This window comes from Anolis sagrei, chromosome 10 (genome assembly GCF_037176765.1).
Source record: "Anolis sagrei isolate rAnoSag1 chromosome 10, rAnoSag1.mat, whole genome shotgun sequence".
NCBI lineage: Eukaryota > Metazoa > Chordata > Lepidosauria > Squamata > Dactyloidae > Anolis > Anolis sagrei.
The window spans coordinates 13,783,551-13,927,729 of record NC_090030.1 but is presented as its reverse complement, the minus strand read 5'-3'; the positions used below and the strand labels follow the sequence as shown (position 1 = coordinate 13,927,729).

At 43.0% G+C, this 144,179-nt stretch overlaps 3 protein-coding genes across 8 annotated transcripts; 1 reads left to right on the top strand and 2 right to left on the bottom strand.

Annotated features, from left to right (window-relative positions):
• The first annotated feature begins 36,996 nt into the window (after positions 1–36,996).
• On the top strand, positions 36,997–92,604 carry POF1B (POF1B actin binding protein). Of its 2 annotated transcripts, none has more exons than XM_060756279.2 (15): positions 36,997–37,416; positions 67,026–67,106; positions 68,837–68,923; positions 69,269–69,454; positions 79,098–79,213; positions 79,877–79,904; positions 80,201–80,275; positions 81,063–81,155; positions 83,589–83,702; positions 84,841–84,993; positions 85,478–85,588; positions 86,536–86,664; positions 87,112–87,188; positions 88,157–88,271; positions 90,991–92,604. In XM_060756279.2, exons 1-15 carry the CDS (start codon positions 37,012–37,014, stop codon positions 90,994–90,996), a joined length of 1,776 nt encoding a protein of 591 aa, XP_060612262.2. In that variant the 5' UTR covers positions 36,997–37,011; the 3' UTR covers positions 90,997–92,604. The 2 variants fall into 2 exon arrangements, with proteins under 2 accessions (XP_060612262.2, XP_060612260.2); XM_060756277.2 differs by having other exon boundaries at positions 90,949–92,604.
• ZNF711 (zinc finger protein 711) lies at positions 89,294–121,351 on the bottom strand. 5 transcript variants are annotated; one of them, XR_010910313.1, is made up of 10 exons: positions 121,201–121,350; positions 115,055–115,150; positions 113,724–114,254; positions 109,042–109,200; positions 108,420–108,566; positions 105,913–106,050; positions 102,733–102,780; positions 101,842–101,985; positions 90,982–98,895; positions 89,294–89,452 (listed from the first exon to the last, which is right to left on the bottom strand). XR_010910313.1 is itself a non-coding variant. In XM_060756283.2 (9 exons), exons 2-9 carry the CDS (start codon positions 115,131–115,133, stop codon positions 97,718–97,720), a joined length of 2,424 nt encoding a protein of 807 aa, XP_060612266.1. In that variant the 5' UTR covers positions 115,134–115,150; positions 121,157–121,350; the 3' UTR covers positions 96,035–97,717. The 5 variants fall into 5 exon arrangements, 4 of the variants coding, with proteins under 4 accessions (XP_060612266.1, XP_060612264.1, XP_060612268.1 ...); XM_060756283.2 differs by lacking the exon at positions 89,294–89,452 and having other exon boundaries at positions 96,035–98,895; positions 121,157–121,350; XM_060756281.2 differs by lacking the exons at positions 89,294–89,452; positions 121,201–121,350 and adding an exon at positions 121,028–121,144 and having other exon boundaries at positions 96,035–98,895.
• Positions 121,352–127,891: 6,540 nt separating this feature from the next.
• On the bottom strand, positions 127,892–143,504 carry LOC132763152 (uncharacterized). Its single transcript, XM_060756542.2, has 7 exons — positions 143,301–143,504; positions 139,291–139,399; positions 136,149–136,340; positions 132,394–132,490; positions 130,932–131,026; positions 130,691–130,844; positions 127,892–129,300 (listed from the first exon to the last, which is right to left on the bottom strand). The coding sequence occupies exons 1-7, from the start codon at positions 143,374–143,376 to the stop codon at positions 129,190–129,192; spliced, it is 834 nt and encodes a 277-aa protein (XP_060612525.2). The 5' UTR covers positions 143,377–143,504; the 3' UTR covers positions 127,892–129,189.
• Between the last annotated feature and the right edge of the window lie 675 nt (positions 143,505–144,179).

Below are 144,179 nucleotides of genomic sequence, written 5' to 3'. Positions count from 1 at the left end.
GGAGGTCAGCTGTGACCAGCAGTGCTGCAGAATTTGGTGAGGCATGAATGGAGGGCGAAAGAGAGAAACATGCCAAGAGGAAGTGCGTCAAGCCAACCCGACCGGGACCGCCTTCCACCTGGAAACCAATGCCCTCACTGCGGGAGAAGATGCAGCTCAAGAATAAGGCTCCACAGTCACCTACGGACCCACTGCACACTGACCCTGGAAGACTATCTTACTTGGACAACGAGGGATCGCCTAAGTAAGTAAGTACAGCTTGATGGGACCACAAGATCTTCTTATCCACTCCCATCATGCAGAAATCCACAGCTAAAGCACTCCCAATAGATGACTATCAATCCTTTGCGAAAACGCCTCCAAAGAAGGAGGTATTCCAAAATCTGGAGGAAAAAAAAATCTGAAACGCTTCTGGTCTTAGATATTTTGGATAAGGGATACTCGACCTGTACTTTCAATTTCATTTATTATTTATTTATCAGCGCATTTATTTATTTATTATTTCATTCTTTGAATAGGTTGCACGTGTTCAGAAAGTTGGGGACATTTTGGGAATTGGTGTACCCAGCTATCTTCATCCAACTAGTCATCATCATCATCACTGATGATTTCTTCTGTCTGAATATGACTGCCTTCCATGTGTAGAGTCTTGGTGGTGGGTCTGAAAATGACTGTAGAGGCTTATTCTTGATCTGCATGTTCTTCTGCAGTGAGGACATCACTTTCCTGATGGAAGATGGTCCCAACAAGGGTTTGCTTGACACACCTTCTTCTTCGTCTTGACACATTTCTCCCTTTCAGCCTCTTCCAATTCCACAGCACTGCTGGTCACAACTGACCTCCAGTTAGAATGCACAAGGACCAGGGCTTCCCAGTTCTTAGTGTCTATGCTATAGTTTTTAAGGTTAGCTTTAAAGCCTGTGTTTAAATCTCTTTTCCTGTCCACCAACATTCCATTTTCTGTTCTTGAGTTGAGCATATAGTTATAGTAACTGCTTTGGGACATGGTAATTGGGCATTCAAGCAACGTGGCCACTCCAATGAAGTTGATGGTGAAGGATCATCACTTCTTTGCTTCTTTCAGAATGCTGACAGTTGTCTTCTTGTCTTTCCAAGAGATTTGCAGGGTTTTTTGTTTTTTTTTGGAGGCGTCACTGATGGAATCGTTCCAGAAGTTCCAGCCAGAAGATCCTTTTGGCTAACCTTGGCTGATATGTGGTCCACCAGAAATTGATCAGTTGTGGAGCTTGAGCTCTCCCCTTTCTACCTGCTATACCTAAACGCCGGTTCTGGCCCAGACTATGTGTCCGAACGTATCTCCTGCCACAAACCATCACAAAGTTTAAGATCTTTAGGAGAAGCCCTGCTCTCGATCCCACCACTATCACAAACACGGTTGATGGGGACAAGAGACAGGGCCTTCTCAGCAGTGGCCCCCCACCTATGGAACGCCCTCCCTAGAGATATCAGATTGGCCACCTCCCTCTTGTCTTTTAGAAGGAAAATCAAGACCTGGTTATGGGACCAAGTGTTTGATCAGTGAGCAGCAAGTGGAAGAAGATCACACAACTTATGGCAATGAATTGACCCGGACTGGTTTTTGGATTTCGATTTTAATGGATGTGTCTTAATTAATTGTTTTAATTGTTTTTTTAATTTTAAATATTTTGATTGTACTGTGGTTGTTTTTACGATGCTAGCATCGTATGATGCTTTTGTTAGGCCGTCCTGAGTCCCCCTTCGGGGGGAGAAGAGCGGGGTATAAATATAGGAAATAATAATAATAATAAATAATAATAATATACTTACTTAATATAGTGTTAGAGCATATAAAAATCGACTGGTGCATGTGTTAACTGAAAATGCAAAGCATGAAACTGATTGGTTGGAACACACTTGAGAGGCTAGCTGAGCCTGGGAGCTTTGGTAACAGTTACATATTTAGGCTGTTAGCTGTACAGGAGCTCACAGAGAGACAGATTTTGCTTCTGAGCTGCTAGAAGAGGGTCTTCCATATGGACACCTAACAACCATTTTGAATATCTCTCAAAGGACATTGTGTGAGTTAATGCAACTATTGACATGACTGTATAGATGTTGCTCTGCATTTTAAAGAGTAAAGTTTCTGTTCTTTACTGATCATTTGCATGGCATATCTTTTCTCTGGCAAGACAGTGGTAAAAGTATAAACTATATGTGGTTTTCATTTCGCTATATATAGCTGTACCTCCCACAAAATCCATGGAGCCCCCGGTGGCGCAGTGGGTTAAAGCACGGAGCTGTTGATCGAAAGGTCGCAGGTTCGATTCCGGGGAGCGGCGTGAGCTTCCACTGTCAGCCCTAGCTTCTGCCAACCTAGCAGTTCGAAAACATGCAAATGTGAGTAGATCAATAGGTACCGCTCCGGCGGGAAGTTAACGGCGCTCCATGCAGTCATGCCGGCCACATGACCTTGGAGGTGTCTACGGACAACGCTGGCTCTTCGGCTCAGAAATGGAGATGAGCACCACACCCCAGAGTCAGACATGACTGGACTTAATGTCAGGGGACTACCTTTACCTTTTTACCCACAAAACCCACACCCTGAAATGCCCAGACATTTCCCTATCCTGGTCCTATTAATTGGATCCAGACCCTGGTTAACTTCAACATGGTGGCTGCATTATGCATTTTCAAACAGTATGGTGCTTTTGTGGCATTATTTCATGCCTATTCTACAAGCCGTTTTTGGATTTCCTTTGGGAAGGAAAAGCCATTTCTAAATCTAATCAGGCATGCCTACCCATTTTAATTACTAGAATAATTAAATTCCGCAGAGCAGGTTTTATAACCCACTCTCCCTGAGAAGAGCTAGGGATGGTTGGCATGCCGTGTGATGGGTGTCTCCCATCCACAAAGCGTGCAAGGCCCAACTTGTTCACCTGAGTAGAATTGCATCTGATATCTTAAACCCATTCTTGGGAATTTTTTAGAGGCATGTTTTAATTTGTGGGACAGCTAAAAATAGGGAATTGCTTTATATTTGTTCAGACTATTTGCCCACCTAGAGCAGTATTGTTTCGTTTGACAGCTTTCCTGGCTCTTGGGCACCCGTCACCTTCTACTTGAGATCCTTTTAAAGGTGAAGATGGCAGAGATTGAACCTTGGAAGTTCAAGACGTGGTCAGGTCATCCTCTAATAAAGGAGAATTCCTTATTCCTAGAGGTGTATTTCTTCTCTATGTTTATTCTCAAATGAAGATAGGTAAAGGAAAAAGTTTTCCCCTGACATCAACTCTGGGGCTCAGTGCTCATCTCCACTTCTAAGGTGTCTATAGACACCTCCAAAGTCATGTGGCCGGCATAACTCCATGGAGCACTGTTACCTTCCCACCTATAGATCTACTCATATTTGCCTGCTTTCAAACTGCTAGGTTGGCAGAATCTGGGGCTAACAGTGGGAGCTCACCCCGCTCCCCAGATTTGAACCGCCGACCTTTCGGTCAGCAAGTTCTGCAGCTAAGCAGTTTAATCTGCTGCACCACTCCATTTCTAAGCCAAAGAGCTGGCATTGTCCGTAGACACCTCCAAGGTCATGAGGCCAGAATGACTCCATGGAGCACTGTTACCTTCCCACCAAAGCGGTACCTATAATTCTACTCATATTTGCATGCTTTCAAACTGCTAAGTTGGCAAAAGCTGGGGCTAACAATGGGAGCTCACCCCGCTCCCCAGATTTCAACCACCAACCTTTCAGTCAGCAAGTTCCACAGCTCAGCAGTTTAATCTGCTGTGCCACTCCATTTCCAAGCCGAAGAGCTGGCATTGCCTATAGAAGCCTCCAAGGTCATGTGGCCTGCGAGACTGCATGGAGCGCATTTACCTTCCCACCAAAGCAGTAACTATTGATCTACCTATTGATCAGCCAACCTGCTAGGTTGGCAGAAGCTGGGGCTAACAGCGGGAGCTCACCTGTTCCCCAGATTTGAACCGCTGACCTATCAGTCAGCAAGTTTAGCAGCTCAGCAGTTTAACCCGCTGCGCCACCAGGGGCTCCTTCTCAAATGAAGCAATGTCCAATTTTACCAATCTGCTTCCTGGTCTGGGAAGTCTTTGAATATTGCAAAGTTATTGAAGATTATCAATATTCACCGTTTGGGACTTATTTTGTACACAGTGTGTGCATGCCATTTTGGGACAGGAAAAAAATGTGCAGGAAATAGCACTTTCCATTTGGAGACAGTAATATATCTGTGCAGAATCATTATATTTTTCCAGACAATCATCACAAAAAATGCTCTTTCCTGCACAGAAAATTAGCACAGAATAAGGACTAAAGTTTGAATATTCTTACCAATAGAGGACTTCTTACCAAAGGAGACAAGGGAGCATATTCACTGCCGAGAAGATATGTAGATGTGACAAAGATGGCTTAAGACTACATAACCCTTCCTATCCAATATAAAGCAAATTTGAACAATGCTACCTTTGGAAGAGGGGCCATGGTGGCGCGATGGGTTAAACTGCTAAGCTGCAGAACTTGCTGACCAAAAGGTCAGTAGTTCAAATCCGGTGAGCTCCCACTGTTAGCCCCAGCTTCTGCCAAGCTAGCAGTTCGATAACATGCAAATGTGAGCAGATCATCAGGTACCGCGTCTGTGGGAAGGTAACAGTGCTCCATGCAGTCATGCCAGCCACATGACCTTGAGGTGTCTACGGACAACGCCGGCTCTTCAGCTTAGAAATGGAGATGAGCACCACCCCCAGAGTCAGACACAATTAGACTTAATGTCAGGGAAAACCTTTACCTTTTGAAGGTTGTGTTTTCATCACTTACTCAATTATTTTTATTGCTAAGCCAAAAGTCCATTTCATACAACATTTTGGAGGGCAAAAGGTGGCCTGGAGTGTACCTGAATCCCTAGATTATATCATATGAAAGCACGTTCCCTAACTGGTCTGCTGAATGTCATTCCAATCCTAGTTTCCTTTGCCATTTCCAAAGAAGCAGAGGTAAAACTGGGACTGAATGACTAAACGCAGGTCTAATTTCTGGGTTTTTTTGACAGTGCAAGATGTTCTCGAACACCAGCAGCTATGGATGCGTTGCAGCATGCCCTTAATTATATCGCGCACAAAGATGTTGCCATTGAGTTTCTATAGGCATGGTTCCAAGAACAACATGGAACAAAGCAAAAGGCACCAGAGAAGTGTGAGAAGAAGACAAAAAAAGCACCCAACATCTGTCAGAAATTGTCCTACTTTGTTCGGGAAGAGTATCACACGCTGCTAATCCAGTATGCAAGAAAGCAGGAGACATGAGGAGATGAGATAGCTTCTGAGACAGACAGACAGACGGCTAGGGAAGGGTAGCACGTTTTCAGTAGGTTCATCAGCTTAGATGTCCCCAACTTTATTTACTCTGTTCCACTCATTTTAATGAGGAGCCCACAGTGGCGCAATGGGTTAAACCCTTATGCAGGCAGGACTGAAGACAGACAGGTCAGAGGTTTGAATCTGAGGAGTGTGTGGATGAGCTCCCTCTGTCAGCTCCAGCTCCCCATGTGGGGGCATGAGAGAAGCCTCCCATAAAGAAGGTAAAACATTAAAACATCTGGGTGTCCCCTGAGCAACATCCTTGCAGATGGCCAATTCTCTCACACCACTTGCAGTTTCTCATGTCGCTCCTGACACGGGGAAAAAAATCATTTTAGTCCTAAAGTGACATTTTTGTTTAGAGACAGAGCTCACGCAGAAGGTTCAAGTCCCAATCGGCCTCAAGTCCCACTGTGGGATAGAAATAAAATATAAGTAAATCAATCATCAACATTTTCAGATAAGGGTGGCATAAACCCCTTTTCGACCCCCCCCCCACTTCCCAGTCACTGCTGATGGTATCAGATTGCAAAGGCCTCATCTTTACAGAAGACACTTGGAGGTCTGTAAACATACCTGTTGCAATGTGCCCAACTATTGGAATATAGCTGTATGCATCTCAGTTGATATCTACACTCTTTAGCAACACAGTAATGGCCACAAGAGGTGGTAGGACATGTTGTTTCAAAGGAGGGTTGGGAGGTGGGATGGGGAGTCAAAGCTATATGTTAGATTTACCCTACATACCAGGCATCGGCAAATTTGGGCCCTCCAGATGTTTTGGACTTCAACTCCCACAATTCCTAACAGCCTCAGGCCCTTTCTTTTCCCCCCTCAGCCACTTAAGCTTCTGTTCAACCATTTCAAAGCTCCCTGCTTGGGTGGTGATGGCACGATCGTCAGCATAGATGAAACTCTCTATGCTGAAGGGGGAAAGGAAGGGGTCCGATGCTATTAGGAATGGTGGAAGTTGAAGTCCAAAACATCTGGAGGGACCAAGTTTGCCCAAGCTTACCTTAGACTCATAAATATGAGTCAACTTATCCATGGTCCAATACGAGCACTGAGACTCCATTTTTCTCAAAATTGGAACCACCCCCTTCTCTGAGTGGAATGGCCAAAGACAAGAGTTCCATCCATCCCAGGGAAGGTAAAAGAAGCACAGACTCTCCTACCCTCTCCATCATGGTGCCACTTCTGACTTTTATGAATGCCTAGATGGTGAAATGATGACAATGGCTATGGATGGTTGACCCCATGTGATGGTAATGGTGATTTCCCCTCTCTGCAGAATGACCCTCAACCATAGTTCATATTAAAATTTATATTTTTGGCCCCAAGACCTGCCCTCGATTTATATGTGAAGTCAACTTATACATATAGGGCAGGTCCCTTGATGTAGAATTCTGTTCATTTGTTATTACTCTAAAGCAGTGGTTCTCGACCAGTGGGTCCCCAGGTGTTTTGGCCTACAACTCCCCAGAAATCCCAGCCAGTTTACCAGCTGTTAGGATTTCTGGGAGTTGAAGGCCAAAACATCTGGGGACCCACAGGTCGAGAACCACCTGTGGTCCTCAAGAACTTTGTTACACTCCAGGACAGGAAAGCCCTCTGACTTTAAATACCACACCATTGGATGGAAAACAATCCTTTGATTGAGGAATAATTAAAAAGCAGTAAGGTAAAAAAGCACTTTAAAGCAATAGGTAAATCCAATTAGGTATGAAGATAAGCAGGAACAAAGTAGTCCAGGGTAATAGTCCAGCAAAGTCCATTAAAAGTCCATGCAAGAAATCAGGAAACATGAATCCAAGTCATGAATATAGAAGCATAAAATCCAAGAAGCACGACCATAAAACAAAGGCACTTAAAACATGAATTTTCCAAGCAAGGCTTCCATGAACAAGGACAAGGACTTGACTTGATTCCAAACGATGCTTCATCTGACTACATATTCTGTACTTGGGACTTTTATCTCCTCGTTAGCTATGTCTCTAGCACTCAGAAATTGTTTTCGCTTTAGCTGAGAATTTCTTATCTTTTTCTCTCAGAGCCTGGCAGACCGCTGAAGCCACTGTTCGGCTCTCCTGTTTTGACTGATCTCATCCCTTTTATCTATTTGGTCATTAATTTCTGCAGCTGGGCCATTAATTTCATGTTCCCTGTCATGGGAACTCTCTGGTAACAATTCAGAAAGCACACCATATGCTACCCCTCTATTCTGCTTTGGTTAGACCACATCTGGAATATTGTGTCCAATTCTGGGCACCACAAATCAAGAGAGATATTGACAAGCTGGAATGTGTCCAGAGGAGGGTGACTAAAATGATCAAGGGTTTGGAGAACAAGCCCTATGAGGAGCGGCTTAGGGAACTGGGCATGTTTAGCCTGAAGAAGAGAAGGCTGAGAGGAGATATGATAGCCATGTATAAATATGTGAGAGGAAGCCACAGGGAGCAAGCTTGTTTTCTGCTTCCTTGGAGACTAGGAGGTGGAACAATGGCTTCAAACTACAAGAGAGGAGATTCCATCTGAACATGAGGAAGAACTTCCTGACTGTGAGAGCCGTTCAGCAGTGGAACTCTCTGCCCCGGAGTGTGGTGGAGGCTCCTTCTTTGGAAGCTTTTAAGCAGAGGCTGGATGGCCATTTGTCAGGGGTGATTTGAATGCAATATTCCTGCTTCTTGGCAGGGGGTTGGACTGGATGGCCCATGAGGTCTCTTCCAACTCTTTGATTCTATGATTCTATGATTCATAATACACACACATTCTCATGGGACATTGTCATGAGAAACTACACTTTGAACATGGATCTCATGGTCATTCTCTGCATCACTATTCCTGGCCAAACCATTGCCATCTTGAAATTCATCTTGCAACTCATTGACATCACTCCCTACATCCAAAGCACTCTGATCCTGAAACACAATCACAGGCTGAGCTCCAACAAACTAAAAATATAGTGCGCTGCCTCACTGTTACTATACCATTGCAATGAGAGCAACTAGTCTCGTGAAACCCTCTTATAAAGCCCTAAACGACTCCGGCCCTGTTTACCTCTCCGAACGTATTCTCCCCTATGAACCATCAAGATTATTAAGGTCATCTGGAGAGGCCCTGCTCTCCGTCCCACCGGCCTTGCAAGCGCGTCTGGTGGGGACGAGGGACAGGGCCTTCTCGGTGGTGGCCCCTTGACTCTGGAACTCTCTCTCACTGGAGATCAGAACCGCCCCTTCTATCCTGACATTTAGGAAACAGGTGAAGACTTGGTTATAGAGACAGGCATTCAACAAGTGAGCCAACACCCTGAGATATGGATGGAGAATGATGAGCAACGATTTTAGTGTGACGACTGACCGTTATAGTTATTGATTGTAATTGCTGTTTTAATTTTTTATTGTAATATGTATTATGATGTTTTATTGATTGTATGTGATATTATGGTTGGAAACCGGTCTGAGTCCCTCAAGAGAGGTGAGAAGGTCGGTATACAAAACTTTTAAATAAATAAATAATGGTTCCAAGGCTTATTAAATATGGTTTTCTGTGGGTGAGCAGATGGTGACTATTAAATGGCATATGTTCTGTATGAGAAACTTGAGCGAATGTGGTCTATCCAATGCAAGTTTCTGAATCAGCACACCAAATAACCAAACTGAATCTAAAGTTGACCAAAAACTAATTCCTGTCCCTGACCCTTTATGTACTAATGTTGGAGAGTGGTCCCTGGTCCAGTGGTCCCGGGTCAAAAAAAGGTTGGGAATCATTGCTCTAAAGGGAGAGGTGTTTGTGGGTTCTTCCACCTCAAATCACAGGTTACAGGGTGTCATTTCGGTTTCCTCTTCAGATAGAGAAAGATTGGACAGGTAGGGATGCTTAAGAGCTTGAAAGGTGGCTACTCAATGGACTGAAGGTAACACCAACAGAGCCTGGTCCTGGCAGCTCGGCCACCTATTCAGGGGTCTATGTTATTTCCTCTTGGAAATCGTACAGAGATCTCCCATCCTACCAGAGGAGGAGGAAAGTCTACAAAGAATGGCAAAACATGTGGCTTTCCAAACCCTGAGGAATTCTTTCGCATCCTTGTGCAAACACATTTATCCTTTAGAAACATCCTGGCATCTGGCTTTTAATTAAGAGGTTGTTGATCTTTGAACTCACCCAACTACGAGGGATTGATTGGCTTTGGTGAAACAAAAGAAGCCATTGTGCCAATGGGTTGGGAATGGACTGTGTCAATCGCCTGCCATGTCTCCCGCTTATCCAGTATATCCAGATTTCAACCTGATTGACCACAGTGACATTAAAGGAAAGAGATATCCCAAGAAATTGGGTTGAGGTATATAAGTTTTTTTATATCCAGGCTTTTTTCTTGAAAGCTTGGGTCCATCATTCATAGTCTCCCTCTCCCATTTCCATGATGACCCAGGGTGCAGGTTAAGTAGACCACGAACAACCTTCAGATATTACTCATCAAGTACAAGGGTTGAATGAAAAGTAATGCCTCCACCTTCGTAACTCCTCAACAGATGGCAGTACTGGTATGCAGCAGGTACAGGCTTGTTCAGTAGACTCTCCTCTACAGTTCCATTTTGGTGGGAAGCCTTAGCATTGAACGGTTGTGTTGTTAAAGTGCGAAGTATGGAACCCTGTGCAGATGGTCGGTCAATGCAGAAAGTGTCACTCCAAAGGAGATTCATCAGAGAATGCAAGCTGTTGATGGGGATTGTGTTGATGTGAGGATTGAGTGTCATTGGGTGAGAAAGTTTAAAGATGTTGAGGTGGGAACATCTGACTTGCATGACAAACAAAGTCCTGTAACCGCAACCATCGAGTTTCACAAGCAAAAGGTTGACAGATTAATTCAGGACAATTGTCGTATCACTCAGAAAGAAATTTCAAGCATAATTGGCATTTCACAAGAATGTGTGGGTCACATTATTGCTTTGCTTGGCTAGCGGGAGATCAGTGCACGATGGGTACCCAGGATGAGAGAACTGTGAGCTGGTTGTGGAAACTGAGTGTTGACATCTTCCGTGACGGCTTCAGAAAACTTGTTCATCATTGGCAGAAAGGTATCCAATTGTTTGGTGATTATGTGGAAAAGTGAATAGTGGTATTCAAAGAGCACATTCTAAGGATTATTTCTGCATTTGATTTATTAAAATATTCCCGTCCAAACCCAAGTAAGGAAGGTGGAGGCATTACTTTTCATTCAACCCTCATAATCTCATAGCATTCTATCCAAGCAGAGGTTTGATCCCAGATTTCTAGTTCCCCACCTGATCCTTTGAACAATTGCAATTCAGCTGGTGGTGGCACCTGGCTTAAGGCTGCTTCAAGCCTATAGTTAACATTGTCGAGGAGAAAAACTTCTGTTGTTATCACCAATCAGTGAGTGCCAAAGCATATAGAGTCACCCCTCAACTTTTGCATAGGTGAGAGGCAACGGATTCCTGTCAAAGTGCTATTTGATGGCTATTTTTGATCTAAAGCAACATGTCCCAAGGCATTTCAAGGTCCTTCAACGTGATCCAATGGTCAACTACTGCACTGGATGAGTAGAAATGTCTCGAGAGGACATATTTTGGTAGACATCAGCAGAGTCAGAGGGCAAATACAGTAATCCAGTTCAGTTAAAAGCAAAATGCTGCAGCCTTACTTAGCTTGTGGATTTGTGGCTCCCCAAAAGTATATACAGGTCAGTAACTAGGGTTGTGCTTTCAGGGTAAACCTTGATCTGTTTTGTTTCAGTGGGAACCCCAATCCATTTTTGGGAGCTTCCTGAAATCGAGAGGGCAGATATCTATTTTCGCTCTGGGGTGCTGAAAAATCCATCTTCTATTGGCCCATTATTGGAGAGGAGAGGGGATTCCCAGGCTTCCCTTCCCATCATTTTAGGCATTGAAGCTGTTTTACTCTAGAGGAGAGGCACTCAGCTGCAGGCAGATGCATGCTTTAAGGAAACTTCTTACTTATTTCTACTCTAGAGGTGCAGGTAGGCGCATGCACTTTCTGAGCTGCATGCCACACATGCACATTCTTTCCAAGGCAAGGAGGCAAGTTCTCATTCTTACTCTAGAGGAGGCATTTGGCTGCAGGCAGGAGTACGTGCTTTCTGGATCTGCACACCATACCTACACACACTTTCTTTCCAAGGCAATGAGGCATGGAGCACCACATGCTCAGGAAAAGCGGATTGGCTCCCGATTGCTTTTGTACCGAGCTGATTTTTGTCTCGGGAGGGGCCTTCTCATTACATGCTCCTGAAGATAGTGAAAGTAATGAAAGAACATAAGAAACAGAAAAAAACGGTTCTGCGCACAACTCTATCAGTAACTTTCCTTCTATACTAATATGGCATTTGGAATGTTTGCACTGAATGAAATGAATTCTCGATTCACAACTTTTGCCACTTGGACCACATTCTGGTGTTAAGTAAAGTAAAGGTTTCTCCTGACATTAAGTCCAGTCATGGCTGTCTCTGGGGATTGGTTCTCATCTTCATTTCGAAGTCGAAGAGCCAGCATTGTCCATAGGCACCTCCAAGGTCATGTGGCCAGCATGACTACATGGAGCGCCATTACCTTCCCGCAGAAGGTACGGTAGCTATTTATCTACACATATTTTCATGTTTTCGAACTGCTAGTTTGGCAGAAGCTGGGGCTAACAATGGGAGCTCACCCTGCTCCCTGGATTTGAACTGCCAACCTTTTGGTCAGAAAGTTTAACAGCACAGCAGTTTAACCTGCTGTCTCACAAGTGGGCCCAGCGTGTTACTCTGCCACAATTGTCCTGGCGTCCATTTGTGAAATGTTGGAAGCTCTGCAACGGATGCCAGACCAAAATATTGCACGACTAAGGACTGGGCCAATACGGACAACTTTTCCAACCTAAAAAACTTGAGCTGCAGGGGGGGAAAAGCAATAATTTGGCTGGAGTTTTCCTCTGCTTTTTGCAACACCATTATGTGCTAAAAGATTTCAAGTACAAAATTAAATTGAAATATCCCAGTGAAATTATCCATTTTCATATTATTTTCAGCAAGCTAAGTCATATTTTTATTTTTGCAGGTTTTATGCTATGAGACTTTTATATCAATTGCTTATTTGTTTGGATCATTTACTTTCTCTGCAGAGTGTAAATTTTGCATTCAATTATTCTCACTTAAAAAAAAGAGCAAGACGGTGATAACTGCAGTTTTGATTGAAATGTAAGCTTTTTGCTGGTGGGTGGGAAATGGCATTATTATTATTATTGTCTCAAATGCCGTCCATTAGATGAAAAACACTAAAGCAAGATCATTTTGCCAGACCATAATGGGAAATGGATCTCATTGAGCGGAATAAGTCCCTGGAAGATAATTCATGAGATGCAATTTGTAAAGTGCTCAAAAGGATGTTGAGATCCACAATATTTTACATTTTTAAAAATCTAATAATACTAAGGGAATCAACAGAACCATACGACGTTGTGATTATGAGACTTTATATCTAATTACAATGAATTATTGCAAGGGGGGTGTAATAGTTTCAAGAAGTAACAGTATTTTTAAAGAGATGAGACCAAACAGGATGTAGCCGAACTTTTGCAGGATGTATACAAACTGGAATGGTTCGGAGATAGGCACTGGGGTTGGCTGTCAATATGAAAAACAAGCTCTGTGAAGAAAGAGTAGAGGGATATAGCATTGAGAAGTCAGAAAGGGGGCATGATAGTATCTGAATGGTAGTCACATAGAAGAGGGGAAAAGATTGGTTGTGTATCATCTTCTTCATTTCGTGTTCTGTCATTATTATGTGTCTCCAAGTCATTTCTGACAGGCAACCCTATTATGGCCTGGGGATCTATAGTGAAAAAACAAGGACGTGGCAACTTTTCCCCAGGGGATTGCTTCTTGCCTTCTTTTAGGGAACTGGAACTCTCAAGGATCAAGACATTATAGATAACTCGAAACAGGCTTTATTGTTCACAAAAAGTTATCTTTCTTAGGCATTAGACTTGATGTTTCAAAGGGGGTAAAAAAATATACATTACAGTCTCTAGTTGTCTTGGGTCCAAGGAGTTTTCCAGCTGAGTAGCTTCCAAGTTCCCTAAACTTGGAATAAAACTGTAGACAGGACATAACTTCTGTGTACCCAATGGGACGCCGGGGCTGCCTCAGACTAAAAGACTTTGGATTTCCTTTAAACAGAGTTTTTAGATTGCTTAAAGCTTCAACAAAGTTCTTTATTAATGAAAACAAACAGGTACTTTAAGGCTTTCTTAACAGTCTATTGGCTCTCTCTCAAGCTTGTCCACAGGGAACAGGCACTATCTTCATAACTGCAACTAATGGGGAAATCCTTAACTTCTAATCTGGGCAGTCTGTCTTTGCCTCTGATGGCTTCTGGCTTCCGCAAGCGACCCTTACCAAGCAGAGCTTTGTAGACCTCCAGGGGAAAAGGAGTTCAGGTTTCAGTGATGGTTGATTGAAGTACCTCAGCAAAGGAGCTGTAAGGCTGTATGATCCTCGGCCAAGCTGTGGGCTGTATAACCCCAGCCAAGCTGTAGAAGACAAAGCTTTCTACAGGAGCTCTTGGTATTATGTCCTGCATGGAAAGCTTCTTTGTGTGAACTGACCCAAAATGGCTCCTATTCCCTCCAAAACTCAAAAAGGGGCAGGACCATGGAACCTAACAAGAATTGACAGGTGGCTTGCCCTATGATTGCAGCCAAAAGAAGCCACCTATCTGCAGAGCCCCTGAAACTCAGGACTACAACAAACATTCAATGCAAAGCAAACAAAATTGGAGCTCCTGGTACAGCTGTACCTTTACACAATGACTATGAAGTTGGAACATTCACAACCCCAGTCCAATGGCCTATATTGAAGGCACAAAGTCTTCCTCTTGATGCCAAAGGACATAAGGTTTGAAGGTGCTTAAGATTCCTCAACATTGTCCAGGTGGGCTGGGCATGAAGTATGAATCTTAAGGGTAAACCTAAAAATTGGTGGTAAGAAATGACTTGACCAAGGGCTTTGAGCCAAGCCTTTTGCATGTCCATCAGTTGAGCTATTTGGTGATGGAATGAAAAGGAAAGTACTGCCCTCCTCCCTAGGAAGGGGTGAAGCCAAACAATTGAGCTGGGGGAGCAAGCCAATTGATATAGAACAACATTGATAGACAGCTGTAAATAACCAAACAATTAAACTATATATTTATATAGAAGAGGTGCCAGATGCACCATCACAATCTTCTTCATTTCGTGTTCTGTCATTGTTATGTGTCTCCAAGTCATTTCTGACAGGCAACCCTATTATGGGATTTTTGGAGGGCTGAGAGTATGTGCCTTCACCAAGGTCAACCAGTAGGCTTTGGCTTCCAAAGTCATAATTCAGTGCTCAAACTACTACACCACTCTTTCATACTACACAGTTAGGGCATTGTGGGCAAGCATACAGATACAGATTTGTTTGTTCTGCTCCACTGCCACACAAGGTGGAGGACTCTTCTAGGTTGTGCCATTTTGCCAGGTTGTCTTTTGATCTGCCAACTCCACTTCTGAGTCTGTTCAGGGACTTCCAAGTTGCCCATTGTTGGTTTGAACCTGGAGGAAGACACTCATGGGGTGTCATCCAGTTGGGATTTCCTGGTTTAGCTGCCCACAGGGATACTATTTCTGTTGCTGGGAGAACATTAAGAGGAGTGGTGGTTCTCCTGAAACTTTTCTTTGATTTGAATCTACAGGGAGGAGGCTGATAGCCATGAAGTGGGTGGCTTTCACAGTGTTAAATCGATCTGGATTATCTGCTTTGATATTCTGGATTATATATCAATGTAGATCCAACCCCAGAGGTGGTTTTGCCTATGTGTTCTTCTGAAATGTATTTTAATCCATTGGTGGTTTCTCAACCAAGGCTGGCCCTGATTAGCTCCCAAGATCAAAGAGGATCTGGTGCCCTCAGGGTGTTTAGGTAGAACATCAAAACATGGAACCTGTATGATAAGAAAAGGAGTGGAAGAGCTGTATATGCACCACAGAGCTGACATGTTTTGGGTGGGAGTGCTGACACTGCCAGATCCATAAACAAGAGGCAAACTTTATAAAGTTTTAGGGGAAACCCCAGACTTCTAGGAATACACAAAATATTTAGGAGAAACTTTGGAAATGGCACCAAAGCAACCCAGTGAGGACTCTGTGTGTCCAGCGGTTATGAATGCTGATTGTTGAGGGAGATGAAGTGGAGCATTCTGGAAAAGGGCATGGCTGGGAACTCAGAAAGCTAGAACGGATGGAGAAAGAATGGGATGGAGCTGTTGGCATCCTGAACAGCCACACCCCAGCCTTCAAAATATTCTTGCACATCCCACTTGCTTCTATTATAAACACATTCATGGTCACAATAAGCTACCCTGTTGTCTTCTGGCCTCACAGTAAACCCCGAAAGGGTTGGGCCAGATACATTTGGTTCATCATGACTCTGTGCACATGTCTGTAGGATGTTTGTCATGAGAAGAAACTGAGAATTGCAAGTTCTTTCCCTGCAGGATGAGGTGGCACCCACGATATCAGGCTCCGCCCATGACAAAGGACTCAAAGCACATTGACTCCATCGAAACAATTGGGTTCTACAGCCTTTTAAAAGACTTTTCCAGATTGTAATATCACTTATATGCTTCCAAATTGCAAATTCCAAGTTCTATTGCTTAAAAGAATTCCACCGCTTGTTGGGACTCAGCCGCTGTTTGAGCCTAAATCTGTGATTGTGTTTTAATGTTTCTGGGTTTGATTTGGATAGTGAGCCTGATGTGATCAATGAGGATGAGGTGCAAAATGGAGAAACTTTGGACAATAATGTTACTGCAGACACTGATCAAGAGGGATCAGGGGAAAGGCTAAGTTCTCATGAGAAAGTTTCTGTCTGAGCAAGGGAAGAAAGTTTACTCCCTTCTCCAGGCTCGAGTTTGCAAGATAGCTTGACACCTGGTGGAGTTAATGAGGAGATAGATAAGACCAGTCACCGTCTGGAAATCAGCCAGAACCGTTGAGAGGCCCAATGTTTACGCAGGTCAGAAAGAATTCGGCAGTTAAGGCCAAAAACTGGGGGGAGTAGGAACCAGTTTTTGGGACTTAAATTGGGCCCTTAGAGAATCTTCTTCAGATCAGGCATCATTTGGAATCAAGCTCAAGTCTCATGGAAAGTTCCTGTTTCAAGTGGCCTTGTCTCTAAGGATATATCTAGCTTTTCAAGCGGATTAGCAGTGGCGAGTCTGCTCATGGTTTTCTATTGAAGGCTTTTGGTTATTCACTGCATTTGGATTATTTCTGCAAGCTTTTTTGGATATTTTTATTATTCCTATGTTTGGACACTGCTTATATTGCTGCTTTATTTGGCTTTTTTGCTTTTGGACTTCTACCTATTTTATAATCATCTCTTTTATTGGCTCCAGTTATTCTTCAATAAAAAAGGACTCTTCCTTCATTCAAGGTGTGGTGTGATTAATGATTAGAGGGCCCTGTTCCTGCTGTCGGGTGCAACACCTCTCTTGCATCTTTCCCACTCTAGTGGACTTCTTTATGGATAGGGTAAAGATCAATAGGTGAACACAGAAGATGAATGGATAAATAGAAGATTACATTTTCTGTTGTTGTTGTTCATTCGTTCAGTCGTCTCCGACTCTTCGTGACCTCATGGACCAGCCCACGCCAGAGCTCCCTGTCGGCCGTCACCACCCCCAGCTCCTTCAAGGTCAGTCCAGTCACTTCAAGGATGCCATCCATCCATCTTGCCCTTGGTTGGCACCTCTTCCTTTTACTTTCCACCTTCCCCAGCATAATTGTCTTCTCCAGGCTTTGCTGTCTCCTCATGATGTGGCCAGAGTACTTCAGCTTTGTCTCTAGTATCCTTCCCTCCAATGAGCAGTCGGGCTTTATTTCCTGGAGGATGGACTGGTTGGATCTTCTCGCAGTCCAAGGCACTCTCAGAACTTTCCTCCAACACCACAGCTCAAAAGCATCTATCTTCCTTCGCTCAGCCTTCCCTAAGGTCCAGCTCTCACATCCGTAGGTTACTACAGGGAATACCATGGCTTTGACTAGGCGGATCTTTATTGCCAGTCTGATGTCTCTGCTCTTTACGATTTTATCGAGACTGGACATTGCTCTCCTCCCAAGAAGTAAGCGTCTTCTGATTTCCTGGCCACAGTCTGCATCTGCAGTAATCTTTGCACCTAGAAATACAAAGTCTGGCACGGCCTCCACATTTTCTCTCTCTATTTTCCAGTTGTCAATCATTCTTGTTGCCATAATCTTGGTTTTTTTGACGTTTAGCTGCAACCCGGCTTTTGCGCTTTCTTCGTTCACCTTGATTAGAAGGCTCCTCAGCTCCTCCTCGCTTTCAGCCATCAGAGTGGTGTCATCTGCATATCTGAGGTTGTTAATGTTTCTTCCAGCAATTTTCACCCCAGCTTTGCATTCATCCAGCCCCGCACATCCTCGCATGATGTGTTCTGCATACAAGTTAAAAAGGTTGGGTGAGAGGATGCAGCCTTGCCGTACGCCTTTCCCAATCTTGAACCAGTCTGTTGTTCCGTGGTGAGTTCTGACTGTTGGTACTTGGTCCTTGTACAGATTCATCAGGAGAGAGACAAGGGGGCTTGGGATGCCCATCCCACTAAGCCCCAGGTCTTACATTATCTATTCCCCCCAAATATTTGTTGAATATAGCAAGCCTTGTATGCCAACCTCAGGGAGCTGGCAAAGGTGTAGGAAGGTGTTGCTATAGTCCCAATTAATCCTCTGTCTTCCCACCCATTTAGCTGTGTTTAAAATGTCCTGGTTTCCCCCTTAGTGCTAAGGTTATTTTAATTGTACTTTAATTGTAAATTAAGCTCAAAGCACAACATTACTTTGCACTTAGCTAACTTAGACTGAAACTACACTGTGGAATGAATGCAGTTTGACATTGCTTTAACCACCATGGATAAATGCTATGAAATCTTCAGAATTGTAATTTGGTGAGACACTAACACACTTTGGCAGAGAAGGCTTTATAAAATTACAAATCCCATGATCCCACATAATAGAGCCATGTGTTGCACCCTAGCACTCCAACACCCTTTCACCCAACACCACACCAGAGTCCAGTCATCCAATATAAAAATGTTTATTAAAGGAAGAGTATAAAAGGGGGAAAGGGACAAATCCAGCAAATTCAGAACAGAAATAAAATGCAATTCTTGAGAAGCTAGAGTTCAGTAGCAGTAATAAAAAAATGACAGGATGGAACACAAAGCCAAGAAAATCCCAAAACACAGAATTAATCCAAAGGTATATCCATGAACATGAAAACAGGAATCTTGACAATACAGGAACCATGAACTTGGAATCATGAACAGGAGACTAATCTCCTATAGCAACGTTGTCTCCTCTGAAAGGCCTGAAACCAAACCACTTAATTTAAGCCCTTTAAGACACCCATGACATCATGCCTGACACACCTGGACTTCAGGGTCTTATCTCAGATCCTCTGAGAATATCTAGTTTGCCGGCTTTTCACTCCCTGCATTCTCAGGTCTAATCTGTTCTCTCTTGAAAACTCCCCATCTTCAGAAGGTCTTTTATCAAGGAAACTGGAACTTTCACTTTCCCCTGTTATCTGGAAATCAGCGAAATAATCCAAAACCTCTGCCTGCAATTCTCTCCAGTCACTCACAGACTCCTCACATTGAAACCCATCACCCCCCCCCCCCTTATCCTCTGAACATTCAGAAAAATCCTCTGATGCTTGCCAGACTACAACACCGTGGCCATTCAAGTGTTGTCAAATTGTATTTATTCTACAGTGGAAATGCACCCAGATCTGGGTTAAAGGTGAAGAGGAGCAGGACTCGTGCCTTTTCGAGTAAACTTAGGCAAAACCAAACTGTGACAGCTTCTTCTCTTACGTGAGTTTTTCCTCATTCGTAGATTTTGCCATTTTGACCACACTCATAGAATCATAGCATCATAGAATCATAGTTGGAAGAGACCTCATGGGCCATCCAGTCCAACCCCCTGCCAAGAAGCAGGAAAATCCTATTCAAAGCACCCCTGACAGATGGCCATCCAGCCTCTGTTTAAAAGCTTTCAAAGAAGGAGCCTCTACCACACTCCGGGGCAGAGAGTTCCACTGCTGAACAGCTCTCACAGTCAGGAAGTTCTTCCTAATGTTCAGATGGAATCTCCTTTCTTGTAGTTTAAAGCCATTGTTCTGCATCCTAATCTGCCTGCTCCCTCCTTCCTGTGGCTTCCTCTCACATATTTATACATGGCTATCATATTTATTTATTTATTTAGCAGTTTTGTATACCGGTCTTCTCACCTCCATTCGAGGGACTCAGGCCGGTTTCCAACATCAATATTACAGTCATTAAAACATCATATTCTAAATCACACTAAAACATTAAAATAGCAAAATACAGTCATATGATTACAGTGGTCAGTCATCATCAAAAATCATTATTCGTCATCATCCATCCATATCACAGGATCATGGCTCATTCGTCAAACGCCAATCCTCAAAGCCAAGTTTTCACCTGTTTCCTGAACGTGAAGATAGAAGGGGCAGTTCTGATCTCCAGTGGAAGGGAGTTCCAGAGTTGAGGGCCCACCACCGAGAAGGCCCTGTCTCTTGTCCCCACCAGCCGCGCCTGTGAGGCCAGTGGGATCGAGAGCAGGGCCCCTTCATACAATCTTAGCAATCTTGATGGTTCGTAGGGGAGGATATGTTCGGACAGGTAAATTGGGCCGGAGTCGTTTAGGGCTTTATAGGTTAAGACTAGCACTTTGAATTGTGCTCAGAAGCTGACTGGCAGCCAGTGGAGCTGGCGCAACAGAGGAGTAGTATACTCCCTGTACCCCGCTCCCGTTAGTAGTCTGGCTGCCGCATGTTGGACTAATTGAAGCTTCCAGGCAGTCTTCAGAGGCAACCCCACGTAGAGAGCGTTGCAGTAATCTAAACGGGATGTAACCAAAGCGTGGACCACCGTGGCCAAGTCAGACTTCCCAAAGGAAGTCTCCTCTCAGCCTTCTCTTCTTCAGGCTAAACATGCCCAGCTCTTGGTATGTTTAACTCTGATGTTGCTTGCCTGCATGCGTCCCAATGTTCATTCTATGACATGTTATCAGGGATGCGGCTGCCATGTTGTGCCCTGAGGTTTATGTGCTTTACACCCAGGAGGAGGCTGAGAACAGTGTCGCAGCCACAGGAGTGAAAGAAATTAATTGTATAATGAGGAGTCGAGCTGGTTTTGCAGAAACTCCACCCACTGAGCATCAAAGAAGAACGGGCTGCCCTTGTCATAAAGAGAGAGAGAGAGAATACAAAAGGACCTGTGCCTCTTACATAATGCATGCTTGTTGATTCGTATCTCAGAAAATAAATTACCTGGAATCTACGAAGTGATGCTTATACAGCATTGCAAAGCAAACGTAATTTGCCATGCCACTGCAATAAAAAAAAGTCTGTAATTGGCCTTACAAGGCTATGGCTTCTGTTTCATCCCAAGCAGCAAATGGGAAACCCACAGAATTGGCTGATGGAACGGAAAAGAAGAAGCTTCATTTAATTCGTATCAGAATCTGGCTGGTTTTCAAAATAATTGAACAGGAATCTTCTGACTGTCTTCGTGTCCACAGCATGCAGAGCTTGGAAAGGATATGAAGATGAGATGATGATGATGACGAAGACAACGATGATGATGATGCATTGTTGTTCATTCGTTTAGTCGTCTCCAACTCTTCGTGACCTCATGGACCAGCCCACGCCAGAGCTCCCTGTCGGCCGTCACCACCCCCAGCTCCTTCAAGGTCAGTCCAGTCACTTCAAGGATGCCATCCATCCATCTTGCCCTTGGTCGGCCCCTCTTCCTTTTGCCTTCCACTTTCCCCAGCATAATTGTCTTCTCCAGGCTTTGTTGTCTCCTCATGATGTGGCCAAAGTACTTCAACTTTGTCTCTAGTATCCTTCCCTCCAATGAGCAGCCGGGCTTTATTTCCTGGAGGATGGACTGGTTGGATCTTCTCGCAGTCCAAGGCACTCTCAGAACTTTCCTCCAACACCAGAGTTCAAAAGCATCGATCTTCCTTTGCTCCGCTTTCCCTAAGGTCCAGCTCTCACATCCGTAGGTTACTACAGGGATGATGCATTGCAGTTCACCAAATCCTCCAACGGTGAATGTTGTTGGTATTAGCTTGAATACGTATCATCATTTGCCCAAAATTGGGACTCAAGAAGACATTCAAATGAAAACAATGCAATTTATTTATTTATTTAGAACTTTTATATCCTGTTCTTCTCAACCTCCGTGGAAGGACTCAGCACGGCTAACAACAGCAGAAATTCAATGCTACACAATAAATAACATTTTAAAAACAACATACATAATAAATCTATATATATAATAAAAGTGAATGTTTGTATGTGGAGGGCGGATGTAGATAGGGAGGTGTATGTGGCAGCTTTCCAATTGGCTGCCACTGTGGTACAATCTGCATATGGTCTCTGATTGGCCAACCTCAACATTCTGAGGCAGCAGAGGGAATAGGAAAGGGGCCTGAAGCTGTCTGGAATGGTTGGAGTTGAAGACCAAAATACCCTGTGGCCCCCAACAATGACAGAACAAGACCAAACCTGGCACACAGACCCCCCCCCCCCCCAAGACCCACTCTACATTCTGGTGCAGTTTGAGCGAGGATAGACCATGGATGACGGGACTTGCAGTACTTTAACCCACTTCCTTAGAGCACTGTGGCCCATGCCAATGACGGATCAGGACCAAACTTGGCACACAGAGGCCCAATGGCCCACTTTAAACCTGGTGCAGTTTAGGGCAGGATGGGATTTGCAGTACCTTCACCCGATTCACTTCCCACAGAACATTGTAGCCCTACAATCACGGACCAGGCCCAAACTTGGCACACAGAGTACTCATGGCCCACTCTATATCCTGATGCAGTTCTAAGGGGGATGGACCATGGATGATGGGACTTCCAGTACCTTGACTCACTTACTGAAACCACTGCGACCCTCATGCAATGACTGATCAAAACCAAACTTGGCAAACAGAGCCCCCATGACCCACTTTACATCTTGCTGCAGTTTGGAGGATGATGGACCATGGATGATGGGACTTTAAGTACCTTCACTCACTTCCTGAAAATAATGCAACCATCATCCAATGACCAATAAAGACCAAACTTAGCATACAGAACCCCCATTACCCACTTTCTCTAATAACCTGGGCAGCACCAGGTCCGCAAGCTAGTATATAATAAAAGTGAATGTTTGTATGTGGAGGGCAGATGTAGGTAGGGAGGTGTATGTGGCAGCTTTCTGATTGGCTCTCACTTTCACAGGCCACTGTGACCCGAATGAATGATGGACCGGGACCAAACTTGGCACATACAACCCCCATGACACCCTTTACATCCTGGTGAGGTTTGGGGGAGGACAAACAATGGATGATAGGATTTGTAGTACTTTCAACCCCTTCAGTTCCCACAGACCACTGTGGCCCCCAACTAAGACGGATAAAGACCAAACTTGGCACCCAGAGCCCCTTGACCCATTCTACATTTGGGAGTTGTTTGGAGGAGGATAGACCATGGATGATGGGACTTGCATATGGGAGCTATAGTTCACCTGCACCCACTGAACCCAGCTAACATTAGATCTAGATTAAATTTGGAGCACAGACAAACAATACTTTTCTCAAATAACCTGGCCACTGCCGGGTCTCCAAGCTAGTGAGTTATAAAACACATATAAAAGACAGTTCGCCAAGTTAAAAACATCATCCAACTCAATCCAAACATTGTGGTCCAATAGCTCTTAGTCTTTACCGGTTCAATCCATCAATCTTCGAATGCCTGATTCCAAAGCCAGGATTTCCGTTTCTTCCTGAAGGTCATGAGGGGGAGGGCAGACCTAACCTCATTGGGGAGAGAGTTCCATAGCCGGGGGGCCACCACAGAGAAGGCTTTGTATCTCATCCTCACTAAGCGCGACTGCAAAGGTGGTGGGACCGAGAGCAGGGCTTCTCCGGAAATCTTAAAGTCCTTGATGGTTTATAGGGGAAGATACATTCAGACAGGTAAACTGGGCCAGAACCATGTAGGGTTTTATAGGTTAAAACCAGCACTTTGAATTGTGCTCGAAAGCTAATCAGCAACCAGTGAAGCTGGTGTAACAGAGGAGTTCCCTGTACCCAACTCCTGTGAGCAACCTGCAAAAGGAGTTGAAACCAACAAAAAGTCAGGATCAAGTTACATTATATTATTAGCCACGCTAAAACAATTCAAAACACACACTTGAGACATTTTGAGAGAAGCTAAGCAAAGTGAGAAAGCAAGAGGGTTAGTCAAGACTGTCTCCAAATTGGGGTGGTTGAAGAAATGCGGAACTATTTGAAATGCATCCTTTTGACCTTGTTTGTTTCTAACAGCTGTCAAATGACTTCAAGGGATGATGAACTCAGGGCAGGTGCGGCTTCCTTGGTTGAGTCCATCCATCTGGAATGTGGCCTTCCTGTTTTCCTGTGACCTTCATCCTTTCCAAGCATATTTTATCTTTTCTAGTCAATCATGTCTTCTCATGATATGGCCAAAGTATGACAGCCTGGATTTAATCATCTTGGGTTGATTTGCCTAGAGCAGTGGTTCCCAACCTTTTTGTGAACCAGGGACCACTTTGACCAGGGACCACTCTGCAACGTTAGTACCGAAAGGGTTACAAATCAGTTTTGGTAAACTTTAGATTTGGTCTGGCTATTGGGGGTGCTGATTCAGAAAACTGCCTTGGATAGACCACATCAGCACTAGTTTCTGATACATCCTGTAGTCGCCATCTGCTCACCCACAGAAAAACATATTTAATAATTGAGAGCTGATGTGATAGTAATATGTTGTGGGTAGTCAGCCTCTCCCTCTAGACATCCCCGTTGCCTCAGCACTATAAGAGAGTTTCATAAGACCAGTTGCTGTGAGGTTATGAAGCAACGGTGTAGTAATTTTGAGGTTGTGGACCAAATTGTCGTACTTGTGGACTATTGGTGGTCCACGGACCACAGGTTGGTGAACCACTGGCTTAGAGACCTATTTATTTGTCTTTTTAGTGGTCTACTATACACACACACACACACACACACACTAGCTGTACCTGTCACACTGTGGCCAACCTTCTCTCCCTCTTTCTCTCCTTCTTTTTCTCTCTCCTTCCTTCCTTTTCTTTCTTTCCTTCCCTCCTTCCTTCCTTCTCTTCCTCTTCCCTCCCCTCACTTTCTTTCCCTTCCTCTTTCTCCCTGTTCTTCCTTCTCTACCTATTCTTGGGCTGCAACTCCCAGCAGCCCTACTGCAATCTACCTACCTACCTACATATCTCTATAATCTATCTATCTGGAGGATTGATGGGAGTGCAGTCCAGGAATAGGAAATTGGAAATATGCCGGGTGTCCAACAACAATTGTGGTGTTGGAGGAAAGTTCTGAGAGTGCCTTGGACTGTGAGAAGATCCAACCAGTCCATACTTCAGGAAATAAAGCCCGATTGCTCACTGGCGGGAAGGATATTAGAAGCAAAGATGAAGTATTTTGGCCACATAACGAGAAGACAGGAAAGCTTAGAGAAGACAATGATGCTGGGGAAAATGGAAGGAAAAAGGAAGAGGGGCCGACCAAGGGTAAGATGGATGGATGGCATCCTTGAAGTGACTGGACTGACCTTGAAGGAGCTGGGGGTGGTGACAGCTGACAGGGAGCTCTGACGTGGGCTGGTCCATGAGGTCACGAAGAGTCGGAAGCGACTGAACGAATGAACAACAACAAATATGCAGGGATTGGGATGCTCTCAAAGAGATCCAAGGAGAAGAAAGCTTGCTCTTGGAAGCAGTGCATTTGGATCCCCCTCCTCCTCTCCTAAAGGGCCTGGTCTAGGGGGTGCTGGGAGTTGTAGTCTGGAAGAGAGTGTGGATATGCTATTGTGTGTTTCTTTTTGGCCAGGGAGTGATTTTTGCGCATGCACTGTAGCATTGTTTTGCTTTTTTGGCTTTTTAAGTCCCTTCCACTGTGTTTTTCAGTGTTTTTATGAGTGATGGTCACTCGTTAGCCGGATAGGTGTCTTGTGTCCAAATTTGGTGTCAATTTGTCCAGTGGTTTTTGAGTTATCTTAATCCCACAAACGAACATTGTATTTTTATTTATACAGACTATCTAACCAAAACAATCTCGAAAAATTGCCATCCGGGAACTGTTCAAACACCTCCAAAGTCCTTTGTGCTGAGTTTTTCAGTGTTTTTTTTTTAGTGATGGTCACTCGTTGGCAAATTTGATATTGTGTCCAAATTTGGTGTCAATTTATCCAGTGATTTTTGAGTTATGTTCACCCCACAAACTAATATTGCATTTTTATTTATTTGGATACACACACACACACATTAAAAAGAGCTGATGAAGGTGCAGAATGTTTATTCTGTGGTAAACAGATGGAAAGGTTTCCTGGCACCTTGAAATATAATGCTAATAAAACCACACCCAGGAAGCAAGAGAGAGCTATTTCCAAATGGACCAATTAACTTCTAAGAAAAGGAGAAGGGCCACTGGCAGGGAGCGTTATTTGCTTATAAGCCTTGCGTGATGGATCAATCTGTAGTCTAAAGCAAAACTAAGCTAAGCAGAATTGAAATCCAGCTCCTGAACATTCCTCCTCCCTCATTTTTCATCCTGACTCCTGGTTGGCTTTTTCGGTCCAAATTCCCAGCGGCTGGCTATTTCACCCTCTCCCTTCATTTAGAAACCCATGTTCTAGAAGCATTCTCTCCTGACGTTTCACCTGCATCTATGGCAGGCATCCTCAGAAGTTGTGAGGCCTCTCAACCTCTGAGGATGCCTGCCACAGATGCAGGAGAAACATCAGGAGAGAATGCTTCTAGAACATGGCCATATAGCCCAAAAAACCTACAACAACCCAGATTTACCATGAAAGCCTTCAATGATACAATGGTAAATCTGGGTTGTTGTAGGTTTTTCAGGCTATATGGCCATATTCTAGAAGCATTCTCTCCTGATGTTTCGCCTGCTTCTGTGGCAGGCATCCTCAGAGATTGTGAGGCCTCACAACCTCTGAGGATGCCTGCCATAGATGCAGGCGAAACGTCAGGAGAGAATGCTTCTAGAACATGGCCATATAGCCTGAAAAACCAACGACAACCCAGTGATTGTGGCCATGAAAGCCTTCAATGATACAATGGTAAATCTGGGTTGTTGTAGGTTTTTCAGGCTATATGGCCATGCTCTGGATGCATTCTCTCCTGATGTTTCGCCTGCTTCTGTGGCAGGCATCCTCAGAGATTGTGAGGCCTCACAACCTCTGAGGATGCCTGCCATAGATGCAGGCGAAACGTCAGGAGAGAATGCTTCTAGAAGATGGTCATCTAGCCCAAAAAACCAACGACAACCCAGTGATTGCGTCCATGAAAGCCTTCGACGATACAGTGGTAAATCTGGGTTGTTGTAGGTTTTCAGGCTATATGGCCGTGTTCTGGATGCATTCTCTCCTGATGTTTCGCCTGCATCTGTGGCAGGCATCCTCATATGGACCCCGCCCAATTTCAGAAACATTTTGGAAACAATTTGTCCTTTCCCCTCTAATTTTGTAACGAATATTGAAACATCTTTTTCATTGATTGCACAGGTCTAGTGTATGTTATGGCAGTGTAGACGGGGCTTGAGAGGGAGGACCTTGCCTGGAAACACCACTTTTCCTTTGCCTTGCATTGGGCTCCTCTCGTCCTCCTTCTGGGCGGCTGGAAGGCAGGGCTGCCCGCCTCTTCCTTGTGGTTAGCAAACACTCCCGTTTAGAAATCACAGGTGCTACTTAGCATTTCTGGGCACGGGGCCCACAAATGTCCTTTGGTTTGTAATCGTTTGGAAGCACAGACCAGGAAATGTATTTTGTCACCCAAGAGCGTCCTTTTATTGGTGTGTACGCTGCGTAGTATTTAATATCATTGGCAGTGTCATTACACAGACATTCCAAATATATCTGCTAAAAAGGAGGGCAGGAAAGACAATGAATGAATGAAGAAATATAATCGTTCTGAACAAACAAAACCAATGATTCAAGGTGTGCTTCGGCTGTCAGGTTAATCTTTTGCAGCCTGGTTGCACATGGCCGTAAATGCGTGCCCTCGTTCTGGGTGACGCGTCCATGCCAACCTGTCATTATTTGGGAGCGGCTCGGATTTCAGATCAAGACTTGGATGATACAGGTTCAATTCATCCCACTTCAATGACACAAAGGCCAACTCTATAGAATGAATGCAGTCTGACACCACTTTAATGGCCATGATTCAATGCTATGGAGCCATGGGAGCTAATGTTTTACAAGGCCTTTAGCCTTCTAAAGACAGCAAGTGCCTCACAAAACTGCAACTCCCAGGACCCCATAGCATTGAGCCGCTGCAGTAAAACTGGTATCAAAATGCATTAATTCTATATTGAAGCTCAGCTTTTTCATCTTGGATTAACTGAATCCATGTTTTCCATGTCTTATTTACATTTTATTACATTTATTATTTTTATTACATGTTTATGCTCATATTTTGTTTTGTTAATCTTATGGTTGTGTTGTTTTTACTTTGTATGTATTGTGATGTTACCGGGGAACCGCTCTGAGTCCCCTCGGGGAGATGGAGCGGTGTATAAATAAAGTTTTATTATTATTATTATTATTATTATAGAAATACATTTATTTATTTGTTTATTTATTTTGGGCTTTTATATCCTGTCCTATCTCAAAGAGGGACTCAGGATGGCAAGTATTTTAATACGTATAGGTAAAGGTTTTCCCCTGACATTAAGTCCGGTCGTGTCCGACTCTGGGGGTTGGTGCTCATCTCCATTTCTAAGCCGAAGAGCCGGCGTTGTCCATAGACACCTCCAAGGTCATGTGGCCAGCATCACTGCATGGAACGCCGTTACCTTCCCGTCGGAGCGGTACCTATTGATCTACTCACATTTGCATGTTTTCGAACTGCTAGGTTGGCAGAAGCTAGGGCTGACAGCGGAAGGGAGTTGTAATTTGGGAGTTGTAAAAAGGTAAAGGTAAAGGTAGTCCCCTGACATTAAGTCCAGTCATGTCTGACTCTGGGGTGTGGTGCTCATCTCCATTTCTAAGTCGAAGAGCTGGCGTTGTCCATAGACACCTCCAAGGTCATGTGGCCAGCATGACTGCATGGAATGCCGTTACCTTCCCGCCGGAGCGGTACCTGTTGATCTACTCATATAATACGTATATGTTATAGAAATATGTAAATTTATAGAGTTTTTACAATGTTTATGTTTTTTTAAGTATGCTGTAATGCACCTTGAGTCATGAGGAGTAGGAAATAAAATTATTATTATTATTATTATTATTATTATTATTATTATTATTGGATTTCCATTTTTAATAGGCATGCTGCCCTCAGTCCCCCCTTGGGAGTGAGAAGGGAAATAAAATAAAATAAAATAAAATATTATTATTATTTTCATCATCATCTTGATTGGCACCATCTGATATCTGTCGGGAAGTAGCAGCCAATAATGAAAGGACGAATGCAGTGACATCTCCAGTCCATCCTATGTTCAGATATCAGCCAGGAAACCAATGCCTTAAATCAAGAAATCGCTTCCTAAGATCTACAGAGATACTCACAGGAACACCTCAGCAAGCAAGAGTCCAAAAGTGGCAGGCTAAAACCCAGCACCTCAATCAGTGGCTGATATCAGATGAGAAACTCCCTTCTGGGCACACAAAAAAACTGGGCGACTTGGAAGGCTCTTGAAACACAAGAGTGCAGAGCCAATCTTAGGAAATGGGGCAACAAAGTGGAGTCCACGACATGTGGGTGCGGAGAAGAGCAAACCACAGACCACCTACTACAATGCAACCTGAGCCCTGCCACATGCACAGTGGAGGACTTCTCACAGTGACATTTAGCATAATACCAAGTTTTTAATTTTGTTTGTGTTTTTAAATACATTATAACTATACTCTCAATTCTCTTCTGACACAATAAATAATAATAATAATAATAATAATAATAATAATAATAATAATCTTGATCTGAAATACAAGCCACTACTTTGCATAATTTCTATTGTGTAGCTGCACCCAACATTTCCTTGAGGTCGGTACCTTTATCAACCTCTTAGGAGAGTAAATGAGATGCAGCAGAGAACTATCTATATATGTTGCCTTCCTGGAGGGAACGGTGTGCAGGATATTAAAAATGGCAAGCAAATGGCTCTGTAGAAAGATTGCAAATTTGGAAAGCTATTTTCCATCATTGCTTATCATGCTGGATTTCTTTCAGAGAACCGAGAATTGCTCTTAAAGAATTTATTTATTTATTCATTTACCATATTGATACCCCACCCTTCTCACTCTGTAGGGGACTCAAGACGGCTTACATATATATAGACACCATATGGACATGCATTGTAAAATAAACATATGCATTAAAACAATCATTAAAAACACATCAAACCTAAAACCACTTATTTAAAATCACATAACCCAATATCATAATCTGAGGCCATTCCAGGTTGTCATTTCACTAATCCATGTTCTCTTATCACACTGGTAGGTTACTGATCAAACGCTTGGTCCTACATCCACATCTTTAGCCTTTTCCTGAAGGTCAGGAGGGAGGGGGCTGATCTAATTCACTAGGGAGGGAGTTCCAAAGCCGAGGGGCCACCACCGAAAAGGCCCTGTCTCTCGTCCCCCACAACCATGTCTGCGAAGGAGGTGGGACTGAACAGGGTTTAACCTCATAGCTGGTTCATAAAGGGAGATACGTTCGGAGATACGTAAACTGGGATGGAACCGTTTAGGGCAGTGTTTCTCAACCTGGGGGTCGGGACGCCTGGGGGGGGGGGGTCGCAAGAGGGTGTCCAAGAGGTTGCCAAAGACCATTAGAAAAAACAGTATTTTCTCTTGGTCACCTGGGTTACATGTGGAAAGTTGGGTCCAATTCTATTGGTGGGGTTCAGAATGCTCTTTGATTGTAGGTGAACTATACATCCCAGCAACTACAACTCCCAAATGCCAAGGTCTATTTCCCCCAAACTCCACTAGTGATCACATTTGGGCATATTGAGTATTTGTGCCAAATTTGGTCCTGATCCATCATTGTTTGAGTCCACAGATGTAGGCGAACTACAACTCCCAAACTCAAGATCCATGCCCACCGAATCCTGCTAATATTTTATGTTGGTCATGGGAGTCCTGTGTGCCAAGATTGGTTCAGTTCCATCATTGGTGGAGATCAGACTGCTCTTTGATTGTAGATGAACTATAAATCCCAGCAAGTACAACTCTCAAATGATAAAACCAGTCCCTCCCCCAACCCCACTAGTATCCAAATTTGGGCATATTGGGTATTTGTGCCAAATTTGGTCCAGTGAATGAAAATACATCCTGCATATCAGATATTTACATTACGATTCATGACAGTAGCAAAATTACATTTATGAAGTAAAAATGAAAATAATTTTATGGTTGGGGGTCACCACAACATGAGGAACTGTATTAAGGGGTCGCAGCATTAGGAAGGTTGAGAACCACTGGTTTAGGGCTTTATAAGCTAAAGCCAGCACTTTGAATTGGGCTCGGTAGCAGACTGGCAGCCAGTGGAGCTGACACAACAAGGGAGATGTCCTCTCTCTGTACGCTGCTCTGCTGAGCAGCCTGGCTGCTGCCCGTTGAAGCTTCCGAACAGTCTTCAAAGGCAGCCCCAGGTAGAGCGTGTTGCAGTAATCTATTTGAGATGTAACCAGAGCGTGGACCATCACGGCCAAGTCTGACTTCCCAATTGCTGAGGAAGTTCAGCTCTTCTCTCATGAAGGATGAAACACATCCTGTGACTTCAAGCTGCCTCCCAAATTTAAATTGGTAACTTGGAAGTTAGGCAATGCCTGGCTACGAGTAAGTACCAATTAGGCAAATTTATCATTGACTCGGGATGTCCAGAACAATTATTATTATTTATTACTGATGAGTAGTGTACTTGTTTTTATCCCATCTACCATTTCCCCCTTTGGCTTCTGCAGGCCATTATTACAGTTGGGCATAATAAGTAGTTTGCATGCCCACTTAGTATACTTTTCAGCAGCTTCTCTCTTGGGTTGGTGCCTTTTCAGCATGGAAACTAGGCAGAAATCTGGTCTGGCATTGCATCTTAGTACTAGGAAAGATACTCCTGGATTTTAGGGATTTGGGTCTATGTCAGAGCTTTGGAGCCAGGACCGTAAAACCATTCTCTGGTGTGAGAAATCTACTTAACGAAAGGCTTGCTGGCTCTTAAAAGCTGCCAGAGGCACGTTGCCAGCTGAAGGGTGTTGCCTGGCTGTGAACTATCCTTTTCGGGAGACAAAAAAAACTCAAACATCCCGTTTCTCATTGGCGAGAATAAAATGAAACTACATTTAAATGGGAGGCTGAGAGAACGCTCTTGGGTTTGGTATCTGTAGTTTCAGGGCTGGCCTTGCCACACAGCAAGGGAAAACAATGTGCTTCGGGTGGCATCTTGGGTGCGGTTTGGGGAAGAGAAGGAGCCAGCGATCGGGGACTGAAGGAGGCAACAAGGCTGAGCAACAGCTTTGCTCCCATGTGATGGAAGGATGGGTCAGGGAGTGCTTTGGAGAGCAAAATGTGTTGTCCAGGAACAACACAAATCATGTTACTGCGTGAGAGAAGGAACAAGATGGTGCTGCTTTTCATTCCAGGTCCAAAAGCTGACCAAAGTGATAGTTGAAAGTTCTCTCATCCCTGGAAATGGGACAGTGTTCTCCATGGCAAAGTCAACTCAGTTGGAAAATGATGAAGAAAGACATTGCCATGGACTGCTGAAATGAAGAATGATTGAGTCAGAGAGCAAGTCTGTTCCCGACTCTTGGCGGCCAAAAGTACATCTAGATCAGTCAAACTTGGGCCCTCCAGGTGTTTTGAACTTCAACTTGCACAATTCCTAACAGCCTCAGGCACTTTCCTTTTCCTGCTCAGCCGCTTAAGCAAATTCGATACTAATCAAGGTGGTCAATGGCAACATAGTTTCAGAAGACAGGGGAATTCCAGACAAGAAACAATCAGGGCCAGCTAACACTCCAAACAAAGGATTCCCCCAGGCAGGAAGCAGCCAGGCGTAATAATAATAATAATAATAATAATAATAATAATGGATGATCTGGACAGAAAAACAAGAAAACTGATGACAATCCACTACTCATTACACCCGCGTAGTGATGTTGACAGACTTTACCTGCCCAGAAAATCAGGAGACAGAGAGAGGGCTTCTGCAAGGGAAACAAACAGTAGAAGAAGGAGAAATGCCCCTAGAACATGGCCCTATAGCCCAAAAAACCCCACAAGAACCTAGTGATTCCAGCCATGAAAGCCTTCAACAATACAGTAGAAGAGACACATGCGCTGGCAGATGATGTGAAAGGCAGTCAAGAACCAACATTGAGGGAAGTCGATAGTAGTAAACTGCTTAAAGTGCAAAAGACAAAGAGGGAATACCGTAAAAACACAATGCAGAACAGAAGAGAAAACTGGCGAGAGAAGGCTCTCTGTGGACAGTTCCTGGGGAAAATGGAGAGCCAAATTGACAAAGAAAAAACATGGCTGTGGCTCACAAATGGAACTCTGAAAAAGGAGACAAAGGAGGGCCTGATTCCAGCAGCCCAAGAACAAGCCATTCGAACCAAGGCCATCCAAGCCAGAATTGAAAAGTCAATGACAGATCCCAAATGTAGACTCTGCAAGGAAGCAGATGAAACAATAGATCACATCCTCAGGTGCTGCAAGAAGATCATGCAGACAGACTACAAGCAAAGGCACAACACTGTTGCTCAGATGATTCATTGGAACTTGTGCCACAAATACCGTCTGCCTGCGACAAAGAACTGGTGGGATCACAAGCCGGAAAAAGTTACAGAGAATGAACACGCCAAACTCCTCTGGAACTTCCGAATTCAAACAGACATAGTTCTGGAGCACAATACTCCTGACCTCACAATCGTGTTAAAAAACAAAGTATGGATTATCGATGTCGCAATCCCAGGTAACAGCAGGATTGCAGAGAAACAACTGGAAAAGCTGACACGATATGAGGATTTAAAGATTGAACTGCAAAGACTCTGGCACAAGCCAGTCAAGGGGGTCCCAGTGGTGATCGGCACACTGGGTGCAGTGCCTAAAGACCTTGGCCTGCACTTAAACACAATCGGCGCTGACAAAATTACCATCTGCCAGCAGCAGAAGGTCACCTTACTGGGATCTGCATGCATTATTTGCCGATACATCACACAGTCCTAGACACTTGGGAAGTGTTCAACGTGTGATCCAATACAACAGCCAGCAGAGTGTCTGCTGTGGACTCATCTTGTGGTGTTTCAAATAATAATAATAATAATAATAATAATAATAATAATAATAATAATCTTTATTTATACGCCGCCACCATCTCCCCAAGGGGACTCGGGGCAGCTTACATGAGGCCAAGCCCAACAACACAGGAATACAATTATACACATTCTAGTATCTTTTCCCATGGATGCATAGAACCGATTGATATAACTGTGTTTTCAGTTTAGTTTTTTTGCTTTGAGACCACTTTTAAGCTTGGTTGCAAAATGTGTGCGCTGTGGGGAGAATAATTCCAGCCTTGCCCCTGGCAGGCTTTTTCTCTTGGCAAAATAATAACCATATCCGTCCCATAATTTACAGCAATACTGGTGTGTGAGGGCTGCACTGTTATTATATCCCTGTATTCCTTACAGCCGCAAAATAATAAGCACGTCTCCTTTTCCGAGGCGGTTCACCACAGGATGCTGGACAAAATCCATTAAGCAAAGCGCTGGAGGGGAAATCAAGGTGTAGATGCACCCGAGGTTTCCATACTGCCGGTCCCATACTGAGGGAGAAAACTGGGAAAAGTTCCTTTTTAGAGTACAGTTTGCTCATGCCATGATTTCTGTGAAGAGCTGCCACTTGATCACATGGAGAAATTTCCCATTTGAAGGACACTTCAGCCTCTTTTCGAGCACGGAGAGGTACTGAGCTCATCACATGAGCTAAACTACTTCCAGCCATCACTTTCCCAGGCTTTGTAGCTGCAAAGCTATTCAGTGCTAATCAAATGCTCTTTAACCTTTCCAGATAGGAAACAAGCAGGGCCAGCTAACACCTCCCAACAAAGGATTCCCCCCAGGCAGGAAGCAGCCAGGCTTTGTAGCTGCAAAGCTGTTCAATGCTAATCAAATGCTCTTTAACCTTTCCAGAAAGGAAACAATCAGGACCAGCTATCACCTCCCAACAAAAGATCCCCCCAGGCAGGAAGCAGCCAGGCTTTGTAGCTTCAAAGCTATTTGAAGCTAATCAAATGCTCTTTAACCTTTCCAGATAGGAAACAAGCAGGGCTAGCTAACACCTCCCAACAAAGGATCTCTCCCCCCTCCCCCCCCCCCCCCCCCAAGGCAGGAAGCACTTGCTTCAGGCAGATAAGAGTAATTTCTCCCAGCCTGGACATTATTCCACAGATATACAAACCCCACTTGCCTAGTTTCCAACCACTGAGGATGCCTGCCATGGGGGGGGGGGGGGGGGGGACGCCAGGAACTTGGCGATACAGCCCGGAAAACTCAAAGCAACCCATATCATATCATAAAGGTAAAGGATTCCCCTTAACATTAAGTCTACTCGTGTCCAACTCTGGGGGGTGGTGCTCATCTCTATTTCTAAGTCAAAGAGTTGGCATTGTCCATAGACTCCTCCAAAGTCATGTGACCAGCATGACTGCATGGAACACCATTACTTTCCTGTCGGAACAGTACCTATGGATCTACTCACATTTGCATGCTTTTAAACTGCTAGGTTGGCAGAAGCAGGGGCTGACAGCGGGAGCTCACGCTGCTACCCGGATTTGAACCACCAACCTTTTGGTCAGCAAGTTCAGCAGCTCAGCAGTTTAACCCGCTGTGCCATTGAGGGCTACATATCATATCATATATCATATAATATCATACATAATATCATATGATATTATATATCATATATCATATAATATCACATCACATATCATATCAAATATCATATATATAATATAATATATTATATCATATATATCATATCACATATATCATATAATACATATATCATATCATATCACATATCATATTGTCTATCATATATCTTTCTTTTTTTTTTTGGTTGTGTCAGGAGCGACTTGAGAAACTGCAAGTTGCTTCTGGTGTGAGAGAATTGGCCGTCTGCAAGGACGTTGCCCAAGGGACGCCCGGATGATTTGATGTTTTTATCATCCTTGTGGGAGGCTTCTCTCATGTCCCCATATGAGGAGCTGGAGCTGATAGAGGGAGCTCATCCGCCTCTCCCCGGATTCGAACCTGCGACCTGTGGATCTTCAGTCCTGCCGGCACAGGGTTTAACCCACTACGCCACCGGGGGCTCTATATATCATGTCATACATCATATATATATATATCATATATCATATATATCATATATCATATCATAGTTTCATATAATATATCATATCATATCTTATATCAAATAGCATATCATCATATCACATAACATATAATATCATCATATAATAGCATATATAATATCATATCATATCACATATCATATTGTATATCATATATCATATCATACATCATATATATATATCATATATCATATCTTATATCAAATAACATATCATCATATCACGACTGAACGAATGAACAACAACAAAATATATGATATGATGTATGATATGAGATATATGATATATGATGTCATCATATAATATCATATATATCATATCACATATCATATCATATATCATATATCTCATATCATACATCATATCATATATTTTGTTGTTGTTGTTCATTCGTTCAGTCGTTTCCGACTCTTCGTGGCCTCAGAGCTCCCTGTCGGCCGCCACCACCCCCAGCACCTTCAAGGTCAATCCAGTCATATCATATGTATAATATCATATATCATATCCTATCATTTCATACCCTATATCATGTTCATTCGTTCAGTCGTCTCCGACTCTTCGTGACCTCATGGACCAGCCCACGCCAGAGCTCCCTGTCGGCCGTCACCACCCCCAGCACCTTCAAGGTCAATCCAGTCATATCATATATATAATATCATATATCATATCCTATCGTTTCATATCCTATATCATGTTCATTCTTTCAGTCGTTTCCGACTCTTCGTGACCTCATGGACCAGCCCACGCCAGAGCTCCCTGTCGGCCGTCACCACCCCCAGCTCCTTCAAGGTCAGTCCAGTCACTTCAATCCTATCGTTTCATATCCTATATCCTATCTTATATCAAATATCCTATCCTCCCCTCCACTATGGGCGCTGGAGGGCTCTAGGGTGGGAACGGGGCTCCTCCCTGCTCACCTGCCGGGCGCGGGAGGGGCGTGGCCTTGGCGCAGGTGAGCGTGGGGCGTGTCCTAGGTCCCCGCCCCCCGGGCTTAGCCCTGTCCCCGGCTTCCCTGGCGCCCAGAGCAGGAGTGTGCGCCTGCCTGCCTTCCTGCCTGCCTTCCTTCCTCTGAGGACTCAGCCATGTTCTGCGCCCAGCAGCACCTGCAGCCCACCCCTCTGCCCCCTCCGCTGCCCCCTCCCCAGGTGCAGGTGTGCCCCCCGCGGCCTCCCCCTCCGCCCCAGCCCCCGCAGCCGCCCCGCTGCCGCCCTCCGCCCCTGCCCCGGGTCTGCCCGCAGGAGCCTTTGCCCCCGCTCCCTCTCCCTCTCCAACAGCACCACCCTCAGCAGCACCAGCAGAGCCAGGAGGGGTCCGGGGGGAGCCTGGTCTACCGGCGCGTGCGGACTTACAGCAGCCCCGGCGGCGGGGGGCGCATCCCGCACCAGCTCCTGGAGGCGCCCAACGGGGGAGGGCCCCCCTCGCCCTACGAGACCACCCCCGGCTACCAGCACGTCATCTGGAGCACCGAGCCCCCCACCCCCGCACAGGTAAGGCCGACATTGGCATTCACACCAGAGACTTCCTTGACCTGGACCTTCCAGGTGTTTTGGACTTCAACTCCCACCATTCCTAAACAGCCCCTGCTGGAGGGATCACGTTTGCCCACTCTGCTCTGCAGGACCCTAGAGAGGACAAACCATACAACCTCTGAGAATGCTTGATTAAGCCTTGCAGCTTCAAAGCCTGGCTGCTTCCTGCACAAGTGGAATCCTTTGTTGGGAGGTGTTAGCTGGCCCTGATTGTTTTTTGTCTGGAATTCCCCCATCTCCTGAAACAATCAAAGCCAGCTAACACCAACCAACAAAGGACCCCCCCCCCCCTTGGCAGGAAGCAGCCAAGCTTTGAAGCTGCAAGACCATTCAATGCTGGCCAATTGCAACATTCAAACCTGTCTCAAACAGGCAAGAGTTCTTTCTCCCACCCTGGATATCATTCCACAGATATACAAACCCCAAATGATTCCACCCAGGCAAGAAGCAGCCAAGCTTTGAAGCTGCAAGGGAATTAAATGCTGGCCAATTACAACATTCAAACCTGCCTCAAACAGGCAAGAGTTCTTTCTCCCACCCTGGACATCATTCCACAGATATATAAACCCCACTTGCCTAGTTTCCAACAGACCTCACAACCTCTGAGGATGCATGGTTATCACTGAATAGCCTTGCAGCTTCAAAGCCTGGCTGCTTCCTACCCAGGGGAAATCCTTTGTTGGGAGGTGTTAGCTGGACCTGATTATTTTTTGTCTGGAATTCCCCTGTCTTCTGAAACAATCAAGGCCAGCTAACACCAACCAACAAAGGAGCCCCCCCCCCCACCCCAGGCAGGAAGCAGCCAAGCTTTGAAGCTGCAAGGCCTGGCTGCTTCCTGCCCAGGGGAAATCCTTTGTTAGCTGACCCCGATTGTTTCTTGTCTGGAATTCCCCTGTCTTCTGAAACAATCAAAGCCAGCTAACACCAACCAACAAAGGATACCCCCCCCCCTGCAGGAAGCAGCCAAGCTTTGAAGCTGCAAGGCCATTAAATGCTGGCCAATTGCAACATTCAAACCTGCCTCAAACAGGCAAGAGTTCTTTCTCCCACCCTGGACATCATTCCACAGATATACAAACCCCACTTCCCTAGTTTCCAATGGACTTCTGAGGATGCATGATTAATACTGAATAGCCTTGCAGTTTCAACACCTGGCTGCTTCCTGCCCGGGGGGGAATCCTTTGTTGGGAGGTGTTAGCTGGCTCTGATGGTTTTTTGTCTGGAATTTCCCCATCTCCTGAAACAATCACAGCCAGCTAACACCAACCAACAAAAGATCCCCCCCCCCGGGCAGGAAGCTGCCAAGCTTTGAAGCTGCAAGGCCATTAAATGCTGCCCAATTGCAACATTCAAACCTGCCTCAAACAGGCAAGAGTTATTTCTCCCACCCTGGACATCATCCCACAGATATATAAACCCCACTTGCCTAGTTTCCAACAGACCTCACAACCTCTGAGGATGTATGGTTAACACTAAATAGCCTTGCAGCTTCAAAGCCTGGCTGCTTCCTGCCCGGAGGGGGGAATCCTTTGTTGGGAGGTGTTAGCTGGACCTTATTGTTTTTTGTCTGGAATTCCCCCATCTCCTGAAACAATCAAAGCCAGCTAACACCAACCAACAAAGGATCCCCCCCTGGAGGAAGCAGCCAAGCTTTGAAACTGCAAGGCCATTAAATGCTGGCCAATTGCAACATTCACACTTGCCTCAAACAGGCAAGAGTTCTTTCTCCCACCCTGGACATCATTCCACAGATATATAAACCCCACTTCCCTAGTTTCCAACAGACTTCACAGCCTCTGAGGATGCATGATTAGCACTAAAGAGCCTTGCAGTTTCAAAGCCTGGCTGCTTCCTGCCCGGGTGGAATCATTTGTTGGAAGGTGTTAGCTGGCCGTGATTGTTTCTTGTCAGGAATCCCCCTGAAACTATCAGGGCCAGCCAACACCAACAGAAACATTTCCAAATTTTGTAACATAGTGTTATTTGGAAATGTATATCCAGCTTTTTGTGATCTTGATAAAAACAGGAATACAGACTGGATTGCTGTGAGTTTTCTGGGCTGTATTCCCCAGTTGTTTGAGTGTTGCTCTTTAGGGGAATTAGACAGGGGAAATCCAGACAAGAAACAATCAGGGCTAGCTAACACCTCCCAAAAAAGGATCCCCCCAGGCGGGAAGAAGCCAAGCTTTGAAGCTATAAGGCCATTAAATGCTGGCCATTTGCAACATTCACACTTGCCTCAAACAGACAAGAGTTCTTTCTCCCACCCTGGATATTATTTCACAGATATATAAACCCGCTTGCTAAGTTTCCAACAGGCCTCACACCCTGCTATAGATGTGAGCAAAACGTCAGGAGAGAATGCTTCTGGAACATGGCCATACAGCCCGGAAAACTCAAAGCAACCCAATGTAAACCTGCTCAGAATAATAAGACTTGCTTTCATGTATGCTCTTAATGTGATTGAGAGTAGTTGCTCTACAATGTTTGGGGTTGATGGCACGATCGTCAGCATAGATGAAAGCTGAGGGGGAAAAGGAAGGGGCCTGAGGCTGTTAGGAATGGTGAGAGTTGAAGTCCAAAACACCTGGAGAGCCCCAGTTGGCCCATGCCTGGGGTAAACAATGCGGGGATTCACTTTTATCTGCTGGATGATAACAAGTTAATGTTTACAAGAGAAGCTGCAATACTCTTACAACCAGCGCATAACTATAGCATTATGGTTCCACTTCAACTGCTACGGCAAGTTTTATGGGATGCTGGGATGGACCATTTCGGGTGACTGAGACTGTCTCCCTTCCCTTGCTTGAGTGACACCAATCCTATTGACGCCACTGGGTCTAGTTCCTGAATCTGCGCCACTAAGCTTCACAAGCATTCATTAATTCTCTTGCATAGCTTTCATTCAAGTGGCATTAAACTGCTCTCCTCAGCTTCCCTGAGACTTTGCTTAGTTAGGTAAGTCTTCCGAGAGACAATTGGCCACTGAAGTTTCGCATTGTAATAATGGTGGTTGTGGTTGACTTAACAGGCATGGAGTCTGTTAAGTAAATTACCTTATGTCAGCATTTCTCAACCTGGGGTCGGGACCCCTGGGGGGGGGGGGTCTTGAGGGGGTGTCAGAGGAGTCGCCAAAGACCATCAGAAAACACAGTATTTTCTGGTGGTCATGGGGGTTCTGTGTGGGAAGTTTGACCCAATTCTATCCTTGGTGAGATTCAGAATGCTCTTAGATTGTAGGTGAACTATAAATCCCAGCAACTACAACTCCCAAATGTCAAGGTCTATTTTCCCAAAAATCACCAGATCCCACCTGATCTTGAAGGCTAAGCAGAATGATATTTGATTAGTAGTTGTATGCAAGACTACTAAGGAGTACGAAGTACTGTAGACCATCAACTACAGCTCCCAAATGTCAAGGTCCATTTTCCCCAAACTCCACCAGTGTTCACATTTGGGTATATTGAGTATTCATGCCAAGTTTGGCCCAGATCCATCATTGTTTGAGTCCACACTGCTCTCTAAATGTAGATGAACTACAACTCCAAAACTCAAGGTCAATGCCCACCAAACCCTTCCAGTATTTTCTGTCAGTTATGGGAGTTCTGTGTGCCAAGTTTGGTTCAATTCTATCGTTGGTGGAGTTCAGAACGCTCTGATTGTAGGTGAACTATAAATCCCAGCAGCTACAACTCCCAAATGTCAAGGTCTATTTTCCCCAAACTACAACAGTATTCACATTTGGGTATATTGAGTGTTCATATCAAGTTTGGTCCAGATCCATCATTGTTTGAGTCCACAATGCTCTCTGGATGTAGATGGACTACAACTCCAAAACTCAAGGTCAATGCACACCAAACCCTTCCAATATTTTCTGTTGCGCATGGGAGTTCTCTGTGCCAAGTTTGGTTCAAATACCCAATACGCTCAAATTTGAATACTGGTAGGGATTGTTTTTTGTCATTTGGGAGTTGTAGTTACTGGGATTTACGCTCAAATTTGAATACTGGTAGGGATTGTTTTTTTGTCATTTGGGAGTTGTAGTTACTGGGATTTATAGATCATCTACAATCAAAGAGCATTCTGAACTCCAATGAAGGAATTGAACCATGAACTCGCATGACCAACAGAAAATATTGGAAGGGTCTGGTGGGCATTTACCTTGAGTTTGGGAGTTGTAGTTCACCTACATCTGGAGAGCACTGTGGAGTCAAACAATGATGGATCTAGACCAAACTTGGCACAAATACTCAATGTGTCCAAATGTAAACACTGGTGGAAAATAGACCTTGACATTTGGGAGTTGTAGTTGCTGGGATTTATACTTCACCTGCAATCAAAGAGCATTCTGAACCCCACCCCCCACCCCAAATGAGAGAATTGGGCTAAACTTCATAAAACATACTGTTTTCTGATGGTCTTTGGTGACCCCCCCCCCCAACATTCCCTTGTTTTTTAGTTGCTTTTTTTCCGAGCAAGTCGCTTCTGGTGTGAGAGAATTGGCTGTTTGCAAGGACATTGCCCAGGCGACGCTTATGTTTTACTATCCTTGTTGGAGCTGACAGAAGGAGCTCATCCGTGCTCTCCCCACATTCGAACCTGCAACCTGTCGGTCTTTGGTCCTGTGCTATAATACAGGTATTACACTGGGTTGTTGTAGGTTTTCTCGGGCTATATGGCCATGTTCTAGAGGCATTTTCTCCTGATGTTTCGCCTGCATCTATGGCAAGCATCCTCAGAGGTAGTGAGGTCTGTTGGAGTTTGGAAAATGGGTTTATATAACTGTGGAATGACTGGGGTGGGGCAAAGGACTCTTGTCTGCTGGAGCTAGGTGTGAATGTTTCAACTGACCACCTTGATTAGCATTTGATGGCCTGGCAGTGCCTGGGACAATCTTTTGTCGAGAGGTGATTAGATGTCCCAGATTGTTTCCTCTCTGTTGTTTTGCTGTCGTAATTTTAGAGTTTTTCCATACTGGTAGCCATATTTTGTTCATTTTCATGGTTTCCTCCTTTCTATTACACTGACACGAACTTTGGAATTGCGGTCACCATGGCTATCTTTGCTTCTGCGTATCTTCCCAGAAGTTCAAGGTAACAGATTTCTGGCAGCGTTTGTGAGTTTTGTGCTTCCACTGAATTTCCGATGTCGATCGAGGCCAAAGGGATCTCTGATTCCCTGCTGCCTGGTCTTTGAAGAGAGATACCGAGGCCAGGATATTTTAGGGAGTGTACTGTTTGTTGTAGAAGCGGTTGTTGTTCCTCAAGTCAAAAGGTGTTCCTGCATGAAAAGGGAGGGTGGTGTGTGTGTGTTTTGTGTCCTTCGCAAGCGGTTTAGGAATCTTGGAATACAATGAAAGCAAAGTAGTGTTTAATAAGAACGAGGGAGGCAAGGATAACAGAATGGGAGAGAGAGCGCAAGCAGGGAGGATAGAAGCAAGTGCGCCGCAGGTCTTAAATGAATGTGCATCATCTGCCTTCAAGTCACTGGTTGACCTATGGTAACCATAGGCTTTTCTAGGCAAAGAATATTCAAAGGTGGTTTTTCCAGGTCCTTTCCCAGAAGTATAATAGTCTACAGTACTTAGTAACCTCACATCCAAATGCCCACTGAGTATCATTCTGGGTTGCTGTGAGTTTTCCAGGCTGCGTGGCCATGTTCCAGAAGCATTCTCTCCTGACGTTCCACCCACATCTATTGCAGGCATCCTCAGAGGTTGTCCGTTGGAAACTAGGACAAGTTAGGTTTAAATATTTGTGGAATGCCCAGTCTCATTCTGCCCAGAGGCACAGATGCTGTGATGGCACAAAGTTGGCCAAAGTACTTTCCAGCAAATGGAAACTAACGGGAGCTCCCAAGATAAAATCCTTGGGTCGCAAGCCATCAGATGGAACCAAAATTATCCTGTAGGACTGAAGTTTGGATGCAGCCTAATGTTGGCTCATCTGGTTCTTGGTTCACTTGCTGAATGAGGATTGCATTATTGCCCTGGCATGTTGTGCCATATGTAAGCCACCCCGAGTCCCTTCAGGGAGATGGAGATGGGGTACAAAAATTAAGTTGTTGTTGTTGTTATAATTAATCTGTAAATCGATGACAAGGAAGTTTGTTCTGCTGAAGCATAACCTTCTTGTGTCACTTGAACCCCAGGTTGTGTTACTTACTTACTTACTTAGGTGATCCCTCATTGGCCGAGTAGGATAGTCTTCCAAGACCAGTGTGCTGATGGGTCCGTAGATGACTGTGGAGCTCTATTCTTGACCTGCGTCTTCTCCCACAGTGAGGGCATTGGTTTCCAGGTGGAAGGCGGTCTTAGTCGGAGTTGGCTTGACACTCCTTCCTCTTGGCACATTTCTCTCTTTCGCCCTCCATTCGTGCCTCTTCAAATTCTACAGCACTTCTGGTCACAGCTGACCTCCAACTGGAGCGCTCAAGGGCCAGGGCTTCCCAGTTCCCAGTGTCTATGCCAGAGTTTTTAAGGTTGGCTTTGAGCCCATCTTTAAATCTCTTTTCCTGTCCACCAGTTTGTGTTATACAGGCATTGATCATTTGGGTTATTATATTTAATATGCAGTATATATGCAAATAGTATTCCTTATTAAATTGACCATTTTGAGCCGAAAGAGTGGCAAATGCAGTCTTTTCTCTGAATGTTTAAATTGGAAGCGACCTTGGACAGACAGAACAGATTTACTCACGCACTTTACAAATATATGTATATATGCAAAACCAGGAATTCATTCATGTTTTTCCCACACGCGAAATCGTGTCAACACCTACCACCATCTTGATGGGTGACAAGACTGGTTCTGATGCTAATTTGGTTTCAACTTTTTGTTCCTTCCCATGCATACTTCAAGATTGTTTAAAATTCTGTTTTTACTGCTATAGAATTTGGATATTCTTTTGGTATTTTTCTACCAAAACAACAGCAACCTGCACATTTTTTAAAAAAAACCTGACAAGTTTATTCTGCTACAAAGGGGCAAAACCAGTTTCCCTAGAACTCCAGTACAAAATGTGAAGCAGAATGAAGCAGGCATGATAAAACTAAGTTGCTCTGTGTGCATATTTTAAATGAGGCATTGCTTGGACGTCTTCTCTATGAGACATCCAGATGCACTCTGTTGCAGAGCCTCATTACAAGGCCTATGAGAACCCCATGTGTTTACTAGTTATCAGTGTGCACATGAAGTCATAGAATTGTAGAGTTGGAAGAGACCTTGTGGGTCATCCAGTCCAACCCCTTGCCAAGAAGCAGGAAAATCCATTATTATTATTATTATTATTATTATTATTGGAAACACAACAGGATCAGTGCACAGCAGACACTCTGCTGGCTGTTGTATTGGATCACACGTCAATGTCTAGGACTGTGTGATGTATTGGTGAATAATGCGTGCAGATCCCAGTAAGGTGGCCTTTTGCAGCTGGCAAATGGTAAATATGTCAGCGCTGATTGTTCTTAAGTGCAGGCCAAGGTCTTGAGGCACTGCACCCAGTGTGCCGATCACCACTGGGACCATCTTGACTGGCTTGTGCCAGAGTCTTTGCAGTTCGATCCTTAAATCCTCATATTGTGTCATCTTTTCCAGTTGTTTCTCTTCAATCCTGCTGTCACCTTGGATGGCAACATTGACAATCCATACTTTGTTTTTTGACACGATCGTGGCATGAACATTCGTGGTCTAGAGCTGGACTTCATTGTGATAGCACTAGCTTGTACTTTCCTGACGTTCCAGTGTAATAATAATAACAACAGCAAACTGGTCACTAATGTCCAATCTATTGTTGCTTGTTGTCCATCACATTTTCCTCTCCCAAAAAAGTTTGCAATCTAAGAATGTGGGACGTATGCTGTAGTAGGTATTATTTTGTGGTAAGACACAACAATGCACAGCACAATCTTTTTTTCCTATGTGCTCATGGGTTCACCCCATTGAATGCAATTGCTCTTTATCCCACCGGAAACTGTATAGGATTGCAGATTTACTCTGCCATGCTGCGAGTGTCCAAGAATTGCAGGATATGAACGACATAAATATACATCGATTTATAAGGGACGTACGCTGTAGGTAGTATTTTGTGGTAAGACACAACAATGCACAGCACAGTCTTTTTCCTATGTGTTCATGGGTGCATCCCATTGAATGCAATTGCTCTTCATCCCATCGGGGTTGGTATAGGATTGCAGATTTACTCTGCCATGGCTCGAGTGCCCAAGAGTTGCAGGGTATAAACACCATAAATATGCATCTATTTAGGAGGTCCTGGTGGCACAGCGGGTTAAAGCACTGAGCTGCTAAAATTGCTGACTGAAAGGTCTGCAGTTCGAATCTGGGGAGTGGGGTGAGCTCCCACTGTTAGCCCCAACTTCTGCCAACCTAGCAGTTCGAAAACGTGCAAATGTGAGTAGATTAATAGGCACCGCTTTGGTAGGAAGGTAACAGTGCTCCATAAAGTCATGCTGATGACATGACACTGTAGGTGTCTATGGACAACGCCGGCTCTTTGGCTTGAAAATGGAGATGAGCACCACTCCCCAGAGTCGGACACGACTAGACTTTACCTTTACTATATTGTGGAAAATCCACAAAAATGTTCAGTTTTCCTAGGTGTTTACAAATTATGTAGCAAGTAGTTGTGATGTGAAGGAGCTAGTGAGAGTGCTGTACAGTTAATAATATTAATATTAATAATTTTTATTAATGTTTTCTATTTTAACATAGTTAAAATACATCATTATATTAAAATGCATTTCTTAAAAGCACATATTAAAACATACACATATAATAATAATAATAATAATAATAATAATAATAATAATAATAATCACAACAACAATTTATTTATAGACTGCTCAGTCTCCCAGGGGGGACTTTATTTATTTATTTATGGCATTTGTAGCTTGCCTTTTTCAGCCTTACTGTGACTCAAGGCAGCTTACAGAATTGACAGAATTTGATGCCATACATTCATAAAAATACAGTTAAAAACATTCATAGAATTATAGAGTTGGAAGAGACCTCATGGGCCATCCAGTCCAACCCCATTCTGCCAAGAAGCAGGAACATTGCATTCAAAGCACCCCCGACAGATGGCCATCCAGCCTCTGTTTAAAAGCTTCCAAAGAAATAACCTCCATCATACTCCGGGGCAGAGAGTTCCACTGCTGAACAGCTCTCACAGTCAGGAAGTTCTTCCTCAAGTTTAGATGGAATCTCCTTTCTTGTAGTTTGAAGCCATTGTTCCGTATCCTAGTTTCTAGGGCAGCAGTAAACAAGTTCGCTCCCTCCTCCCTATGACTTCCCCTCACATATATATACATGGCCATCATGTCTCCTCTCAGCCTTCTCTTCTTCAGGCTAAACATGTCCAGCTCTTTAAGCCGCTCCTCATAGGGCTTGTTGTATTCAACCTAATACTATAAAAATCATATAAAACCATTAAAAACATATAATTACCAGTGTCATCCTGTTAAAATCATTATCCAGCAGACTTAAGCAGCTGAGGAGGATTTTTTTGAGGAGTCCAAAACACCTGGAGGGCCAAAGTTTGCCCATGCCTGATATAGACTGAGAGTAGCCAACTTTGGCAAATGTTCAACCCATGTACATTTATTTTCCTGCCATGGGTTGCACCTGGTGAATTGAACTGTCACAATTATCCCCTCTCTAAATTTCCCTAAACCCAAATCCTACTTTTTTGGAGGCCAGCAGGTTCTGCAAAGTCCATTGGGTGAGTATGTTCAGCTCAAGGCTCTCTCAATACTGGCCTCGTGGTTATATCTGTCAAGTTGCTGGTGTTCTTGAACCGAACAGAGTTCCATTGTCTGCCATTCTGGACAAGCCATTACTGTAGACACCTCTTACTGTATTTGTTTAAATGAGATCTTATCGCGACAAAGGTTGTAATGATAAAGGTTACATTCATGGCTTCGGAAGAGCAAATAGAATGTTACCTGGAAAGGTGGAACGGGGGAAAGGCCGTAGGAAAACCTGCCAGCTTCACTTTGCAAAGTCTGAGGCAAGTTGGATACAGTTTCTTCCTTGTGTCCCACTTTATGTTAAAGTCCCGTATATTTTACATACCTATTATATAAGTGCAGACTTTGTATTTCTAGGTGCAAAGATTACTGCAGATGCAGACTGTGGCCAGGAAATCAGAAGACGCTTCCTTCTTGGGAGGAGAGCAATGTCCAGTCTCGATAGAATAGTAAAGAGTAGAGACATCACACTGGCAACGAAGACCCACATAGTCAAAGCCATGGTCTTCCCTGTAGTCACCTATGGATGTGAGAGCAGGACCTTAGGGAAGGCTGAGCGAAGGAAGATTGATGCTTTTGAGCTGTGGTGTTGGAGGAAAGTGCTGAGAGTGCCTTGGACAGCAAGAAGATCCAACCAGTCCATCCTCCAGGAAATAAAGCCCGACTGCTCATTGGAGGGAAAGATACTAGAGACAAAGTTGAAGTACTTTGGCCACATCATGAGGAGACAGCAAAACCTAGAGAAGATAATGATGCTGGGGAAAGTGGAAGGCAAAAGGAAGAGGGGCCGACCAAGGGCAAGATGGATGGATGGCATCCTTGAAGTGACTGGACTGACCTTAAAGGAGCTGGGGGTGGTGACAGCTGAGAGGGAGCTCTGGCGTGGGCTGGTCCATGAGGTCACAAAGAGTCGGAGACGACTGAATAAATGAACAACAACAACATTATATAAGTGCAATTCCTGTTTTCGACAGTTTGGAAACGGATTCCTTTCCATGCATCCAAAATTAGAACATGTTTCTCAGGATCTGGTGGCTAAATGCAAACCATTCTCCAAACTTTTTCCCAGTTTGCTTGGACAAAGACTAGATATTCGATGTAATACAACATCTTACTTACTTAGGCGATCCCTTTTAGCCCATGGATGATGGTCCTCCAAGTGTAGTGTCTTGGCATTGGGTCTGTATGTGGCTATGGAGCCCTATTCTTGATCTGCATGCTCTCCCGCAGTGAGGCACGTTTCTCCCTTTCTCCCTCCATTCGTTCCTCTACAAATTCCGCAGCACTGCTTGTCACAGCTGACCTCCAGTTAAAGCGCTCAAGGACCAGGGCTTCCCAGTTTTAAGTGCCTATGCCACATTTTTAAGGTTGACTTTAAGCCAATCTTTAAATCTCTTTTCCTGTCCAACAACATTACGTGTCCCGTTCTTGAGTTGGGAATAAAGTCACTGCTTTGGGAGATGGCGATCAGGCATTCGGACAACGTCACCAGTCCAGCGGAGTTGGTGGCAGAGAAGCATCGCTTCAATGCTGGTGGTCTTTGCTTCTTCCAGCACAATGTCACTTAATCAGTTAATTGATTAATGATCTGTTAATTGAGGTTTGGAGGCTTTCAGTAGCCTCAGGGCAGGTGACAAATGTCATTGGCTTTTGGTTAGAGGATGAGTCAGAAGAACGACCTGCCTCAGGGGAGCATGTTTGCTCCATCAATGCTTAACATTTACACAAATGCCACTGCCAGAAGGGACAGAGAGTTTGATCTATGCTGATGATTGTGGCATCACCGCTCAAGCAGGAAGCTTTGAAATGGTTGAACAGAAGCTCTCCAAAGCTTTAGTTGCTCTTACTGCCAATTACAGAGAAAACTACCTGGTTCCTAATGCATCTAAAATGCAAATGTATGCTTTTCATCTTAAGAACGGACAAGTATTTCGAGCTCTGAGGATTACCTGGGGAGGAATCCCATTGGAGCATTGCAGCATTGCAGCACACACAAATACCAGTTACCATGGACTGTGCTCTGACTTACAAGAAGCATTGCTTGGCTATCAAGCAAAAAGTGGGTGCTAGAAATAATATCATACGAAAGCTGACTGGCACAACCTGGGGATCACAACCAGACACAGTGAAGACATCTGTGTTTGCGGTTTACTACTCTACTGCTGTATACGCATGCCCAGTGTAGAACACATCTCACCATGATAAAACAGTGGATGTGGCTCTTATGAGACATGCCGCATTATATCAGGATGTCTACGCCCCACACCACTGGAGAAATTGTACTGTTTAGTTGGTATTGCACCACCTGACATCTGTTGGGAAGTAGCAACCAATAATGAAAGGACCAATGTAGTAACATTTCTGGCCCATCCTCTGTTTGGATATCAGCCAGCACACCAATGCCTTAAATAAAGAAATAGCTTTCTAAGATCTACAGCAGTGGTTCTCAAACTGTGGGTCTCTAGATGTTTTGGGCTTCGACTCCTAGAAATCCGAACAGCTGGTAAAGTGGCTGGGATTTCTGGGAGTTGTAGACCAAAACATTTGGGGGAAGCACTGATCTACAGAGATACTTGCAAGAACACCTCAGCAAGCAAGAGTCCAAAAGTGGCAGGCTAAAACCTGGAACTTCAATACCAGATGAGAGACTCCCCCCTGGGCACACAGAAGACTAGGTGATTTGGAAGGCGCTAAACAGACTGTGCACTCGCACCACGAGATGTAGAGCCAATCTTGAAATGTGGAGTCCACTACATGCAAGTGTGGAGAAGAGCAAACCACAGACCACTTACTACAATGCAGCCTGAGCCCCACCACATGTACAATGGAGGACCTTCTCACAGTGACACCAGAGGCACACCAAGTGGCCAGCTTCTGGTCAAAGGACATTTGGTATAATGCCAAGTTCTTAACTTTGTTTGTGTTTTAAATACGTTATAACTATACCCTCAATTTGCTTCTGACACGATAAATAAATAGAGGATGCGTGTAAAATCAAGTGTGAAAAAAGGGAAAAGAAAAGTAAAAAAAGAAAGGGCTACAAACTTGTTATCAGACATTATATGTTAAAATCTGCTTCCAAAAAAACCAACAATCCAATCCTCATAATAGCATTTGGGAGCCAGGATGTATATGTCAGCCTAAGAAATAAGGCAGGCCTGTGATCTGTCAAAAGATAAAATGCCTCTATCAGATTGCAAGACCTTTGCTCCTTCCTGGCGCATTAATTCTCCTTGCATTCTTGATCTTGCGAACTGTTCTGCTGGCAGATGCCATTCCTCAGCAGAGTGGTGAGTTAACTCAATAAAGAAACAACTCTGTTTTATTGGGTTATGGTGTGTTTTCTGGGCTGTATGGCCATGTTCCGGAAGCACTCTCTCCTGACGTTTTGCCTGCATCTATGGCAGGCATCCTCAGAGGTTGTGAGTTCAAGTGGTCAAACTGAATTAATTCTACAGGATTAATTGGAAACTAGGCGGGAAGGTAACGGCGCTCCATGCAGTCATGCCGGCCACATGACCTTGGAGGTGTCTACGGACAACACTGGCTCTTCGGCTTAGAAATGGAGATGAGCACCACACCCCAGAGTCAGACATGACTGGACTTAGTGTCAGGGGACTACCTTTACCTTTACCTTTAGGCAAGTGAGGTTTACATATATATATGTGGAATGATGTCCAAAAGTAAGCTGTCCTGAGTCCCCCTTCGGGGGTTGAGAAGGAACGGGATAGATATACCGGAAATAAATAAATAAATGTTCCAGAAGCATTCTCTCCTGACATTTTGCCCACCTCTGTGGCAGGCATCCTCAGAGGTTGTGAGGTCTGTTGGAAACTAGGCAAGTGAGGTTTATGTATCTGTGGAATGATGTCCAGGATGGGAGAAAGAACTCCTGTCTGTTTAAGGCAAGTGTGAATGTTGCCATTGGCCAGCTTGATTAGCATTGGATGGCCTTGCAGCTTCAAGGCCTGGCTGGTTGCTGCCTGGGGGACCTCACAATCTCTGAGGATGCCTGCCATAGATGTGGGTGAAACTTCAGGAGAGAATGCTTCCGGAATGTGGCCATGCAGCCCGGAAAACACACAACAACCCAGTGATTCCAGCCATGAAAGCCTTCAGTTTTAATGTGGGTCTTACTCTTAAAAAGCATATTTATTGCATGTGTTCAATAATAATAATAATAATAATAATAATAATAATAATAATAATCTTTATTTATACACAGCCACCATCTCCCCGGAGCGGCTTACATGAGGCCCACCCAACAACACATCAAAACAACAAGCAATAATAAAATCACGAGCAATAAACAGAATAACAATACAATTAATATAACTCATAAGTAGACAATATCACAAGAGTTTAAAAACTTATGGCTGGGCCAACTGTAATAGTTAAAACGTTAAAAATAAATGCTGGACATGAACAGAGGATGTATCTATTTAGAGGGTTTTAAATCAAAAGTAAATTGCAACCCAACGGGTAATTAAAGTGCTAATGGGCCATTGTGTATAATAATAATAATAATAATAATAATAATAATAATAATAATAATAATTTTTTTTTTGTCGTGTCAGGAGTGACTCCTGGTGTGAGAGAATTGGCCGTCTGTGAGGACGTTGCCCAGTGTTTTTATCATCCTTGGGGGAGGCTTCTCTCATGTCCCCGCATGAGGAGCTGGAGCTGATAGAGGGAGCTCATCCGCCTCTCCCCGGATTTGAACCTGCGACCTGTTGGTCTTCAGACCTGCCGGCACAGGGGTTTAACCCACTGCGCCACCAGGGGCTCCAATAATAATAATAATAATAATAATAATAATAATATAAATAAACTTTATTTATGCAAAGGGGACTCGGGGTGGCTAACACGAGGCCAAGCCCAAAGATATAATACAGCAAAATAAAATACAGAATGCAGACAACAACAAAAATGAAATACATACAGTAGCAAAAAGTTAAAAGATCTCTCAAAAAGTTACTTTGTCCTAATTTTACCTGATGCTGCTTTACATCAGTTTCTCCTGCTAGGGACCTACATGCCATTGGGATTAACTAACCCTGGGAATTTCTGTAAAGTATGCACTGATGTTTGAAAGTAGCCAGACACTGAACTGTAATGGATAACTTTCCTCCTTCGATTGGCGGCTGCATTTGGCCAGGTCACAACGGAAGGGGCAGAACTGGAACGGAAAGGACTGGGAACATCCATCTCAGCAGTTTGTGATGTTGTCTAACTGGACAAACTGGAAAATCTAAGCAGAGGAGGAAGAGAAGCAACCTGTTCTCGGCTTCCCTGACTCGGTGTACGCTGCTGCTTTGCTGACGGAGCTATTTTGAAAGACCTATTTTGACAGACAGAACATTGAAAAGCAAGACCACACCTGGAATATTGTGTCCAATTTTGGGCACCACAATTCAAGAGAGATATTGACAAGCTGGAATGTGTCCAGAGGAGGGTGACTAAAATGATCAAGGGTCTGGAGAACAAGCCCTATGAGGAGCGGCTTAAGGAGCTGGGCATGTTTAGCCTGAAGAAGAGAAGGCTGAGAGGAGATATGATAGCCATGTATAAATATGTGAGAGGAAGCCACATGGAGGAGGGAGCAAGCTTGTTTTCTGCTTCCTTGGAGACTAGGATGCGGAACAATGGCTTCAAACTACAAGAGAGAAGATTCCATCTGAACATGAGAAACAACTTCCTGACTGTGAGAGCCGTTCAGCAGTGGAACTCTCTGCCCCGGAGTGTGGTGGAGGCTCCTTCTTTGGAAGCTTTTAAACAGAGGCTGGATGGCCATCTGTCTGGGGTGATTTGAATGCAATATTCCTGCTTCTTGGCAGAATGGGGTTGGACTGGATGGCCCATGAGGTCTCTTCCAACTCTTTGATTCTATGATTCTATGATTCTAAGAGTAGGATGGAATCCATTTCCAGATGGTCTTCTGATGTTTCCACACGTGGAAAGACAACACTGGCCAGCACACACTTTGGTGCCTCAAATGTTAGCCTTGTTTCTTTGTATGTTGGACCTGATGATTCAAAAAATGGCACCAGAACTCCCCTATCAGCTCTAGCTTTTGAGATACAGAACATATGTTGTCTACCAGTCTTAATCTGCTCGCCCATCGAAAACCATGATAAACTATCTGGGCATGTTTAGCCTGTAGAAGAGAATTAATAATAATAATAATAATAATAATAATAATACCCCGCCACCATCTCCCCAATGGGGACCTCGGGGCGGCTTACATGAGCCCAAGCCCAACAGCGCATTACAATAAAATAAAAACCAAAGCACAAAACAACAACACAGTAAAATACATAAAACATGAGAATATAGTAAACAGTATAAAACTACAATTAAAAAGGGATTGTGGCGCAGCTGGCTGGGTGTCAGCTGCATTAAGATCACTACTGACCGAAAGGTCATGAGTTTGAAGTCAGCCCGGGTCGGAATGAGCTTCTGTCCAATTGTGTAGCTTGTTGTCGACCTTTGCAACCCGAAAGACAGTTTCATCTGTTAAGTAGGAAATTGAGGTACCACCTATGTGTGGGGAGGCTAATTTAACAAATTTACGAGGCCATAAAAAAATCTCCAGCAAAAGCATGCATGGAATGCGGAAAGTACTTCATCAGTGTCGCAGATGGACAGTGAAGTGACAGCTCTCCTGGTGGCCAGAAAATTGGAATGTTAAATAGCTTCTGACTGTCTGTCTGTATGTGTTGTGTGTCTATGGCATTGAATGTTTGCCATGTATGTGTACATTGTAAACTACCCTGAGTCCCCTGCGGGATGAGAAGGGTGGAATATAAATACTGTCAATAAATAAGTAAATAAATAAATAGAAGGCTGAGAGGAGACATGACGAGGGTCGTGTCTAAATATGTGAGGGGAATGTATTGTCGAAAGTTTTCATGGCTGGAATCACTGCGTCGTTGTAAGTTGTGGGTCACCTCTGAGGATGTCTGCCATAGATGCAGGCAAAACGTCAGGAGAGAATGCTTCCAGAACATGGCCATACATCCCCAAAAACCTACAACAACCCTATGTGAGGCGAAGTGATACGGAGGAGAGAGCAGGCTTGTTTTCTACTGCCCTGGAGACTAGGTTATGGAACAATGGCTTCACACTACAAGACAGGAGATTCCACCTGAACATGAGGAAGAACTTCCTGACTGTGAGAGCTGTTCAGTAGTGGAACTCTCTGCCGTGGAGTGTGGTGGAGGTTACTTCTTTGGATGCTTTTAAGCGGAGGCTGGATGGCTATCTGTCGGGGGTGCTTTGAATGCGATTTTCCTGCTTCTTGACAGAATGGGGTTGGACTGGATGGCTCATGAGGTCTCTTCCAACTCTAGGATTCTATCTAAGAAACTAGAGTTGATGTGGTCTATCCCATGCAGTTTTATAAATCAGTGATCCAAAGAACCCTAAAAGCAGGTCTAAAAATCAAGACACCAGGATTTTTTTGGTTGTTGTTGAGATATGTAACGCATAATGAAGGGAAATGACAGAGTAGGATCATTTTCCCACCATGTACTACATTTTTCAGGTTGCCATGTAATAACCAGAAGAACCAGGCCAACCAGGTGTAAACCTTTGCATGGAAATCAGCATTTTCCTAACTCCCTGAATTATTAAGCTAGATCTGGTGATCACAATCGAAATGTAACTGAGCAAAGTTGGAGGACTTGGGTGTGAAATCGCCAAATCGCAAAAAAGTCCGTAGAGGGACTCAGACCCGGGTACAGCAAGGATTCAATGCTAATAGTACAATCTAAAAACGTCATACAATAACAGCAAGTTAAAATACATATAAATTTACAAATAAGCCAAATCACCAAGATAAAATCATGTCCAACTCAGTCCGTATGTGTGGTCGATAACTTTGTTCTGTAGCCGGTTTCAACCATTACTCTGGGAATGCTTCCTTCCATAGCCAGGATTTCACCAGCCTCCTGAAGGACAGGAGAGAGCGGGCAGGTCTGATCTCAATTGGGAGAGAGTTCCATAGCCGAGGGGCCACCACAGAAAAGGCCCTGTCTCTCATTCCCACCAGATGCGATTGCAAAAGTGGCAGGACTGAGAGCAGGGCCACACCAGAAGATCTTAATTGTCTTGATGGTTCATAGGGGAGAATATTTTCAGACAGGTAAACCAGGACAGAACCGTATAGGGTTTTGTAGGCTAAAACCAGCACTTTGAATTGATTGATTGATTGTTGTTGTGTGCTTTCAAGTCGTTTCAGACTTAGGTTGACCCTGAGCGAGGGCTGGGTAAATGACCTCGGGGGGCCGTATCTGGTCCACGGGCCTTAGTTTGGGGACCCCTGATCTAAGGGGTCGGGGCTGGTCAGCAGCAAGGAAGGACTGGCAGGCGGTGCAAAAGGAGCAGAAATAAAATAAATGAAGGGGAAGGAGGCTCGCAGACCAGATTTTCATCCTTGTGGCGTACTGGTGGTCCGTGGCCCACAGGTTAAGTACCAGTGCCGTAAATGGACAGGCATGCACACAAATGAGCATCCTTTCTTGTTCATCTGCCTGCTTTGTTTGACATCTCCTTTGCACCCATTTTGCTGTAAAAATGGGTGCAAGTGGCTATTGTTTTGCATAGAAGCTTGGATGATCCTTGTTTGTGCCTCCATCAGTGATACTTACTAGTCCCTTTAAAAAAATGCTGGAGTTCTGGATTGTAATGAAGAATCGTCATTACTGTGTTGATGTCCTTGGGCCAGTGACATGCTCTCTCTCTCAACTCAACTGATTGCACAAGTTTCTTATGAGGATGAAACAGGAAATAGGAAACCCCATAAATCTCAGAATTCAAAGCCATAGCTGTGTTAGTTTGGAATATCAGTCTGCAAAGGGAATCTTGTGGCATCTTAGAGGATGACTGAGCCAAAGGAGTCAATAGTTGTCTTGACTTAAGTGTTCTTCATCAGCTGCATGGAGTGAATTGCTTTGGAAGAGGCCTTTATTGCATGCAGAAGAGAAGACTGAGAAGAGACACAATGATGGCCATGGATCATGATGTGCGGGGAAGTCATAGGGAGGAGGGAGCAAGCTTGTTTTCTGCTGCCCTGGAGACTAGGAACAATGCGGAACAATGACTTCAAACTATAGGAAAGCAAGATCTTCCGGAGAGGCCCTGCTCTCAGTCCCACCACCTTCGCAAGCGCGTTTGGTGGGAATGAGAGACAGGGCCTTCTCTGTGGTGGCCCCTTGGCTATGGAACTCTCTCCCGATTGAGATCAGATCTGCCCCCTCCCTCCTGTCCTTCAGGAGGCTGGTGAAATCCTGGTTATGGAACGAAGCATTCCCAAAATAATGGCTGAGACTGGTTACAGACCAAAGTGAGTGACCACATATGCGGACTGAGTTGAACATGATTTTACCTTGGTGGTTTGGTATATATGTATTTTATCTATATGTATTTTAATCTTGTATTGTTGTGTGATGTTTTCCCTTGTATTAGTAGCATTGAATCCTTACTGTAAGCTGGTCTGAGTCCCTCTACGGAGGTGAGAAGATCGGGGTAGAAAAGTTTTAAATAAATAAATAAATAATAAGGAGATTCCACCTGAACTTGAGGAGAAACCTCCTGACTATGTATTGTCAAAGGCTTTCATGGCTGGAATCACTGGGTTGTTGTAGGTTTTTCAGGCTAGAACATGACCATACAACCCGAAAAACCTACAACAACTCAACTTCCTGACTGTGAGAGCTGTCCAGCAGTGGAACTCTTTGCCCCGGAGTGTGGTGGAGGCTCCTTCTTTGGAGGCTTTTTAGTAGAAGCTGGATGGCCATCTATTTTGAATACAATTTTTCTGCTTCTTGGCTGAATGGGGTTGGACTGTATGGCCCATAAGGTCTCTCCAACTCTATGATTCTGTTGCTATGAGTGAGTCGGTTGTGTGTATGAATAGCAATGGAAGGGCAAAACTTGTGGTGAGGTGACCAGTTCAATTTGGATGATGGCCATTGGGCTCAAGGCAGGAGGAAAGATGTCACTTTGAAACAAGATGAGAAGATAATCTTATGCATGTTGGAGGGAGGCATTTGAAAGTAGTGTGATGCAGGTTGGCAAGCAGAAAGGAGATGTGATAAATTGGTGTCATGAGGCTGAAGTATCTGAGTGCTCTTGGTTCGTCCTAACTGTAGTAGATGTCTTGAGTCAATTATTGAGTGGTGGATCCACATCGAGGGAAATTCCATTGATTCAATACCCCTTTTTTCCATTTGGGCCATCAACAGTGGGATTCAGGTTCACATTTGGTTGGTTCTCTTTGATAAGTTCCTTTTCATAGAATCATAGAGTTGGAAGAGACCTCCTGGGCCATCCAGTCCAACCTCCTGCCAAGAAGCAGGAATATTGCATTCAAAGCACCCCTGACAGATGGCCATCCAGTCTCTGTTTAAAAGCTTCCAAAAAAGGAGTCTCCACCACACTCCAGGGCAGAGAGTTCCACTGCTGAACAGCTCTCACAGTCAGGAAGTTCTTTCTAATGTTCAGATGGAATCTCCTTTCTTGTAGTTTGAAATGTCTACTCGCCATGAGGCACGTGCCAATAAACCTGAATGTGAGGCTCGGATGTAACTCTTTGCCAGCTGGATTCAGGTCTAACAATGTTTAAGCCCTTCCGCTGCTGAAAACCGAAGCTCAACCTAGTTAAGAGAAACTTCCCGCAGGGCTTTCAAGTACCTTATTCTCGTCCGGATTTGGAAAGCCATCTTTCTAAATCTTTGAAGATTAAACTTTGATTCCACTTAAAGATCTCCTTTCATTCTCCACAAGCGATATGAGCATTTGTGGGCAGGGAACAGGCCCGTTTAATATTCCTTGTAGCTTACTCCACCTAAGCCGGGGAGCTTAGAAGCGGGAGTTATGCATTTCCCAGGCCCCTAAGGCTATGGGGCGCTGTTTGGGCACGTTTAGGAGGATCTGTTAGAGATTGTTCAGTGGGAAAAAGAGAAATGATACTTCTTCAAGGGAAGAAAAGAAAGAAAGAAGGCATGTTTTCCCCTTGGTGTGATACTGTTTAGGTTTGAAATAGTTTAGTCTTGGGGACAATTTGAAGCAGAGCAAGACAGACTGGAGACCATGCTTTATTTCCTCCTTGCTTTCATTAATTGTTTGGCACCAAGAAATTTAGCTCTCCGAGACAGAGGAGCAAATGGCAACCTCCCCACCAGCCTAACACTAATTTCGACAATACATCTAACACTACTAATACATCGACAATACATCTAACACTAATTTATTTATTTGCAGCATTTATATTCCGCCCTTCTTACTCCGCAGGGGACTCAGGGCGGATTGCAATGTACATATATATGGCAAACATTCAATGCCATAGACACACAACATATAAAGACAGAAACACAGAGGCTATTTAACATTCCAGCTTCTGGCCACCAAGGGAGCTGTCACTTCACTGTCCGTTTGTGACACTGATGAAGTACTTCCTCATTCTTTGCATACTTCCTGGAGATTTTTATGGCCTCGTAAATCAGTTAAACTAGCATTAAGTGCATATTACCCAAAGTTACACAGTAAAGAAAGTTACACAATACTGAATTTACATTAACAAATTAGAGCAGTGGTTCTCAAACTTCCTAATGCCGCGACCCCTTAACACAGTTCCTCCTGTTGTGGTGACCCCCAACCGTAACATTACTTTCGTTGCTACTTCATAACGGTAACTTTGCTATTGTTACGAATCGTAATGTAAAAATCTGATATGCAGGATGTATTTTCATTCTCTGGACCAAATTTGGTACAAATACCCAATATGCCCACATTTGAATAATAGTGGGATTAGGGAGGGATTGATTTTGTCATTTGGGAGTTGTAGTTGTTGGGATTTCTAGTTATTCTACAATCAGTGAGCACTCCGAACTCCACCAACAATGGAACTGAAGTAAATACTGAAAGAGTTTGGTGGGCATTGACCTTGAGTTTTGGAGTTGTAGTTCACCTACATCCAGAGAGCACTGTGGACTCAAACAATGATGGATCTGGACCAAACTTGGGAGGAATACTCAATATGCCCAAATGTGAACACTGGTGGGGTTTTGGTAAAATAAACCTTGACATTTGCTGTGATTTATAGTTTACCTACAATCAAAGAGCATTCTGAACCCCAACCAATGATAGAATTGGGTCAAACTTCCCAAACAAAACCCCCATGACCATCAGAAAATACTGTGTTTTCTGATGGTCTTTGGTGACCTCTCTGACATCCTCTCACAACCCCCCAGGGGTCCTGATCCCCAGGTTGAGAAGCGCTGAGTTAGAGGATCCTATTAGTCCCTTGTCCCCATTTCTGGGAGTGACGATGCAATCATGACAAAAGAACAATGTGCTGCCTTTTTGTGATATTGCAGACCTGCTTCACTCTGTCTAATATATAGTAGGGCCAGCTCTGGTCATAACAGATTTGATTTGCTATAGGCCAGCACCCCAGAGATACATATTTTAGGAGACGTTTAGGGCAAGACCACTTTCAAAGGACCTTTTCCATCAGCATGTCTTCAACTCTTCCTCACTACCATTGTCTCCTTTTGCCTCTTCTGGTTGTTGTCATTGTTGGCCAACAAGAAAACAGTTACTGGTGGTTGTGGCTGTTCCCCTTTCTTCCAGTTCTTTGCTCCTAGTGGTGTAGAGCAGTGGTTCTCAACTGGAGGGTCCCTAGGTGTTTTGGCCTACAACTCCCAGAAATCCCAGCCAGTTTACCAGTTGTTCGGATTTCTGGGAGTTGAAGCCCAAAACATCTGGGGACCCACAGGTTGAGAACCACTGGTGTAGAGGAAAAGTGAAGAGCCGGCCATCAGGAGGACACTCCCTATAGCAACACTCCAAAACTTGACAGCAGTGTTAAGCAAAATAATGTTCTACCAGCTTTTAACTCCACCAGAAACAGATCTACTGCAAATCTTGTTTATCTTGGCTTCTGAAATCAAAGCTATCAAAATAATCACAATGTATTATTGCTAGGAAAATCTGCTTCTCCTCCAGTTACTCCGGGGTTGCTACTGAAATTGGAAGGAAGAGGGGAATGCAAGGGATACTTGTGGCAGATGACGTTATGGTTCAGGGATGGACAAAGGGCAGAGGCCATTTTCTCCTCTGTTTTACCAATGGGTGCACCAGCATGTTTTGGTGTGCCTAAAATGATGCAACATTTGGCTGCTATTCTGACAAACGATTGGTCGTTTTTGGCATCTTGTGGCAGTTTCCAAGTCAAAAGGCCACCCTCAAAATGACCACACAAATTAAAACAGGGACCTAGGGATTGGGGAAGGGGGCTTCTCTGGCCACATTTGTGAGACCCAAGGGCTCACACAATCATAGTGTTGGAAGAGACCATGAGGGCTATCCAGTCCAATCCCCTTCTGCCATGTAGCAAAATCAACCCCATATAGGTTGCATGTTGCTCCTGCTATAGAAGAACTTCCTACCTCTGAGAGCTGTTCAACAGTGGAACTCTCTGCCCCAGAGTGTGATGGAGGCTCCTTTTTTGGAGTCTTTTAAGCAGAGGCTGGATGGCCATCTGTTGGGGGTGCTTTGAATGTGATTTTCCTGCTTCTTGGCAGAATGAAGTTGGACTGGATGGCCCACGAAGTCTCTTCCAACTTTATGATTCTATGACTTTGCTCACCAGAAAGTCCCAGTGTTTAATTCCTGAGATCTCTGGCTGCATTGCACCACAATGGGAAAGAATGCAAAACAGAGTTGGTAGCAGTGGTTGGCATCACATGCTTTCCATGCAAACTGCTCTGCTGATTGGCATTTAGGAAAAAGAGGAACCTATGCAAAACCTGGACAGGCCAGCTGTGCATCCATCTGCCCTCTTCATCCTCATAAAGCAAGCTTGGCCTTCTGAGCTTGACTCCAAGACGTAACTGCTCATTCAGGGAGAATGAAGACTTCCCAATATCTTATGCCAGGTTCGTTTCCTGGAGAAGGTGAGAACTGAATGAGGATTTATTTGGCTTGGAGAGCATGTGCTCTCCTTTTCCTTCTTGAGAAGGTTTCCTTACTCTCATCCCATGCTCCCGCTCCTCACGTTGGTGCAACCCCTTTCCATCAGAACCCAGGTAAATATGGGCGGTATGGAAGAGGCATCTGTGCACATCCCTTGTCAGCAACCCTCATAACTTTGAGGCTTTCTAGTTTAGAATAATTAGCGTTTTATTAAAATGTTTTTTTTTCCACAAGTGTTTTTGTTCTGAGTCATCTGTTGTCGGAGGCGGCTTGCGGAGTTGCTGCAGGCGTTTCTCACATTGAGAAAGATGCACTCTTCGCTTTCACTGAAAGATTCGTTGACCTACTTTGAAATGGCAGTTACTTAATAAAAGACTCTCCTGACCAACTCATTGACAAATAACATCCTGTTTGGGTTGTTGTAGGGTTTTTTTGGGCTATATGGCCATGTTCTAGAAGCATTCTCTTCTGATCTTTCGCCTGCATCTATGGCAAGCATCCTCAGAGATAGTGAGGATGCTTGCCATAGATGCAGGTAAAACGTCAGGAGAGAATGCCTCTAGAACATGGCCATATAGCCCAAAAAAACCTACAACAATCCAGTGATTCCGACCATGAAAGCCTTCAACAATACATTGAACATTCTGTTTGTTTTCAGAGGATATTTTGAAGGGTCAAATGAATGGTAGTGAGGTGGATATCAAACACCATATTGGAGCATGACATGACTGTGCTGTCGCACGCTGGGCCTGTGCATAAGACTGTAGACAGGACATAAATTCTGTGTGCCCAACGGGACGCTGGGGCTGCCTCAGACTAAAGGCCCTTGGATTTCCTTAAAAAATTGTCTTTAGATTGCTTAAAGGTTCGACAAAGTTCTTTATTAATGAAAACAAACAGGTACTTTAAGGCTTTCTTAACAGTCTATTGGCTCTCTCTCAATCTTGTCCACAGGGAACAGGCACTATCTTCATAACTGTAACTAATGGGGAAATCCTTAACTTCTAATCTGGGCAGTCTGTCTTTGCCTCTGATGGCGTGGAGCCCCTGCACCCGGTACCAACTGCTTCTGGCTTCCGCGAGTGACCCTTACCAAGCAGAGCTTTGTAGACCTCCAGGGGAAAAGGAGTTCAGGTTTCAGTGATGGCTGAATGAAGTCCCTCAGCAAAGGAGCTGTAAGAGCCGTCGCAAACTCTGTTCTTGCGGGAGCAAACCTTGCTAGCATGTCCCTGACGTCATGAGACTCCGCCTCTCGCCCCGCCCCTTTCTCCGCCTCTTTCTCCTTGCGAGAGTGGTTTTTCCTTTGCTAGGGCAGCATTGCCAGCATACTCTCTCAGTTGGCAGAATTCACCTGAGAGAAAATGCGGGCAATGCTGCCCTAGCAAAGGAAAAAACCACGCTGGCAAAGAGAAAGGGGCGGAGAAAGGGGCGGGGAGAGAGGCACAGGCTCATGACGTCAGGGACGTGCTAGCAAGGTTTTCTCCCGCAGGAACAGAGTTTGCGACGGGTCTAAGGCTGTATGATCCTCAGCCAAGCTGTAGGCTGTATCTCCCCGGCCAGGCTGCAGAAGACAAAGCTTTCTACAGGAGATCTTGGTATTATGTCCTGCATGAAAAGCTTCTCTGTGTGGACTGACCTGACCCAAAAAAAAAAGCTCCTATTCCCTCCAAAACCCCAAAAAGGGGGCGGGACCAGGGAACCTAACTATAATTGACAGGTGTCTTGCCCTATGATTGCAGCCAAAAGAAGCCACCTATCTGCAGAGTCCCTGAAATTCAGGACTACAACAAACATCCAATGCAAAGCAAACAAAATTGGAGCTCCTGGTACAGTTGTACCTGCACAATGACCCAGTCAACTTTAAGATCCTTTCATTATTATTGAAATCGATGTGGTTTAGGAAGTGCTCAGCTTTGCCTCTATCATGGTTTTTATGACCTCTATCTGCTACTATTTAGTAAATACCCAGTCTTGGGTAGAGCCCCCAGTGCTGCACTGGGTTGAACCCTTGTCCTGGCAGGAGTGAAGACCGACAGGTTGCAGGTTTGAATCCAAGGAGAGCACGGGTGAGCTCCCTCTATCAGCTACGGCTCCCCATGCGGGGACATCAGAGAAGCCTCCCACAAAGATTGTAAAACATCAAAACATCTGGGCGTCCCCTGAACAATGTCCTTGCAGATGGCCAATTCTCTCACACCAGAAGCGTCTTGCAGTTTCTCACTTCTGACATGAATATATAAAAGTCTTGGGTGCATCTACACATTAGAATGAGTGTAATTTAACACTAACTCTATGGCTCAATGCTACAGAATCATGCAATTGGTAGTTTTACAAAGTCTTTAGATTTCTATTTGAAAGAGTTTGGTCTCTCACCTAACTACAACTCCTAGCATTCCATAGGCATTGAGCCATGGCAGTTAAAGTGGGGTCAAACTGCATTATTTCTACGATGTAGATGCACCCACAATCGTCCCAAAGAAACAGCCTGGTAGTTGGCTCTGATTCACAATATTTTTAGTGTGCATTTTGGTTATGGAATGCCTCATGATGGGATCTGTGGCACAGCTGTGGCGCAGCTAGCACCGGGATTGTGGTGCAGCTGGCTGGGAGTCAGCTGCATTAAGATCACTACTGATCGGAAGGTCATGAGTTCAAATCCAGCCCGGGTCGGAGTGAGCTTCCGACCAATTTGTGTAGCTTGGTGTCAACCTTTGCAGCCCGAAAGACAACAGCATCTGTCAAGTAGGAAATTTAGGTACCGCTTATGCGGGGAGGCAAATTTAATTAATTTACGAGGCCATAAAAAATCTCCAGCAGGCATGCAAAGAATGAGGAAGTACTCCCATCAGTGTCACAAATGGACAGTGAAGCAACAGCTCCCCTGGTGGCCAGAATACCCTCATGAAAAGCTGGAATGTTAAATAGCCTCTGAGTGTCTGTCTATATATGTTGTGTGTTAATGGCATTGGATGTTTGCCATGTATATGTACATTGTAATCCGCCCTGAGTCCCCTGCGGGGTGAGAAGGGTGGAATATTAATACTGTAAATAAATAAATAAATAAATAAATAAATCTTCTTGGATTTGATTCAGATAAAGGAATCTAGGAGAAGGGGTTCTTGGGCTGGCAAAGAAACATGTTGTTTTGACAACTGCAACCTTGGAACTGACCACAGGCGTGTCAATTTTGCCATCTAGCACTTCTTGCAGCAAACCCTTTTACTTTGAGTGTTGAAACCGACTCCACCCAAAGTCATATGACCCGCACCTTGTCTCAGCACATCTCTGCATTTGCATTGGCAACTGCAGCTCCTACATTCTGGTTCTGTCAGTCAACAGTTTCTTATCACTTTCTCTAGGTGGGCATTAAAGGAATGCAAGAAATGTGCTGCGATTGTTTGTGTTTGTTAGTTAAATAATTGCTAAGGGAAAAACTGTTTGCAAGGTGACTAGAGTAGTCTAGGTGCCCTATAGCACAATCCAAAACACAGCAACACCTTTATTGTATGAAATCTATATAAATAAAAATGTAATGTATGTTTGTGGGATTAACATAACTCAAAAACCACTGGATGAATTGACACCAAATTTGGACACTACACCCTTAACATACCAACAAGTGACCATCACTCATAAAGCCCCCCCCCAAAAGTAGCAGAAAGCACTTAAAAAACCCAAAAGGCTAAACGACAATACAGATGTAGATGCACGGCTTACTAACCGTGGAGTCCTTACTCTGCAGAGAGCAAGGATGAACATCTCTCAAGTGCTGCCTTCAAATCCAACTCTTTTCCGGCCTATGTCTGGAGGGAAGGAATGAAGGAGGGAAAGGGAGAAGGAAGGAAGGAGAGAAGGAGGGCGGGAAAGAAGGAAGGAGGAAAGGAAAGAGGGAATGAAGGAAAAAAGCAGAGAAGGAAGGAAAGAAAGAGGTAGAGAAAGAAGGAAGGAGAGAATGAGGGCGGGAAAGAAAAAGGGGGGTATGCAGGAAAGAGGTAGAGAAGGAAGGAAGGAGAGAAAGAAAAAAAGAGAAGGAAGGAAGAAAAAGATAGGGAAGGAAGGAAAGAAAGAGAAAAGGAAGGATGGCACCAAAGAGCAAAGGAAGGAAGGAAAGAAAGAAAGAGGTAGAGAAGGAAGGAAGGAGAGAATGAGGGCGGGGAGAAAAGGGGGGGTATGTAGGAAAGAGGTAGAGAAGGAAGGAAGGAGAGAAAGAAAGAAAAAAGAGAAGGAAGGAAGGAATGAAAGAGAATGGAAGGATGGAAACAAAGAGCAAAGGAAGGAAGGAAGGAAGGAAGGAAGGAAGGAAGGAAGGAAGGAAGGAGGTAGAGAAGGAAGAGAGGAGGGAAAGGAGAAGGGAAAGAAGAAGGGAAAGAAAAAGGAGGGAAGGAAGGAGGGAGGGAAGGAAGGAGAGAAAGAAAGGAGAGAAAGAGGGAGGGAAGGTTGACCACAGCCAGCTAGTACTTTATATAAGCTTTTGAAGCTCAACTGGCATCTTCACCAGGTGAAGGTGCTAAAATCATATAGAAGTGACAATATTTGTTGTTATTATTATTATTTCGTACCCATCTCTCCCTTTGAATGAGCCAAATGCCTAATCTTTGTCCTAGATGTTTCTTTTGTCATCGGTTAAGAAGGACATCAATGCTGGCAATGTATTGTTGAAGGCTTTCATGGCCAGAATCACTGAGTTGTGAGTTTTCTCACAACTCAGTGGCCATGTATGGCCGTGTTCCAGAAGTATTCTCTCCTGACGTTTTGCCTGCATCTATGGCAGGCATCCTCAGAGGCTGAGAGGATGTAGGTGAAATGTCAGGAAATAATGCTTCTGGAACATAACCATACAGCCCAGAAAACTCACAACAACCCAATGTAGGCAATGTTAGTCATGTGAGGACTAGGGACAAAAGACATGTAATATATTTCAGCTCCATTAACAATAGAAAAGTAACTTCCCCAGAGATCCAAGCTGTCTCTGGTCTGTGCCCTTTCCTAATCAGAAAACATGGAATTTCTCAAGAAGTTTCTATCTTGTTACCTGTGGATAACCTTTTAGATCATTGGTTCCCAATCTTTTTTTTGACCAGGGACCGCTCTCCAACATTAGTACCAAAAGGGCTGCAAATCAGTTTTTGGTCAACTTTAGATTCATTTTGCTTATTTGGGGTCCAATGCAGAAAATTGCATTGGATAAACTACATCAGCTCTAGTTTCTGATACAGAACATATGCCATCTAGTAGTCACCATCTGCTCACCCACATAAAATGGTATTTAATAAGCCTCGGCACTATAATAAGGTTTTGTGAGACCAGTCGCTCTTGTTGTAACAGTGAGGCCGCGGGCCATATTTTAGTTCTTGCTGATCACTGTTGGTCCACGGACCATAGGTTGGGAACCACTGTTTTAGATGCTATATAGGTAAAACTTGTCTATTGTAGTCCCAATTGTTTGCTTTTGTTGGAGTAAACATCTCAAAGTGTCCAAGCCCATTAGCTCCGTCTTGTTAAAGCCTTCCCTGTTGAAGCGGAGAGGGGCTAAGAAGGGGAATGGGCTCCAAAAAGAGAAGTAACAACTGAGACAAAAGGTAAATCAAGCACCATCATTTCTATTCTCCTATTCACCTTTGCTTGATGAAGAAACCGGTGAAGCTTCGAAAGCTTGCATAATACATTTTGTGCTTTGAGATGGCTTTCCCAATATAGGATGTTGTGTTTTTGTTGCATGCATAGCTATCTTTGAATTGAATACAAGATAAATCCATAGAGCCATCGCTCTGACATTGTACCATCTCATAATTATATTTTGTTTGCTGTTTTCCCCTTCCAGGAAGTTGGATCTCCATCCATGAAATTGGCTCCTTATTCCCAGGGCACTGTCCGGAGGATTATATATGAGAATCCTGAACAGGTAAGAAATCCCTTTTTTTTCTTTTTGGTATTTTGAAACAGTTCATGGGGTCTCTTCAAAGTAGGTCAACGTTGTTGGATTTCAACTGGAGCACTAACTGGTAACTTCTTATTTTTATTTTTTTGAGAAACTGCAAGTCCCCATGGGGAGATAGTGGTGGGGTAGAAATAAATAAATATTATTATTATTATTATTATTATTATATATTCGTGTCAGAATATATAATAGCCATGTATAAATATGTGAGAGGAAGCAACAGGGAGGAGGGAGCAAGCTTGTTTTCTGCTTCCCTGGAGACTAAGACGCAGAACAATGGCTTCAAACTACAAGAGAGGAGATTCCATCTGAACATGAGGAAGAACTTCTTGACTGTGCGAGCCGTTCAGCAGTGGAACTCTCTGCCCCGGAGTGTGGTGGAGGCTCCTTCTTTGGAAGCTTTTAAACAGGCTGGATGGCCATCTTGTCAGGGGTGTTTTGAATGCAATATTCCTGCTTCTTGGCAGGGGGTTGGACTGGATGGCCCATGATGTCTCTTCCAACTCTAGGATTCTATGATTCTATGAAGTGACTTGAGAAACTGCAAGTCGCTTCTGGTGTGAGTGAATTGGCCGTCTTCATGGATGTTGCCCAAGAGACACCTGGATGTTTTCACTATCCTGTGGGAGGCTTCTCTCATGTTCCTGCACGAGAAGCTGGAGCTGACAGGCAGTAGCTCACCCCACTCCAAAGATTTGAACTGCTGACCTTTCAGTTAGCAGTCCTGGCAGCACAAGGGTTTAACCCATTGTGGCACCAGGGTCTCCGTAACTTAATAAAAAGAACTGCACTCATTTTCTCTGCAATATAACTATAACTATAACTATAACTATATATATATATGGTCGTAGGTTCTAATCTGGGGAGTGGTGTGTAGCCCCAGCTTCTGCCAATCTAGCAGTTTGAAAACATGCAACTGTGAGTAGATCAATAGGTACCGCTCCAGTGGGAAGGTAACATCACTCCACATGACTTTGGAAGTGTCTATGGACAACACCGACTCTTCAGCTTAGAAATGGAGATGAGCACCAACCCCCAGAGTCAGTTATCTTTGAGTGGGAAAACTTTAGAACTGTCTTTAGAACTGTCTTTTTTAGTTTGAAAACATGCAACTGTGAGTAGCTCAATAGGTACCGCTCCGGTAGGAAGATAACATCACTCCATGCAGTGATGCCAGCCACATGACTTTGAAAGTGTCTATGGACAACACCGACTCTTCAGCTTAGAAATGGAGATGAGCACCAACCCCCAGAGTCGGACATGACTAGACTCAATGTCAGGGGAAAGCTTTACCTTTACCTTTGAGTGGCAAAACTTTAGAACTGTCTTTTTAAATTTGAAAACATGCAACTGTGAGTAGCTCAATAGGTACCGCTCCGGTAGGAAGATAACATCACTCCATGCAGTCATGCCAGCCACATGACCTTGGAGGTGTCTATGAACAATGCTGCCTCTTCGGCTTAGAGATGGAGATGAGAAGCAATCTCCAGAGTCGGACATGACTGGACTTAATGTCAGGGAAAACCTTTACCTTTATATAACTGTATCAAGGTTTTATAGCAGCCAAAAATAGTTTCACTTGAAATACTTGGGTTTTTTTTTAAATGCAATGATACAAATGTGCAGTGGAGTCCTGTCCATTCATAGCATCTTCTTTTTTCAATAGTCCATGTCACTTTCTTTAAACTTTCCAGGAACCGATCTCTCCACTCCTGAGAGGAGGAAATAATGTCATCTATGAAAAAACAATAAGAAAATATGAGCTGCTTAATCCAGACCACGTAAGAGCCTTTATCTTCTATTTCTTTTGTTATTTTTAGCAGGGGGGGGGGGGGGAATACATTTGATAAAAGGTTTCCCAGATCCAGAGTTGAAATTTGAGAAATAAAATAAGAGTTTCATTTAGATTCTCTGAATGCTTCCCCTGGCGGCATTCTGCTTTGCCTCTGGACACAAAAGAGCACCTGTTTCATCTTAGCAACAAAATGGGAGGGAAAAACATTTGGTCACTGACACAAAAGGTTTGGTGGTGCTTTTCCAGGGCTCATGCAAATGATTAATAGAAAGTCCCAGGTAGCGCCTTTTGCAAGGTCTGCTTGGAGTAAATGCTTCTTATTTCTCTGTAGGAGAAGCAATACCAGTATGCTCTCCAGCATGCACAGTCGGACCAGACCCACATCTGTCAACCAGTGGAGCATGTTCAAGTGGTGCAGCAGCCCCAGACAAACAATTGCTATGACATAGGTCCGGTCATTGTCAACGATGCTGGAAGAGGAATTGTGAAGACAGTCACCATCAAAAATTGTGAACCAGTAAGTCTAACTCCAATTTTGCTTTCCCGGTTCTTTCTCTCGCATGGCGAAGGTACAATTGTTGAATGATCTGGGAGCATCACAGGTTGCAGCATGGTTAAAGGTAAACGGATGGACATCTGGAAGGCTTGGTTAGGTCTGGTTGAACCTTGAGACTGGCTTCCCCTCTTCTCTTCCTTTATCTTGTCCAGTGGCACAATGGGTTAAACCCTTGCGCTGGCAAGACAGAAGACCGACAGGTCAAAGGTTTGAATGGGGAGGGGGGGGGGGAGTGTCAGTAAAATTCTTCAATCAACTTCAAAGCCTTAAAGTGGCACATTTTATTTAGTTAGTTTCTAACAACTACAAAAATAACAAACATAACTATGTACAAGAGAAATCACACAGGCGTCTTGCTTCTTCTCCGACATGGCTAGAAGAGAATACCCAGTAGTCCGTTATCTCAAATCCACGTCATTGGAATGTGTGACGTATACAGGAAAAGCTCACAGTTCACTCTATGCCTTTAACTCTTGCATAGCATTACATAGCATTACGTCCTGCACCAGATACCCAGAGTTTAAAACTATAAACTATATTTCACACCAGTAACACTATAGCACTGACATATGAACTCCCTCTGACAGCTCCAGCTCCTTATGTGTGGAGAGGAGAGAAGGTTCCCACAAGGATGGTAAAACATCAAAACATCTGGGCGTCCCTGGGCAACGTCCTTGCAGATGGCCAATTCTCTCACCCCAGAAGCAACTTGCAGTTTCTCAAGTCGCTGCTGACACACACACACACAAATTGTCTTAACCTCAGCAAAAAACACCTTGCCTGGTCTCTAAGTGTTGATGCTGGCACTGTTTTAAGTCATCTTCTGGAGTGTTGCCATGTTGGGACCTCAGAGACGTTGTAGGGGAATTACATTGTCAAGTGGCAACCCCAGTAACTCATGCTTCAGTGCTGAGAAGCACATCAGGTGCAAGTAAACATAAGTAAGCATTATAGGTTATCTTGGCAGTAGAAGATCAATCACTTCCTGATGATGTCAGTCCATTACTAGCTGCAAGGTCCTCGTTAGTCACTTGAGTGGATGGTAACTTAATAATATCTCATCCCTGTGGTAGATCCCAATGGCACTTGGGAATGACTGTACTAGAATGTCCAGATTCGGCATAAATGTTTAACATGGATTCCTTACACCAGATATGGATGCCTTTGGGACGCTAAAAGGGGTGCACCAGCCTCCCAGATGTCTTTGGAGGATTGCACCCCCAGATTTTGCTACCTCCCTTGTTTTTGGCTCTTTTCCTACCCGTTTTAGCCCCAGGAGAGGCCTTTTTGCAAGGTTACACATTTGTTATTGCCCAAAGAATTCCATCCCAGATCTCATTTTCTGATTTTTTTTTTCATGTCAGAAGTGACTTCAGAAACTGCAAGTCGCTTCTGATCTGAGAAACCCGGCTATCTGCAAGGACGTTGCCAAGGGGATGCCCGGATATTTTACCATCCTATGGGAGGCTTCTGTCATGTCCCCACATGGGAAGTTGGAGCTGACTGACGGGAGCTCACCCCATGTTGAGAATTCGAACTGATCTTCAGGTCTGCAGTGCAGCCAGCACAAAGGTTTAACCCACTGTGCCACCAGGGGCTCTTCAGAACCATGTGCAACAACAGAAGCAGACAGAACCTGCAGTTGAGAGCAAAGGACTGCTTTTGCTCCCAGGTTCTTTACTACGTGGGTGGGAGTTAAACCAAAACCGGCACTTTGATTCTGGCAAGAAAAATGCTCTAATACTGGCAAATTATGAAATAAGACTACTAAGATGAGGCACCTGGGAGAAGAAGACATCTAGATTCTAATTATGTGTATGATATGTAGGACTTTATACTTACTTACTTAGGCTATCCCTCGTTGTCCGAGTAGGATAGTCTTCCAAAATCAGTCTACTGGTGGGTCCGTAGGTGGCTGTGGAGCCCTATTCTTGATCTGTATCTTCTCCCGCAGTGAGGGCATCAGTTTCTACGTGGAAGGCGGTCCTGGTCGTGGTTGGCTTGATGCACCTTCCTCTTGGCACGTTTCTTTCTTTCGCCCTCAATTCGTGCTTCAAATTCTACAGCACTGCTGGTCACAGCTGACCTCCAGCTGGAGTGCTCACAGACCAGGGCTTCCCAGTTCTCAGTGTCTATGCCAGAGTTTTTAAGGCTGGCTTTGAGCCCATCTTTAAAACTCTTTTCCTGCCCACCAACATTCTGTTTCCCGTTCTTGAGTTCGGAGTAGAGCAACTGCTTTAGGAGACTGTGGTGGGGCATCCGGACAATGTGGCCGGTCCAGTGGAGTTGATGGCAGAGGACCATCACTTCAGTGCTGGTGGTCTTTGCTTCTTCCAGCACGCTGACATTTGTCCACTTGTCTACCCAAGAGATTTGCAGGATTTTCTGGAGGCAGCGCTGATGGAATCGTTCTAGGACTTCTAGGATGTTCTAGGATGTCCAAGATGGACACCACTGGAAAAGCCAGGATTGAAATCGGTGCCTTTGCTAAGCCCTTGTGTTAGCAAGACGGAGGGATAAGGCAGAAGAAAGGGATCTTATTATTCATCACTAGGACTTTTCTAGAGCTTTCAGCTGAACAGACTTGTTTGGGGAGCCGTTGGGCATTCCTGTTGTTGAATATCAGTTGTAGTCTTATCATCTCTGATCTCTGATCCTCAAAATGAAAAACGTTGTGTTAATGACTTTGGAGAAGGTGTGGTCCTTCCCATTCCCAGCAGAGTTCATCTCCTAATTTTGCAGTCCTGCATAGTTCTACTAGGTTGGAATTAGGACTACAGCACTTTCAGATGAAAGTCGGGGCAAATTACCCTTGTAGAAAGCCCTGATATGAAGCCATTGAAGGCAGAAAACCAGCAAAGCAGGGAATGTGCTGGGATGGGATATTTATCCCTTGCGCGTAAATTATTCACTGAAGAGGGATTTTAAAACCCCTTTAAAGTTCATGAATGGAGTCTAATAGTTCCAATTGAATTCAGTAATTTGTTTAATGATTGGGTGGACTCGGGCTTCATCCTGAATAAGCAATTAAACCAAACTTTATATAGAATTGCAAAATCATGCAGTGGCAGCAATTGAGCAACAAAAGGTTCACACACACACACATCCCTCCAGTAATAATATGTGTGAATAGTTAAGAATGCACACACAAAGGAAGCAATTTTTCAATAAATGTGTTTTGTCCTTTCTATCCTCTGGAGAATCGTGTGTTGTCTGGAAGCTTTCCCATAAGCCAGGCATGCCAGCTGGCGATCTTTCAATGAACAGTTGGCAGAGAAGAGTTTAGGAGGCCAAGAAAAGGTCTTTTCCACAGGGGCCAAGTCTATTTTGTGCCCTCCCCAGGGCAGATTTTCCTTCTGGCTACATGATGGTCATTTCTGCAACAGACGAGACTTCAGTGTCCTTCTGGGGCATTTTTCAAAACTACTTTGAAGTCTTAGAACTCTGTTGATTTTTTGCTGGCTTTGTTTGGATCTAGCGCTGTTGCCTCTTTGCTGCTGGTTTTATTATTATGTGCCGTCTTCCGGCATTGTTCCATCCTCCATACTTTCTACTTTGAACATATTTCAAATCATGTAGAGAACTCTGGTAGTAGTAGGGTGGCAGTATAAATGTAAAATGTGTAAGTGGAGCATGGAAACAAGCCAGTTTATTGGTGCATAATGCAAAATAGAGGGGCGTCAAACGGTAATAGAAGCAGAAACGATTCTGTAGATCAGTGGTTTCCAACCTTGACCGGGGAACCACTCTCCATTAGTACCAAAACAGTTACAAATCAGTTTTTGATCAACTTTAGATTTGATTTGGGTATTTGGGGTGCTGATTCAGAAAATTGCATATGACACACCATATCAGTTCTAGTTTCTGATACAGAACATATGCCATCCGATAGTTGTCATCTGCTCGCCCACAGAAAACCATATTTTCTCAGACTGCTGCTTCTGCTGCCACAGGGGTCCTGAATCCTTCCATCCAGCTTGGCTGTTCCTTGGGCTACTTGTGAGTAGGAGAAGCCCCAGGCCCCTTCCAACTGGGTGTGGATCGCGGGGATCACCTGAGCCGGGCCCTGGCGGTTTCAGCCTTGCTGCCCTCTCCATCGGGCCTCGTTTCTCCCCTCTGCGGAGTGTGGGGAGCGAGTTGGGGCCTACTGCTGGGGCCTACTGCTGCCGTGAACGCTGCTCCAATTGGGCCTTTGCCACCTGGGCCTTACTGGGTGGGCCGCTGGGCCATAGCGTCGCAGACGCCCTCTCGGCTGGGCCTTCGCTGGGCGAGCCGCCGCGCCGTGGGTGGCTGGAGCTGGACTCTCTACCATCTGGCCAGCTCTGTCATCTGGGCCTTCTGCTCCCCGCCCCCCTGCTGGAGCTAATCCCCGGCGGCGCTGCGGTGGCCACGTGGGATTCATCCGCGCGGCCTCAGTCGCGATCCTTCCGAGCTCGGCTGGGGCTGCCTCTGCGCCCGGCTCTTCCACTCCTTTCCCACTCCCGCTGGGGGCTCCGGGGGCGGCCTGGTTGGTCTCCACGCGCACCCGGCGGGGCGACTTCTCCTCCGCGCCTCTAAGGGGCGCTACCTCCGCGCTTCCACCCTCGGCGGAGGTCCCGGAAGTGACCAGCTGGGCTCCGCAGCACATCCTGGACGACGACACCTCTGGATGACGTCACCTCTGCGCCTCTAAGCAACACCACTCCCGCATTTTTACATCTGTCGGAGGCCCTAGAAGCGGCCTAGTTGGAGTCTTTGCTGCCTGAGAGAACCGACTGCCTGAGAGAACCGGCTGCCTGAGAGAACTGGCAGAGCCTGAACATCTTCCATTCCAGCTGCGATCTGTCATCAAAGAGCATCGACAGGGCTACTAGTCCATCTCCTGACTGGCTGGAATTTTTGACACAACTGCTGCTACAGGATTGTCATCAGCCGCCATCACTGAGTCGCCATCTATTTATTACCGCCCCGTTGCCGGAAAGAGATGTCAACTAACTCAATATCAGATCTTGGAGCTTGTGGCAACCCTTAGTTTGCATGCCATTGATTCCCAAAGAACTGCCCCTGCTCCTGGGTCCAACGTATTGGGGGAGGGGGGCCAATACGTCTGCCCGGGACCACCTCCGGAGGCCCATCCGCTAACTTACATCTAACGTCAGCTATTTACATCTGAATCATAGCACTTTACTAACTGCCAGTCTCCTGACCACTGTGTACATTTTGCGAACACTGCACGGTATAGTCCGTCCTACCTCTGCTGCTAATGTGGTAATAAGACCATAATATAGCGCTTAGTGGCGCCTGTTCCGTAGCCAACTGTTTGCACTTTACCAACTGTTGCACTTTACCCCTCCCAACTCCTCCTGCCGCACTTCAGTAGTATAGAGGGCCAAATATTTTTTCTGTTGAGGCTGTTGCACTTTAATATCTTGTTGCACTTTAAAAACCTTGCACCTTAAGAATTACTCGGTAGCCGCGGAATTTACTTTGCACTTTGCACTTTAAGACTCTAGTATTCAAGGACCATCCTATTTCGCGGCTAACGCTTGCCTCCGGTATCCTCATCTACCGAAGTGTTCATTTCCATCCATGTGGTCCTCCACCCTCCTATGCTTACTGTCTCTGTTACTATTATCTGGTGGAAGGGGCAGGGGAGGTAGTGGGCTGGAGCCTGTGGGAAACAATGAGGGGAGGAGGGGGGATGAAGAAGGCCAGCAAAATTGGCCAACATCCCAAACAGCTGGTGAAAATGTGATTAAGACCCTAGCCAGGAATAGCGGCATGGAGGAGGGGAGGTGTTCCACTAGCCGAGGGGCCCCCATAGAGGTCGTGGTGGGAAGGAGGAGATGCGGGAAAAGGAGACCTCAAATTCGGCCAAATTCGGACCATTTATCTATAATCAAAATTCCAAATCGGTCTCCTAAGGTAAATTGGTGTAACCAGGTGAGCGGACCCTCCGGTCTGAAGGTGGTGCTGCTGAACGCCAGATCTGTCAACGGAAAAACGACCTGGATCCAGGACTTAATCCTGGACGAACGGGCAGATCTGGCGTGCATCACGGAGACCTGGTTGGATGAAGCTGGAGGAGTAAATCTGACCCAGCTTTGTCCTCCGGGTTTCTCCGTGCAGCACCAACCTAGATCCGGAGGGCGGGGAGGCGGGGTCGCAGTGGTCTATAGGGATTCCATCCATCTGACCAGGTGCCCCATCCCGCAGACCGCAAATTTCGAAAGCGTCTACCTGAGGGTGGGTAACCGGGACAGTATAGGGATTCTAGTAGTGTACCGTCCACCTCGCTGCACTACAGTCTCCCTACCTGAGCTAGCGGGGGTGGTCTCGAGCCTGGCATTGAAGTCTCAACGGCTTCTTGTGCTGGGAGACTTCAACGTCCATGCCGAGACGACCCTCACAGGCGCGGCTCAGGACTTCATGTCTGCCATGGCAACCATGGGGCTGTCCCAACAAATATCTGGCCCCACCCACTGTGCTGGACACACATTGGATTTGGTTTTCTGCCAGGGATGGGAACAGGGTGGCGGTGTGGAGGAGTTGTCCATCTCTCCGTTGCCATGGACCGACCACTTCCTGATCAGATTTAGGCTCACTGCGCCCCCTAACCTCTGCAAAGGTGGAGGACCCATTAAGATGGTCCGCCCCAGGAGACTGATGGATCCGAATGGCTTCCTGACGGCTCTTGGGGATTTTCCCGCCACCTCGGTAGGTGACCATGTCGAAGCCTTGGTGGCTCTCTGGAATGGGGAGATGACCAGGGCTATTGACATGATTGCTCCGGAACGTCCCCTCTCAAGTAGCCGAGCTAAACCAGCCCCTTGGTTTACTGAGGAGCTGGCAGCTATGAAGCGAAGGAAGAGGGAACTAGAGAGCGTGTGGCGTTCGGAACCGAGCGAGTCAAACCGAGCACGGTTTGTGTCCTTTCTTAGGGCATATGCCGCGGCAATAAAGACCGCAAAGAAAACTTTCTTTGCGGCCACTATTGCGTCTGCAAAGAACCGTCCGGCGGAGCTGTTTCGGATTGTCAGAGGTCTTTTAACTCCCGCCTCTGCAGGTGGGAGCCCTGACAATTCGGTCGCGCGCTGTGAAGCATTTGCTCGGTTCTTCGCAGACAAAGTCGCCTTGATCCGTTCTGGGCTGGACGCCGCGTTAGATGCAGACTCTGTGGATGTAACGAGAGCACCTGCTTGTCCTATTTTGTTGGATTCTTTTCAGTTTGTGAAACCTGAGGATGTGGACAAGATACTTGGAGGAATGAGGCCCACCACGTCCATCCTAGACCCCTGCCCATCCTGGCTTCTGAGAGAGGCCAGAGGGGGATTGGCCAAGTGGGTAACAGTGGTGGTGAATGCCTCCCTTCGGGAAGGCAAGATTCCAGCGAGCCTAAAACAGGCTATTATAAAGCCGCTGTTGAAGAAGCCATCACTGGACCCCACTAAATTGGACAACTTTCGGCCTGTTTCCAATCTCCCCTTTTTGGGCAAAGTCATGGAAAGCGTGGTGGCCTCACAACTCCAGGTATTCTTGAGAGACACGGATTATCTGGATCCGGCACAGTCTGGTTTCAGACCGGGGCATGGTACCGAGACGGTCTTGGTCGCCTTAGTGGATGATCTGCGCCGGGAGCTAGACAGGGGGAGTGTGTCCCTGTTGGTGCTCCTGGACCTCTCAGCGGCCTTCGATACCGTCGACCACGGTATCCTTCTGGGGCGCCTTGCGGAAATGGGTCTTGGGGGCATTGCTTTGCAGTGGCTCCGGTCATTTCTGGAGGGTCTCACCCAGAAGGTGTCATTGGGGGACTCCTGTTCCGCACCACAACCGTTGACTTGTGGGGTGCCACAGGGTTCCATACTGTCCCCCATGCTGTTTAACATCTACATGAAGCCGCTGGGTGAGATCATCCGGAGTTTCGGGGTGCGGTGTCATCTGTACGCAGATGATGTCCAACTCTGTCACTCCTTCCCACCTGCTACTAAGGAGGCTGTCGAGGTCCTGAACCGGTGCCTGGCCGCTGTAACGGTCTGGATGAGGGCGAACAAACTGAAACTAAATCCAGACAAGACAGAGGTACTCCTGGTCAGTCGCAAGGCCGAACGGGATATAGGGTTACAGCCTGTGCTGGACGGGGTCGCACTCCCCTTGAAGGCGCAGGTTCGCAGCTTGGGTGTGACCCTGGACTCATCGTTGAGCCTGGACCCCCAGGTTTCAGCGGTGACCAGGGGAGCATTTGCACAGCTTAGGCTCGTGCGCCAGCTGCGCCCGTATCTCGGGAAGTCTGACTTGGCCACGGTGGTACACGCTCTTGTCACATCCCGCCTGGATTACTGCAACGCTCTCTACGTGGGGCTGCCCTTGAAGACGGCCCGGAAGCTTCAGCTGGTCCAGCGTGCGGCAGCCATGTTACTAACTGGAGCGGGTAGCAGGGAGCACACAACGCCCTTGTTGTCCCAGCTCCACTGGCTGCCGATTTGCTACCGGACCCAATTCAAGGTGCTGGTCTTGGCCTACAAAGCCCTAAACGGTTCCGGCCCAAAATACCTTTCGGACCGCATCTTGGCCTACGAGCCCACGAGGACCTTGAGATCGTCTGGGGAGGCCCTTCTCTCGATCCCGCCTGCGTCACAGGCACGGCTGGCGGGGACGAGGGAGAGGGCCTTCTCGGTGGTGGCCCCCCGGCTGTGGAACACTCTCCCGACACACATCAGACAGGCGCCCTCCCTCATGTCCTTTCGAAAAAGCCTTAAGACCTGGCTGTTCGAGAGGGCATTTAATTAAGTGCTAAGCAACAACATTACGGTAATGAGAACTGGAATGGTATAAGGAAGATGAGACTGGCTATGATTCTACTAAGAGACGAAGCGGATTTTTATGTAGTTTGTATTTGTCGTATAGTTATATGTTGTTGATACTGGTCTTTGTAACTGTCTTTTTATGTGTACTGTACACCGCCATGAGTCGCCCGTAAGGGCTGAGAATGGCGGTTAATAAGTGCATCAAATAAATAAATAATAAATATTTAATCAGCACTATAAGAGGGCGCAGTGGGTTAAAGTGCTGAGCTTGTTCACTGAAAGGTTGCAGGTTCAAATCCGGAGAGTGGCGTGAGCTTCCGCTGTCAGCCCCAGCTTTTGCCAACCTAGCGGTTCGAAAACATGCAAATGTGAGATGAATAGGTAGTGCTCCGGTGGGAAGGTAACGGTGCGCCATGCAGTCATGCTGGCTACATGACCTTGGAGATGTCTATGGACAACACTGGCTCTTTGGCTTAGAAATGGATGAGCACCAACCCCCAGAGTCGGACACAACTGGTCTTAATGTCAGGGGACAACCTTTACCTATAAGAGTGACCAGTTGCTCTCGTTGCAACGGTGTAGTAACAGTGAGGCCGCGGACCATACTTTAGTTCTTGCAGACCATTGGTGGTCCATGGACCACAGGTTGGGAACCACTGCTGCAGATGCATCAAGGTATTAATCTGTAGGAAGCAAGTAATGAATGCAGCATGGTTTAAAAGAAATAGCAATGCCCCATATCAACAGTTCACATGCTGGTCATTAAGAGCTGTTTATGGTCCATTACAGTCAGTTGAATTGTCTTCCTGTTTCCCCTTCAGGAGCCAAATGACCAGTTGGACTCCCGATACTATGGAGAGCTGCTTGCAGAGCTGCACCACAGGAGCAATGAACTGCACAACTGTTTGCTCCAACATGTGGAAAAGCTAGGCGGAAGGTATGCCTCCGTGGGAGCTGGAGAATATGTTGCAAGATTTTCTAGGAAGAGAGCTGTTGGGCGGAGTCATATTCCTGAGACTGTCTTTAGAATAACAACTCCTACAATCCATTATCATTTGGTTATGCTGGGCTGATGGGCATTGTGGACTACATGGCTCAGGGGAGTTGTAGACCAGAACATGCCCCTCATCCATTTCAAAAACTATCTATCTATAATCATCCATGATGGCATCAAAGAAAAACTATAATTATGGACCTAATAAATGACTTTATTCATTGGAGTTGAAAATGTTCTGTGCTAATATGCTCCCGGTGGCGCAGTGGGTTAAACCACTAAGCTGAATTTGCTGGTCAAAAGGTCAGCAGTTCAAATCCGGGGAGTAGGGTGAGCGCCCAGTGTTAGCCATAGCTTCTGTCAACCTAGCAGTTTGAAAATATGCAAATGTGAGTAGATAAATAGTAACAGCTCTGATGGAAAGGTAATAGTGCTCTGTGCAGTCATGCTGGCCACATGACCATGGAGGTGTCTACAGACAACACTTGCTCTTCAGCTTAGAAATGGAGATGAGCACCGTCCCCCAGAGTTGGACACAATTTGACTTAATGTCAAGGGGAAACCTTTACCTTTACTTTAATGACATCTTATGTGATTCTTTTACAGGCAATATGAGATTGAATCGTTCAGTCAGGTAAGTTCTCCAAATATTTTCTGACCAATAGTTTGAAACTATAGTGAATATCCTGGCCTGTTTGTCTATTTTAGCCATGATTAAAATTTACAAACATGCAATAACCTTGTTAATCGCTTGGATACCACCTTTTTCATTCTTCATAATATAATTGTATTTTTTTCTCTTTTCCATAATATGAGGATGCACTCTGATGCTGAAGAACTGTCTGATTTGTGCATATGATAATGTCATTATGTGTCTTAAATGTGCAGAGTAAGACCTGATATCAAGTCTCTTTCTTTTTGAAACAACAGACAGAGGATATTGAGAGTCTGATTCCCAAAGGGGTTTCAGAATCAACAAAGCAGCAAATCCGTTACCTGCTGGAGGTATGTTGCTGACAAATCCATAAAAATTGTGATCCTTGGTCACATGTCATTGTGAAAGACAATATATTAATGCCTACTATCAAATGAGAGATAGACACATTTGTGCAGACATAATTTTTGGTCATATTTCTAATTATAAATATGCAAAATGTTTCATTAGAAATTGTGTTTTCTGGAGATTTTTATCTACATTTAATAGGTTGTAATTGGAGATACGTGGGCTCCCTGGTGGGGCAGCGGTTAAACCACTGAGATGCTGAACGTGCTGACCGAAGGGTTGGTGGTTCGAATCCAGGGAGTGGGGTGAGCTCCTGCTGTCAGCCCCAGCTTTTTCAAACCTAGCAGTTCGAAAACATGTAAATATGAGTAGATAAATAGGAAAGGTAACGGCGCGCCATGCAGTCATGCTGGCCACATGACCTCGGAGTTGTCTACGGACAACGCTGGCTCTTCAGCTTAGAAATGGAGATGATCACCACACCCCAGAATAATATCAGGAAAAACTTTTACCTTTACTTTAATTGGACATATAACTTTTCTGGTCCATATTTCAAATCGTTCATACAACACTTCTGTATAGAGAGGGAGGGAGGGAATAAATCTGAATGAATCTAAACACAACTAAAATGCACAGATTTGTTTTGAGTGCTGGTTAGAAATATTTACTCATTCATAATAATTCATAGCAAGCCTGTGTCACAAATGATTTGAAAGTATACAACTGCTACCACCATCAAAGTGATAATGAAACAAATGGACTGTACTTTTGATTTTCCTTCTTTTTTAGATGAGAGTAACAGCTGATAAGTCACTAAGACTTGTGCTTGCTACATTCAACGGTCTCAGAGAGGAACTTGTCCATCTTCAGGATGACTTAGGAGTAAGTGACTATGACCAGATGTTTTCATTGTTTGGACCCTCAAAGAATTCATAAAGTGCTTGCCGTGGAATTCTGGACATTGTCCCATTTTTTAAAGTATAGTGTAGAAAGCTTTTATCCTTTTCTTTGGCTGAAGCAAAATGGTTTGACTGTGGAATAAACTGCCCCAGAAGTGAAGGAATCTCCTTCTTTGGAGCTCGAGATGGTCATCTTTCAGAAGTGCTTAGCTATGGCAGCGGGTTGGAATAGATGCGATTCTATAGCTTGGTGATCCTACAGTACTTCTTTCCATGAATTGTGGGGAAGTTCTGTGGGAAAGAACAGGAAGAGAACCAGAAATGATGGGTGCTGCTGCAGTTCAAGAAGAGCCTCAGGGTTACCAGCGTTGTATCTCAGCCTTTGATTGTGCCTGCACCCAATCTCTCTAGAGCAGTGGTTCTCAACCTGGGGTCCCCAGATGTTTTTGGCCTTCAACTCCCAGAAATCCTAATAGCTGGTAAATTGGCAGGGATTTCTGGGAGTTGTAGGCCAAAAACGTCTGGGGACCCCAGGTTGAGAAACACTGCTCTAGAGGTTCTGGGCCTGTCAGTCACCATGTTGACACAAGGGATTCTGGTTTTGCAAGTCAGCAGGAGCAGTGAAAGATTTTAGGCCCTGCTGAAAATGAGCGGGTCACTTTCTGAAGACCATATTCCAACAGAAATGAGCTCAGAGGATGATAGTGAAAGTCCAGGTGGACGGATTAATGAGCAATTAGATAGAAGATTTAAGTTCGGTCAACATAGAGTTTCACATAAAAAAGTTAGAAGGTCAAAACACCTATTAGTCAAGATAACCTTATCCATTTCCCAGGGGATAAGGCATGATTTTCTCTGTGTATTAGCTAGCCCAGCACATGGGTCCTTTAGACCAGGAAACATTGGCATTGAGTAAAGATCTAGGGTCAAGTTAAGGGATTTCTAGTTTCATGTTCCAAGTTTCATGATTCCTAGTTTGAGGACTGTTTGTTAATTTCATGTTGGGATTTATTCTGCTTTTATATTTCTAGTTTTTTGATGCTACTCCTGTACTTTATAGATTTCTGTGGATTATTCCTGATCATCAAAAAACCTAAGATTATGGCAACAAGAATGATTGATAACTGGGAAATAGAGGGAGAAAACGTGGAGGCCATGACAGACTTTGTATTTCTAGGTGTAAAGATTACTGCAGATTCAGACTGCAGTCAGGAAATCAGGAGATGTTTCCTTCTTGGGAGGAGAACAATGTCCAATCTCGATAAAATATTGAAGAGTAGAGACATCACACTGTTAAAGCAATGGTATTCCCCATAGTCACCTACGGATGTAAGAGCTGGACCATAGGGAAGGCTGAGCGAAGGAAGATAGATGCTTTTGAACTGTGGAGTTGGAGGAAAGTTCTGAGAGTTCCTTGGACCATGAGAAGATCCAACCAGTCCATACTTCAGGAAATAAAGCCCGACTGCTCATTGGAGAGGATAGTAGAGGCCAAGATGAAGTACTTTGGCCACATTATGAGAAGACAAGAAAGCTTGGAGAAGACAATGATGCTGGGGAAAATGGAAGGAAAAGGGAAGAGCAAGATGAATGGATGGCATCCTTGAAGTGACTGGATTGACGTTGAAGGAGCTGGGGTGGTGGTGACGGCTGTCAGGGAGCTCTGGCGTGGACTGGTCCATGAGGTCACGAAGAGTCGGAAACGAATGAACAACAACAAATTCCTGATATTTGGACTTTGGTTTTTAATACTATTTTGCTGAATTGTTTCTCATTTATATTCTTCAATACACTGCTTTGCTGTTTTACCTTGGACTGGAGTGTGTGTTAAGTACAGAGGTGGTTCCCAGCCTTGGAGTGCGACATCTCGGTCCTGATATGGCCTCTTTGGATCACTATGTGACTTGCAAATGGCTGCTGATGAAACACTCGTTCATGCTTCAGCTCTTCCCATCCCTCTTGCTGGGTTTTTGTTTGGAAAGCTGGGTTCCACATCTTGTGGCAGTTATTTTAAGTTATGGGTCATTTCTCTGAGTAACAAGCATACTTTCATGAAATAGCCTTCAATTTGACCCATGCACTCAGAATACACTCTTGAGACATAGGAATTGGAATGACTGGATGACGAGATGGGACAATGTTTTTATTAGGAGACGCAAATGATGTATGCTTTTAGTATTCTTGTTATGGTTTTATATTATGTGTTAATGTTTTTAAATGGTTTAGGGTGTTTTTGGGCATTGAATTGTTGCCATTGTAAACTGCCCTGAGTTGCCAAAGGGCAGTATACAAATATAGTAAATAATAAAATAATTTTCCACAACTAGAATTTTGCATTCCCAGTGTCTACCATAGTGAGATATATGCATATGACTATCAAGTTGTATTAAAGACTCCCAATCTTTTGGCTTTACAGAAACTAGAAATGGACAAGGCATTGCTTGAGAAAGACCTGTCTTTTAAAGAATGCCAAGTAAAAGAATATGAAAAGCTTTTGGCATCCGTGCGAGAGAATAATCGCCAACAACAGGTAAAGCGTTCTCAGTGAAATAGCAACTCCTCATTGCAAAGAATAATTCCAGTGTACAAAGACTCAAAGAGTAGCTTTGATATTACTACTAAATATGCAATGAGTATTTGAATTAAGCAACTTCATGGGATGGTGAAATGTTGATACTATTTTCCATACAAGTGGGGAAACGTGGCAAGGTTCCTTTTACAATATGACAATTGCTTCAGAGCTTTAGAAATGAGTTTCTACATTTGGCAAAGCCTGGGATGAAGGTTGCCTATTTGATGGGTGACCAGTAGTTTTTGGACTACTGTATATACTCGAGTATAAGCTGAGATACCTAATTTTACCACAAAAACAAAAACAAAAAGAACGAGAAAACATATTGATTCAAGCATAAGCCGAGGATGGGAAATGCAGCAGCTACTGGTAAAGTTCAAAATAAAAATAGATACTAATAAAATTACATTAATTGAGGCATCAGTAGGTTAAATGTTTTGAATATTTACATAAAACTGGAATTTAAGATAAGACTGTCCAATTCTTATTGAACCATTATTCTAACCCCTTCAATGTAAATGTACTTACATATCCTTCCAATAATAATAAAGGAAGTAAAATAATAAATGTAAGAATAATAATAATAGAGTAAAATAATGAAGAAGTAATAATAACAGTAATAATAGAGTAAAATGCTAAATGTAATAGAGTAAAATAAATGTAATAATAGAGTAAAATAATAAATGCAGTAATATAATGGAGTAAAATAATAAATGTAATAATAATAAAGTAAAATAATAATGAAAGTAATAATAATAGTAATAGAGTATAATAATAAATAACTTTGACTCAAGCATAAGTCAAGGGGGCCTTTTCAACCTTAAAAAAGGGCTGAAAAACCTGGCTTATACTCGAGTATACACGGTAATTTGAAGTTTTTCACTGAGTTCAGATCTGGGAAGAACACTTATAGGAGCCACTCAAGTGACAAGAGGAATAAGGGCTCAGAAAATGTGGTAACCCTCCTGCAGCCATCACACAACCCATACTCGATTACCCCAGAGGCTATCTGGCCCTTGATGGTCCTCAAGAAAAGTTGCTTGCGTATAGAATGCGTAGTTGTTTACATGTGTTTGCTTCTTCATTGTGTTCACAGCAAGCCCTCCGAGAATATACTCTGAAATGCCGTTCCCTAGAAGAGCAGCTTCTGTCTATCCGGCACAATGACGGTGAGCGGGAATTCCGGCTGAAGGACCTCGAGTACAGCAAGCGGGCGTTGGAGCAAGAAATCCAGAATCTGAGACTCCATGTAAGGGCAGGCTTCTTTACGGTTGCTATCAATGCAGGTTCAGAAAGTGGGGTTGCAAGGTCAGGTGGTTTGTGATAAAAGATGAGGCAAAACTAGCTCCCTGCTTGTTTATTTTGGGCTTCGTGTTTATGCCCTGTTGTTTCATGAAGAAGCATTATTTTGTGGCATTACGGGGGAGTAAGAATGGCAGCCTTGTATTCATTCTATGAGGAAGATAAATATTATAATTTAATTACTAAAGAATTCCTCAAGCCTTCCTTAAATCAAGGGAAATATTTTTGTTGGTATGATGACGATGACACCCTGCAGCTTATATTTTCCAGTTTATTTAGAGGCATACTGATCTAGTTTGATTAATGTAAGACAACTTTAGCATATGGTGGTTCCCCTTTCGGTGAACTTGATGCTGGTTTACATGTTATTAATGTTCTTTTCTATTCCAAACGTTTAAACTGAAAACCCCAAAACCTTTCCATTGGCACAGGCCTCTTCTAATTCTTTGGGTCAGACCACCACTGATGAACTCTCCAGCCGCTATGTGGAGATGATCAACCAACTCAGAGAGGATAAAGACAGAGAGATTCGTAACCTGAGGGTATGTAGTTGTTACATGTTCCTTCTGATATACTTGGCAGGATAAGAAGAGTCCACAACGAAACATCTATTGTGCATTTGTATAGATCAGTGGCTCTCAACCTGTAGGTCCTCAGATGTTTCAGCCTTCAACTTCCAGAAATGCTAACAGTTGATAAACTGGCTGGGATTTCCGGGAGTTGTAGGCCAAAACATCTGGAGAACCACAGGTTGAGAGCCACTGGATAGATGGATCAAATCGGACATGGCTTTCATAAATCTATCACTGAATCTCCTTTTGACAATACCCTAAAGATCTTGACTGGTCTTGGAAGTGAAGCAGGGTCACCTCTGGTTAGAAACTGTCGATTAATCCCAGGTGCTGTGAGTTATATTTCAGAGGAAGGAAATGTCAAACCATAGGAAGACCTTCCTGACCCTAGGAGTGTTCAGCAGTGGAACTCTCTGCCTCAAAGTGTGGTGGAAGCTCCTTCCTTAGAAGTTTTTAAACAGGGGCTGGATGGTCACCTGTCAGGGGTACTTTGATCTTGCCTTTCCTGCATGGCAGGGGGTTGGTTTAGAACAGGGGTCCTTTAAACAGAGGGCCAGGTCACAGTCCCTCAAACTATTGAAGGGCCGGATTATAATTTGAAAAAAAACATGAATGAATTTTGGCTTATGAGATAGGATTGTTGTTGTGTGTTTTCAAGTCGTTTCAGACAGGTTGACCCTGAACAAGGGCCGGGTAAATTACCTTGGAGGGCCGAATTCTGCCCTTAGTTTAAGGACCCCTGGTTTAGATGGTCCATGTGGTCTCTTCCAACTCTATCATTCTATGTCTACATATTCTTTGACTGAGAAAACCCACTGAAATTCATTTGATCGACATGACAGAAGACAATATAACACATGCCAGTAACCATCAGTTTGGGTTGATATTGATCAGAGTTGTTTTTTTTTCTCACCTAGTCCCAGTTAAGCGATTTCCACAGGGATTTTTCAAGGAAGCAAGGGACTGATGTTGACCTTCAGATGAGAATGCAAGAATTGACCTTAAGGATGGAAGAAAGGGAGGCTTACATTAAGCAGCAAGAAGAGGTAAGTAGTACTGCTAGATAGGCTTTAGTCTTATCCATGTCTCTCCTTTCCTATAGCCAATGGCTGTGAGTATCCAGTTGTGTGAGATCAGTGAGGTGTGTCTTGTAGACTTCAGCATATTTACTTGGAAGCGAGGTCCTTGGGCAAGTCATTCTCATATAGTCTTGCCTCTCTTGGAAGTGTCGATAGGGTTGCACTTTCATCAATATACGCGGCATTAAAATCAATGGCCCAGTTAATTTTTTGTAGATTTCTTGATGTGAAAGGGTCATTAACCTTAACAACATCCAGGACTTAGAGCCATTTCGCATCAAAATGGGATTTTGAAGTAACGTGGTTTAGGAACATGACTTAACTTAAACTTGCAGGACTGGATTTACTTATTCACTGTATTAATATATCATTTGCCTGAAACTGCTTTTTTCCCCTCTTTTAAATCTTCCTCAGGAACTCTTCAAGTTGAAACAAGAAAAACTAGCGATTAATCCATCCCAAGGAGTCACAAAGACTATCATCACCAAAAAGTAATGCTATTATTGCATACAGTTTCATTACTATTACTATTATTTTATATTCTTAGTATCCTGGGATAGTTTATGGACTAAAGAAAAGTTGAGCAAAATAATGGAAATGTGATAATAACAGTAATAGTAGAATAAAATAATAAATAAAAATAATAAATAAAGAATAATAAAGTAAAATAATAAATGTAATAATAATAATAATAATAATAATAATAATAATAATACAGCAGGATTGCAGAGAAACAACTGGAAAAGCTGACACAATATGAGGATTTAAAGATCTAACTGCAAAGACTCTAGCTTGAGCCAGTCAAGGTGGTCGCAGTGGTGAGCGCCACACTGGGTGCACTGCCTAAAGACCTTGGCCTGTACTTAAACACAATCAGCGCTGACAAAATTACCATCTGCCAGCTGCAGAAGGCCACCTTATTGGGATCTGCACGCATTATTTGCCAATACATCACACAGTTCTAAACACTTGGGAAGTGTCTGACGTGTGAACCAATACAACAGCCAGCAGAGTGATCTTGTCTGCTGTGGACTCATCTTGTTGTGTTACAAATAATAATAATAATAATAATAATAATAATAATAATAATAATAAAGTAAAATAATAAATGTAATAACAACAACAACAGAGGAAAATAATCAATAACTTTGACCAGAGTATAAGCTGAGGGGGGCTTTTTCAGCCTTAAAAGGGGGCTGAATAACTTGGCTTATACTCAAGTATATATGGTAGTACAGATAAATATGTCCGTATCAATCTCAATTTAGCTTTGAAATGCTTGTACCATGTACATGAGGTACGTGATATCCTTGTACACTATTGCAATAGAGATTTTATCTGCAACAGACAGATCTTTATTTGCCACTGATGCCATTTAAAGTGCCAAATATTTACAATGCTTAGAGCAGGGTGTGCAGTCTTTCAACAACAGTCCTGATCAATGCTTTTTGAACGGCAGGTACAGGAATCAATATCCCATTCTTGGCCTCTTGTCTGACGACTACAAAGTGACGTCACCCGTCAAGGAATCACAGACAATTGTGATTGAAAAAACTGGAGAAATGTGGAAGCAGGTATGGAAGCACTCCAAACTATATAAGAAAGATGCTAAAGTGGGCATTTGTCTGAGCCAAAAAAACCCTCCGAAGATATGTACTTTTTGAAGTACAACTGTCAGTGGGCATAGTAAACACATGAACACAAAAACTTGTCCAAAAGTTGGAATATTTTACTGCCCATAGGTGTCTATGGCCCCCAGGTGTTGCAGCAGGTTAAACTGCTGAGCTGCAGAACTTGTTGACCGAAAGCTTGGCAGTTCAAATCCGGGGAGCAGGGTGAGCTCCTGCTGTTAGCCCCAGCATCTGCCAACCTAGCTGTTTGAAAACATGCACATGTGAGTAGATCGATAGGTAACGCTTCTGCAGGAAGGTAACAGCATTCCATGCAATCATGCTGTGCACATGACCCTTGAGGAGTCTATGGACAAAAGCCGGCTCTTCAGCTTAGAAATGGAGATGAACACCAACCTCCCAGAGTTGGACACGACTAGACTTAATGTCAAGGGAAACCTTTACCTTTAGGTGCCTATATGAAATCTCTCTTTGTGTAGGCCTTTTAAACTGGGAGACATTGCTCTTGGATCACCAAATAATATAAACTGGATTATAATCTTACGTTGGTCAGTGCAGCAAATTTGATGTCAATGTTAATTTTTGACAAAGCTATTACTGGTTGAGCAACCCTGATATAGAAATCTGAAATACTCCAAAATTGTCCACTTGAATGGCTGAAATAGTGGCACCTTTGCTTTCTGATGGGCCAGCATACACAAACTTTGCTTTGTGCATAAAATCATTTCAAATGCTTGTCAGGTTATGTGTACAAGGTGTATGTGAAGCCAATTTGTGTTTTGACTTGGGCCCCACCTCCAAGATAGCTTATTATATACACATGAGCAGATAAAGATATTCCAAAATGCAAACAAGTAAAACATTCAGAATCCAAAACATTTCTAGTGCCAAATATTTCATTTCAACGTGTACAAGTAAGCATTTCACCGAAATACATATACTGTACAAAACAGTACAAAATACTGTCAAGTTTGATTTCAGTCTTTATTTTCCCAGTGTTATATTTGTTTCATCCTGATCCCACATTAGACTGTGAATTCATAATTTGAGAAGAACATGTATGTACTCTACTATGCAGCTTTTAAAAATCTGCCTTTTCGTGTTCCTACGGCGCTCTAAGTTCCCTGCAAGGGTGAGAAGAGCAGGATATAAATAGTGCAAATAATAAATGAGGTTTCCACACACAGAAACATGAAATACCATATTTGTTCTTTTTTTTAAAAAAAAACTGCATTGCAAACTTTGGGCATGCCTATGTTTTAGAAAGCAAATCATGTTGCTGTTCACATTTACATTTGGACATCATGAATTCCGTATATTCCTATTGATATGCAAATTGAACAGATTTTTTTTCCACAGTCTTAATGGTAAAGCTAGAATTATTTCATTAGAGGGGCAGGTGTTCATTGCTAGCCCAAAGATAATCTGATAAAAGCAATACAAGCAGATGGCATCCCAGGGAGCCGCTGGGAGTTTGTGTTACAGATTTATCCCACATTTCAACCTTTCTCATATAGCAATGTTTTTGTGCCAGTTCACAATACACAACACTCGCTTTGAAAACAAGGGCCAGAAAGGAAAGGTTTGCTGTGAGTTTTCCAGGCTGTATGGCCATGTTCCAGAAGCATTCTCTCCTGACGTTTCACCCACATCTATGGCAGGCATCCTCAAACGTTGTGAGGTCCCCCAGGCAGCCACCAACCAGGCTTTGAAGCTGCAAGGCCATTCAATGCTAATCAAGCTGGCCAAAGGCAACATTTACACTTGCCTTAAACAGACAAAGCATTTTTTCTCCCACCCTGGACATCATTCCACAGATATATAAACCTCACTTGCCTAGTTTCCAACGGACCTCACAACCTCTGAGGATGCCTGCCATAGAGGTGGGCAAAATGTCAGGAGAGAATGCTTCTGGGACATTTATTTATTTATGGTATATCTATCCCATTCCTTCTCAACCCCCAAAGGACAGCTTACATTTGGCAGCAATTCAATGCCACTACATATAACAGAAATATAATAATTAAAACAATAAGTAACACATTCATTAAAACAGTAAAAAACAGTATCAATAGCCATATCATCATTCCAGTCAATTCCATATCCAATTCCATGTCCGAAGTGTTATCTATGTATGTTGTCCAAAGGCCTGGTTCCAGAACCATAACTTCAATTTCTTCCTAAATGACAGGAAGGACAGTGGGAAGTGAGTTCTACAGGCAGGGTGCCACAGTCAAGAAGGCCCTGTCTCTTGTCCCCGCCAGACGTATTTGTGACGCTGGCGGGAGTGAGAGCAGGGCCTCCCCGGATGATTTTAAACTGTGAGGCGGGACGTAGAGGGAGATATGTTCGTACAAGAAAGCTGGGCCAGAAACGTATAGGGCTTTATAGATCCAAATCAGCCCAAAAACATGGCCATACAACCTGGCAAACTCACAGTAACCCAATGATTCCAGCCATGAAAGCCTTCAACAACACAACAAAAGGTTTGCTTCATGAACTCTGTATATTTGAGGGGTTCCCTTATATTTACAGCACAAATTCAAAACCTTCAGGTTAAATAGCATTTTAAAAAACCTTCTGAACTATCTCATAATTTGTCTTATTTGTCTTGTCACAGGAATCCTTTACTTCCGATTAAAGAACTACTTACTTCTTTCAGGAATGAACGCGTCCCCCTGACAAGTCACGTCTGATCAGCGGAGTTCGCATACAAATGAATGTTACGTTATTTTTCTCTCTGCTTGTTTCCCTCCTTCACGTTGGTTCTTCAGGTCTGAAACTCAAGAACAGCCATGCTTGGGGAAAGAAGAAGTACCGCTTATCTCAGGGCTAAATGTCTAAGAAACTATTGTTGAATTGATTTTGCTAGTGGTGACTCTTAGAAGGTAGGCTAGTATTCTTTGACACTGTCCTTTCGTTTTCTTATTCAAGCTTCTATATTAAAAAATGTGTCAATTTGTGCCCAAAACCCCAAAATAAGATAATTTGGAAAAAGCCATCATTCCTGAAATTTGTCATATGCTTACTTAGGCGAACTCCTATTGGATCCTGTGAGATTTACTGTGGTTAAGTTGTATTTACGTGTGTTATATTTTTTTTTACACTGAGCTTTGGTGAAGTAAAAACAGCTGGATCTTTCTGTTAAATATTTAGGCTTCGAAGTGTTCCAAAATGTACACAGTGTTTGTCTTTCAGTGTGGTGGGTTTCTTTTTTACGTGAGCAAACTCATTAAAGTAGGGAAAAGCATATGTGGAGTTTACTCTTATTATTTGAAAGCCAATTCATTGATTGGCCCTTTTGTGGGTTTTTAAAGCTGGCACCATAGACTCGTCCTTTCTGACTTTAAATAAAAGGCAATCTTAAGAGGAAATGTTTTGGTCATACCAAATGGATGTAAATTTTCACAGGTCTAGACTATGACAGCTTTTTGCTGTTCCTATGGCCTACTATAGGGGCCTTCTGATTGCGCAGTGGGTTAAACCGCTGAGCTGCTGAACTTGCTGACCAAAAGGTTGGCGGTTTGAATCCGGGGAGTGGGGTGAGCTCCCACTGTTAGTCCCAGCTTCTGCCAACCTAGCAGTTCAAAAACATGCAAATGTGAGTAGATCAATAGTTACTGCTTCTGCAGGAAGGTAATGGCACTCCATGCAGTCATGCCGACCACATGACCTTGGAGGTGTCTACGAACAACACCGGCTCTTTGACTTAGAAATGGAGATGAGCACCAACCCCCAGAGCCGGACACGACTAGACAAGGGAAATCTTTACCTTTATGGTGGAATACCATTATACATTCCATAGGTCTAGATGTAAATGGGATAATTGTTCAAAATAGATCAAGTTGATCCATTTGAAATTCATTGGACATTTTCAAATTTGTCAGAATCCAACACTGAAGTTTGCCCCTCTCCTTTTGCTTCCTTTGCTGAAATCTTAGAAATCAAAGTTAAGAAGTAGAGTCAAAGGACAAAGTTAATTGTAAACTGATGAAACAAACAGAGACTAGAGAAGTCTACTTGGCTGCTCTTGGGCTAGTTCTCAAACATTTCACCACTGGAAATTTTGCAGCTAAAAGTTCAGCAAAGGTTCTTCTAGAGCTACGCAAAATTATTTTACTTGCGCTTTTGTAAGGAAGTGCTCCTTTTCTTTCAGCCTGATGAATTGTGGCCATTTGGTGTCAAAACACGTAGCCTGTATTTGCAATGATAAAGTTGAAGGGCTAATGTGATTATACCTTTGTTAAAGAAAATAAAATATATTTGTAAGCTTGGATTTCTTAACAGTCTCCTTAACTTTTTAGACTAACTCCACTTTGAGTCCTGTAAGCATCTGTGACGCTTGGTTCCTGCTCAAATGGGACCATGGGAAGGGCCAGAGCTAAATTTCAGCCAATACATTTATCATGTTTTATCTTGCTTTATACTTACTGGCCTTCCTTCAAAGCACTGAAAGTGCTTGTATGCAGTCCTGTTGTCCTTTTCCATACCACTAGATGACTCCAAGCACAGATGCAGAATCTCTATTCCCATTGCTGTTTGCCAGAAACCTGTTAGTGCGAACAGATACACAGAGATTAGATCAGGGGTCCTGAAAACCCAGCCCACGGGCAAACTCAGGCCTGCAAAGGTATTTTTGGCAGCCTACCTCTGCAGCCACTGGGACCTTTCCCCCCTGAGGAACCTCTCTTTTTGAGCCTTCCACACATCCCACAGAGGGAAAGAAGGGAGGCAGACAGAGAAAAGGAAAAGAAATGGAGGAAGAAAGAAAAGGAATGAGGGAGGGAGGGAGGAAGAGGGAAAGAGAGGGAAAAGGAAGAAAGAAATGAGGGGAAGACAGGGAGGGAGGGAAAAGAAAGGAAGAAAAGAAATCAGGAAGGAAGACAGGAAGAAAGAGGGGAAAAGAAGAAAGGAAATGAAATGAGGGAGGGAGACAGGGAGGGAGGGAGAAGGAAGGAAAGAAAGGAGAAAAGGAAGAAAGGAATGAGGGAGGAATACAGGATGGGAGGAGGAAGGAAGGGAAGAAAAAAGGAACGAGGGAGGAAGAAAAAAGGGAACATGAAGAAAGGAAGAAAATAAATGAAGACAGGAAGGAAGGGAGGAAGAAGGGAAAGAGCAAAAAGGAAGAAATGAATGGAGAGAGAAGACAGGAAGGGAGGAAAAAGTAAGAAAAGAAAAGAAATCAGGAAGGAAGACAGGAAGAGAGGGAAAAAGAGGGAAAAGGAAGAAGGGAAGAAAAAATGAAGGAGGGAGACTGGGAGGGAGAAGGAAGGGAGGAAAAAAACATGAAAAGGAAGAAAGGAATGAGGAAAGACAAGAAAGTAGCAGGAAGGAAGGGAAGAAGAAAAGGAATGAAGAAGGAAGATGGAGAAGGGAGTAAAGGGGAGAAAAGTAAGAAAGGAAAGAAATAAGGGAGGAAGACAAGGGGAGGGAGAAGGAAAGAATGAGGTAGGAGGACAGAAAGGGAAGGAGAAAGAGGGAAAGAAAGCAAAAAAGAAAGAAAAGGAATGAGGAAGACTGGGAGGGAGGAAGAGGAAAAGAAAGGGAAAAGGAAGAAAAGGAATGAGGAAGATAAGGAGGAAGAGGGAAAGACTGTGGCTCTGAACTTGCACACTCAGCCTCAGAGGAAGGCAAAGGCAAATTCCCTTTTGTATAGAAAACTGTAATAAAGAGTCTGAATTGTCTTGAAGGCACATGGCAACAACCCTAATTAACTTGACTCTCTCATCAGTCAAAAACAAGCCCACACTTCCCACTGAAATACTGGTACGTTTATGTTGGCTAAAATTGTTCTTCATTTTAAATACTGTATTGCCCTTTCATGGGTTTTTTTTGGTAGTACAAATAGTACTATAGTTCCCCCCTCCAACAGTCAGGGACCATGAAGCGGCCCTCAGCTTAAATAGTTTGGGAACCACTGGGTTACACTCTTGGTATCTGCCAATTGCATTTAGTCTTCCCTATGAAGAATAGCCTCTTCATGAAAATAAATCGCCAACAAATCGTAGAAGGCACAAGGATGTTTCTTACTAGAAATTGATTTTTAAAATAATTGATCAATTTAAAAAGTACTTCCAAACTAATGGGTTGACTTTTTTTAACCATGACACTACATGTACTTTTTACTTTGAATTAAGTGCAACTGAAAATTCAACCAATTGCTAACATTGGTTCAATCAACAGATTACAGAAAGAGCAAAGAGTGAATGGCCTGAATCTTATTCACTAGTCCAAACAAGAAGACTCACTATAATTTGACAGTTGAGGAAACAAATAAATTCAATGAGTCTACTCTAGCTGGTAATTAACAATGGGATTCAGGCTAGTATATAGTCATCCGTCCAGATTTGCGGGTTTGTCTTTTGCAGATTTCATTCAAGGACTTGGTTAAAATGTTCTTTAGGAATGTGTTGCCAAAGACTTTCATGGCCAGAATCACTGGGTTGTTTTGAGTTTTCCGAGCTGTATGGCCATGTCCCAGAAGCATTCTCTCTTAATGTTTAGCCTGCATCTATGGCAGGCATCCTTGGAGGTTGTGAGGTCTGTTGGAAACTAGGAAAATGGGCTTTATATATCTGTGAAATGTCCAGGGTGGGAGAAAGAACTCTTGTCTGTTTGAGGTAGGTGTGAATGTAGAAATTGACCACCTTGATTAGCATTGAACAACCTTTCAGCTTCAAGGTCTGGCTGCTTACTGCACAAATCAAGAAACATGAAAAGCTCTGCAGACTAATTCAACCAGAGATGTCAGCCATAGCAGAGCACTTGATGAACCAACCTGGACACAGCATTTTATTTGAGAACACAGAAATGCTGGACCACTCTAACAAGCACCATTGAAACCTTTGAAATCAACAAGCATGTGGACAATTTCAACACAAAAGGATGAAACCATGAAAATTAACAAAATCTGGCTAGCAGTATTAAAAAAAACTCTAAAATCAGGACAGTAAATAAAGAACAACGCTCAGAAAACACAGGAATTCCAGACATGCTAACACCTCCCAACAAAGGATTCCCCTAGGCAGGAAGCAGCCAGACCCTGAAGCTGAAATGCTATTCAATGCTAATCAAGGTGGCCAATTGCATCATTCACACCTGCCAAGAGTTCTTCCTCTCACTCTGGGTATCATTCCACAGATATATAAACCCCACTTGCCTTAGTTACCAACAGACCTCACAACCTCTGAGGATGCCTGTCATAGATGTCAGGAAAGAATGTTTCCGGAACATGGCCATACAGTTCGGAAAAGTCACAGCAACCCAGTTCTCTAGCAATCTCCTAAGTTCTTCAGTGAAGCTTCCAGTGAAATTAATTCAACCACATGCTGGAAGATCTAGAAATTCTTAGAAAGGTGTTCTCTCAGGAAAAGAAACAAGAATTCCTTTATTCATGGTTTTTCACTTTCGCTGAGGTCCTGTATCCCTAACCCTAGTGAATGTGGAAGGCTGATTGTATACATAGCACCAATGAAACAGAATAAATCCTTCTACTAGCTATCCTTTAATTGAATCAAAATAAAAGTTTTGCACTGAAATTTCAAAGACCTAACCATTTTTTCATCTTAACTGTCACTGCAGTTTGATTTGAATTTTCCAAAAGTAATAGTCAAGGTATCAAACCAAGTATTTTTAAAAATATGGTAAATGAGAAATACATACCTCTGGACTGGTACAAGCAATGGACGCAAAGTTCTGTACAAAGCTTGGAGTGCAAGAGATGCTTTTTATTGTATGCTCATTACAATGAGTAACACATTTCAAAATAATAATAATAATAATAATAATCCCACATAACAGTGACAATCTTATTTTACAGCGTGTACATCATTTTTTTTACAGCCACATAGAACACAAGTAGTTTTCTAAGGTTTCCCAAAGTTAACTTTCTGAAATTTAGAAATATTAAAAAAAATTATTCTCAAGGAACTGATTCTCGTCTGGTGCAAAAACAAAGTATGAACATTGTCCGAAACACAAAGCCACAATATAGTAGCATGAAGATACAATTTATCATGTGGATAGCTGTGTGCAAACATGAAGCAACTTAAAAAAAAGGTTTTAAAAAAGGACACATTATATGCATAACATTTATGAACAGTTTTTAATTATTAAATAGCCCTAGACCAGCTTGTTATATTAAGCGCCATTTTGATTTGCAGCATGCTAACACAAAGCATTGTTTAAAGGGATGCATATTTCAAATGTATACACTGTAAACTGAAGATCCACCTCCAAACTCTAGTGGCAGCATATTGGTTCTGGTTAAATACTGCATATATAACTTTTCTTACAGATTGAGAATGCATGTTCATAGAATGGTATACATTTTGTATGAATTCATTAAAAGGTGCAATTTTACTGTCTATACTGATTTTTAAAAAACAAAACAAAACAAAATTGCAAATAAGGACTGTATTAATCCTACTTTGCCAGGAAGACAGATCCTAAAGATTCGCCAGGCATTTCCAATGATTGCGTTCTTTCTATTTTGATACTTTTTTGTCTTTTTAAAAATGGAAGAAAGAGAAAAAGAACAGCGCAGAGTCTTAGCACCATCAGCCGCACCCACCCTAAAGTAATAGTAATCAGATCGGCCAAAATATACTTTTTGTCATATTTGCCATATTAAACATTCAACTGCAAGTTTGGATAAAAAAGGAAATTATACACACACGCACACACATCTTTAACCTTAGCACCGAACGACACTTTTTGAGCTCAAAAACATAATGCTGTATTTTAAACATTGCATCCTGCAATGAAATAAGTTAGCAGCTTTTTTAAAAAAATGCTCATTGTGAACATAAATAAATGGAGAGAAAAGTTTCCTGCTGAAAAATATGCTTTCTTTTAAAAACAAAATGGAAGACCAGATCTCAAGATCCGACCAGTTCTGGAATACTGTTTCTGAGCACAATGAAAAATGCCGTGATGATTGGATTTCTATCCAGCGTCACTATTCAAAAACTGCACATGGAAGACTTGCCTTTGCAAATCTCTGTAAAGAACTCCTGTCCCTGGTTTTCCTTGAGGAGATAAAATGGCGTTATTGATAAAGGGCTAAGATAACTGTCGTATTATTTCCTTTAGCTTAACAATGTGTAATACTTTAAACAGAAGACATTCAAGGTCTCATTCTGCAGCTTCTCAGACATTCATTCCTCTCTATATATTGTATAGTGTTCTTTAGGTTCTGATGAGCAACAATCATAGGGCTATCAGCTCCCTTGTCAACCCTAATACTTTTTAAAGACTTGTAATACAAAGAATGTAAAGTTATGGTTTAATATCAAGCTTTGAAACCAGGAGAAACAGTTCATGAGAGTTTTTTCTTTCCCAATTAGCACATCACAGTTTCTACATGACTCCCTTCCACAGCTCAGGGGTTACATTAGAGCTTCTTTGTGGTGCCTCATTATATGCTGGTTTTTCTCTGACGGCCTACGGAATCCCTTTTTGCAGTACTCACACCTGTGTGGATAGTCTTTTGTGTGTATCGATATGACGTGCCGCTTGAAGCCCGATGCGTCTGTAGTGCTATACTCACAATACTGGCATTGGTAGACTTTCCTCCCGCTGTGTGTCTTCATGTGCTTCTTCAGTTCTATCTGCTGCCTAAACCCTCTCTTGCAACGTTTGCATTTAAAAGGCAGGTCCTTGGTATGAACGGAGAGGATGTGCCCGCTAAGTACAAAAGGATCGGACGTTTTAAAGTCACAGTGCCTACACTGATGGATCTTTTTACCTTTATGAGCCTCGCTGTGCTTTTTGAGCTCCGAGGGACGGTGGAAACCCTTTTCGCACACCTCACACTTGTGAGGAAAGTCTTTTGTGTGGACAGAGATGACGTGTCGCTTGAGGTCGCTTGAGTTAGTGCTCTTGTGGTCGCAGTGCGAACACTGGTGAGTCTTATGCCCTTGAAACAGCTCCAAGTGCTCCTGCAGTTCTTTATCCTCTGCAAACGCCTGCGGGCAATGTTCACACTTAAAGGGTAGGTCGGTCACGTGCTTGGTTTTGATGTGCGTCTTCAGGTTGGACTGGTCGGCGCAACGGAAGACGCAGTGCTGGCACTGGTAGGGCTTCTCCCCCGTGTGGGTCCGCATGTGCTTTTTGAGTTCGGAAGGGTGGCGGAAGCCTTTCCCACACTCCACGCAAACATGAGGGAAGTTCTTGCTGTGAACCGCGAGCAAGTGCCGGTTAAGCAGCCCTTGCTCCGCAGTCTCATAGTCACAATACTTGCACTTGTGCAATTTAGGCTCCTTATCCCTCAAGATCAGCTTATTTGAACTGAGAGGGCTCGCTTCCCTGTACCGCCTGGTGTACTCTGTGAATTCGTGGGTTTTGTCCACTTTGTTGATAAGCTTATGGCTTTCCAGGTGATTGTGGAAGCTCACTTTCTTATTAGTTGTAAAATCACAGTCTGTGCACTGGTATTTCTTCTTAATCATGTGATCTGGGTGATTTTTCATATGTCTTTTCAAGAATCCTCTGGATTTGAATTTTTTCCCACATATATGGCAAGGGTAGACGGTTAAAGGCTGCCCATCGGGACCTATTATAACAGCTGGTTTCAAATAAACAGGAGAAAAAATAATGAAACAGATCACACAAAAATACAAAAAAAAATCCTGACATGCGTCAAGCATAATAATAAAAGCAAAGTATCGAATAGATTAAATAGTCAAGAATGCAATCATACACATGTATAGTCAGCAGTAAGCTCCAGTTAGTTCAATGGGACTTATTCCAAGGAAAGTATCCATAATAGATTATAAGCCTAACTTTTTGAGTCAAATATAATCCTATGCAATGATTAGTTGATCATAATTTTTGTCAAGGCATGTTGCAATTTAGTGTGGCTCTTTGATGTCTAAACTTTAGAAACATCCAATTTTAAGAGTTCATTAAAGCTGCCAATCCAAACAGACTAAACTGAACTCAAGTCAGTTTCTGAGAAGACATGCATAAGATTGCACTGTAAGAAATTGTGAAACACTGCACCTAGAAAGAAGAGGATGAAAGAGTCAAAGAAGAGTAGACCTTGTATTCAATTTTGTTTCACTGTGAAAATCTAACTGATGCTAAAGCTAAAAGAACTACAGCCTTATTAAGCTTCAAACGGATTACGCTCAGAAGAGATTCCCCTGTACATAAATGGTGATTAGTTACCATATATACTGGAGTATAAACTGAATTTTTCAACCCCTTTTTTAGGATGAAAAAGCCCCCTTTGGCTTAAACTTGAGTCAAGGTTATTTATTATTTTACTCTGTTTTTATTATTTTATTGCATTTATTATTTTATTCTATTGTTATTATTACAGTTGTTATTTATTATTGTTATGGGTTGTTGTAAGTTTTTTGGGCTGTATGGCCATGTTCCAGAAGCATTCTCTCCTAAAGTTTCGCCTGCATCTATGGTAGGTTGTGACACAGCAACCCAGTGATTCCCACCATGAAAGCCTTTGACAATATATTATTGTTATAATTACATTTATTATTGTACTCTATTTATTATTGTTATTATTACATGTATTATTTTATTCTATTATTATTGTTATTATTACATTTATTATTTTACTCCATTATTACTGTTATTATTACATTTCCATTACTTTCCTCTCTTTATTATTATTGGGAGGAAATGACGCATATTTACATTGAAGAAGGTTAGAATAATGATATAATCAGAGTTGGGAGGTTTTATCTTAAATTACCATTTTATGTAAATATTAAAAAACATTTAACTTACTGATGCCTCAATTAATGTAATGTTATTGGTATCTATTTTTATTTTGAAATTTACCCATAGCTGCTACATTTCCCACCTTCGGCTTATACTCAAGTCAATATGTTTTCCCAGTTTCTTTGTGGTAAAATTAGGTGCCTTGGCTTATATTCGGGTCTTATACTTGAGTATATAATGTAATCCTTGTTACCTCTGTTAACAGAGGAAGTCACTTTATACCACTAAAAGAAATCTATTAATTTTAAAAAATAATACAATTATCTAAAACTGTGCACACAAAGAGCTTGTTGTGTAGAGAGAATTACCACTAGCAACAATATTATATGGCTTTAAAATGCATACATATGCATACACACAAGATATCAATGTAATAAATAATCTGTGTTGCAACATTTATGACAAAATTGGGAGAGTCCAGCATGTGCCTCCAATACCTCATTGATAAATGTTAAGATCAATGCAGGTATTTAAGGCAGGTAAGGGAGGCTCCAGAATGACAAAACTATCTCCTACAGTCCCTGGATCTTTTTCCAGTTTATTTTGAAAATCTATCAAAATATTAAAATTGAATTCCCTCAGATCTGGAATTCATAAACAGTTGAAATTTACTTTTCCAATAAGTAATAAAATGTTTCCGGTTTTCTCACCAATTAATATGTCTTTATTTACTTTAATAGTTATACAATACTAACTTGACAACAGCAGTAAGTCATGATGTTATTTTCCCAATCTTCTACAACAGGCACATTTTATATTTGACATAAAGGATTTTGCCTTCATTCATCATAGAGGAAATTTCCAAATGAGTTCTTAATACATACTAGTTGCCAAAATGGATTGAAGTTGTTATATTTAAGAATTTTGTTCTTGTACAGTTTGGCACAACCACCGTAAGAAAGAGAAGACATGTTGTTCCTGTCATGAACTTCCAGCATATTGGATAATAATCTTGGAAATTCATGACTTCATTGGTGAGGGTAGTCCCTCCCATCAATGAAGACCACAACTATTCCAGACCATTGTTGTGTTCCCAGTTGTTGCAGCCAATTAATTATCCTTATAATGCAGACTTTCCCAAGCTGTGCTCCTCCAGATGTTATGGACTTCAGCTCCCACAATCCCTAACAGCTGGTAAACTGGCTGGGATTTCTGGGAGCTGAAGTCCAAAACACCCGGAGGAGCACAGTTTGAAAAAACATTGTTCTGATGGACCTTTCTGTACTTAGCAAGGGCAATTCTTAGATGGCAGACACAAAGCCCATTAGACATGAAGTCTACATGAAGGCTTACCAGCTTTGCAGAATTTGCCAGAGCACGAGCTCCGCTGGGACACCCTAAGAGGCAGAATAGGACATTGTGGAGTACTGGATCACTGCTAGTACTGGATCATTGCTGGCAATAAATTACAAATTCAATTTAAGAAGCTTATGCATTCTGTATTACTATTCTGGCAGGACCTGATATTAAGGAAACTTTTGTGGCCGGTATTTTGTGTGTTCAAAAGAGAGAAAGTTAATTCACAAACTTCTTTCTGCTCATTTCCCATCTGCTAAGGTCTCCTATCCAGCTAACAAAACAAGAATATGGCAACTACAGATATGCCAAATGGTATTGTAAGGAAATGATAAAATAACACTTAACAAACCTAATAAAATAAGAAACTATTCAAAATCTTGTGTCAGTTTCTTTTTGCAAAACACTCAGAAATTGAAGCGTATGGGAAGAGAGACTAACTACAAACCAGCCAAGAAAGATGTTTTACCTGTTTGCCACTGCCTTGCTTCCCCTCTTCTCCTTCTCTTGGCCTTCTGCTTAAGCAGTCTGTTTGTGCTAATGCTATCACAGATTTGCAGGTATTGTGTTGCATTACCATTTTTGTTTTCTAATCTTGCTTCCAAGTTGGTTCCTGATATGAAAAACACTCATCACAGTGTTGCAAGTGACTTCCTGATAAGAGCTTATTTAGAAATATGAAGTTTTTAAAGAAAGGCTCTTGGGTTTGCACCGAGACAGGCACAATGGGACTCTGCTTCATCACAAGATGCTAGAAGCATTAAAAATAGCCACATATAATTCTGTTTAATACAACACACGGAAAGCAATGCTTGGGTATTATGTCTGTTTTTCTTAGGCACATTTTGACAGCTGAAAATGAAGGCAAAAACTGAACAAACATAATCTAGTATATAATTTCATGTATTCAATCCGTATTTAGGTTGCAATCTTACGCACATTTACTTGGAATCAAGTTCCACTGAACTGTGTGGGGTTTAGTTCCAATTAAACATGCTTTAGATGACAGTACAAGCTTCTTAGGATGGAATATTAATTTATACCAGAATTAGCAGTGAGGTAGAAAGGCAGAAACAATTGGTACCTTGCTCCACAGCTCTTTATTGTAACACAATTCTCCCCACAACTTTCCCACTAGTGAAGAATTGTAAGGTGGGTTCTTTTTGCAATTTGAAAGCTGTGAACAGAGCTACTGAGTCTGATCTGAAAAGTGTATATCCTTTTACATTTCATTATATATTAAGGACTAACTAGCCTTTCAATGTTCTCCTGAACCCAATATTCATATATAGGTCTTCAGTGCATTTTAATTGTTGAACACACATTTATTTACATCATAAATAATTCTTTATCTACTCACCTGATGTCTGACAGTCCTCATATCTCCTTGGCAATCTTCTATCATCTCCTATAAAAACGATAGTTTAAGAAAATAGTTAAAAACTAACAAGTGCATTAAATTCTGAAAAGGTCTATCACTACCGGCAAAATAAAAGAAAAAAAGAAAAAAGGTCAGATACTTTAAAAGGTCAAGAAATCTCCAAGCAGCCTTTTATAAGGACTTTCTAAGACATGCCAAGCAACAGGAAACTTTGTATGTAATTTCAGCCAAACCTGTCCTTTTACCCATAGGATTTGCTGCCATTTGCTGCAAAATAAATCCCATAAATACACTTTCCAAGCATTCTTCTGTACTAAGTATAGCACCATTTTTAAAATCAACTACACCAAGAGAAACCAGTAAATCTTTACATGTTTGTGAAACTAACAAAATGAAGTTTAATAGAGACAAATGCAAGATACTCCACGTAGGCAGAAAAAAAATTGAAATGCAAAGATACAGAATGGGGAACGCATGGCTCGATAGCAGCACGTGTGAAAAAGATCTTGGAGTCCTCGTGGACAACAAGTTAAACATGAGCCAGGAATGTCATGCAGTGGCAAAAAAAAAAAAAAAAGCCAATGGGATTTTGGCCTGCATCAATAGGAGTCTAGTGTCTAGATTCAGGGAAGTCATGCTACCCATGCTCTATTCTGCCTTGGTCAGACTACACGTGGAACCACACCGTGTCCAATTCTGGGCACCGCAATTGTAGGGAGATGTGGACAAGCTCGAATGTGTCCAGAGGAGGACGACTAAAATGATCAAGGGTCTGGTCTTGAGAACCAGCCCTATGAGTAACGGCTTAAACAACTGGCCATGTTTAGCTTGCAGAAGAGAAAGCTGAGAGGAGACATGATGAGGGCCATGGATAAAGAGGTGAGGGGAAGTCATAGGGAGGAGGAAGCAGGCTTGTTTTCTGCTGCCCTGGAGACCAGGATGCAATGGAACAGTGGCTTCAAACTACAGGAAATGAGATTCCACCTGAATATTAGGAAGAACTTCCTAACAGTGAGAGCTGTTCAGCAATGGAACTCTCTGCCTCGAACTGTGGTGGAGGTTCCTTCTTTGGAGGCTTTTAAACAGACTCTGGATGGTCATCTGTGGGGGTGCTTTGAATGTGATTTTCCTGCTTCTTTGCAGAATGGGGTTGGACTGGATGGCCCACAAGGTCTCTTCCAACTCTATGATTCTATGTAGACAAGAGTTCACTATATCTACAAAAAAACGCGTACTATTGGGTACCACTCATTATGAGGAATATATTAGGTTGCCTTATATTAGATCACTGGTCTGTTTAGCTCAGTACTATTTACAATGATAGTAAGCTGCTATAGTTTCAGACATCAATGTTGTCCATGACCAGCTAAGAGCTTTTTAACTAAAGATACCGGCAATTAAACCCATAGGACTATATACATAAAAAGTCCATAGTTTCCCACTGAGAAATGTTGTCAGGACAAAAAACAAAATGAAAATTTAAAAATGCTATAGCCTTTTCTGACTTGAGACTGCATCCCAATTTTATCAGTTTAAATTATTCGCTTCCATGGCAATATATGTAGATTTTGGCTTCATAAAGTGGTTAAGTAATAGATGGGCTCATTAAATTCATAATGCTGATATCTAACTAGTAACATTTGCCATCTAATATTAATTTCTTTTGACTGAAATATAATCCTTCTGCATTCTAAATTTGACTATTTCAAACATAACACCAAATGCTCTTCTAAAATGCTCTGGAAAAAGAGCAAAATATAAGAAGTCTATGAACAGTTGGAGTAAGAGAAGTATTACTTTCTGTAATCACAGAAAAATATAATGGCAAGTGCCTGACAAGGATTCACTGAACTCTTCTTACAATTAGTAGCAAACTACAAATTTGTTATCCTTGAAGCATAATTTCAATCTACACCTGAACTAAGAAAAGGAGCTGTACAAGAAATTAATGCCTCTTTTTACAACTTTTTGTTGCTCTTTTTGCATATATGAAATATTTGCCATATATACCCGCATACCCGAATATAAGCTGAGGCACCTAATTTTACGATTTAAAACTGGGACAACATATTGACGAGTATAAGCCCAGAGTGGGAAATGCAGCAGCTACTGGCAAATTTCTAAAATAAAAATAGATACCAATAAAATTACATTAATTGAGGCATCAGTAGATTAAATGTTTTAAATATTGACATAAAACTGTAATTTAAGACAACACTGTCTGACTCTGATTAAACCATTATTCTAACCTTCTTCAATGTAAATGTGCTTACATATCTTTCCAATAATAAAGAGAGTAAAATAATAAATGTAATAATAACAATAAATAAGAGTAAAATAATAAATGTAATGATAGTAGAGTAAAACAATAAATGTAATAATAGAGTAAAATAATGTTAATAATAATAATAATAATAATAATAATAATAATAATAATAATAGAGTAAAGTAATAAATAACCTTGACGTGAATATAAGCCCAGGGTATTTTTTCAGCCTTTAAAAAGGTCTGAAATACTCAGCTTAGGGCTGGGCGGTTTCATTTCGTTAATTCGTAATTCGTTAATAATTCGTTAATTTTTTCAATTACAAAACGATAACGAACCATTCTGGAGCAATTATTAAAAAAAACGAATTTTCAAAAACGTTTTGTAAATGCTTCGTATTTCGATATTGTATTCGTTTCGTTATTGTTTTGAGGTCGTTTTGTTATTATTTCCACATGTCTGGGCCAGTTTTATGGTTTAATTAGTGAAAAAAAATTATAATATCACACCAACAGTCAACAACAGAGGGAGAGGGAAGCTTCAGAAGGTTTTGGAGGTTTTTTAGCGTATTTCGCGGTCGTGTCCGCCATTAACGAATCGATTTGTTATTGTTTCGGAAATCGATTCATTAATTTTTTACCATTTACGAAATTTCGTAAATATCAAACTTTTTAAAAGGAAAATTTTGTAATTATTTTAAATATCGAAACAAAAAAAAAACCCAAATACAAATCGATTTTAGAAACAAATTTTTCCGTTGTTACCCAGGCCTAACTCAGCTTATACTTCTTTTCTGGACAGAAAGTGGGTACATGTTCTCAGCCACACAGAAGCATGATATATGAAGTGCAAAGGTTAAGTGACTCTTATAAAGAGACCCTCGAGCATCCTACCATAAGCAGCAGCCCATGCAACAGGAACAAAAGTTTTATTCACACCCGATTCTTCAAGCTGTGCATCAGGGAGTGACGTTGCTTCCTCTTCTCCCACAATGACCTCCATATACACTTCATCTGCTATTTCAGCACAATCTAGATTTTTTAAAACAATATTTAATTAATGATATTATCTATACAATTTTAACCTTTACTCAATCCATTTTTAATCAGGCATTAATACCCACTAAATCAACATCTGTCAGTCTATAGAGGGAATTTAATTTAGGATGGAAGACTCATGAAATGGTCTTGAAACAAATTCTCTGTTCAATACTAGAGTTGCACTCTTATAAATATTTATCATGAAATAAGGTAGTTTGGGAATATTCCGAACTACATGGTCCAGAATGCTTCCAAACAGCTTGGCCAAATTCTCCCAGCCTGTGTGTCCTGTGGCTTTCTTGCTACTGAAACCTCGAAGACTCACTTTTGTAAGATCTGTGAAATAAGCTGTGCTTAGGACACCAAACAGAGCTTAATTCTCAATAAACATCCTTAGTAATGGAATGGAATGCATTCTACAGCAAAAATAATCATCCTATGTGTGCACCCTCAAGTCATCTATCGACTGATATCATGAATTTCATACGGTTTTCTTAGGCAAGGAATGCTCAGCAACTTTCTCTGCAATATAGCTTTAGCGCACCTGGGATTCCTTGGTGAACTCCCATTCAAGTACTAACTGGGGATTCCAAGATTATACAGCAGACATGGCAAACGTTCTAACTTGGGGGCTGCATGCTAACACTCCCTGCTAGGAGGGCTGGCTGCCTGGTGATGGAAGAAAGGAAGATAAGGAGGAAGGAAAGAGAAGGAAGGACAAAAATTAGGAAAGGAAGGATGGAAGGAGAAAGAGGGAGAGGGAAGGAAGGAAAGACAAAAAGGAAGGAAGGAAGGAAGGAAGGAAGGAAGGAAGGAAGGAGAAAGAAGGAGGGGGGAAGAGGGAAGGATGAAAGGGTGGAAGGAAAGGATGGAATGAGAAAAGAGGGAGGGAAGGGAGGGAGGGAAGGAAGCAAAGACAAAAGGGAAGGAAGGAGGGAAAGAAGAAAGGGTGGAAGGGAATGGAGATAGGGAGAAAGAGGGAGGGGAAGAAAGAGATGAAAGACAAAAGGGAAGGAAGGAGAAAGAGGGAGAGAAGGAGGGAAGGAAGGTCACAGGGGTGGAAGAGAAGAAGAAAGAGGGAGGGAAGGAAGAACAAAAGAGAGAAGGAAGGAAAGATAGGATGGTGAGAGAGAGGCAAGCCCAAGAAAAGAGCCCAAGGGGCTACATCCGCCGCCAGAGTGTGGGTTTGCCCATACCTGTTACACATGGTCCCTGTCACATTATATAGCGACATATGCCATACTCTTCTAGTGAAAACTACTGTAACTAATTAAAGTTTCTTTAGAATGCCAAGTACAAAGTACCTCAAGTAATTTTTGTAAGACAGTAAATTAAGTCAGTATAAGTATTTCTTCTTACAAATAGGGGACTGAGCGGTTTACCTTCTCCCTCTACTACAGGCATGGGCAAAATCCGACCCTCCAGGTGTTTTGGACTTCAACTCCCAGAAGTCCTAACAGCCAGCTGTTAGGAATTTTGGGAGGTGAAGTCCAAAACACCTCGAAGGCTCAAGTTTGCCCATGCGTATAAATGCCTAGGATAAAATCTAAACAAATGTAAACCAAGATAAAATATAAACCAATAATTTTAAATATAAAAATGCAGTAAGTATTATGGCTAAAATTACATTAAAATATATATAATGTAACAAATGTTATGTACATTTGATTGTATTTCTTTGCCTTTTATAAGATGTTCACTGACATTAACAAATTGAGTTTTGTTTATCTAAATAATCTTAACTTCTCGGGGGGGAAAGTTCCCAGCAAATAACAGTACATAAGTTAACTTGACTTTCTTTACTGCAGGAAGAAGAAATAAAAGAAACAAATGAATTATTTATATTTTTTGGATAGGTGGTACTATTTTGTGTGAGTTTAGCCCAAAAAAGCCCACTGACCTCAATGGGGCCTATTCCCAAGATAATGTGCTTACATCCACTTACCTGGAAGGAAACACTATTGAACTCAAAAGGACTTGCTTTTGAGTAGACATATATAAGTGCACTGTGCAACCTGTAATAGTCAGACAACTGAATATCAGATCACAAGGTTCTGATGTGTCACGCAATGCATAATCATAGTACATTATGACTAGTTTTATGATTAACAGAAATGCTGTGGTGGTTTGGGATCCAGTTTATTTGCGAACTGGAGCATGCAACCCTTTCTACATGAATAAAATGTGTAACTCCACTAAAAGCCAGGGTACCCTAGTTGTCATCATTTCTATCTTCTTTCACAATGATCGTGTAATAATGCAGAGAAAACCCATTCACATTTACACATCATAGCAACGGTACAAGATATAGCAAAACGACATGGTTATTGTCTTAACAACATAAAAAATGTTGTTCTTACTAATATCTTCATCCTCTTGAGAGGAATCCTTAACAGCCATATAAACCATCTTCTCTCGCTGAACTCTGCCAACGCCTCCTTGCTCTAGAACTCCAGCTACAGAATGCCCATTATGAAAGTCACTCTCTGTTACAATTTCTGTTCCACCTTGAAGAGAAGGGATAATTTTCATGTGATAACACTTTTAACCGAAACCATAAAATGTTTCCATTTCTCTTCTGCGTGCGGAGTGAAATAAAACGTCAACAAATACCATTAGGGAAGACGATTGCACGGTGGGACAGCATTTTTTAATTTGTATGCACTGCAGCATGACCAGCTGTCATGGACTTAGCATATGACAGGCAGGAGCAAACCCAAGAGAGGATTTACAGGTCTTGAGGAGCAGGGAAGGTTCTGGAACTGGAGTGAGGTAAATGAGGCAGGAGCAGGGGACATTGCATGCTATTTGGAATGTATGGGCACATCTCTCTTTCCTTTGGCCATCTACTTCCTTTAGATTTTCTTGCTAAAGGAAATCTAACAAGAGCCCATTACAAAGATATTCAGTTTACCTAACACAGACAGCTAAGATTTTGTCAAGCATCTACCAACTACCACAAATGGAATTTGAAACACGTACCTATTTCCACATCGTCCTCAGCCTCTGCTTTAAATATGTAAACTTTAATAACTTCAGAACCAAACCCATCATCTTTAGATACGTCATCGTGTGACACTTCAGTGCTGATTTTTAAGGGAGTGTTTCCAATATGATCTAGCTTTTCCCCAACATCATCCACTATAATAAAAAAATACAGTTCAGTTGAGGGTAAACACACAGCAATTACCATCAATTCTGCCCAAGCATTTTAAATTCATTTAGGCACAACACAACATGACGGCTATTACAAAGCTGGCATGCAAATCAATGACCTTTTTCTTGTGCTGAAAAGAGCTCACAAAGCATAAACATATTGTACTAATTATTTTACTATTTCAAAAATCAACCAATTTAACTTCATTACCACAAAGACCAGCAAGTATCATGTAAAAACGTGTATCTTGTGTCTGATTGAGCTTCTAAATAAGCCATGGCATTTTTTTTGTTACACTGTTGCTCTTTCTTCCTATTGACAGTAATGAATACATTATAGGAATGCAATTTTTACCATTTTAAAATTTCAACTCTGACGTTATCTTGCAAGACGTCAAGTAATATTTGATCATTGCATTATTACACAGATGTCGCTTGCTTTCCAAAGCAGCACAGTGTAAAAGATGAAATGATAATAAAACTATGTCCGTTCAAAACGTTACTCAGTTGGCCAATAAAAATTGAAACAGATGTTAACACTTCAAATTCCTGAGGTCCTCTTTGTATGTAAATCTTCTGTACGAAACTTAATCATGGTTAAGATATATGCTGAACTGAACTTAATGATGAACAGAGCTACCAGTTTTTTTTTCCTAAACCAGAATGTGTTAATACCAGTACTAGTCAATCAATCTTCTTTAAGAGTGGCTTCTAGTTAAGATCAGAGTCAGTATAATATCAAATTATGGTTAAAGACTGGAAGGGATAGAAGAGGTTTGATTCTGTGAGGAGCATATAAAGCATGTGTGGCTCACCGTTTCTAAAGAAACTGGTCTAATGTTTATCTCACAAACAACCCTAATTATTTAAGGTTTAGGTTTTCTGGAAAAACAGAAAAACCTAAACCCGGACGTGTATAACAAAAGTGTTTTTCTTTTGAAATAACCCTTTGCCTTTGGAATGTGATGCATTATTTTTTCTTTAAAAAAAATAGAATTACATCACTGCTATGCACAATTGTCCCCAAGAGTGATATAAAATGCAACAGCAACTTTATGGACAATAAAATAAAAACTACTGAGTTTGTGCATGTCTGCAAAACTGAATAGTCATAAAATCCTATTCATTTCAACATATATATATATATATATATATATATATATATATACACACATATATATATATATATATATATTCATTTTAACAGTTAGATACATATATATGAATGTTGTCAAAACATAAAGATTATAAATCTATTCAATACATGTTACTTTAGAAAACAACAGAAAAGACCAGAGTTAGCAAAAATAATAAATCATAGCAAACCCTATTGAGAAAAAAAAATCTCCAGGTGGAAAAATATAATAGTCACACCGGAGGACCTAGGAAATGCCTAGAGAGGAAATATATCGCCAGATGTGGGTAAATGAAATTGCAGATACTGTTATTGTGGATACAGGGGTCATGCTGCAATTGAAATAAGGAAATAAATAATGTGTAGGTCAAATTAATTTTTTCTTGACCTTTTGCATTTCGAGATAGATCAAAGGGTATCTCAGCATGTTTACATTGAGGATAACAACTTGATATAATAATATCAAGCTGTTAAGAATTATTGGAGTTAAAGTCCGAAACACTTGGAGGGCTGAAGTTTGCCCATGCCTGATATAGATGCACAGTTCACCTATTCATTTTAGTTAAATGTCTGCTATTCTTATGGTAACAACATAACCAGGCCATCAAGCTGTCTCTCCCAGACTCCTGATTCACCCCATCCTTACCCCTAAAGAAAAGAAAATACACCTGAATTTAACACATTTCCATTAATGGTAAAATGCAGAGACTTGCAGAGGCATAAAAAGATCACACAGATATAGAATAAGTAAAATGTATCCGTTTTATGCATTATTTAATTCCACATATTTCCTCAGACCAACATGGACCATTACATTTTGGACAACACAGTCAAACCATAATGGGGGGGAAAGAACAGCAGAAAATAGAAAAAAAGTTGTCTGAAGTTATCAATAACCTAATAACCAAGTCACTGTGGAGTTTCAAAACATGAAAGATACACTGCAAAAAAATGCCTATTTAAAGAAGAAGAAAAGAACACCTTTACCACCTTTAACTTACCTTTCTTAGCAGTTTCCAGGTGTGAGATGTTCAGGTTCACTGTGGATTGCCAGCTCCCAACTCATGTGATGTCTCGGACTGCACTATGCTGGTGATATGACTCCCACCATAAAATAGCCCATGAAAAAGGCGGCAAAGTCTTACAGCTGTGCAAAATGTTTGAAGATTTTATTTTCTGAGTTTCTCTTACAGGGAACAGTATAGGAATGTATTTATATTGGTAGCAAACTACGCAACATCATATGGCAGGGGTGGATAACATTTAGCCAACATACCAGATGTGGCCCTGCTACTCTGGTATGCTCTGGTCCACAGCACCATTTCTGAGGACACGGGCTGCAGCTTATGTGCCCATGACCCACACAGTACATCTAGGGACTAGTAGCAACACATTTTCTAGCCCAGCCACCATACAACTGCATGGTTACCAAGAGCGGTGGAAGCCTATCAAAGTGGAAGAAGACTTGCTTGTTAGTTTGGGGAAATGGCTCAAAGCAAGACAAAGTTGTCCACCCCTGCTATGCTGTAATAGGTTTTTAAAAGGAGGTGGTGGTGGAATATTACCTTACCCCTAAAAGACCGCTCCAGTGTGGTTCTGTAGTGGGCATAGGATCACCAGCATTGTGCATGTAGTGTCATCGAATGGATCGAGAGCTAGCAATCCACTGTGGGGGTTTGAACATCACAAACCTGAAAAACAAAAGAAAAAAGGGGAATGTTTTATTTTACTTGTATGATAATCATGTACTTGTACCGGCTACCTCATGTTACATTGAGTGTTTTTTTTTTTATCATTGCGAACTGCTTTGTAACATGTCATTATAAAATGTGGATGTTAAAAAAGTTTGAAAAGATGTACCTGTCATTTAAATTTATGCGCTGCATAGGATTTCAAAAAGAAATCAAAGAATACATTCCAGAATTTTAAAAAGTCATGTGCATGAGCAGCTTTCTGTACTTTGGTAATGTCTTTTAAAAGCACAAACTTATCCTCCCAGGAAATAATTACAATAGACATGACAAACAAAACAGAGTTGGTTCTAGTTAATTTATTATTTATTATTAATTAATTAATTAATTGTTAACCATATTTATATACTGCCTTTCTCAGCCCGAGGGCGACTCAGGTCAATTTACAAAAAGAAATCTGTAGTGTTTAAAGAAATCTGTAGTGTTCAAAGGTTAGCAGGGGAGAGAGGAGCGATTTGCATTCTTTTTTGCCATGAATGTAAGCGTAAAGGTTTCCCCTGACATTAAGTGTCCGACTCTGGGGGGGGGGGGGGGGGGGTGCTTATGTCCATTTCTAAGCCGAAGACTTAAAAAGACACCTCCAAGATCATGTGGCCAACGTGACTGCATGGAGTGCCATAACCTACCCCAGAAGCAGTACCTATTGATCTACTCACATTTGCATGTTTTCTAACTGCTAAGTTGGCAGAAGCTGGGGATAATAGCGGGAGCTGACTCCCCGGATTCGAACCGCCAACCTTTCGGTTAGCAAGTTCAGCAGCTCAGCGTTTTAACCCGCTGCGCCACAAGGGACCCCCTCTTTTGCCATACCAACAGTTAATTTAAGCCATTTTTGTTTTTGCTTTTAATTGGAACAAAGGTCATAGAAAATGCAACAGGACAAGTGTATGAGCCATGTATGTGGCTCATAAAGGGACAGAGGTAAGTAAAACCACCTGAAAATTCAGTATTTTCCACACACAAAGCACTCATAGTCAAATCCCATCGATGTTAAATACTTCTTAATACTGGGACAGAAAAATCTCGACTGGATCTGTGCTGCAATATAGTTATATACCTCCACATAATACGTGGAACTGGAGAGCTCTGGAGAAACATTCACTATGATTAGAAGATACAGCTACCAGTATGAGAATAAATAAAACAATTTTTGGAGGGAGTGGAAGAAAAGAAAAACATGAGGCAGATTACATGATTTTGAATAGTATTCTCAATTTCTCAGTCATCATTGCTGAGTCTTACTAGGGTCTCAATCCTTAGTTCCAATTACAATACTCAGTGAATCAACAGTAACTGGCAAAAGGACATTTATGTATATTTTCCACTGATTCTATAGGCTTATTCCAGACAAGATGAACAATAGGACTCAGACCGTAACCGTCATAGCACCCCTGCGACCCTACCTTGAATTCTTTCCAATTTTTTTCCTTGAAACTAAAATATAATATTGAAGAGATATACTACACTTTAAATACTATACAGAAATACTAGAGTGAAGCAATATTTCCTCTAAGTTTGATCAGAAAAATAATGCTCACATTTACAATCAATAACACTTTCTGAAGCATTAGATCACTTTAAGCTTAAGCAGTTTCAATCTCATATACCTTTCCTTCACTTACAAGATATCATTAAATAGTCTTCAGATGTGCTCTTGCCATCATCATCATCTTCCGTTTTTATAGTAACTGTAGAACCAGGAACAGTGCCAGCTGCCTGAATCACAGTTTCTGTATCTGAATTGGTTACAAGAACCTCTTCTGAAACCATCGTGGGAGAGTCAGCTCCTGACACAGAGTCTTGTACTACATGTTCCAAATGTCCATCAGACCCCGTAACAAGATCAGCGACAAAGACCTGATCAGGAACTCTAACAGTTTCTGTTATTAGATCAGAAGTCAATACGTGATCACTGGTATCTAGTGCTTCTTCAATAGCAACATCAGCTTCCAATACAGATTCGGGAACAATGACACCTTCTGTAACAACATCAGTTTCAGTTATGATATCAGGTCCTTGGACAACTTCAGCTGCTAAGCCATGATCAAGTGTTATTCCATCGTCTGTGACAACATCGGAGACCAAGACAGCTTCAGGGACTGATACAACAATATGGTCTCCATCAATGTGAGCAGTACCAGTCATTCCAGCCACTGTGAAACAATTATGAATGAGAAAACATATTAATAGTTATATTGCTGTGAAATAGTAGTATGCATCTTTGGCTGATGAATGCAGTTATTTAGGACAGTGATTCCCAACCTTTTGGACTTCAGCTCCCAAAATTCCCAACAGCTGGTAAGATGGGTGGAATTTCTATGAGTTGAAGTCCAAAACAACTGGTTGGAAACCACTGATCTAGAGCATACTCCAATCTTCTATTTATAGTTTCAAAAGGATATACTAACAAGGAGTTCTGCAGCTTTTCACAGGAAATTTGTAGAATGTTTAAAGAGTTCAGATAAAATTCTCCAAATGAAATTATCACTCCGTTTTTACTTTGGTCAAACCAGTACTAACCATATTTCTCCATGAACACAGGATATGTCCATTAACTTATAGTGAAGAATACGAACCATACATTCACAAGACCTGCTTGTGAGTGATCAAGTTTATGCTTAATTGCTCAGAAGCAACTAATTGAAAATTGATGTCAAATGTCTCCTGCTATTCAGTTGTCAATATGGGAGATTTACAACACTGAAAGGCCTAAACAGAACTTAATGCGCTAGCGCTCTCTCTCTCTATATATATATAGAATGTTTGTTGTGTGGATGCTGCTTCAAACTGTATTAAATGGTCACTGTAGATGGGGTCTTAAGTCTCTTATCCCAAAGTGTCCCAAACTTTTACTCAACTATAATACTTTCGTCATCCATGTAAAGGACTGTTACTTTATAATATAAAACAACTGATCAGCAAATAATTTGAATTAGAAATAGAGAAGTGTTACCAAAATCCTGCATAATCATAGTGTGAGGCATTTTGGATTCCTGCAGTCCAAGGCTTCCACCACCTGGATCCATAATCATATATGTTCATTCATGGACTGTAAAAGGAAAATTATACAGAAATTGCTAGTTATACAATCAGTCTTTTAATAATGTTTTATCAAAGTGCAGAATTAAATAAAACAATATTGAGATAGTAGATATAATTTTCTCTTCCTTTTCGAGTGATTTCAATCAGGAGCAAACAGAAGTAGAACCATTGAGTAATAATAGAACTCTGTTACTATCTGGAGAAAATGATTTATATTTATATACCAGTGCAATTACTATACAAGTTTGTATAAGATATTTCATTTAGAAAAGTATTATCATATATATGACTACAATAGTGAGAATCATCTATGCTCAAAGGTAATCAGCTATCCTAATGCAAAAAGATTATCTTGCAAAGATGTGTGAACTCGTGGAAATGGACAAACTCAAGATGTTGATCCAGGAGAAATCTCTAATCACTTTCAAGAAAGGCTGGGACTTATTATTACATTTCTTCAGCAAATATTTGATCAAACCTCTATGATTTTTTTAAATTAGAAGAGTGTCATCTTGTGGTGAAAAGAATGTATTAATAGTTTTTCTTCTTTTACTGAGCAAGAAAAAATGAGAGAATAAAATCACCAGAGTGTAAAGCCATTAGACTAGGTACTGTACATTTGGATGTACTTAATGTTTGATGTTGTTGTTTTAGTGGATGTAATTATTTATATATTTATGGCATTTATATGCCGCCCTTTTCACCCCGAAGGGGACTCAGAGAGGCTTACAATATATATTTTCATTCAATATATTATAAGGCCCTTCCAGATAGGCCCAATATCACAGGATCTGATCCCAGGTTTTCTGTTTATACCAAATTATCTGGCAGCGCAGACTCATATAATCCAGTTTAAAGCAGAAAACTTGGGATCAGATCCTGGGATATAGGGCCTGCCGGAAGGGCCCATAGTATCAGTGTGTTTTTTATATTAAGAAAATCTATCTTTACTATTATTGTTTTTGCCCTATGCTTTAAATTCTTGCCCTTTTTTGTCTGTTTTTAGGTTTGGTGTTAGTTTTTCTGAATTAATAAAATTATCAATTAAAAAGAAAGAAAGCATTAAAATATTGTGTATAAAATTATTTTCAGGCAATGTGTACCATCTGTGAAATAAATTTATTATTTATTTATACCTCACCTTTCTCCCTGAGGGGATTCAAGATGGCTAACAACAACATACTTTGATCAATTTAAAACAGAGTGAATACAAAAATGTTTCAAAAACAAATTAAATATTACTGTGTGTGAGAGAGAGGTTAAAATGCAGTTAAAATATAATAAATATAATTAAAGATGCATTTTAAAACATGCAATTTCCCCCACAACTTCCCCTTATCCTTCTCCAAATGCCTGCTGGCAGAAAAAGGTCTTGTGTTTCAATCTGGGGCCCATTTCTAAAGAGATCTCATTATGTATAAAGCAAAGATTTTAAAAATTGCACTCTCTCTCTCTCTTCTCTCTATAATAAAAATTAGAGTGTGTATGTATGTATGTACATGCATATGTGGGCTTGTGGGCGATTTCCAAGATGGCTCACATTTTCAGAGAGACCCAACTCCCAACTATGATAGATCTGGATCAAACTTGGCATTATAGACCTCTCATGCCCAACATAAAATACTGGAAAATTGGGGAGATTGATCTTGGATTTTGGGAATTAAAGTTCACCCACATCAAGACAGCATTGTGAAGTGAACCAGTGAGGGACCTGGACCACACTTGGTACACATACCCAACATAGCCAACTATGAATACTGTTAGGATCTGAAAGGAATTGGTCTGGAATGCTGGGAGTTATAGTGCGCCCACATCCAGGGTGTACTGTGAACCCAATCAATGATGGATCTGGAACAAACTTGGCACACAGATACTGCACGATCAACTTTAAATAATTGCAGATTTTTGGGGGGTGGGGAAATGACAGAGGACGATAGGGATTGTCACTCACCAACATCTTTTTCTTTTTTAGTTATATTGTAAGTTTTTATTTTGAAGCCAGAGTTGGTACATTTCTGCTGACTCTACAGCCCTGCCTTGAAAAATTACAAATTTGACAGCAGACCATCATGTCTTGCAGTTTGTGGATGGTGGAAGCCCTGTTTAATTCTCTGATATTTCCAAACATCACTGAAAAGTCTATTTACTCAGTGCAATGTATCCTCTCTGTGCAGAGTATTTAGGATGGTAAATTGTGAATGTATTGAGAGATGAGGCAGCTGCTCTTTGTTGTGAGATTCCCCCATTCTATTATTATTATTATTAAAAAGTTACAAACATAGTTACAAACATATTGAAACAGTATCCGTATTGAGGAAGTACGCCACAACACAGGATGTTTCTTAATGTATAGAGCTAAAGGGCCACAACAGAACTTATGGCCCAAACTGCACTGACATATACATTGTTTACAACAAATAAATTTAACAAAGATACAAGATCATATAACCATTTTGTATTCTGCAATTTGGACATTTGTTCTCGAACATCGGATATATACACACATACATGGTTTTAAAGCTTAATATGTATTTATATTTTATTTCTGGGTGTTATTATGATTTGTATGGTTTTTGTCTTGTATTTTATGTTAAATGTGCTTTGATTTGTATTGTGTTATGTTGTGAGTCGCTTGGGGTTCTATTAGGGGGAAAGTGGGATAAAAGTAAAGATTTATTATTATTTGTTATTTTAGATAAGCTATTGTGCAAAAAGTTAAATTGCTCAATGATTTTATGTACAAGCTGTATTAAAACACCATTTTTATCCTTTTAAAATATTATGTACTTTCCCTATTTAGATAGTGGTTTTTTATGAGAAAAGAATGGTTAATTGTATTCTGTTTTGATATTAAAAGAATTAAAAAATAACCAACTTACACAAACTATCTTATTTTATTGATTTATTGCGTTTCTACTCTACTCTATCTCACCCAAAGGGGACTCAGAGCAGCTTCCAGTTTTGGCAAATCTTTAATGCCACATTGAAACATAAAAGCATACAATATACAACACATTAAAATTTAAAATTAAATAAAATATTTAAATACAATTCAAAACATAGCACCAAATCGAGCTATTGGTTCTGTGGATGCATTGTGGTTATCCTACTCCCCGAACAAATGGTTCCACGGCCAGGTTTTGACTTTATTTCTGAAAACCAGGGGGGGGGGGGGGGGGAGAAGCCAATCTAATATTGCTGGGGAGGGATTTCCATAGCTGAGGGGGCCACCACTGAGAAGGCCCTGTCCCTTGTCCCCACAGTTGCACCAGCAAAGGAGGTGGGAATGAGAGCAGGGCCTCTCTGAGTTAGTTCATAGGGGGAGAAACGTTTGGACAGGTAAGCTGAGTCAGAATTGTTTAGGGCTTTACAGACTAAAGTAAGCACTCTGAATTGTGCTCAGCAGCAGACTGACAGCCAGTGGAGCTGACGTAATGAGGGTTGTATGCTCCCTGTACGCTGCTACTTGAGTTTCCGAAGTCTTCAAAGGCAACCTCATTTAAAGTGTGCTGCAGTAGGCTATTTGAGATGTAACAAGAGTGTGGACTACCAGGACCAAGTCTGGTTTATCAAAGTATGGGTGCAACTGGCACACAAGTTTTAATTGTGCAAAAGCTCCTGTGGCCACAGCTGAGACCTGGAGTTCAAGGCTCAGTGATGAATCCAGAGGCCTCATCACACTAGAGAAAACAATCCACTTAAAGTCAGGTTTTTGCCTCCTGCAAAATTCTGGGGTTTGTAGTTCAGCCTCACTAAACTACAAACCCCATAATTCTGCAGGATTTTAAGTGGATTTTTTCTCTCTAGTGTAATGAAGTGGAAGGAAAACTCCCAAGCTGTGATTTCGGGAGGGGTGTGTGTGTGTGTAACCAAAGACCAAGAGCTCTTGCACTTTTATATTACAAGATTACTAATAATATTACAGTACAGTGGTATAGTACAATATAGTAATACATAATATTAATATTGTGCTGTGGTAATAATATAATATATTGTATATACATATAATATTGATAATAATATTATAATGTAATACAATATAATACTTTTTTTTGTCGTGTCAGAAGCGACTTGAGAAACTGTAAGACCCGTTGCAAACTAGCCTCCTGCGGGAGCAAACCTTGCCAGCACGTCCCTGACATCATGAGACTCCGCCTCTCACCCCGCCCTTTTCCTCTGCCTCTTTCTCCGTGCCAAAGTGGTTTTTCCTTTGCTAGGGCAGCATTGCCAGCATACTCTCTCAGTTGGCAGAATTCAACTGAGAGAATACGCTGGCAATGCTGTCCTAGCAAAGGAAAAACCACTCTGGCACGGAGAAAGGGGCGGGGAGAGAGGCGCAGTCTCATGACGTCAGGGATGTGCTGGCAAGGTTTGCTCCCGCAGGAGGCTAGTTTGCGGCGGCGGCTCTAAGACCCGTCGCAAACTAGCCTCCTGCGGGAGCAAACTGTGCCAGCATGTCCATGACGTCATGAGACTCCGCCTCTCCCTCCGCCCCTTTCTCCGTGCCAGAGTGGTTTTTCCTTTGCTAGGGCAGCATTGCCAGCGTACTCTCGTTGTTGACAGAATTCAACAACGAGAGTACGCTGGCAATGCTGCCCTAGCAAAGGAAAAACCACTCTGGCATGGAGAAAGAGGCGGAGAAAGGGGCGGAGAGAGAGGCGCAGTCTCATGACGTCTTGGACGTGCTCATGCAGTTTGCTCCCGCAGGAGGCTAGTTTGCGATGGGTCTTAGTCGCTTCTGTTGTGAGAGAACTGGCTGTCTGCAAGGACGTTGCCCAGGGGACATCTGGATGGCATCCCCTGGGCAACGTCCTTGCAGACAGCCAATTCTCTCACAACAGAAGTGACTTGTCGCTCCCGACACAACCAAAAATTGTTTTAATTAATGTGCTATTTATTGTTTAAACTATTGTTATATTTAACGACATCAAATTGTGCCAAATGTAAGCTGTCCTGAGACCCCCTTCGGGGGTTGCGAAAATCCTGGAAATAAATAAATAAATATTGTGCTATGCAAATATAATATAATACATTATATTTACATATACCTTGTAAGCCGTTCTGGGTCCCCTTTGGGGTGAGAAGGGCGGCACGTAAATTTCGTAAATAAATAAATAATAAAATAAACCCCATCCAGGACAGACTGCAACCTTATACAGTATACAGCCTTTCGACTGACCAGGAGTAACTCTGTCTTGTCTGGATTCAATTTCAATTTGTTTGCCCTCATCCAGATCATCACAGCTATCTCGTTCCTAATTTGGGTGGGGGTGGGCTGCGTGTATAGCCCAAATACAGGGCGCTTCCTAGCCAAGGCGTTTCAGGTTTCAAAAGGAAGAGGGAGGGAGGCGCGAGAGGCGGGAGCGCGCGCGCGCAAGGTGGGGGCGCGCCTGCCTCTGCTTTCCTGCCCGCCTCTCTCTCCTTCCCTCCCTCCTCCTCTTCCCTCTCGCTTCCAATCAGGTCCCGCGATGAGCAAACAATAAGGCGGCGGCTGGTGTGCCAAAGGGGGTGGGGTTGGACCCGTCCTTCCTCGGGGCGGCAGGGCATGGCAGGGCAGGGCGCCAGCCCCGAAGAAGAAAGGAAGGAAGGAAGGAAGAAAAGCAGATGGAGGGACGGAAGGATGGATGACAGGAGGGGAGACAAAGACCGGAGAAGAAGGAGGAGGAAGAAAAAGAAACAAGAGAGCCCTCCGTCCATGAAAGGCTTTCCTCGGATAGAGAGGGAAGGGGAAAGAATGGAGGGGGAAGGAGGGGGGGTTCTGCTCCAAAGGGAGGCCTTCTCTGTCTCGGCGCCATTTTGTCAGGCCTCGTCGGGGCCTTCTTTGCGGCAAGCACAACAACCCCGCTTCTTTCCTTCCTTCCTTCCGCCGCCCGCTTTAGCTCACCTCCCTACGGCAGCCCGAGACGTCCAGGAAACCACAAAACGCGAAGAAAGGGCTCTTTCACTGGGAAGGCCTAGTAGGCCTCGCCCAGGCCTCTCCCCTCAGAACTGCCTTCCTCCATATTCCCCTCACCGCGTTCTCCGCTATTCCTTCCCCGCTTCGTACTCGCTCCTCACCTCGCTGGGCGGAGGCCGCAGGAACGACCGCGAAGGCCGCTTTTTTCGGGGCCTGGCATTCGGGGCCCGCCAGGTCTGAGGCCTGCACCAATCACAGGCTTGGGCTGGGGAAGCGGCAGGCGGGCGAGGGAGGGTGGGAGTGCGCGTGCGCGAGGCAGAGTTTCTCTCCCTCCCCCCTCCTTCCTTCCCGCTCTGCCGTTGGTGGTGTGACGTCACTCGGGTACGCGCCTGCCTTTCTGCGCCTGCGCGAGGAGTTTCTTTCCCCCCTTCCTCTCTGTCTTGCGCATGCGTAGAAGAGCAGACGAAGCCTGAAGTTGCCAATACCGAACAAAAGGGAACCGGGGAAGCGTTCCTTTCTCTTTCAATTGACAGCAGAGGGTTCTATAGGGGTCTCCCTCGCTTCTTAATTTCCTCATTAAGACTGTTAACGAAAATTGGAAACGGCTATATGGAGTGAGAGTTGCCAGATGTGCAAGCTGGGTTTAGAAAAGGCAGAGGAACGAGAGACCAGATTGCCAATATCCGGGTGCTGGAGAATGGAGAAAGGCAGGGAGTTTCAGAAAAACATCTATTTCTGCTTCATTGACTATTCTAAAGCCTTTGTGTGGATCATAATAAATTGTGAGAGCCGTTCAGCAGTGGAACTCTCTGCCCCGGAGTGTGGTGGAGGCTCCTTCTTTGGAAGCTTTTAAGCAGAGGCTGGATGGCCATTTGTCAGGGGTGATTTGAATGCAATATTCCTGCTTCTTGGCAGGGGGTTGGACTGGATGGCCCATGAGGTCTCTTCCAACTCTTTGATTCTATGATTCTATGAAATTGTGGCATGTTCTTGGTGGGATGGGCATCCCAAGCCACCTTGTCTCTCTCCTGAGGAATCTGTACAAGGACCAAGTAGCAACAGTCAGAACTGACTGATTCAAGATTGGGAAAGGCGTACGGCAAGGCTGCATACTCTCACCCAACCTTTGTAACTTGTATGCAGAACACATCATGCGAGGATGTGCGGGGCTTGATGAATGCAAAGCGGGGGTAAAGATTGCTGGAAGAAACATTAACAACCTCAGATATGCAGATGACACCACTCTGATGGCCGAAAGCGAGGAGGCGCTGAGGAGCCTTCTAATCAAGGTGAAAGAAGAAAGCGCAAAAGCTGGGTTGCAGCTAAACATAAAAAAAGCCAAGATTATGGCAACAAGAATGATTGACAACTGGGAAATAGAGGGAGAAACCGTGGAGGCCGTGACAGACTTTGTATTTCTAGGTGCAAAGATGACTGCAGACACAGACTGTGGCCAGGAAGTCAGAAGATGCTTACTTCTTGGGAGGAGAGCAATGTCCAATCTCGATAAAATAATAAAGAGTAGAGACATCAGACTGGCAACAAAGATCTGCCTAGTCAAAGCCATGGTCTTCCCTGTAGTCACCTACAGATGTGAGAGTTGGACCATAGGGAAGGCTGAGCGAAGGAAGATAGATGCTTTTGAGCTGTGGTGCTGGAGGAAAGTTCTGAGAGTGCCTTGGACCGCGAGAAGATCCAACCAGTCCATCCTCCAGGAAATAAAGCCCGACTGCTCACTGGAGGGAAAGATACTAGAGACAAAGTTGAAGTCCTTTGGCCACATCATGAGGAGACAGCAAAGCCTAGAGAAGACAATGATGCTGGGGAAAGTGGAAGGCAAAAGGAAGAGGGGCTGACCAAGGGCAAGATGGATGGATGGCATCCTTGAAGTGACTGGACTGACCTTGAAGGAGCTGGGGGTGGTGATGGCCGACAGGGAGTTCTGGCATGGGCTGGTCCATGAGGTCACGAAGAGTCGGAGACGACTGAACGAATGAACAACAACAACATCCATAGTGTTATCCTAAAACAGAGAGTTTATTGTTAGAAACCCTAAATTGGGTCTTTTTAGGTCCACGTCATGGGAGCACGAAAGGAAGGAGACAGTCCCAAAAAAGATCAAAAAACAAGGTTTATTTTAGTTTCTTCATGAAGAAGAGGGACAGCCAGGTAGCATTCACAGATGCTACCCTTCAAGTGACTGCCATCCCCCTTGGCTTTTGACCACCAAATATATAACCTCAAGTAAACAAGAACATTTTTTTTGTCATGGAAAGTACCCTTTTTCTAGCCCCCTCTCTTGACCTTTTGATGGAAAGTACTTTCTTGTGCATGTGGTCTCTGCGCTTCAAAAAACAACCTTTGAAGTTAACCACAAGCATCCTGTGTAAGAAAGTACCTTCTTGTACTTAAAAACATTTTCTTCCGTATTGCTCTTTTTAAGTCAGAGAAAGGGTATGTCTCCCTTTTGCTGTTAATTTCGCTCAAAGACCCTTTCATTATGACAAATGAGAGGGAGGGAGGGGGAGTTTCAATGCATCTCCTATTTAGCCCCGCAGTGCTCAAATGCAACAACATCTCTCATAGAACTCCAGTATGCTGATGACAATGTCATCTGTGCACATTCAGAAGTAGTCACAGGGAAGATTGAGAAATACTGTTCAAGATGGAGGAGATCACATATCGCCCTTTACATTGGCCATCCTCTGTTGGTGATCCGGAAGCTCAAGTTGGTACAAAATGCAGCTGCTTGGCTTCTTGCGGGAATTCCGATGAGATGCCACATAACACCAATCTTACTACAGCTGCATTGGTTACCAATTGAGCAGCAGATCACTTTCAAAGTGATGGTACTCACCTTTAAGGCCTTGCATGGTCTGGGGCCAATGTACCTGAGGGACCGCCTCATCCCCTACCAACCCCAGAGATCCCTCCGTTCTGAGGACCAAGATCTATTGGAAATTCCCAATGTCAAGACCTTGCGTCTAACAGCAACGAGACGCAGAGCCTTCACAGCAGTGGCACCATCGCTCTGGAACACTCTGCCACCTGAAGTCCGTGCCTTGCGGGATTTATCAGCTTTCCGCAGGGCATGTAAGACATACCTGTTTCGACAGGCCTTTGATTGTTGATATTGCTGTTTTTAAATTGTTTTTAATTGTGTTGGATTTTAGTCATTCTTATAAGCCGCTCTGAGCCCCAAGGGAGTGGCAGCATATAAGTTTGAACAACAAATAAATAAATATATCTCCTCATTTGCCCTCTAATGATTTGCCATTTTGGATATACAGCATTAGGAAGGCTGAGAAACGCTGTTGTAGCTGCACCTGTGAAAATACATTCATATAGGACAGAACATGAATAATGCACAGATCATATGTAAAGGAATTTTTAAAAGCCTTCTGCATATATTCCACAGGGACACTACTATGGAAAGATGACTACATTCAAGCAGCTGGTGCTCCACCTTCCTGCTCTTTGATGTTTATCTTTTTTTAAATACAGAAAGGCATTGACCTCTATTCACGGGCCCTCTACTGGTCATTCAGGGGTAGTCTTGCCCAAATCCATCCCTCTTTCCCAAAGCTTTGGGCACCTCTACAATGACCTGCAGAAGCATATGAGAAGCTCGGCCTGTCATTGAACATTGAGAAAACCAAAGTTCTCCAGCAGTCGCCAGCCAACCCGTCTCCAATGCCAGAAATACAGCTTAATGGTGTAACATTAGAAAATGTTGACCATTTCTGCTCCCTTGGCAGCCACCACAAAACATTAACATTGAAATACAACACCGCCTGAGCTCTGCGAGTGCAGCTTTTTTCCGAATGAAGCAGAGAGTGTTTGAGGACTGGGACATCCATAGGGATACCAAGGTGCTTGCTTATAAAACTACTGTCCTCCCAGCCCTGCTATATGCCTGCGAAACGTGGACTATACAGACATCACATGCAATCCTGGAACGATTCCATTAGCGTTGCCTCCGGAAAATCCTGCAAATCTCTTGGGAAGACAAGCGGACAAATGTCAGCGTGCTGGAAGAAGCAAAGACCACCAGCATTTAAGCGATGGTCCTCTGCCATCAACTCCGCTGCACCAGCCACGTTGTCCAGATGCCCGACCACCGTCTCCCAAAGCAGTTGCTCTACTCTGAACTCAAGAATGGAAAACGGAATGTTGGAGGACAGGAAAAGGTATTTAAAGATAGGCTCAAGGCCAACCTTAAAAACTGTGGCATAGACACTGAGAACTGGGAAGCCCTTGCTCCTGAGAGCTCCAGCTGGAGGTCAGCTGTGACCAGCAGTGCTGCAGAATTTGAAGAGGCACGAATAGAGGGCGAAAGAGAGAAACGTGCCAAGAGGAAGGTGCGTCAAGCCCACCCTGACTGGAAACTGATGGCCTCACTGCAGGAGAACATGCGGGAGAACATACAGGTCAAGAATAGGGCTCCACAGTCACCTACGGACCCACCGCCAGGACACTAATCCTGGAAAACTATCCTACTCTGCCAACGAGTGATCGATCGCCTTACTAAATAAACTCGAATGTCCCCTCTCTTTGCCGCCCCAGAATTGCATCTTCATCATCTGGCTCTTTCCCTAAAGCCGCCTTCACTCTGTGGCTCCAATGCATGGGATTTTGCTGCCATCGACTGATCCCATTGGGGAACTGCACCTTCTGAGCTGTAGAGCGCTCCCTGTGTAAGCCATAGGCTCCTACTTTGTCGGCTGTGACCCTTAGGCGCATGCGCCTGGCCATAGAGGGTCCCTCTCCCCAGCACTGGGGCCAGAGTGAAGAGGGGAAGCCTGGAAGACAGTCCCACCTTGTCTCCTGTGCCATCAGTCGAGGGCCCCTCCCCCATAGCAACAATATAGTATTAGATAATAATAATATTGTGCTATGATAATAATATAACATACTGTATTGTTGAAGGCTTTCATGGCCGGAATCACTGGGTTGTTGTATGTTCAGGAGGCATTTTCTCCTGACGTTTCGCCTGCATCTATGGCAAGCATCCTCAGAGGTAGTGAGGTCTGTTTGAACTAGGAAAATGGATTTATATATCTGTGGAATGACCAGGGTGGGACAAAGGACTCTTGTCTGCTGGAGCTAGGTGTGAATGTTTCAACTGACCACCTTCATTAGCATTTGATGGCTTGGAAGTGCCTGGGGGGAATCTTTTGTTGAGAGTGATTTGATGTGCCTGGTTGTTTACTCTCTGTTGTTTGGCTGTTGTAATTTTTGAGTTTTTTAATACTGGTAACCATGAAAATCTGGCTACAGAGAGTAAACAATCAGGCACATCAAATCACTCTCAACAAAAGATTCCCGATGCCTGACCACCGTCTCCCAAAGCAGTTGCTCTACTCCGAACTCAAGAACGGAAAACGGAATGTTGGTGGACAGGAAAGAAGATTGAAAGATGGGCTCAAAGCCAACCTTAAAAACTCTGACATAGACACTGAGAACTGGGAAACCCTTGAGCGCTTCAGCTGGAGGTCAGCTGTGACCAGCAGTGCTGCAGAATTTGAAGAGGCACAAATGGAGGGCGAAAGAGAGAAGCGTGCCAAGAGGAAGGCGCATCAAGCCAACCCCAACCGGGACCGCCTTCCACCTGGAAACCGATGCCCTCACAGCAGAAGAAGATGCAGATCAAGAATAGGGCTCTACAGTCACCTACGGACCCACCGCCAGGATACTACACTGATCCTCGGACTACGAGGGATCGCCTAAGTAAGTACAATATAGTAACGTATAATGCTAATATTGTGCTATGCTAATAATATAATTCTTTGTATGCACATATAACTTGTAAGCCACTCTCAGTAACCTTTGGGGTGAGAGACGGCGAGGTATAAATGTAGTAAATATATACCCAGCGCAGGAGCCTGTGGCTTGCAGGTAGCCCTTCATGCCTTGGCTCTTGGAAATTTGTATTGTATGGTGTGTATTGTATTGAAGGAAGGAAAAAGAAGGGAAGGAGAAAAGCAAAGTGTAAATAAAGTACAAGGAGCAAAGAAGGAAGAACGGAATAATTGAAAAGAAGGAAAGAAAGAAGGAAGGAGAAATGAAAGAAGGAAGGAGAAAGGCAAAGTGGAAGGAAGGAAAAAATGAAAAGGGATGAAGGAAGGAGAAAGTGGAAGAATGATACAAGGAGCAAGAAAGGAAAGAAGGAAGGACTGAATCATTAAAAAGAAGGAGAGGAAGTAATGAAAGAACAAAGGAAAATTAAATAAGGAAGAGAGGAACGACCAAAAGTTGGAGATGTAAATAAAGAAAGGAGGTGGTATAAATAATTCAAAATAAAGGATATTAAGAGGTAATCGTGGCTTTATTTTCCCAGAGCAGGCAAACATGCAAAAGACCTTGAAGAGGAAACGATGGGTTGCATTATTATTATTATTATTATTATTATTAGAAACACAACAAGATGAGTCCACAGCAAACAAGATCACTCTGCTGGCTGTTGTATTGCATCACACGTCGGACACTTCCCAAGTGTCTAGGACTGTGTGATGTATCGGCAAATAATGCGTGCAGATCCCAATAAGGTGGCCTTCTGTAGCTGGCAGATGGTACTTTTGTCAACACCGATTGTGTTTAAGTGCAGACCAAGGTCTTTAGGCACTGCACCCAGTGTGCCGATCACCACTGGGACCACCTTGACTGGCTTGTGCCAGTCTTTGCAGTTCAATTTTTAAATCCTCATATTGTGTCAGCTTTTCCAGTATTATTATATTATTATAAATAATAATATTGAATTATTATTTTCCAGTATTGTTATTATGAATAATAATAATATTGAATAATAATAATAATAATAATAATAATAATTCAATATTATTATTTTGGCACTGTTGTTTCGACTTTCCTCTTTGCTCACACTGAGCTCTAAAAGCTCTTTATTATGCCCTGTATATATAAAAGTTGAGGGACCTAACAGCACACACTCAGACAGCAGGGAAGTAAATTTTCCAAAATCGCTAAAAATCCATTATGAATGGCTTTTGTTTGTATCTGTACGACCGGAAATAAAAGACAAAGCAGCATATTGTTCCCAGTGTATTCTGTGCCTGCCAACAAGGATGGGGCAATGAAGGCAAATTGCATGGCTCCACTTTGCTGGGAACATTTGCAAAAAAGTTGGTATTGATAGTTCTCACGCAACCATGACACAAATCAGGAGAAATTAAAAAGTGCACAAAAGTGGTATCGCCATTGCAATTTATCATCTGTATTCATTGTGTTGTCGGAGGCTTTCATGGCCAGAATCACTGGGTTGCTATGAGTTTTCTGGGGCTGTATGACCATGTTCCAGAAGCATTCTCTCCTGACATTTTGCCCACATCTATGGCAGGCATCCTCGGAAGTTGTTAGGTCTGTGGAAACTAAGCAAGTATGGTTTATATATCTGTGGAATGTCCAGGGTGGGAGAAAGAACTCAAGTCTGTTGGAGGCAAGTATGAATGTTGCAGTTGGCCAGCTTGGTTAGCATTGAATGGCTTTGCAGCTTCAAAGCCTGGCTGCTTCCTGCCTGGGGGAATTTTTTTGGGGGGGGGGTGTTAGCTGGTCCTGATTATTTCATGTCAGGAATTCCCTTTGAAGCATGTGGAAAATTTCAACAGAAAGGAGGAAACCATGAAAATGAAGAAAATTTTAAAACTCTAAAATCAGGACAGTAAATCAAGAGCAACACTCAAACAACCGGGGAATACAGCCCAGAAAACTCACAGCAACCCAGTTAGTGTTCCTGTTTTTATCAAGATCACAAAAAGCTGGGTCTACATTGCCAAATAACACCATGTTAGAAAATTTGGAAATGTTTCTGTTCCTTAAGTGGCTGAGGCAGAAAAGGAAGGGGCCCAAGGCTGTTAGGAATTGTGGGAGTTGAAGTCCAAAACACCTGGAGGGCCCAAGTTTGCCCAGGCCTGCTCTATACTGACCATATCATACAGTTCAAGATCTTATGCTAGTTTTTTTTATTAATGAAGACAAGGATATCTAGGGTATTCTAGTTTTTTAGAGTACGAATAAGTAGCCTTACAATCACGTTTAGGAAGAAAGTTGGAGAAGATCAACAGTTGGAAAACGACCGCACCAAAGAATGGTAAAAATGGCAAATCCTGAGCGTTGGTTGTATTCATTCCAAGCTTTTAGGTATATTTAACCTGAGGGCGTCCAAAGCTGTAGGGGTTTCTTGCCCCGTTCGGGTAATGGTTTGGCTCATAGTAGTCAGCCCGAGGAAATCCTGAGGAACCTGATGTCTGAAAGAAAGGCAAAATGGGACTCAATTAATGCATGGAAAGGGTTTAAGGAATGAAGACGTTGGACTTAGAGAGTCGAGAATGTCATTTCAAATAATCACATCTGCAAAAGTCAAATATCTCATACTGATTGGGATATTTAGCTTGTCTGATTTCAGCACTGCTCCTTACTTAGGCGATCCCTCGTTGTCCCAGTAAAATTGTCCTCCAAGTTCGGTGTCCTGGCGGTGGGTACGTAGGTGATTGTGGAACCCTATTCTTGACCTGCATGTTCTCCTGCAGTGAGGGCACAGGTTTCCAAATGGAAGGCAGTTCCAGTCAAGGTTGGCTTGATGCGCTTTCTTTCTTTTGGCATGTTTCTCTCTTTCGCCCTGCATTCCTGCCTTTTCAAATTCTACAGCACTGCTGGTCACAGCTGACCTCCAGCTGGAGCGCTCAAGGGCTTTGAGCCCATCTCTAAATCTCTTTTCATGTCCTCCAACATTCTGCTTTCCGTTCTTGAGTTCGGAGTAGAGCAACTGCTTTGGGAGACGGTGGTCAGGCATTCAGACAACATGGCCGGTCCAGCGGAGTTGATAACGGAGGACTATTGCTTCAATGCTGGTGGTCTTTGCTTCTTTCAGCATGCTGACATTTGTCTTCCCAAGAGATTTGCAGGATTTTTCAGAGGCAATGCTGACGGAATCGTTCCAGGTGACGTCTGTAGACAGTCCACGTCTTGCAAACATATAGCAGGGTTGGGAGGACAATAGCTTTATAGACAAGCACATTGGTATCCCTACGGATGACTCAGTCCTCAAACACTCTCTGCTTCATTCAGAAAAATGCTGCACTCGCAGAGCGCAGGCAGCGTTGTATTTCAGTGTCAATGTTGACTTTTGCAGAGAAGTGGCTGCCAAGGTAGCAGAAATGGTCAACATTTTCTAATGTTACACCATTTAGCTGTATTTCTGGCACTGCAGCACTGCTTCTATACATAAACCAATCGTTTCCGATCATTTCAATATCTGCCTGATTAACTGTTGAGTATTTTCTTCCCACTCGCACTATAGTTCTTGCTTTGGTACACCATGATTTTGCATTAAAGATAATTACTCCGATCTGTTTAAATGCAGTACAGGCAGTCTCCAACTTACAAACATCTGACCTACATATGTCTCTTAGTTAAGAACAGCTGAGACAACAGGAAGTGAGAGAAATCTAAGAAGGAAGGAAGGGGATTTCTCTCCTGGAAGAGTTATTATCATGGGGAAAAGGGGTCTCCACTGAAGGTTTCCACAACGAGCCATATTTTACAATACCCAATTGAAATTTGGGTGCATCTTACAATTGATGACATCTTACAAATTGAGGAAACACAAGTAATATAATCAATGTTATTTGTACATACCGGAAATGGCTGCATAGCCATAGCTGTAAATGGGTTTTCTTCCTCATAATCCTCATAGTTGCCCACATAGCCGCCGCGTTGAGGAGGTGGGCCCGGTAAACGATTATTATTTCCCATTTGAACAACTCTTCTCAGCGGCTGATGTGGAGCATAGCTGCCATGATAAAATGAAACATAAGATTATGTTTGTCTGCACAGACAGACGGATGCATAGACAGAGCAGAGAGAGAGAGAGACGTACCTGAACCCTCCAAAGAGAGGTAACTCAGCTTGTTCATAAGCATTGCTTTGGGTTGAGAGTTTGGGGAATTTCACATTTTGAGCGACGCCATCATCCTATAGCAGGTAAAATAGAAATGCAAAGTAATGTCTGGTTAACCCCAAAAAACTCAATCAGTACTTCAAGTTTGTTATGTTGGGCAAGTTTACTTTAGATCAGTGTTTCTCAACCTGGGGGTTGGGACCCCTGGAGGGGTCACAAGGGGGTGTCAGAGGGGTCAACAAAGACCACCAGAGAACACAGTATTTTCTGCTGGTCATGGAGGTTCTGTGTGGGATGTTTGGTCCAACTCTATCATTGGTACGGTTCAGAATGCTCTTTGATTGTAGGTGAACTATAAATCCCAGCAACTACTACTCCCAAATGTCAAGGTCTATTTTCCCCAAACTCCACTAGGGTTTATGTTGGGGCATATTGAGAATTCATGCCAAATTTGGTCCAGATCCATCATTGTTTGAGTCCACAATGCTCTCTGGATGTAGGTAAACTACAGCTCCCAAAACTCAAGGTCAGTGCCCACCAAACCCTTGCAGTATTTTCTGTTGGTTATGGGAGTTCTGTGTGCCAAGTTTGATTCAATTCCATCGTTGGTGGAATTCAGAATGCTCTTTGATTGTAGGTGAACTATAAATCCCAGCAACTACAACTCCCACAGGACATAATCAATACGCTCCCCCAATCCCACCAGTATTCAAATTTGGGTGTATTGGGTATTTGTGCCAAATTTGGTCGAGTGTATAAAAATACATCCTGCATATCAGATATTTACATTACTACTATTCATAACAGCAGCAAAATGACAGTTATGAAGTAGCAATGAAACTAATTTTATGGTTGGGGGTCACCATAACATGAGGAAGCGTATTAAGGGGTGGTGGCATTAGGAAGGTTGAGAACCACTGCTTTAGATGCATCATCAGTGGGGTTCAGTGTGCTCTCCAACTATAGGATAAACTACAAATCACACTACAGTGAGTCAGTCCCCTCAAACCCCTCCAGTAGGTTGAGTTATGGGGGTTCCGTGTGCCAAGTTTGGTCCAGGTCCATCATCGGTGGAGGTCACTGTTTCCTTGATTGTAGGTGAACTACAACTCCCAGAAAGGAAGGTCAATTCCCCCAAAACCCCACCAGCAATCACATTTTGGCATATAAGGTATGTGTGCCAAGTGTGGTCCAGATCCATCAGTGTTTGAGTTCACAGTGCTCTCTGGGGTGTAGGTGAACTATAACTCCCCCAAATATGGGGTCGCCGTATTTGACAGGGAACTTGATGGTGGGGTGCACAGGTAGCATACCATTTTAGGATGTTTCTCAAACGAACCTGTGCCATCTATAGTGAAAACTTCTTTGAACCTCCCTCTATTAAAAAGAAAATTCTCAGAAGCTGTTATAACAAAAAGAATAAGCATGTATGACTATTTACCTTTCTTCCCCGTGGTTGTGGCACATGTCTATCAACCGGCTGAGGAACATATGCTGTGTTAGGTTGTCCTTGAGGGACATGTTCTCTCGGAGGAGCACTGAAGAAAGAATATACGAGACAGAATATATATTGTATATCAAAAGGTGTACTTGCAGTTAGGTTTACTTCTGGAGAGAAGAAAGGGTGGGTGAGAGGCATGAGCAGAGACTGAGATGAAATGGATATTTGTGAAATCATAGAGTTAAAAGGGTCTTTGGAGGTCACTTGGTCTGACCCCATTCTCCATATAGATGCAACACCTCTGGCAGCAATGCTAAGAGGTGCTTATAAAGTCGGTGCTTTAACACCTCCCGCGAAAGAGATACCACCACCTCTCAATGCTGCAATTCTAGTGTTCAACCATTCATTGTTGGGGCTTAGCAACAAGACTCAGAGAACGAGGAAGAGACTATTCAGACTTCCCACTGAATAGTCTGTGTGTGATCCGGGTGATTTGCAGGCCTTTGATCAGAGAGAAGTGCCAAGTTGTTTGGGATTCCAATGTCGGTTCTGTTTCTGAATCGGCCTTCAGAAGAAGATTCAGCAGATGGGGAGGTTTCCCGCAATATCAGATTAGGCCTCTGCACGGAGGGAGTGAAGGACAGATTAATTAGGCCCCCCGGTGAAACAGTGAGTTAAACTGCTGAGCTACTTATCAAAAGGTCACAGATTCAAATCCAGGGAATGGGGTGTGCTCCCACTGTTAGCCCCAGCTTCTGCCAACCTAGCAGTTCAAAAACATGCAAACGGTTCTGGCCCAGACTACCTGTCTGAACGTATCTGCTGTTACGAACCATCACGAAGTTTAGGATCATCTGGAGAGGTCCTGCTCTCGGTCCCACCACCATCGCAAACGCGATTGGTGGAGACAAGGGGCAGGGCCTTCTCAGCAGTGGCCCCCCGTCTGTGGAACTCTCTCCCCAGAGATATCAGACTGGCCACCTCCCTCCTGTCTTGTAGAAAGAAACTTAAGACTTGGCTATGGGACCAGGCATTCGACTAGCAGCAAATGGAGAGATAACCTAGGAAACCTATGACAATTAATTGACCCAGACTCGGATTTGACTTTTAACTGGCATGTTTATTCAATTGTTTTAAATTAATTTTTATGTTTTTTAATTGTATTTGTTTTTTTTAATCATTTTATGATGGTAATGCATCTTATGATGCTTGTTGTGAGGCAGCCCTGAGCGCCTCCCCCCCCCCTCCCCCGGGGGGGGGGGGGGATGAGAAGGGCAGGGTATAAGCATAGGAAATAAATAAATAAATAAATAAATAAATAAATAAATGTGAGTAGATCAATAGGTACCGCTCTGGCAGCAAAGTAACGGCACTCCATGCAGTCATGCCAGCCACATGACCTTGGAGGTGTCTACCGACAACGCCAGCTCTTCGGCTTAGAAATGGATATGAGCACCAGCCTCCAGAGTCGGACACAACTGGACTTAATTTCAGGGAAAAACCTTTACCTTCAGAAAGACTCTGTGAGAAATCCTTAAAATGCAGGTGGTAAAGAGATGACCTCGTGGCTTCTTGTTCAGGTTTGTGCTTAAATTAAGTGATGTTTAGTTGGTGTCTTCAGAGTAGACAATGATGCCATAGAATCAAGTTCCTCTTTCAGCTCTCAAGTTCATGAATCAAGCCTCTTGTGTTTGCCTATGTTCCTGATAGAGTTTGCCTCGGAAAAGTTCCTGTTTTCGTGCTTATGGAATTATGCCTATGCTCTTGACTTCCTGGATTTCATGTACCTTGCTATTTTGGACTACTGATCTTTGTATACATAGACTACAGGTACTTCATAGCACCTTTTCTACTGCTTTTTAGGAAATATTTCTTTCCTCCTTTGTATATGCTTTTTGTAAATAAACAGCTGTAGTTAGTTTCCCCGCGTGGTCAGCCTGTGAAGGCCAGAGTACAACATTTGTAACATTAGAACAGGTTATTTATGTATTTATTTATTTACAACATTTCTATGCTGCCCTTCTCACCCTGAAGGAGACTCAGAGTGGCTTACAAGATATATATACATATATATTATATTATTAGCGAAGTACAATATCTGTATTATATATTACTATATTGTACTATACCATTATATTGGAATATTATCAGTAATATTACATGTAATATAAAATATATAATTATGTCATATTATTATTATTAGTAGTAGTATATTGTATTACATGATAATACTATAAATATTGTATGTATATAAAATATATTATATTATATTATATTATATTACTAGTTGCACCTGCCACGTGTTGCTGTGGCCAACCTTCCCTCCCTCTTTCTCTCCTTTCTTTCTCTCCTTCCTTTCCTCCCTCTTTCCTTCCTTCCCTCTTTTCCTTTTCCTTCTTGTTTCCCTTCTTATTTCTTCCTTCTCTAGCTCTTTCCTCCCTTCTTTTGTTCTTTGGTTCCATCCTTCCTTCTTCCCTTCCTTCTTCCCTTCCTTCCTTCCTTCCTTCCTTCCTTCCTTCCTTCCCTCCCTCCCTCCCTCCCTCCCTTCCTCTTTCTCTCTTTCTTTCCTTCTCTCCTTCCTTTCCTCTCTCTTATTTATTTATATACTTATTTATTTGCAACATTTATATGCTGCTTTTCTCACCCCGAAGGGGATTCAGAGCAGCTTACAAGACAGACAGACAGACAGACACACACACACACACACACATATACATACATACATACATACATATATACATACAATACATTATACCATGAGCACAGTACAATATCAGTGCTATACATCACTATATTGTACTATACAATTATATTGTAATATTATTAGTAATATTACATGTAATATAAAATATATAATTATAATATCATATTATTAGTATTAGTATTATACTGTATTGCATTATAATATTATAAATATTATATATACAATATATTATATATAAATTAGCATAGCACAGAAAACAAGGTGGAACTGTCTTTCCTTCCTTCTTTCATTTTTTTTCTTTCCTTCTCTCCTTCCCTCTTTCTCTCCCTCCTTCTCTCCTTTCTACCTTCTCTACCTTTCTATCCTTCTCTCTTCCCGCCTTCTTTTCCTCTTTCTCTCCCTCCTTCTCCCCTTCCTTCCCCCTTTCTGTGTATATGTGTTTTGTGTGTGTATGTGTGCATATATGTGTGTTTGTGTATATATGTGGTTTTGAGCATGTGTTGTAATGTAATTTTTCTTTTTTGGCTTTTTAAGTCTCTTTTGTTGTGTTTTCCAGTGGTTTTATGAGTGATAGTCATTCATTGGCCTGATAGGTGTATTGTATCAAAATTTGGTGTCAATTCGTCCAGTGGTTTTTGAGTTATATTAATCCCACAAACAAACACTACATTTTTATTTATATAGATATTATTAGCATAGCAGAGGAGACAAGGTGGAACTGTCTTCTGGCCCCCTCTCTCTGTGTCAAAATCCACATGCCTCCAATTCATATATATACAGTGAAATGGCTGGAGATGGCACGCTTGGGAAGGGATCCAATGTGGTGTTGTGGTTCAAGTCTTGGACTACGGTTTTTAGAAACTAGAGCTCGGATCCCTGCTCACAGCTATGGCAACCTATTAGGGTTACACAAAGCTCAAGGAAAACTCTATAGAGTTTCCTGCAAGCCCTCGACTTGGCGTAAGACGAAGCAAAGTCAGGTGAAGGATTGCAGCCAAAAGAAAAATGCACCAGGTAAGGAAAGGTGGTCTTGCTAACTTGGCTAACTTACCTGCGTCGTTTTGCGCTTCTTCCCTCCTTGTTTTTGCAGTAGTTGACCCACTGCACTGCTACAGCAGTGGTCGCAGACAGGGCTATTGCTGGTACAACGATGACAATAATCAGGTCCAAAGTGCTCCAAAGCTGGTCACATTTGGGACCGAGGTACCAATAATTTTGCCAACCTTTTCGGTAAGAAGGGCAGCTGTGGGCAGAAAGAAGTAGACTAACATGAGAAGAGATCAAAGACACACTAATCTAAGGATTATTACAGCTTGACATCCCTTTAACAATGCCATGGAGACATGACAACTGTAGCTTTACAAGATCTTATAGAATCCTAGAGTTGGAAGAGACTTCATGGGTCATCCAGTCCAATCCCCTGCCAAGAAGCAGGAAAATTGCATTTAAAGCACCCCTGACAGATGGCCATCCAGTCTCTGTTTAAAAGCCTTCAAAGAAGGATCCTCCACCACACTCTGGGGCAGAGAGTTCCACTGCTGAACAGCTCTCACTCAGGAAGTTCTTCCTAATGCTCAGATTGAATCTCCTCTCTTGTAGTTTGAAGCCATTGCTTCACGTCCTAGTTTCCAGGGCAGCAGAAAACAACCTTGCTCCCTCCTCCCAATGACTTCCTCTCACATATTTGTACATGGCTCTCATCATATCTCCTCTCAGCCTTCTCTTCTTCAGGCTAAACATGCCCAGCTCTTTAAGCTGCTCCTCATAGGGCTTGTTCTCCAGACCCTTGATCATTTTAGCCTCCCTCCTCTGGACACATTCCAGCTTGTCAACATTTCTCTTCAGTTGTGGTGCCCAGAATTGAACACAATATTCCAGGTGTGGTCTAACCAAGGCAGAATAGAGCATGGGTAGCATGACTTCCCTGGATCTAGGCACTAGACTCCTATTTAAGATCTTTAGCCTTGTATTGTCGAAGGCTTTCATGGCTGGAATCACTAGGTTCTTGTGGGTTTTTTCAGGCTATAGGGCCATGTTCTAGAGGCATTTCTCTTGACGTTTCGCCTGCATCTATGGCAAGCATCCTCAGAGGTAGTGAGGTTTATTGAAGGTGGTCAGCTGAAACATGAAGGTGGTCAGCTGAAACATTCACACCTAGCTACAGCAGGGAAGAGCTCTTTGCCCCACCCCAGCCATTCCACAGATATATAAACCCATTGTCCTATTTCCAATAGACCTCACTACCTCTGAGGATGCTTGCCATAGATGCAGGCGAAACGTCAGGAGAAATGCTTCTAGAACATGGCCCTATAGCCCGAAAAAACCCACAAGAATCTTTAGCCTTCTTTGCCAAAACATGTTGGTGCCTCGCCAAATCCCATGATTCCATGGAAGTTAAAATGGGGTCAAACTACATTAATTTGACAGTGTAGATGCACTCTTTGACACATCTGGACTCTAAACATTCAAGCTGCAGAATTCAGGTAACACTGTGTGCTGCCTACAGCTGCATTGACTTTCCTCAGCAACCCAATATCTTTCTTTTCTATTTCTATTAGGCCAATGATCTGGGGATGGCCTGGTCTTGAATTGTCATTAAAACCTATGGGTTCCATGAATGCTGATGATAAATATTCCCAGAACTATGGATCAATGCACCTGCCTGCATCACTGGTTCATTTCAAGGTTTATCTGTGGTTATATTTGATCTTCAGCAGTGGTTTTCAACCTTCCTAACATCGCGACCCCTTAATACAGTTCCTCATGTTGTGTGACCCCCAAACATAAAATTATTTTCGTTGCTCCTTCATAACTCTAATGTTGCTACTGTTATGAATCGTAATGTAAATATCTGATATGCAGGATGTATTTTCATTCACTGGACTAAATTTGGCACAAATACCCGAGGTGCCCAAATTTGAATACTGGTGGGGTTGGGGAAAAAATAGAACTTGACATTTGGGAGTTGTAGTTGCTGGGATTTATAGTTCACCTAAAATCAGAGAGCATTCTGAACTCCACAACAATAGAACCTAAACCAGTCTTTTCACACATAACTCCCATGGACAACAGAAAATACTGGAAGGGTCTGGTGGGCATTGACCTTGAGTTTTGGAGTTGTAGTTCATCTACATCCAGAGAGCACTGTGGACTCAAACAATGATGGATCTGGACCTAACTTGACATAAATACTCTATATGCTCAAATGTGAACATTGATGGAGTTTTGGGGAAAATAGAACTTGATATTTGGGAGTTGTAGTTGCTGGGATTTATAGTTCACCTAAAATCAGAGAGCATTCTGAACTCCATCAACAATGGAACTGAACCAGTCTTTTCACACATAACTCCCATGGACAACAGAAAATACTGGAAGAGTCTGGTGGTCATTGACCTTGAGTTTTGGAGTTGTAGTTCATCTACATCCAGAGAGCACTGTGGACTCAAACAATGATGGATCTGGACCTAACTTGACATAAATACTCTATATGCTCAAATGTGAACATTGATGGAGTTTTGGGGAAAATAGAACTTGATATTTGGGAGTTGTAGTTGCTGGGATTTATAGTTCACCTAAAATCAGAGAGCATTCTGAACTCCATCAACAATGGAACTGAACCAGTTTTGGCACACACAACTCCCATGGACAACAGAAAATACTGGAAGAGTCTGGTGGTCATTGACCTTGAGTTTTGGAGTTGTAGTTCACCTCCAACCAGAGAGCACTCTGGACTCAAACAATGATGGATCTGGACCAAACTTGGCATGAATACTCAATATGCCCAAATATGAACACTGGTGGAGTTTGGGAAAAATAGATTTTGACATTTGGGAGTTGTAGTTTCTGGGATTTATCGTTAATGTACAATCAAAGAGTACTCTGAACCTAGCCCACAATGGATCTAACCCAAACTTGGCACACTACCAACATAGCCAACACTGAATATTGGTGGGGTGGGGGGGGGGGGCTGTTTTTGAATACTGGAAATTGTAGTTCACCAACACCAAATAGGATGAGGACAGGCGGAGAGATCTTCAGCCTTCTCTGCCAAAAGGGTTCCTAAGATTATCAGAAATAAGTGTTTTCTGATGGTCTTTGGCAACCCCTCTGATACCCCCCTCGTGACCCCCTCCAGGGGTCCCAACTCCCAGGTTGAGAAACACTGATCTACAGGAACCCTCCCCGTGACTTACTTGCAGAAGGGCCTTTGGTCTTTGCACCCACAACTGATTCCAGGGGGGCAGAAGTCGAGCACATTGTTTCCTAGACAGCTACCAAAGTCAGCAACATGAGTACAACTGGCTGTAATAAAAAGGGAGAGAGAATTAGCGGCATAGTTTTTTTTTCATGCCAGGAGCAACTTGTGAGAGAATTGGCCGTCTACAAGGACATTGCCCAGGGGACGCTCGGATGTTTTTATGTTTTACCATCCTTGTAGGACGCTTCTCTCATGTATCCTCATGGGGAGCTGGAGCTGACAGGGGGAGCTCATCTGCACTCTTCCAGGATTTGAATCTCCAACCTGTCAGTCTTCATTTCTGCCAGCACAAGGGTTTAACCTACTGTACCGCCACTAGCACCATAGCAAGTCTACAGGAATCGTCTTTCTGATATTAGGAGGAATCCGGCGTAGTTTCGTAAACATGTTGTGGTATTGTTTTTGTCATTTGTCATCAAGCCATCTTTTCACATATAGTAACCCTGTGAATGAGAGGAGCTCCAAAAACCCCAATCCTCAGCCTCACTCAGATTTTGTAAACCCAACCACTGCTTCCATAGATGACTCGGAAAAAGTTAAGTTTGAAGTTATTGGGGTTTACTTCCTTGTTACCACAAAATTTACATGTGTGATTTGCAATCAATCCCATTTATAATCTATTAGTATCTAGAGAAAGATGCCCCTTCAATGGATCATTTTTTAAAAATAATCAGAAAACCTTGGGTGCATTGTAACCGGACATGGGCAAACTAAGATCCGGGGGCTGGATGTGGCCCTCAGGCCCTCTTCATTTTCCCTGTCCTCTCGACATAAGGACATGGTGGCCCACTTACTTAGGTGATCCCTCGTTGTCCGAGTAGGATAGTCTTCCAGGATTAGTGTGCTGGCAGTGGGTATGTAGGTGACTGTGGAGCCCTATTCTTGATCTGCATCTTCTTCCAAAGTGAGGGCATTGGTTTCCAGTTGGAAGGCGGTCTTCGTTGGGGTTGGCTTGACGCGCCTTCCTCTTGGCACGTTTCTCTCTTTTGACCTCCATTTGCACCTCTTTGAATTCTACAGCACTGCTGGTCACAGCTAACCTCCAGCTGGAGCGCTTGAGGGCCAGGGCTTCAAAGTTCTCAGTGTCTATGCCAGAATTTTTAAGGTTGGCTTTGAGCACATCTTTAAATCTCTTTTCCTGCTCACCAACATTCAGTTTTCCATTCTTGAGTTTGGAGTAGAGCAACTGCTTTGGGATATGGTGGTCGGGCATCCGGACAACATGGCCGATCCAGCGGAGTTGATGGTGGAGGAAGAAGAAGAAGAACTTTATTTTTCTACCCCGCCTCCATCCCCCCAAGGGGACTCGGGGCGGCTTACATGGGGCCAAGTCCAAGCAACAAATTAAAAGCAAAGACAACAGCAAATTACAAATTAAAATAGCGCAAACAGTATAACAGCAATAAACAAGTATCAAGCAACAGCAAACCAATTTTGGAGGGGGAAAAAATGCCAACATACAAAATGATTAAAAAGTAAATAATAGGGCTGGGCAACCACGGAAAAATTTGTTTCTAAACTCGATTCGTTTTTAGGGGGGTTTTGCGATTCGATTTTTAAAAGAATTCCGAAATTTTCCTTAAAAAAAATTCGATATTTACGAAATTTCATAAATTATGAATCAATTACGAATCGATTTCGAAACAATTACGAATCGATTCGTTAATGGCGGGCACGATCACGCAATACGCTAAAAAAAACTCCAAATGGGACAGGAAGCTTCCCTCTCCCTCTGTTGTTGACTGTTGGTGTGATAATTTATTTTTTTTTCACTGAGAAAACAAACAGCAACCCTAAAACTTGCACCAGACATGCGGAAATAATAACAAAACGATTTTGAATCAATTACGAATCGATTTCGAAACAATTACGAAACAAATTGAAAAAATTCGTTTCGTTTTTTAGTTGCTCCTGAATGGTTCAATATCGCTTCGTTATCAAAAAAAATAACGAATTACGAAATTAACGAACGAAATCGCCCAGCCCTAGTAAATAATTCAATGGTGGATAGGAACATAAATGGCACAGGAGCTATCATGAGAACAGAGCAATTAAACAGGGTCAGGATCATCTCAGTTTAACTTAAATATATGAATAATGATGTAATATAGGAATTCAGAACACATCATGCGAGGATGTGCGGGGCTGGATGAATGCAAAGCTGGGATGAAAATTGCTGGAAGAAACATTAACAACCTCAGATATGCAGATGACACCACTCTGATGGCCGAAAGCGAGGAGGAGCTGAGGAGCCTTCTAATCAAGGTGAAAGAAGAAAGCGCAAAAGCCGGGTTGCAGCTAAACGTCAAAAAAACCAAGATTATGGCAACAAGAATGATTGACAACTGGAAAATAGAGGGAGAAACCGTGGAGGCCGTGACAGACTTTGTATTTCTAGGTACAAAGATTACTGCAGATGCAGACTGTGGCCAGGAAATCAGAAGACGCTTCCTTCTTGGGAGGAGAGCAATGTCCAGTCTCGATAAAATAGTGAAGAGTACAGACATCAGACTGGCAACAAAGATCCGCCTAGTCAAAGCCATGGTATTCCCTGTAGTAACCTACGGATGTGAGAGCTGGACCTTAGGGAAGGCTGAGCGAAGGAAGATCGATGCTTTTGAGCTGTGGTGCTGGAGGAAAGTGCTGAGAGTGCCTTGGACTGCGAGAAGATCCAACCAGTCCATCCTCCAGGAAATAAAGCCCGACTGCTCACTGGAGGGAAAGATACTAGAGACAAAGTTGAAGTACTTTGGCCACATCATGAGGAGACAGGAAAGCCTAGAGAAGACAATTATGCTGGGGAAAGTGGAAGGCAAAAGGAAGAGGGGCCGACCAAGGGCAAGATGGATGGATGGCATCCTTGAAGTGACTGGACTGACCTTGAGGGAGCTGGGGGTGGTAACGGCCGACAGGGAGCTCTGGCGTAGGCTGGTCCATGAGGTCACGAAGAGTCGGAGACGACTGAACGAATGAACAACAACAATAGGAATTCAGATTAAATGGTGAAAACAGATCATGGTACAATTGTTTGTCATAGGGATCATCAGTCGAAGGCACAACGAAACATCCACATCTTTAGTTCCTTACAGAATGTGGCCAGGGAGGGTGCCTGCCTGATTTCCCTAGGGACCTCCCTAGGGAGGGCCATCGCTTCAATGCTGGTGGTCTTTGCTTCTTCCAGCACGCTGACATTTGTCCGCATCATTATATAGAAAGGGCAGGGGAGAAAGGCACGCAGAAGCTGAGAGCCTTCTGGAGTGCTCTCAGCCACTCCATGTCTCGCCATCCTCCCTGCATAAGGATGTTCCGAGTGGCCCCATCCTTATGCCAAGAGGATGACCCAAGGAAGGCACACAGTGGCTGAGAGCCCTCCGAAGCATTCTTGGCCGACGCCTGTCTTGTCCTCCTCCCGGAATAATGCCGAGAAGACAACCAGAAGATCAAGGGAGGAGCATCAGGGCATGTCTCGTTTTCCTCCCAGCATAAGGATGGAATGAGCAGCCTCATCCTTATGCCAAGAGGACAACCTGAAGATGACCCGGGCCCTGCACAGCGCTATCCTCTCACAGGCCCTCTACCTTCCGGGTCCGTCCCACCCAGCGCCTGCCCAGCCGCCCTCTCTTCTGGCCCAGCCCTTGGTCGGGCCCACAATGTGGCCTCAAAGCTAAAAGGTTTGCCCATGCCTGATCTACACTGTAGAATTAATGCGGGCTAAGACCCCTTCAGCTGTCATGGCTCAATGCTCTGGAACTGTGGGAGCTGTAGTTTGGTGAGGCACCAGCACTCTTTGGCGGAGAAGGTTAAAGGCTTTGTAAAACTATGATGCCCATGAATCTATGGTATTGAGACAGTGAAAAGTGGTGTCAACCTGCATTAATTCTATAGTGTAGATGCACCCTTTTTGACCTATGCTCCTAGTTTGAAATGACCCCATGTGTTCCTTACGTTCTGTTGCTTGCACGGTCAGCCAGCTGATGGACAGCCAAATAAGCAGAGGCCAGAGGGCATTGGAAGTCAACATGCTGCTGGATTCCTCTCCCAGCGAGAGTCGGCCTTCTCCTCTTACGTCTCCCAAGTCCTTGTACAGGTCGTCCAGTTTTCAGTTTTGATTTTTCTTGCTTTAAGAGGCCAAAGGTCTTGGATTTTGAACTTCTTTTACAGCATTCTGACTTGTTGCAAATTACTAATTAACTTCTCGATAGAAGGGGAACCTCACTGGATCAATTCCCACTTTAATATTCCTTGGGGAATTTTTTTAAAAATTTATTTTGAAAAATAAATATTTAGAAAAGGTGAAGAGCGCAAACATCACCATTCATCTTGGTTACATAGAAAATGAGCCGAGAGTGAATTCTCATGGGAGACTTTGGAAAGATAGAAGAACGAGAAGGAAGTGCAAAACCTCTCACTTTTGTGGGGGTGAGGAATGTTGAACCCGAGTGAAAATGGGAAAACTGAAAAAAAAACCCACTTAAAATTTTTCTGAGGACCTGATTTTCCACACATTTGATTAATATGTATTCTCTTGGCCATCCAGTCCAACCCCACTCTGCCAAGAAGCAGGAAAATCGCATTCAAAGCACCACTGACAGATGGACATCCAGCCTCTGCTTAAAAGCCTCCGAAGAAGGAGCCTCTACCACACTCTGGGGCAGAGAGTTCCACTGCTGAACAGCTCCCACAGTCAGGAAGTTCTTCCTAATGTTCAGGTGGAATCTCCCTTCCTGTAGTTTGAAGCCATTGTTCCATTGCGTCCTAGTCTCCAGGGCAGCAGAAAACAAGCTTGCTCCCTCCTCCCTATGACTTCCTCTCACATATTTATAC

Bases quoted from the DNA above. Each gene is read 5' to 3' on its own strand.
- POF1B (XM_060756277.2), top strand. From the start codon at position 37,012: ATGTTCTGCGCCCAGCAGCACCTGCAGCCCACCCCTCTGCCCCCTCCG. The intron at 79,905-80,200 runs GTAAGTTCTCCA...TTGAAACAACAG, and splicing joins AGATTGAATCGTTCAGTCAG to ACAGAGGATATTGAGAGTCT. The intron at 85,589-86,535 runs GTATGTAGTTGT...TTTCTCACCTAG, and splicing joins GAGAGATTCGTAACCTGAGG to TCCCAGTTAAGCGATTTCCA.
- ZNF711 (XM_060756283.2), bottom strand. From the start codon at position 115,133: ATGATTATGGATCCAGGTGGTGGAAGCCTTGGACTGCAGGAATCCAAA. The intron at 102,781-105,912 runs GTAGGATGCTCG...TCGTTTTTATAG, and splicing joins TGCATGGGCTGCTGCTTATG to GAGATGATAGAAGATTGCCA. The intron at 101,986-102,732 runs GTGAGTAGATAA...TTTTCATATCAG, and splicing joins TGAGGACTGTCAGACATCAG to GAACCAACTTGGAAGCAAGA.
- LOC132763152 (XM_060756542.2), bottom strand. From the start codon at position 143,376: ATGTTGACTTCCAATGCCCTCTGGCCTCTGCTTATTTGGCTGTCCATC. The intron at 136,341-139,290 runs GTAAGTCACGGG...TTCTGCCCACAG, and splicing joins GACCAAAGGCCCTTCTGCAA to CTGCCCTTCTTACCGAAAAG. The intron at 132,491-136,148 runs GTAAGTTAGCCA...TTCTTTCTTCAG, and splicing joins AGAAGCGCAAAACGACGCAG to TGCTCCTCCGAGAGAACATG.